At 33.4% G+C, this 144179-nt stretch overlaps 12 protein-coding genes, 1 non-coding gene and 4 pseudogenes across 16 annotated transcripts in view; 3 read left to right on the top strand and 14 right to left on the bottom strand.

The window, feature by feature from the left end:
• LOC130828883 (glutathione synthetase, chloroplastic) overlaps nt 1-7940 on the top strand; it is an 8240-nt gene extending 300 nt beyond the window's left edge. Inside the window, exons 1-12 of the mRNA XM_057694910.1 lie at nt 1-108; nt 772-941; nt 3402-3477; nt 3604-3734; nt 4005-4127; nt 4209-4290; nt 4537-4616; nt 4758-4827; nt 5618-5739; nt 6329-6468; nt 6543-6735; nt 7298-7940. The exon at nt 1-108 is cut by the window's left edge and continues 300 nt beyond it. Coding sequence (XP_057550893.1) covers nt 1-108; nt 772-941; nt 3402-3477; nt 3604-3734; nt 4005-4127; nt 4209-4290; nt 4537-4616; nt 4758-4827; nt 5618-5739; nt 6329-6468; nt 6543-6735; nt 7298-7421 — 1419 coding nt within the window. The 3' untranslated portion in view covers nt 7422-7940. The remainder of the gene's footprint in view (nt 109-771; nt 942-3401; nt 3478-3603; nt 3735-4004; nt 4128-4208; nt 4291-4536; nt 4617-4757; nt 4828-5617; nt 5740-6328; nt 6469-6542; nt 6736-7297) is intronic.
• Nucleotides 7941-8199: 259 nt separating this feature from the next.
• On the bottom strand, nt 8200-11594 carry LOC130828884 (phosphoglycerate mutase-like protein AT74). The gene is made up of 2 exons (XM_057694911.1): nt 10856-11594; nt 8200-9199 (listed from the first exon to the last, which is right to left on the bottom strand). The coding sequence occupies exons 1-2, from the start codon at nt 11328-11330 to the stop codon at nt 8718-8720; spliced, it is 957 nt and encodes a 318-aa protein (XP_057550894.1). The 5' UTR covers nt 11331-11594; the 3' UTR covers nt 8200-8717.
• Nucleotides 11595-25546: 13952 nt separating this feature from the next.
• LOC130828498 (branched-chain-amino-acid aminotransferase-like protein 2) lies at nt 25547-41060 on the bottom strand (annotated as a pseudogene).
• Nucleotides 41061-45757: 4697 nt separating this feature from the next.
• On the top strand, nt 45758-47590 carry LOC130828497 (putative pentatricopeptide repeat-containing protein At1g12700, mitochondrial). The gene has a single exon (XM_057694477.1). It carries the CDS (start codon nt 45758-45760, stop codon nt 47588-47590), a length of 1833 nt encoding a protein of 610 aa, XP_057550460.1.
• A 763-nt stretch (nt 47591-48353) lies between these two features.
• LOC130828496 (probable protein phosphatase 2C 34) lies at nt 48354-49957 on the bottom strand (annotated as a pseudogene).
• Nucleotides 49958-52262: 2305 nt separating this feature from the next.
• On the top strand, nt 52263-68675 carry LOC130796891 (branched-chain-amino-acid aminotransferase-like protein 2). 3 transcript variants are annotated; one of them, XM_057659316.1, is made up of 16 exons: nt 52263-52564; nt 52661-52719; nt 53783-53885; nt 54648-54836; nt 57285-57385; nt 57862-57916; nt 58016-58102; nt 58391-58442; nt 60915-61000; nt 61616-61669; nt 61864-61947; nt 62537-62608; nt 62964-63044; nt 63463-63498; nt 63583-63728; nt 68484-68675. In XM_057659316.1, exons 1-15 carry the CDS (start codon nt 52397-52399, stop codon nt 63709-63711), a joined length of 1356 nt encoding a protein of 451 aa, XP_057515299.1. In that variant the 5' UTR covers nt 52263-52396; the 3' UTR covers nt 63712-63728; nt 68484-68675. The 3 variants fall into 3 exon arrangements, with proteins under 3 accessions (XP_057515299.1, XP_057515298.1, XP_057515297.1); XM_057659315.1 differs by lacking the exon at nt 68484-68675 and adding an exon at nt 63879-64194; XM_057659314.1 differs by lacking the exon at nt 68484-68675 and adding an exon at nt 63860-64193.
• Nucleotides 68676-70652: 1977 nt separating this feature from the next.
• LOC130828495 (putative pentatricopeptide repeat-containing protein At1g12700, mitochondrial) lies at nt 70653-72485 on the bottom strand. Its single transcript, XM_057694476.1, has one exon. The coding sequence runs from the start codon at nt 72483-72485 to the stop codon at nt 70653-70655; it is 1833 nt and encodes a 610-aa protein (XP_057550459.1).
• A 798-nt stretch (nt 72486-73283) lies between these two features.
• Nucleotides 73284-74589, bottom strand: LOC130797190 (THO complex subunit 7B-like; annotated as a pseudogene).
• Nucleotides 74590-80501: 5912 nt separating this feature from the next.
• On the bottom strand, nt 80502-81806 carry LOC130797192 (THO complex subunit 7A-like; annotated as a pseudogene).
• An 11597-nt stretch (nt 81807-93403) lies between these two features.
• Nucleotides 93404-94800, bottom strand: LOC130797198 (uncharacterized). Its single transcript, XM_057659692.1, has one exon. The coding sequence runs from the start codon at nt 94653-94655 to the stop codon at nt 93828-93830; it is 828 nt and encodes a 275-aa protein (XP_057515675.1). The 5' UTR covers nt 94656-94800; the 3' UTR covers nt 93404-93827.
• A 4935-nt stretch (nt 94801-99735) lies between these two features.
• On the bottom strand, nt 99736-101465 carry LOC130828199 (protein DMP10). Its single transcript, XM_057694049.1, has one exon. The coding sequence runs from the start codon at nt 101037-101039 to the stop codon at nt 100410-100412; it is 630 nt and encodes a 209-aa protein (XP_057550032.1). The 5' UTR covers nt 101040-101465; the 3' UTR covers nt 99736-100409.
• Nucleotides 101466-101604: 139 nt separating this feature from the next.
• Nucleotides 101605-107279, bottom strand: LOC130828198 (sugar transporter ERD6-like 5). 2 transcript variants are annotated; one of them, XM_057694047.1, is made up of 18 exons: nt 106988-107279; nt 106095-106157; nt 104983-105072; nt 104840-104899; nt 104303-104368; nt 104155-104220; nt 104000-104075; nt 103859-103923; nt 103495-103587; nt 103315-103395; nt 103141-103225; nt 102936-102979; nt 102800-102862; nt 102592-102651; nt 102463-102516; nt 102159-102218; nt 101959-102073; nt 101605-101879 (listed from the first exon to the last, which is right to left on the bottom strand). In XM_057694047.1, exons 1-18 carry the CDS (start codon nt 107180-107182, stop codon nt 101758-101760), a joined length of 1458 nt encoding a protein of 485 aa, XP_057550030.1. In that variant the 5' UTR covers nt 107183-107279; the 3' UTR covers nt 101605-101757. The 2 variants fall into 2 exon arrangements, with proteins under 2 accessions (XP_057550030.1, XP_057550031.1); XM_057694048.1 differs by lacking the exon at nt 102592-102651 and having other exon boundaries at nt 106988-107233.
• An 86-nt stretch (nt 107280-107365) lies between these two features.
• TRNAE-UUC (transfer RNA glutamic acid (anticodon UUC)) lies at nt 107366-107437 on the bottom strand. Its single transcript has one exon. It is a non-coding gene; the product is annotated as a tRNA-Glu (tRNA).
• A 674-nt stretch (nt 107438-108111) lies between these two features.
• LOC130828197 (sugar transporter ERD6-like 5) lies at nt 108112-117956 on the bottom strand. Its single transcript, XM_057694045.1, has 18 exons — nt 117572-117956; nt 115739-115801; nt 114690-114779; nt 114536-114595; nt 113528-113593; nt 113383-113448; nt 111584-111659; nt 111424-111488; nt 110525-110617; nt 110363-110440; nt 110200-110284; nt 109743-109786; nt 109596-109658; nt 109157-109216; nt 109002-109055; nt 108829-108888; nt 108631-108745; nt 108112-108514 (listed from the first exon to the last, which is right to left on the bottom strand). The coding sequence occupies exons 1-18, from the start codon at nt 117731-117733 to the stop codon at nt 108375-108377; spliced, it is 1440 nt and encodes a 479-aa protein (XP_057550028.1). The 5' UTR covers nt 117734-117956; the 3' UTR covers nt 108112-108374.
• Nucleotides 117957-123600: 5644 nt separating this feature from the next.
• On the bottom strand, nt 123601-130718 carry LOC130828494 (sugar transporter ERD6-like 5). The gene is made up of 18 exons (XM_057694475.1): nt 130539-130718; nt 128357-128419; nt 128174-128263; nt 127805-127864; nt 127540-127605; nt 127219-127284; nt 127043-127118; nt 126806-126963; nt 126643-126720; nt 126471-126555; nt 126349-126392; nt 126202-126264; nt 126052-126111; nt 125758-125811; nt 125548-125607; nt 125058-125280; nt 124825-124922; nt 123601-123837 (listed from the first exon to the last, which is right to left on the bottom strand). The coding sequence occupies exons 1-18, from the start codon at nt 130716-130718 to the stop codon at nt 123601-123603; spliced, it is 1761 nt and encodes a 586-aa protein (XP_057550458.1).
• An 840-nt stretch (nt 130719-131558) lies between these two features.
• On the bottom strand, nt 131559-133416 carry LOC130828141 (uncharacterized). Its single transcript, XM_057693956.1, has 2 exons — nt 133142-133416; nt 131559-132489 (listed from the first exon to the last, which is right to left on the bottom strand). Exons 1-2 carry the CDS (start codon nt 133351-133353, stop codon nt 131784-131786), a joined length of 918 nt encoding a protein of 305 aa, XP_057549939.1. The 5' UTR covers nt 133354-133416; the 3' UTR covers nt 131559-131783.
• A 7956-nt stretch (nt 133417-141372) lies between these two features.
• Nucleotides 141373-144179, bottom strand: part of LOC130828142 (uncharacterized) — a 2922-nt gene continuing 115 nt past the window's right edge. Inside the window, exons 1-2 of the mRNA XM_057693957.1 lie at nt 144047-144179; nt 141373-142303 (exon numbers count right to left, since the gene is read on the bottom strand). The exon at nt 144047-144179 is cut by the window's right edge and continues 115 nt beyond it. Coding sequence (XP_057549940.1) covers nt 141601-142303; nt 144047-144179 — 836 coding nt within the window. The 3' untranslated portion in view covers nt 141373-141600. The remainder of the gene's footprint in view (nt 142304-144046) is intronic.

Below are 144179 nucleotides of genomic sequence, written 5' to 3'. Positions count from 1 at the left end.
ATCTTTAATCTTCATGATATTAATCCCATTTTGCTTCAGAATTTGACTAATGATGCACTTGTTTGGTCTTCTCTTCATGGACTTGTGGTTGGAGATAGAACTGTTCAGGTTTGTCCCGATTTTTTTGCTTGGTTGTTCAAATTTCCATTTTTGATTTGGGTTTCATTTTGAAGTTATTATGTTCTTTTTATTTGAGCTTAAATTTAAGTTTTTTCATAAAAAGATTAAACAAATGAAAATTGGTTGTAAAGTATTTCAACTGTTGTGCTCTATATGCCCAATTCAATGAACATTGACTGTATTATAGTGGAGGTACTATGAATGTTGAGGGAATTGGGTTTTCTAATTTTTGTAATGGGTAGTTGAAATTAGTAGTTTTTTGATTTGGGGTAGGCCGGAGAACCCCCACACGCAGAGGGGAGAAAAGAAATTAATTCGTCCTGTATGTGGTGAGAATCGAAACTTGGGTGCAAGGAAAAAACCATCGACCACTAAACTAAACCATAATTCTTGAAATTGGTACTTAGTGGCAGTGAAAGGATTTTGTTACATAATGTGGGTTGTTAAAATGCAGTATTTGAGTCCTTAATGTGAGTGATAACATGCAGTGATCAGAAAGTTATATGCTTTATGCTAATGTAAAGGATTCACATAATATTGTTTTTAGTGATTAAAGTTATTCTTAATTTAGAGGGAAATTGGGCATTTTTCATTGGTTGCAAATTGGAGATACTTTTTCAGTGGAACTGAATGTGGGTGATTGACTTGCAGAAATCAGGAACTGTTCCTGGGGTTGGAATGGTTCATGCCCCATTTTCTTTAATTCCTGCATTATTCTCTGAGGATCACTTCAGGGAAGCCTGTGAATTAGCACCTATTTTCAATGAGCTTTTTGATCGTGTGAGTTTGGATGCTAAGTTTCTCCAAGATTCATTATCGAGGTTTGTCTTCGCCATCCTTACTGTTTGGTTGTTGTACATTGCCAAACTTTCGTTTGTATTACTACTGCATTTGTTGTATCTCTCTGCCTCCTATTGTACTTGTACCTTTCCACATTTAGCTCTATTGATAACTGGTGTAGAAAATTAGAATCTTTGAAAAGCTAGAATAGTAATAAAAAATAGGATAGAATCAGTGAACATTTGGATTGTAGTATAGGATGACTATTTTTACCAATGGTTTATTTAGTTGGGTAATCGAAACAACATGTTTGTTATTCAAGGATAAGGTTGTGTACATCCAAGCCTTATGGTTTCACCTGAGCGGAAGCTACTTGGCATTAGGATGAACGGCATGTTGTTTATCCTAAGTTGGATCGTCAAGTGCCAAATCATTATGGTGAACTACATGCATTTACATTGGAATAAAGTCCAGTGAATGTAGGCAGTAAATTAGTATTTCATTTTCAAGGAATGAGTTAAATAAGAGCCAAGTTAATGTCTCTAGGTAGTATGGAACTCTACTAGGCTTTGGCATTTTTTAAAATGATACAAATCAGCTATACCAAATCTATCATAAGCCTATATTCGGTAGCTGTTAACTTTGTTGCAAATGAATTATCTAAAATTCTAATAACTAATTAATGAAGACCAAGCAACATTGGAGTGCATCCAAGTACGCTCCATTCCCTTTTTCTTAAAAGAATTGTCCTCAATTCTCATTTGCAACCTACAGAGAGATCATCAACATTAATAAATTGTTATCACCATGTCGTCCTCTACACCTCTCATGTTGACCCGCTAAGCATAGGCGCCACTCTTTCTCATTATTTGAAATAGAACTTCAACTTCACATTCACCTTCCTTGATCTTATGAACTTCATGCGACCCATCGTTTGTTATCTTCTTGCGCCTCAATTACTTTCTTATCTATCTTTGGTTTCGCCTTTGGTGGAGGAATTGCCTTAAAAGATGGTAACATGGCTTTATAAACACCACGATTATTGATAGTATACTCTATACACGTTGATTTAACCATCAGGAATCACTTTCCTATTCAACTTTGAGGGCCTACTAGCACCAAGTAGCGAATGATGTGCCTCCATTTAACAACTTTGCACAGAATAACTTCCTTGTAAGAAGCAATGGTGAAACTTATTATGAATATGTATGCTACTATGCTTGTCTAACCACTTTAGGTTATGAGGATTAACATGAAAATTTTAGTGCCTCAACAACATCGAAGTCTATGGAAACACTGCCGACTATTCAGTTGATTGAGTGATACTCATTTAAGACATCCTTGTAATTCACACAAAAAGTACCTTCCAATAACTTTCTATCACGTGTCGTATTTTGTCCTTGTCCATACTGCTAAGTAGTGAGCAAATGACATAGACCTAGATGCCGGCCTCGACTGAATCTCTTGTAAAGCTCGAGCATTTGGACACTTCCTTTTTCATTGATTAGTACATGGAATTTAAAATCTATGATATCCTTCTACTGCTTTCATTTACTTGAATTTCCTATGCCAACACCCAATCCCCAAAGAATCTTCGAACCACTCGACATATGTGCATGCTCAATCAGATCACCAATTGGTGTTGCTGACTTTCTAAAAGAACCCTTACCCGAATCAAATTTCGTAGCTTTCTTCTTATGTTGCTTCTCACATGTACACACTAAACTAAATGCCTCGTATGAAGTAGGATTACGCAGCTCTACATGATCACATAAGCCTTCATTATAAGCTCGCCTCCCAAAAACAATATCTAACTTCGTTGCTTCTTTCTAGTCAATTTCACAGTCCCTGCAGATTTGTTAAATGCATCAATGTATTTATCCACGGACTTTTGCAACTTCCTAAACAAATCCCAACTAACGTGCCGGTAATTCGAAGGCGCATACTTCTGCAGTTCTGCTTCATCTTCGTTTTTAGCTTCCCCCAAGTTGGTATCCTTTATTCCCTGCCTACTTGTTGATTTTAGTTCCCCTCAAACCAACTTGCAGCTTGCTTGACTAGTTAAGTCGCCAACTAGAATTTTTCGTCGTTGGATGTATCCTTATAATCAAATTACCTCTCAGAACCACACTACAACTTAAACCGATTGGTTTATGGGCTAGTTTTCTTTTTCCACCATGTCCTCCCATTAGGATTAGACTAATGTTGAAATGTTGTTTACATAATCCCGCAATTGGACAGCGTCCTTGTTTGTGATGGGTAAAATTTAAACCAGAAATCACCAAAAACAAATGAACAATACTCCTGATTCACACAAATCCGCTGCATAGAATGCACTTGAACAACGATCAAGTTATTATGAAATATGGTCCAAGTATGGTTGACATTCACATCCTTGTTTCCTTGGGGTTTTGGTTATCTTTTGTTCAGTTTCTTCATCAATTTAGATTAGCAGATTGTGAATATGATACTCAATTTTACCACTGTTTTTCATAATACAGAACCAAGGAAGTGGATGAATTTACTTCACGATTGTTAGATATTCATTCGAAGATGATTGATATGAATAAGAAAGAGGTGAGTGTATCTCTACTGTGTAGTGTTTAACTTAGATGACAAACTGGAATTACAATTCCTTGTTTCTGGGCAAATAACGTAAAATTCTTTGTGAAGTTTGGGATCTGATCAATTTGTGGCATCCAGGAAATACGCTTAGGCTTACATCGCTCAGATTACATGCTTGACGCACAAACCAAGTCACTTCTCCAAATAGAGTTTAATACAATCTCATCTTCATTTTGTGGACTTACTTGCCTTGTCAGTGAACTTCACAGGTAAAGCTGATAGAACTTTGATTGCCCTCTGGAATCTGAATTACAATTACTGAATTGATCCAAAGATCCATAAGTGATTCAAAACTACTTTTAATGATTTATGACCATCATAGTGAAAAATACGCTTTCGGTCACAGTTGCTGTACAGTCGTAAAACGGATTTTGCAGTCAATATGGGTGATCCGGCAGCTCACCTGCTGTTGATGCTATTCCTATATTCTTATTTGTTAATTGCAAACACCTGCTGACAGATTAAAATATGTAATGTAGGACTCTGCTTAGTCACTATGGAAGCCAGCTTCAATTAGACTTCAAAAAGGTCCCTGAAAATTTTGCTGTTCATCAGTTTGCAAAAGCATTAGCTGAAACTTGGCGAGAGTACAATAATCCGAGGTTTGATATTCTTAACAGCCCCTCATTTGTGTTCCTGGTGTCTCGTTCTTGTACAAATCACAGCATTGTTCAAATCGACAGGGCAGCTGTTCTAGTTGTGGTTCAACCTGAGGAACGCAACATGTATGACCAGCTTTGGCTTTCTACAGTATTGAAGGAAAGATATCCTTTTTCCTGTTTCTAACAACATGTGGAAAGATGGTTATCTAAGTTTTCAGCATTTAATTTTTGATTCTAAAATTTTTGAATCTCTTGAATGGTCGATGTATGCCTCGGAAGATACTTGAACAAACTTATTTGAAGAATCATCCAGATTATCGGGTGCATTTTTAAAGATTTATTTAGCATTTGTTTTTGAGGGATTTGTTTGAAGTCTTTATGCCTTGGTTTTTCTTAACTGTGTAATACACATGGTGTTGCATCTATCAGAAAAACATTGGCAGAAATTGATGCAGAGGGAGAGTTGTCACCTGATGGAACGCTTATTGTGTACGTGAACACAAGGACATTGTGCCTCTCTTTTTCGTCTTCCCACTTAGAATTTTCTTTTATATGCTTTGCTTATGGCTGAGGTGTCTGTTGTAGCTCTTATCATTACAAATTTCTAACTTTATCTCTGAACACTTGCAGAGGTGGGGAAGCAATTGCAGCTGTGTATTTTAGAGCTGGTTACACACCTACTGATTATCCTTCTGAGTTGGTCAGTACCCCTGCTGCGGTTTATATTGATTTCATGTTTTCCTAGATGTTTTGTGCTTTCTGTCGTGAATTTGGTACCAGATTTGTTCAACAATGTGGCCGCAATCTTCTTATCTCTATTGATAAGAGTATGTTCTGTCATCTTTTAACCCTCCGATCATAGCTTTTATGAGCGGGATATGCTGGTTATGGTGATGATGATGATGATTTATTCAACAATGTGTCTTCATCCATGAGCAAGCAAATGCATTAGTGATTATAGCCTAGTCTTTGCCTCACAGTGATGGTAGACCTTCAACTTTTGGTTAATTTTTCACGACTGTGCATATAGCAGATGCGCAGCTTCCGTTCAAATTGCTTGCTAGTGATAATTAAGGATGTTTTAGGGATCCGATTAATACACTGAAATGGCTTTTCATTTAGTTCTGCTTTACTTTACGCCATCCCTTTTATTTTTTTATAAGATTTTAGTGCTTTTTGAGTTGAGTAGGGAAAAATTGAAGGGTCTGAGGGAGTATTATTTGCTGACTTTAATCTATCACCTAAATAGTAGTGTAGAGCTATGCTACTTGGACTCGGGTACCGATGTCGAATACTGGTATGTGTCCAAGTTTCGGATATGTCTAAATATTCAATTTTATGCCTTAAATGATGTGTCTAAGTGTCATAACAATGTCCAAGCATCAAGGATCGGACACGGGTACGTGAAGCAAAATGAAGAGTCCGAGTAACATAGGTGTAGAGAATATTTCAAACAATGTCTTACTTCAGTGTTAGTGATATGACCACAGGAATGGAGAGCTAGGCTGTTGATGGAACAGTCGTCTGCTGTGAAATGTCCTTCCATTGCCTATCATTTAGCTGGTAGCAAGAAGATTCAGCAGGAGCTTGCAAAACCTGATGTACTCGAAAGGTAATCCTTGAGTTTTATGCAGATTTATAACTTGAACTATTCCTTTAACTTAAAACAGCAAAATTGTGTCGAACTGTTAGAAAAGCTAACTGCTTCTTCCAGAATTTTATCGTTACTACGGAATTTCCTTTTTTCTTCATTGGAACTGTGTTCCTGGTAAAGCGTGTTGTCATTTCATAGTTACATGGAACGTGGAACGTAGCCACATTCCCCGATCCAAGAATGTCCATCCCTAATCATCACAAAATGTGACCCAAATCGCTCAAGGTGACATCCGGGTGTAGAAGACCTTTAAAAAAAGTTATTTTGTCCTTTATTTACAAATTAAAGAAAAAACAATTTCTTAAAGCATAATGTATCTCGTACCCAACTGTTCCTGAGTCAATCTAGGTTGCCCTCCGTGTTGCAGTTCCTGTTCCCCGTTCCAAACCGAATGTCGTTCCAGGTAACAATGTGTCACTTTTCTGAATTAAGTATGTGTTAGGCTTTGTAAAATTCAGCCATTGATCCTTAACGTCATACTTTCTTGGTAGATGAGAAAATGGCATCCAGAACTTTGAATTTGACCTTGGCAATGTCTATTAAGCAGGTTCCTCGATAACAAAGAGGAAATAGCCAAACTTCGTAAATGCTTCGCGGGCCTGTGGAGTTTAGATGATACCGAAGTTATTTCAGATGCAATTGAAAGACCTCAGTTATACGTTATGAAACCACAGAGAGAGGGAGGAGGTATTTCTACATGGAAACTAAATTACTTGCTTATATGAATGTGACTTATAATTATGGACTTTTGTTCTACGTAGGAAACAACATTTATGGAAATGATATGAGGGAAGCACTTTTAAGAATACGAAAGGAAGGATCGGAAGAGGATGCTGCATACATCCTCATGCAAAGGATTTTTCCATCTGTTTTTCCTGCCCTTCTGGTACGAGAAGGCATTTGTTATAAAGATCATGCTATATCGGAGCTTGGAATTTATGGTGCTTATTTAAGGTATACTCCCTCTATCCTTACGAAATTGCACCTACTTCTTTTTCGGATGGTTTATCCCACATTGACGAATTAAAGATGATGTGCATACTTTATAAGTTATTGGAATTCTTCTTCCCATTGCCATATGGTTTTGGGATAGTATATATCTTCTTGGCTTATGAAGTGTGTGCACCTTGTGTCTCCCCATTAATATGCTGGCATTCACAATAAGTCCAGCCTAATTTAACACTTCTAGTTAAGATTGTCTCACACTACGGAAATTTTCTTAACAACCCTTTTGGTAGTTAATACAAATAGTGCTATTGGTAATTATCTTCTTGGAGTAAGAGTATCCTTGAAGAAGAGCACAAGTTGAAGTATTGCCATATGATTCTTCTTGCAAAATTATGTATAAATTCATTGAAAAGTACCACTAGAGTTGTTTACTAAAAGGATTGCTATTGCATCTTGACAACCATACGTTCGATTGACCTATCTTGAGATATATCATTTGTTGCATGAGTAAAAATGCCGTGGCTTGGTTTGAAATTCGATCTCATCGAGATTTGTGATGATTGTGCAGAAGCAAAGAGAAGATTATCATGAATGAGCAATGTGGGTACTTGATGCGGACTAAGGTTTCTTCTTCAGACGAGGGCGGGGTTGCAGCTGGTTTTGCTGTCTTAGACAGTATATATCTAGCTTGAGAGCTCGAAGAGAAAAAAAATCATGATTTCTGAAATTCGGCATTTACAGATGCATTGATAGCTCTTTTGGCTAGACCGTGAAGGTAAAACAAGATCGTGGCTCCAAATAGAGAAATTAGTGGTATTGCAAAATGCAGGGAGATGAATCCAAATCATTGTCAAATTAATTTAAAGTTTTTGTTTTTGATGTCATTAGTTACAATGTTTTTAGGTTCCATTTATTACACAAGGCATAGTAAAGAAAGCATGGAACTCTTGGCTTAAATTTCACTCCCTAGACAATTTATTTGTTAAGAACACATCATCCTTCTTGTTCCTCATAGCTTTCATCCCACATATGGGGTTTAGCTACATGAATACATTAATATAAATTATTTATATGCATTCCATTTATATTTTCCGTGTAGCTACGTCTTATTATCTTTCTCGAGCTGAGGGACTCCTTTGGTCGCGCTCTCCTTTATAGGTATGAGTTGCCGCCGTCCTTCCTTTTCCAGACCCTGTCCATAGTTAATCTATGAGCGGAATACACTGGGTAGGATGATGATAATGAATACATTAATATAAATTTATAAAAAAAATATTTACAAACCCTAACTTGTAAATTGTTTATTATCCTACATTAATAAATATTAACACTTAAAAAGTTATATAATCAAGTCTTTGATTAACTTTTAAAGAAGTTTTTGTTTACTTTAATAGCTTAAGGTGGTGGACACTAAGGCCGGTGGTTGTAGGCGACAAGGCTTGGGTATTGTGCGATCATATCCGCGCAAGTGCTTCCAACCCGATACACCTTAATAAATCGTACCAAAATTACACACAACATTTCCAGTTATTTACCAGGAAGTGCAGCCAAACACTTCAGCAGTGAGAGAAATACATTACAGAAGAAGAAACAAAACAGAGCAAGATACAATAGTGTAGCAAATTCTAAACAAAGAATACAATAAACTGGGGGCTGAACATGGATTGAACATCCCAAATTCAACTCAATTAATCAAGTGACACGGTAAGCAGCTTTTGTGAGAAATTTGATCAAAAGGGGAATTATATAGAGCTATTCTTGTGAAAAACCATCTCCTGGTAACACCACCTCAAACAAGGAACCTATATTCTCATAATATGTATGAGATAGGCTACTTAAAGCATGTATAAATTCTCATAATATGTATGAGATGGGCTACTTAAAGCATGTATAAGATGCGTCTCTCGGAGAGACCGTCTCATACAACAATTTGTGTCAAAAAATATACAAGCAATGAAGCACCAGCCAGTACAATTTGAATCAAGTGTTCAAGATTCGAGAGGGTTATGTTCATCTTCAACATAAATATTGTGATTCCTTTCAAGTTTTCCCGTCTGACCACATTTTTCGGTGACATTAGACCCATCTTCTGAACTATCCGGATCTTCAAGCTGATCAAAGAAACCATCAAGGTACCAACTACAATTTTCATTCCATTCGCCCTTCTTAGCGTGGGCTCTCCACTTCTGGTCAGCTACCATTTCAGGAGAGAGCCCCCATTCCAGCAACTCTTCCTCTGAATGGTTAATAGCCAGGCTGTACTCTCCCCCTTCGCCTAATTCCATTATTCGATACTCACAGTTTCCCGGATTGTTGAGGAGTTCAAACTGTTCAACTGTCCACTTGAACCACTTCATCAGAAAGACTCGTGATAATAGTCCGTGTGTTACTATTACAAGGTTTAGTTCATGGTCAGGGTCATGATGAAGTCGGCTCATGTCTATGTCCCTCCATAATGATTCCATGAAACCTGTAATTGCGGTTAACTGTCAGTTATAATATAGTTAACATTAAAACAACAAAGCAAGTAGAATCGCCAAAAAAACGTTCATCCAGCCAAGTAACTAATGTACTTCACATTGAAGTACTTCCTGGTTACCACAATACATTGGTTGAAAAGTGAAATCAATTTTCAAAAGCAAGATAAAAAACAGGAGGATTAACATATAATACCCAAATAGATTGCTATATGAACAAATATGCTTGCTCATAACCTAAAATAGAGACTTTTCAAGGATTTTGTATGTTTCCTCCTGGTTTGTAGTTATTAAAGATTGTCCATTCATGTCTTTAACATCCAGTTTACCACCAAGTGACTCATAAGTCATAACACAAACTCCTTAAAAAAATAACTACAGATCAGTCAACTTTCATCAAAAGAAAATAAAAGAAAGTTGAGGTGTAATCAAATCAGCTTTCAGTAATCAAATGTATTTTCCTGCAAAAACCTTGACACAGTAATAGATTACAGAATACTTGTTAAAACAAATTAGATCGTGCAAGTTGTACCATAAGTAAGAGAACACATCTTAACATTGCTATGAATATTATTGTTCTTTTTAGTGGTCCAAAGAAATTATCAACCAATAAAATACTAAAACTAGATTTGACTTTCTTTTGCAATATAAATATTACATTGACTTCTATAAAAACAAAAAACTCAACCTTAGAGCTATCACTACATGAGAGCAAACAACCCAATGTCTTGATTGGCATAAAATAACTATCAAACAATGGAAATTCCACCCAATACCATTGAATGAGACAAGATAGTAAAGTCAAAAGAAAGTAAAGTAAAATCAAACAATTTGCGAATTACAGCCTTAACTTTATGCCTTTTACAAATCATAGCTTTGATTTTTTTTTTTATTTTTTCGAATAACAACCACAAAATAATCGATGTCTACAGCATTCAGGCCAAATCAGGATTCCGGTCACTTAACCTAAATTCCAACCGTACATTGATACTTTAGTGGCTGTAATTAAAAAAAAAAAACATTAAGATTGTAATTCACAAATGACCTAGATTTTAAGCCGGGCAAATCGCAAATAATTCATTAAGTGTAAGAGCAGGAGATGACATATGTTAGCAAAACTCTCAGCAAACATCCAGATATTCATCCACAATAAATCCCCTGAAATTTAATCGCCACCCAATTTTTCCTACTACTGTCACTCAAGTATTTCCAACTGATACATTTTCTAAATCAATACCAACTCATATCTTACAAAAATAACAAATGCAATATCACAACCTTTTAAAAAATATCAAAGTAAAATCAATAATTTTAAAAACAAAGAATTCAAAATCACACATTAATAAAAAATTTAAATGCAAAATCACAACTTAAATAAAAAATAAAAATGTAAATATCACAACTTTATAGAAATAGAATTGTAAGATCACAGTTTATTCTAGAACACATATGCACTTATTTTCCACTGTGCTCATAATTGAGAAAGACAAACAAAAAATCAAATTATGAATCCATCAATCTTAACTTCCATAAATTATAATCACTAAAATCAAATCAACTTATAAAACAATCATAATAATCAAATTCTCAAACATTCACAAATCAATGCCAAAAAATAAAAGAAAAAAAAATGGAATAAGAATTCATACTTGAAACACGATCATAAACATCAGCAGCAGATTCACCTTCAGGAAATCGATAAAAGAATCTCCCAAATTTTTCCCTAGTTTGTTTGATAGCCGTCATTCTTTCTTGCACTTGAAAATTCCCGAAATCCTGTTCTCTAATCCTACACTCTTCTCTAACACCAATAACTCTCTTTCTAGGAAATGCCCTTCCGATCTCTCTAAGAGTTGATCGGGCCCTCTCATATGGTGAAACGTAGAAATAGACTCGCCAAGCAGAGGCGGCATTAGCGTCAAAAGAAGAAGCATCTAGTAATTGTCGGATTGATTGACCAGCAACACGAGCTTGAGAAATACCTTGAGGAGTAAGTGGGATCTTGTGATCGGGAGTTGTTGAGTATGCTTTAGAATCAAGGTTACCTTGGCTTTCGCCATGGCGGACTAGTATGATTCGTTTAGGGAGTTTGTGATGGTGGTGATGGGATGGTATGTGACCCATTTATGGTGGTGATTAATTTAAGGGTTTAATGGTGGTTTGATTACTGATAATTATGATTATTATTGATTGATTTGTGATGGGTTTTCTAGGTTTCTGTTAGGAATGTTTTGAGAATTGAGATTGATGTTTTGGGTTGAATGATGTTAAGGGTTTGTGTTAGGGGGTGGGATTTTATGGGTTTAGTCCTTACGAGAGGGAGGGGAAAAGACGTGTTTTTGTAGATTAAGAATTAAGAAATGCAAACAGCCATTGTTTATGAACCATGTCTCCATCATATAAGTTCATTGTTTATATAATCATACTCGCTCACTTTTTACTTTTTACTCTTAATTTATATCTAATTTTTAATATATGAGTTAAATAATAATTATGTGGATTCTTGTTTTATTTTTTGGAACAGTACCTATTAAATTAAATAAGATCAAGAGTAATCAAGGATACAAGACTTTGAGGGAAGGGGTACATATAGATAGTATCACCTATAGAACTCAAGTTTCACCTAGCCACCATATGAGCAGCGGTGTTGTCACTACGACGAACCACTCTACGCTTAACGCCCCTAAACGAGATCAGCAACGAGCGGATCCTATCAAGGAGGACAAAAAACGAGAGTAGCCAGATGTGGTTCTAGAGATCTCCTTGAAAACATATGCATTATCCCCCTATAAGGTGTATATGAGAGAAACCCATTCTGATGGCTAACTCCACTCCAAAGACAGCGACAATAAGTCCACTTACAGTAGCAGACCATGTCGCGGGTACTCTTCGAACATCAGCAGCGATCAGATTACCTTGAGCATCACGACACACAGCTCCCAAGCCCCTATCGATACTATTTACCACATGAGCATCTACATTAATTTTAACCCAATTAGTATCTGGAGGAGACCATTGGGTAGGCAAAGAGATGGACCGACCTCGAGGAGCAAAGACCTTTCTAGAGTAGAAATTGTATTCCCGGACCATGGTTGTGAAGCTAATAATAGTATCAACAATGTTCTTAGGACAATCTTCAAAGATCACTTTATTTCTCATAAACCATATTGCCCACAGAGCAGTAGCGATCAAGACCAATATGTCATTGGAAGAATTTTCCACCAGCCACCCAAACATGTCTTTGAAGGAAGTTCTAGGGGCCCTTGCGAGCAGTAAGCCTTCGGGATGATCATCTAATACCGCCTTATTCAATTTGCAATCTACTAGGGCATGACATATGGATTCTACATCTTCCTGGCATCGACCACATAATGGTGATTGGGTAATGTGTCTTCTGAAACGTTCCTGGTTGGTAGCAAGGCTTCCCTTACAGACTCTCTAAAAGAAATGACGCATTTTAGGTAGGCAATCTAAGTTCCACAGCTTCGACCAAGTTCTATCAGTAGCACCAGTATGAGCATTTGCTTGGGCATTTAATACACCTAATCTACATAGCCAATAGCCTGACTTAACAGTATATCGACCAACCTTAGTATGTAACCGAAAGAGACTATCAACAGGCTAATTGCGAGACAAGGGAATACTCAGAATAGCCTCGCGGGTGTCATTATCAATCTCATTCCCAAGATTTATTAAATTCCAATGACCACTATTGAAATCAAGCAGATCACTTACACGCATCAACCCATTAGTTGCACCATTGCGATCCAAGCTACATGCTCCTCCATGCATAGGAATCCACTTATCAGCATAGGCGTCTATAGAGAGCCCATTACCCACTCTCCGGCATAATCCCTTTATAAGCAACAATTTCACCCCCCAAAGACTCCACCATGTGTAACTAGGGTCGTACCCTCTTAGAGCATTACGAACATCTGAGCGTTTAAAGTACCGAGCTTTGAGAATTGCAGCAAGAAGTGGGCACTCACCGTGGTGGATACGCCAAATCTGTTTAGCTAAGAGAGCAAAATTAAAGCATCCAATGTCTCGAAAACCCAAGCCCCCCATATTCTCAGGAAGGCAAAGGTTTTCCCAGCTATGCCAGTGTATTTTTGGGTTGCCATTTCTCGAACCCCACTAAAATTTTCCCACCATAGAGTTAATATCATTGATCACTCCTTTCGGAATGCCAAAAATGCTCATGAGATAGGGGGGAATACATTGAATGACGGCCTTGATCAAAACCTCCTTGCTGGGACAAGATAAAAACTTTTCTTTCCACCCTTGGAGCTTCTTCCAGATCCTCTCCTTAACGTTAGCAAAGATGGCTTTCTTCGATCTTCCCACAATGGTAGGAAGTCCAAGATACTTGCCATGCCAGTTCACTTCCGTAACACTAAGTCTGGTTGTTATCTCAGATCTTAAGCTAGGCAGAATATTCTTGTTAAAGGAGATTTGAGTCTTATTATAATTAACTTTTTGACCAGAAGCTTGCTCATAAGTGCTAATAATGTTAGCTATATTGGAGCATTCTAGCATAGACGCATTAGCAAAAATGATACTATCATCAGCAAAAAATGAATGAGAAATAGTTGGGGCACCTCGACAAACTCGGACTCCGTGAATATCTTTCAACCTGTCATATCTTCCACTTCGTTGAACATTGATTTCAATAACTCTTCCATTGCAGGTATTTCTAAGTGTCTCTTGTACTTTCTCTTTTCATCACCGAAACAAATGTAATAAACTAATATTTAGCACAAGGTATATTATTTTTATAAACTTTGGAAAATGAGGTACCCAACATATTTACTTGTTTTGTGAGTTTGATTGTTGATACATGATCAAAGAAGTTGGAAAAAATTTTCTCACAGATTTGATACATAAATAGATTTCAGCTTCTTTTAATTTAGTATTTATCATCGTCATCATATTAGTGTATCCGGCTCACACAAAATATGATCAAAGTCTATGAAGCGATGTAAGACATGACCCATAGAGGAGAACATTTTCCCATACAACAAGACGAGTCTAACTGCAAATTGGTAGAATTTTCTTTTTAATCTAGTCGACAAACTCCTATCACATAGCACCTTGCATTACATCTTTTATCAATCTCTCAATTGTTGTGGATTACTAATCCTAAATTAATTAAAATTCGTCGTTTTCGCAAGAACATCAGCGCCAATGATTAATTGAGGTTCTCCCATTTGCTCTTTCCCACTAAAATTGAACCGTAAGTATTTGATTTTAGAGCGACTTATTCACAACGCTTTTCCTTCTAGAGTCGCCCTCTAATACTCTAGCCTTGCATTGACTTGTTAATTAATCTTGACAAAATACATTCAGTGAATAGTATTGGCTAAGGAATACTTTCACGAATATGCTTGGATAATTCATCAAGTATTATAGCAAATAAAAATTGACTTAAGATCGATCCTTGGTGCAAACCCACCTCTACTAGAAAGGGCTTAGTTGTGCCTACAGGTGGTTGCATGCTAGTTGTGGTTTCATCATACATATGATGTATTACCTTAATATATTGCATTGTTCTTTTAGCATCGAGGTTATTGCATATAATAATTCTTGATATACTATATATAATTTTTTTTTTCTCTATACTTTTCTATCTAACATATGACGCTAATACTTTCTTTGATTTATATTCCCTCCGAATCAATTTAGATGTCCTATTTGCTTAGCACGGTTATTAAGGATGATGTGGGGTCCATTAAAAAGGGTAAGTTGTAAAGGGTAAGTAGTGAAGGGTAGTTGGGTAAGTAAGGTATATGGGGGTATATTCGTAATTACTTGTGTGAACTAAGGATATTTAGGTAAAAAAAGATTGACAAAAATAGAAATGAGACAACTAAAAAGACTTTGCCAAATAAGGAAATGGGACAACTAAATTGGTTCGGAGGGAGTATTAATTATCAATCTATAATAATAATAATAATAATAATAATAATAATAATAATAATAATTATTATTATTATTATTATTATTATTATTATTACTAAAACAAAACACGGATGACATCATCACTTTTTTAAATTGCTTATGTGTCACCACCTCAATAAAAGTTTTCCCTCCAAAACTCAATGATGATGTCATTGTTATTTATATTATGACTAATATTTATATCTTTGACTTTACTACTTTGTAATTATGACTATAATATTATCCATACTGATTGATTTTTTACTTTTTAGGTTATATACTTATATTATTTAATGTATTAGAAAACATTGTATTTCATTTTTTTTTCAATTATTTATAAAATCTTTTCAATTTTATTTATTAAATGACTATAAAATCTTAATTTATACAAATATGTTAGAAATTTAAATAAAGTCGTATAAATATCACAAAGACACTATCTAGTAATTTATAGAAGTATAAAGTTACATGGTAATAGTTATCAACTTACTACTTGAAAAAATAGTGATTAAATTTAAAAGTAAACTAAATTATAAAACTTCACATGAAAGTATATGCGTGTAAGATTGTAATTAAATTGTAACTTTGCAAGGGTAAGCTTTTTGAAATTTGAGAATTGAGTCTAGTAATTTGTTGGCATTGTTGAAATTTTGTAAGGTGGATGGCTTATTATTTGTTATTAACTCATTTCATAATGCAATGCTTTTTCTTTTTCTTTTTCTTTTGGCGTGTGTTCAACAATTAAAATGGTTGATTCTTTCTCCATTTAAACTACAGCTAGATTGTCTAATACCATCAAACATCTCTTTCTCATGCACTACCTATTTTTTTATGACTTTTTTTTTCCTTCTAATTTTTTTTTTCTTTTTTTTTTCTGATTTTTTCTCCTTTGATGGTAATATGACTCATTAATTATAATGTTTTTCCTCTCATGTAATCTCCACTTTAAAGTACCCAATACTCCAATTATTCTTATCTTAGTTTTTAAGTTTCATCTTTTAAAAATATAATTTTTAATATTACACAATTCTCACAAGGAATGAATTAAGAGGATTAAGAAGGATATATAATTATAACTTTTTTATCATTAAACAATAATAATATTTTACTATTAATTAATCACTTTTTAATATTTCTTAGTTATGTTATATCAAGATAGTGTAAGTATGAAGTATAAGAGATTGTCTTATTAATCAAAATACAGTTTTACAATTCCATTGAAGGAGTAGATAGTTAGATGGTGATAGTTTTTATATGTACCATTGAATAGTATTCATCAACTCTTAATTTATAATTTATTTTTAATTTATAAATTAAAACATAGTTAAATATAATCTTATTTGATTCATCTTCACATAAAATATATTACTATTTATTTTTTAAGTTTTTAATTATGTACTATTAGAGATATTAAATATTTCTATTAAATAAATATATTGACAAATATAAAAAAAAAATTAAAAAAGCAAATGGGACGTATAAACGAATGGAATACAACATTCCTGACGAATTTTGACGGCGTTATGTACTTTGGAAGCTAAGGTACACAGACACAGTTGACAAATGATACGATTATTGAATACGTTCATGCATGTGCCTGCAGGTTGCAGGTGGCATAGTTGACTTATGATTATAATTTGACGGACCGTGTCACATTAATTAATTGTCGTTATATTTACAAATGATGATTTCATTAAGAAATTTCAAAATTGGCCTAAATTTATTATTTGACAAATTAAAAATTTTCAAATTTAAATTTGAATCAAATTTTACCATTATTTTTAAAGTAATTAAAATTGAGAATTTGAGAATAACTACCCAAATCTTATCATTCTTAAATTCTTCATTTATAAACTCATAATTAAAATTCATAATTTAAAATGAAATATTTATAACCAAACATTGCATTATTTTATTTTATTTCGGACTAATTTCAATATTCTAGTGCTCTAGCAATGATACCAATTTACATTTTCCAGTATTATTGTGCAAATTTCTTTGGGCATTACTATACTTTGCAGTCTTTCTAATTTTGTCGCCATACCTTATATATTGAACTTTCAAAATTACTCCTGGTTACTTTATAAACCTTTAATCTCTAATATCTCACTAAAAACTCTCTCCAAACACTCATTGAACTAAAACAAGCTAAAACTAAAAGTCGGATTACTGTGGCAAATGAAAATAATCACCAAAATGATTCTGTAAGCATCGATCAACGATCATTCATTTAAAAAAACGTGTGTTGAAATTTGATACATGTTTACTTTTTTGCTATAACTTTTAATAGGAAAATCACATAATTGCAATGTTTGCAGCATTAGAACCTAGACTTCAAGATCTTTCCAATGATATATTATATGCCCAATTCCGATAACTGAGCGAGAAATGACGATCGTTTAAAGTTTGTTTGTGCTGAAAATTGATACATGTTTAATCTTTTGGGCATAACTGTTTATAGAAAAATCATATTAATGTAAGGTTGCGTCATTAGAAACTAAACTTCGACAACTTTCCAACGACATATTGTATGCCCAATTCCGAGAATTGAGTAAGAAATGATTAACATCTAGTCGCGCACGGCTGGATAGCGGTATGGTCGCACAAAATGCGCGATTCCACCGCGGTTCGATTGCGCATTTTACGCGACCATACCGCGGCCCGGTCGCGCATGACTGGATGTTAAACATCACTGCAAACTTTAAACGGTTGTCATTTCTCACTCGATTGTCAGAATTGGGCATATAATATGTCGTTGGAAAGCTCTCAAAGTCTAGTTTCTAATGACAGAAACTTTGAATTAATAAAATTTTTCTATAAAAGGTTATGCCCAAAAGATTGAACATGTATCAAATTTCAGCACAAACAAACTTTAAACGATCGTCATTTCTCGCTTGGTTATCGGAATTGGGCATATAATATATCATTAGAAAGATCTTGAAGTCTAGGTTTTAATGCCGCAAACATTGCAATTATGTGATTTTCCTATTAAAAGTTATAGAAAAAAAAGTAAACATGTATCAAATTTCAACACGAAATGTGTGATTAGATTTATGTTCCGATCTTAAAAAAATGTTTTCTTTTTTAAAATTAATATTTTTTTGTTTTAATTTATTTATTATTAAAAAAAATTAGTTTAGTAATACTAACGGTTGATTTTATAATTAAAAATAGATTTAAAGGCATTTTAGTAATTTCAATAAAAAAGAGGCGGCAACAAAATAAAAAGGGTGGCGAACTTTAAGGATTGAGATTTCTAACTCATAGTTAGTACTTTTTTTTTTATTTAGTGATTATACTTGAGTTTAATGATTACATTTCAATTTCCAATAGTAAATATTATTCATTGATTATTTCATTTTATAGTTTTTTTATGTGTGTGAAGAAAAATATAATTAAGTGAGATTATTATTTGATTTATTTTAATGTATATTTTTATTATCCTTGTAATCTTTTAATATATACATTAAAAGATATTTAATGTTTTTGAAAAAAAAAAGTGCAATTTTTGTAACTGTCACCATATTCAAGTCACTATTGTTATAAATAACCTTTAACACTTGTTAACCTTCACTCTTAACTATACCCATTTAACCTAAATTTATTACCTATCCTCCCTCCATTAAGTTGAAAATTAATTCAGTCACTCACTTACCATTCACATTGTTGAAGCAAGTACCAAAACTTCTAATAATGCAGATGAATTTTATCACATTATCGAACATTATGTCTTGTACTTTGAAGAAGGAAGATATGATGTGTTGAATTGTGATGAATTGTGGTGTGAATCACTACATGAAGTGATTGGTGTGGAGCAAATGGGGTGCTTTGGACAAAACAAGGGAGGCTTTGATCAAGGCATGAAGAGGCTTTATGAAGGATGTTGAACCATGTCCTTGAACGAGGCAAGAATGATAGGAAGTTTACTCGTTTGAGGCAACAAGAGAACAACAAATAGAAGGTGCCAGGATGTTATGCTTGTTCGAGCACGAAAAGTGCTCGTGTGAGCAAGAAGGTCTGTAGTAGGCAGAAGGTAACAAGTCAGGCCTCTCATTTGAGTGGGGCTCTTGCTCGTTTGAGCAGCAAGTCAGTACTTCAGTGCTCATTTTTATGTTTTGTTTTTAATTAAGGTTGTATTCAAGGGCAATTAGTCTACGAGTTATTATGGGATTATTTCCGAGTTAAGTGTGGTTCTAGAATGTTTTATGCCCTCTATATAAGGGACTTATAACTTCATGATCATAACATACAACAAAGAGTAAGGGGTAATTTATAGAGAGGGGCTAGGATGAATACCAAGAGTGTTTTCTTTTCTTTGCATTAATATTGTGAGTGATCTCCATTGTTTGTGCGAGATATTTGTCTTTAAAGTTTATTCTCAAGAGTGGGGGTAATTTTATTATTGTATTGTTAAATCATGTTATTTTATTATTGTGGTGTTGAATCATAGTAAAGTAAACATTGAATGTGGGAGGGGTATTCAAGATACCTCATTACATTGTGTCCTTTCTTCTATTGTTTTGTTGTGTTTTCTATCTTACTTCTCACTTGTGTGAGACCTTAATAGCTTTCGTTTCACACATCCTCCTTAGATTTGCAACCCAAAATGATTTTAAATTTGCATGTTTTAATTCTCTTTTTGAACCTTTTGAGTCAACCCAAAATGATTTTAAATTTGCATGTTTCAATTCTCATTTTGCAATAAGGTTAGTAAATTAGTTAGACTACTCCACCAAACTATCTATAAGGGAAAGATCTTGAACCCTTTAATGCAAAAACACATAGAAGATATGATCAATGCTTAGATGAATAAAGCACATATAATATAAATTAAATGGTGTTTTAGACACTTCCCTTCAAATGGAATTATGTTTCATCGAGGAATCAAGAATATATTAATATTGATGTTCAATGAATGAATAAAAATAATGATAATAATGGCTAAAATTAACTTAAATTAAGTTGTTAAAATTAAATTTCCATCCTTAATGTTAAAAAGAAGAGAAAAAAATAGATTGATGTTGATAATAAAAAGTGTAAAAATTAAATTAAGTTGGTGATAATTGATGTTTGATGAATGAATAAAAATTAAATGATAGAGAAGATACTTGAAAGTCATTGAATCTCTTTGAAAAGAGATAAAAGAAACATATGACCATTGATATGTTAAGTAACACTTGAATTAGCTACTCTACTTCATTAGTATGTTATTTTAATATGATTTTTTTTTTATATAAGACCTTTTTGTTTGGAACTATGTGCGGTTGGACATATAGACTCACGTTGTTAAGATAATAATAATGATAAAATTAGGTTAGTATTTTTGCTAATCTAACATCTGTAAAATCAGTTTAATTTTACACCAAAAAATACTACATTCGTCCCATAAAAAATGTGAATTTTTCCTACTGTGGTAGTCCTAAAATAATTGTTACATTTTTAATTTCATACTACAAAGTTATCTAATACTCCTTTTGTAAATAGTTGACTCATGGAAATAATATTACAATAAATGGTATTTTCTTAAATTTATTTAGTTTCAAATAGTCATAATTTTTAGCGGTGACTTGTAACAATAATTTATAATCATTACCGTGATTTGTAAATCACTAAAAAAAGATAATAATAATAATAATAATAATAATAATAATAATAATAATAAAATCAAAAAAATCAAAAAATGTAAATTAAAATCACAAAACTTTCACCCTATTAAATCCTACCACACAAGAGTGATTTGTTAATTTAACAAATTACCGTTATTTACCAAAACCTCCTCAACTTGTAAGTAGCTAAAACACTAACTTTAAGTCAAAATGAAATTGCTATTTTAAATAGGCTTATGACTCACAATCTCACAAATAATTTGCTAAAAGCCGCTAACTTATTTTTACCAAACATTTCTTTAACTCTAACTTATGCAAATGATTTAACTGAAAAGAAACTGATTTTACAGATGTAACAATTAAAATGTGACTTAACTACTATAATTTACAAAAGGGTTAAATTGTCGATGAAGGAACAACTAAAAGAAAAGCAATTTACTCGCTAGCTGTTATAACGAAATCTAATCTAATTCACGAAAGAAACAAACAAATTAATAATAAAAAGTATACAAGAATTTAACGTGATTCACTAACATTGTGTTAGTTACATCCACCAGAATAGAACATAAATTATTAGTGTGAGGGAGAAAAAATAGATACATAATAATACCTAAAAATAACAGAATTTCTTAAATTGACGGAAGCTAAGCTAATTATATGTGGACTCATTCCAAACCCAATTCGAGAGACCCTCACCCTCAAACTACTATAAAGCAAAAGTAAGAAGATTTAGCTCATAATATTACACCAGCAATAACCAATTGTGAAACGACGCTTTATTGATCCTGTATACAATATACAAATGATACTTTATTGGTTGACTTTAATTGACCATTTGAGCTGCGGTGGTATACATTCTAAACAAAGAACAAATTTTCGAAATAGATAAAGTACAATTATAAAAAAAAAACATACATTAAGCTGTATTTCAACTTATTTTCAAATGTAAGCGCCTCTAGTCCAGAGCTTAGGTTTGATTTTGCTTGCAGTTAGTAACTGCGAATAGAGGCAAACTGGTCAAAAAAAATCAACCAAGTTGTTCGCAGTTAGTAACTGCGAACAGAATATTTAGTAAAAAAAAGCCAACAACTCTGTTCGCAGTTAGTAAGTGCGAACAACTCCTTTGGCTTTTTTTTGAATCAAATCCTTTGATCGCAGTTAGTAAGTGCGAACAAAACCCATACCTCAGGTTTGAGAATTACACGCTTATATTTAGAAATAAGTTGAAACATAGCTTAATATATATATATATATATTAGTTTTACTTATTTATTTCAAATTTTCACAAAGAACCACATTCCTAGGTAATGGGTCCAGCCCATTTATTTTGATTGACCCAATAAAATTGTGAATTTATGAAATTAATAAATCTTTTTTAAAAATTTTTTTAAAAACACGTTGACTAAAACTAGAAGTATTTTCAAATAAGCTTCAATTTATTTGCACGCGACCATCTCACTTGTAAGACGTGTCTTATTGGGCCAGCTCAATTGTATATATTTTTTTACCAATTTCACAAATTAAAATATCACTTTCAAGATATAAAAGACCAATTTAAAAACTTAAAAGACTAATTTCAAGGATTTGAAATTGACGTATTAAGTCATGGAATTTGACAGTTTTAAGACTTAAAAGGTCAATTTCAATACTTAAAAAATTAATTTTAAGACTTAAAACACTAATCACAGGACATTAAATTCTCATTTCAACTTTAAATAGAATGGCTCAAACATTAAAGTAGATATTAAAAAGTGTGAAATTTACATTTTACTTCTTAAAATTGGATTTTTAAGTTTTGGAATTGTCCTTTTAAGTTTTAAAATTGAAATGTCAGAATATTTTTTAAAAATTATTGGGCCTGGGCCAGTTGCACGGCTAAGACGGTCTCACAGGAGAGTAATTGTTTTATTTGAGTCTTTGGTCTTGATTATTCCACTGTTAATAATAGCATGCAAAGTTAAAAGCTGGTAGAACAATAAAAAAATATAAATATTGTTATATAGCAAGCAAGTGAAGAGCTAAGTTAAAAAGCCAGTTCTTCTTTGCTCGTTGTTACTAACAACGAGGAAAGAAGAGCAGACTTATTGACCAAGCTCTTCACTTTCTCGTTGTCACATACTAAATTCAACCAACCATCCTCTTTGATTTGTTTCCTTCTTTTTTAGTAATGCAAAAATTTTTTTAAAAAAACTCGACAAAATCCTTCTCACAAACATCAGTAACACCCCACACAACAAGGAGAAAATAGAGTGTTTGTCGATGGAAAAGGGAAGGGAGAGGGGTGTTTTGTATAGTGCTAGGTTCAGGGTTTGGGTTTATAAGGTGGTGAGAAAGGAAAAGACTAGAGAGGGTTATGTGGTTAGGGTCATGTGGTTAGGGTTACAAGCTCAGTTAAAAAAGGTGCATAGTGGGGGAGGTGGCTAAGGGAAGGGATGGTAGGGGGTTGGGTGGCGCAGGAGGGGGGTAGGGGTGGTGAAAGTATGCCACGAACTAATATATTGTAAAGATTGAGTTATTAAAAAATAATTCAAAGGTGAGATTAATCACAACGAATCGGCAAAATATGAGATTATTCAGGATATTTTTTTCTTTTTTTATAGAGGTAACATTTTATAGTAGATTTTTAGGTTTAAAAGTATACCTCGACTAGGGATGGTCATGGGGCGGGTCTTGAGCGGGTCTGGCCAGATCCGGACCCGGACCCTTTTATTTTTTTGGATCCAACCCGGATCCGAACCCTAAGGGTCCAAAATTTTCAAACCCAGACCCGGACCCTACGGATCTGACAGGGTCTAGGGTCCTTAATGGGTCTTATACAAAGCCTCTTTGATTTGTCAAAATTGAACCTTTTTCGAGTCTTTTTGTATTTTTGTAAGCAACTTATTATTGTATTACAAACACTTGTTTGAGTCCATGAAATTCAAATACAAAATAATTACTAGAACATAAAAATACTTGTCTAAATACATAATTAAAAATCAAATATAAAAGACTAAATGAGAAACATTATATTATAAATAAATTAAGAAATAAATTAAGAAATCAAAAATTTAGTCTTTAGTCTTTACTGCTTTAGGATTTAGGCAAACACGGGTTTTCAACTTTTCATTATATTATAAATAAATTAAGAAATCAGAAATTTAAAATATAAAATTTAAAAGTTTAGGGTGCGGGTCCGGATCCGGGTCTTCACCTTAGGACCCGGACCCGGACCCGTCAAATTTTTTTAGATCCAGACCCGGATCCGGATCCGGATCCGATGGGTCTAAAAAAATAAGACCCAGACCCTTAAAAAAGGGGCGGGTTCGGGGCGGGTCCAACAGAGTCCTGGACCCATGACCATCCCTAACCTCGACCAAATATGTTGCAAATGTTGAATTAATAAAAAATAATCCAAATATAAAATGAATGAAAGAAATGAAAAATTATTCTAAGTTAATTTTTTTTTATTTCCACTTAATACTTCCTCCGTTCCATATTATTCGCAACAGTAGAAAAATTACACTATTCATTCACCATCTTTAATTTGTGATTAGTTTATAATCTATAAGTTAAAACATAGTCAAGCGGGATCTTGTTTGGTTCGTCTCAATGCAAAGATTACTAATATTAAATTTTTCTAATTTTTTAATATACATAATTAGAGATATTAAGGATAAATCTAGTACATTAGACTGCGTAAAAAATCAAATATTACAAGTATTTTGAGACGTGCCAAGTATTACATATGGAGAGCAATTTTCTAAAGAATAAGATATCAATATTCAATATCACCCCTTCCTTTTCTAATATTTGTTTTCCACCATGCTTGGTTAGTATTTCATACATATCTTTTCTTGTGTTGTAATCTAATCAAACAGTTTAGTGTTGACCATGCATTAAAGCGATCACGATCCTATTGCAAGAGATCACGTCCAAGTCCTGCTTGCAATTTTCTTCGTCATTTAAGTCTTTGAATTGATGGGCCAATGCTTTTAAAATTAACTCAAAAAATGTTATAGCAGATATCACTTTTTTAGATATCGATCTTTAATTTGATTTTCACATATTATCATATCTTCTCGACCTACCCTAACAATAATAATAAGAAAAAACATTAAATATATACTTTTGGGGTTTGTCTTTATTTTGACTCTTAATCAATTGATCTTATATACTCCCTTCGTCTCATTAAATTTACAGCATTTGTCATTTTAGTCTGTTCCACTTAATTTGCATTATTTTTATTTTTAGACAATGGCCCATCATTTTATTTTAATCTCATCCATACATTTTAACTCTCTTTTAATTCTATCCATATAATTCATTCTCTCTTCATTTATTACCATTATTCACCTTTTTTAAAAAAAATATGGGATATTATCAATGGTACCCCTGTATTATAGCAATTTATCAATGGTACCCACGTTAATTCCAGTGGTACCCCCCAACTATATGCTAATTACAACCGTGACACTATTGTACTTTTTCCGTTAAATGCCCGTTAAATCTCGAATTTGACCTAACCATGGTTAGTTTCTTCTTCTTCTTCTTCCCTTTTCCCTTTCCTCTTCCTGCTCTCCTTCCATGGCTGCTTCATCTCAAGCCCGACAATGATCAACCCGAATATGCAGAAAGTACAAGCTGTTTCCTCCACTCCTCCCTAAGTCTTCCTTCTTAATTCCCCCTCTTAATATATACTCTTCTCTTCTTCCTTACTCAAATCTTTTACCACTTTCTTCTTTCTCTATCTTCCTCTGTTTTTTCCTTCATTAATCAAGCTTTGAGCTTTCTCATTAATGGCTGACTATAAAACCCTAACCCACTGAAACCCACTTGTAAAACTGTAAATTTAGCATAATGAAATTTTACCCACATAAAATGAAGCAACTTTGCGCTATGAAACCCTCCTGCAATCTTCGTGTTACAGGTCCTACCTGTCCGTCTCCAATCAAACGGCCATCAATCTTCACAGCCTGACAAGAGATATCGCATTAAGCACTTGCACAATGCAGCTTAAAAAGCTCATCAAAGTCAAGATGCAGATTGGCAAGACTTACTGGGCTCAGTTCTCCCATTGTTCCAGTTGTCCACACCTGCAGCAAATATAAATCGGATATTAGAGGTTGTTTAAGAGAGAGCAAGTAAAATACTTTTGCTTCCAGGCAACTTCTCATCAAAATCAAAATCATACAAAGTCCACAAATCTCAAATCACATAAAATCATGCAAAGTCTACAAATCGAAATGTCACATTAATGATGAATTAAAAAGGTGTTAGTTTATTGGGCAGGTTCTACATAATACTTTTAAGAATATCACCAAGTGGAAGAACTTTTTTGTTTAACTAATTCATATATTGACCACAGTGCATCTCTCGAAAGGTAATTCAAGAAGAGAGCAATATTAAGCCACAACATTTACTCTTAAAATGTACAAGAAATGTCAAATCCTGTTTAACAAAACACAATATCAGTAATGTGGAAATTAAGACCTCATCTGCCGTATGGAACTCTGAGAGGCTGATCCGTCGCTCTTCTAAGACAAAACCCTCCTTCACCACAAGGTCCATGACCTGCAAATTGCAAAGCTGATTATTAGATACTCTGAAGGAGAACTAAATATCAGGCCAGGTCTATCATGAGAGCTGCAATATAGCAGAGTATTCTACTCAATAGATATAGAAAATTTACAGTGGTGCAAGAGAAGAGAAGAAGAGTTATTCACGAAATTCCATTTCTATATGGGTAATACCCCTTTGAAATCTTTCAAATAATTCTCTATTATGTATAGAACAACATTAAACCATCTCTCCACTAAGGATAAAACACATTTATGCTGAGTTTTTTTTTTTTTTTTTTTTTTTTAATTTTTTTTTATATCAATGCTAAGTGTTAAATACCACAAACCACGGGGGGATGTACAACTTACAGTAGCTCGAGTTATTCCAGGAAGACAATAGTCCGCGTGAGGTGTAAAGACTCTGCCTTTTTTCACCATAAACTGCATGAAAAAACTTCAACAAGTCATAAAACAACTGCATGCAAAATCAAAAGGTGTGCCTTCTTTAAGTACATATGCTGCACAAAAGTTGTCATAAATTAGGCAGGGATCTAAACAGATACCAACAGCTGGGGAGAGGAAGAGATCAGGATACAGAAACCCTTCGATAAAATATGCAATGCATATTGAAATTTTATAACCAAGTTCATTTTGTATCATTTTTCTTTTCTAGAAGTTTATGAAAAAATGTAATAAGATGACACAGGTGTAAAATTCACTTTTATGTGGAAATTAGACCTAAGTAGACAGTCAATTAAAGTTCGAATAGCACTCAAATGTCTCCCATCCATTGTCATTTCTAAGCACATCTCTGTAAACTGTAATTAATATTTTCGCAATGTTGAAGGCATTGATGACTCTTATGATTTACATAAATTGGGCTGTTTATCTAATTGCAAACATGCACTTAAAACCTTTTTATCATTCATTTTGGGGGCAGGGAAGAGTGGAATAGCAAAGAGACATCTTTCAAATTATAAACATGATAAATGGGGGTCATAAAAGTAAACCGCGTGAAAAGGGATCTCACAATATTTGTTGCATTTGTTTCAGATAGATATCCGTCTTTATCAAGCATTATGGCATCATCAGCATTTGCATTAATTCCTTCTATCTGCATCAGAAAAGGTTACTGAAACTTAGTATAAGTAGAAAATATCACATTAATGCATTCATCATTCTATATTAAGATCAAAATTGATAAACCCAATAAACATTTTGGCCAAACATTTAGAGGGCCTTTAATCTTGAAGTTGTAAATACTGAACAGCTAACATCTTCACATGGCATATTAGCAGCAGAATGTACCTTAGCAAGTATGTTGTTCAGTAAGTTGTTATGATGGATCTTTGAATCCAAATTCTGCAAGAACATAGAATAGATAGCTCAAATAAACGGGCATTGATTATGAATTTCACTCTTCTACAATTTTGCATCCAGTTCAGCAAATGCATCTAAATAAGATCATGTTGGACAATATTTTGTTTTACCCTTTACTTAAGTAATCAAAGAAAAAGTCAATTTTATAATCCTAACTTTCAAAACAGAAACTAAGTAAAGTTACAAAAAGTAAAATTGACTTTTCAACCATTTAAGAAAATATCAGAAGATGTACTTATCATAAATCTCTGACAAAACAATATTAAGTCTTGTAGGAACATTAAACTAGTCATTCTTCTATTGCATCTCGAAAAATAAGGAGACAACTATGACAATTAATGAATCCTTAAATCAGTAGAATCATTTGTTGAACTAATCAGAGGACCAGTAACATCACACTGAAGATTCAATACTCATATACTGCTACAATCAAAATTGCTGTTTGGAACTGCCAGCATCTTCCAGTAAATTTCTACATTATTCAGTCAGCAGGATGATAAGCTTATTATATCCGTGACAAGGCAAGATATTGTGAAAAATCATAGCATCATAAAGAAAAGCACGCTAAAGCAGTATACAAAGGCACAGCGTTAATACATTTGGAGAATTACGACGGGTAGTTGCAGTAACCAAAACAATACCCTTGGTGTTATCATAGACAGGTGGCTTCCATTCAGCAAGAACTACATTTCTTACTGAGGAATATCCCATATAATAAAGGTGAACAATTTAAAAATATAATTTCTGAACGCCAAGACAAAAAAAAAATAGAATAGAGTCACATGACATTATTGCTTAAAGATGCTCAACCACTTGACTACAGACATCAATGAACAAACATAAGGCCTAAAGTTTAATCCCATAAAACCACCATGGGAAGAGGTAAAAATAATGATCTAAACAGTCTACAGCTTCAAGAAAAGTTCCATCAAGATAACATTCATTGAGAACAAGGGAATTTTCTACTTGACGCAAAAGGGTGAAGTGTCAAATATAATTGGCTGTCCACAGCCTTATTCCTTTGAGGTTCCAGTTTGAAGCCTTGTGTTAACTCAACACAAGGAAAAACAATGCCATGAAATCACAACTCGAAACACTACATTTCATCTTGAAAACAAAATTCGGAATCAATTATTTTCGGAGTTATAAATTTAGAAGGCCAAAACTGTAGATAAACACATCAAAAAAGGATGCTAAGCCATAACTCGGAATCCTTACATAAGCATTTGGTGGAGAAGAACAAGCAATTTGTAACTTGTAATTAATTAAAAGGAGAAAACAGTTGAATTTTCACGCTTTAACTAAGAGAAAAGGAAAGAACTTTTTCCCAAGCATGACAATAGTGCAAAAACAAGGTTGCATCACATCAAGGGTAGAGTTGTAAGTTTTTCAAAAAAGAAGAACTAATATTTCCCAAAGATGTAAAAAGGCATTCCTATTTCGACATATCTTATTTTTCCTCTAATATTTGACGTTACAATAACCGCATCACTTCGCTACACAGTGCCCGTTACCATGGTCACGACCATTACTGCAATTTTACATAATGAAAATGACTACATGACAAAGGTTGTCCTTCTGATGAGTGAGTTTTATGTCACTCATTGCCCATTGGGTAGTCATTGAGTCCATTTTCAAGTACTTTTACATATATTGCTACCCTTATTTTGTCAATGGTTTCTCATGTCATGGCTAAGTTAGCTATAGTTGCATTCTTATATATTTTAGTTCATTTTTAGGTGCATTTTTCGCATTTCTCCCTTTTCTTTGTTTACCTTCTTCTCCCCCCTGCTTTGCTCATTTTTGTAAGTTTCTCGCCTCCTTAGCGTACCCAATGGTGCAAGTGGCCCAAATCATCTTTCCATGGCGCGCGGAAGCCAAGCCTTACTTCCAAGAGCTTCCTAGTGCCACATAGTGTAGTGCTCATTCAAGGCACTATAGTGCTCGTTCAAGGTACTCTGGGTTAATGATTCGTCTAAGTGTTGCAATTAAATAACAACCGACAAAAGCTAGTGGAAGCCAGTGCTTTCGAGCATAGTGCTCGTTCAAGCACTTCAGCAACAGGAGGAACTTTATTTTTGTGTTGTTAAACTTCTTTGCTCTTATGTTTTCATTGTATATAAAGGGCTCTTCAAGACTTGGAGAGCAACTGAAGAGAGACTTTAGTTCAATTTCTTAGCTTAGTTCATATATTTCATCCAAGTTCCAAGTTCATTTATGATGATTTTGTTCTTTTGTTGAATTTCGAGTGGAGTATTCAAGGAAAAACATTCTTTTCTTATTTGTAATCATTTTCACTTACTACTTCAACGAGCAAGATTTTCGGTAACTTTTTCTTAGTTTCATGATATTTTTATATTTTATTTTCATTTCTTAGTTTGTTCTTGCATGTTGCTCCTCTTTCTAGATCCTTGCTTCTAGTTGGCAGATTATTGATTATCTTTGTTTAAACTTCATTGATATAGCTTTTACTTGTTTTTTTTACTTTCAAGTTGGTTCTATTGAGTTCTTTAGAGCTTTAAAGTGTTTATTCATACTACCTAGTACTTATGCTTAGTTTATGTTCTATCTTTGGTTTTATGCTTATAGTCATGATTTGAGAGTAATTATTTACTAGGTTGTCGGGTAAAGTAGCTCATCAATATGTAAGGGGGATAATTTGCTCGAGTTTGGATTGTAGAGCTTAAATGTTTGCTAGATTAGTGAAGTTTAGTTTATGAGCTAACACAAAAAAAAAGGGTGCAGGTGCTCTACTCTTCACTAATCTTAGTTGATTTAGTGATTTTACTTGATGATGTGCTTAGTTACCATTGTCCTGTTGATGTTTGAGAAACCAAGAAGCTTGAAAGCATCGCCAGTCACTTACTAACCCATGAAGGTGCATATTTGATGATGTAAGCTTATCTAAGTAGTTCTGGAGTTCCACACATTTCAGGGTTTGTCAAAATCAATTTCAGTTCAAACATTAAATATTACTAAAAGAATCAAAAATTTATATCATCACTTTTTTATGGAACCTCTAGGAGACAGGTTAACAGAGACTTGTCCAGTTACAAGCTGCTGAGGTCGCAAAGTTTAGATAGATTTAAAAAATACTCCCTGCACTTATTCAAGCTAGTAATTTAAGAGAAAGAATACTGAGTAAGTGGAAATACCAATTAAGGTGCATCCATAAAGATTGAATGCAGGACTCATTCCAGAAGTGACCTGCAGAAGTACAGAGGCGGTTTCTCTTCAGAAGCGATACATGTGCATTAAAAGAAGAAATTCCAATCACACTAAAACTTTAAGCAGAAAAGTAAAATGTAACTATTTCCAAATGTCATAACACCATGTTTAAGGAACGACCACAAAGACATTACAGTTTTGAGAGCAAAAATTACATTGATAGTTGCAAAGAGTAGAAATTAAGAAAATGAGGTTGACAGTAACACTGTCTTAATGAGTCAAAAGTTTTTATATCTAAAGTAGAGGTTGAACAAGAAAAGAAAGTACCTTCTTGCCACGAGTTAAACTTAGGCGTATATGGGAATTATCAAACATGCCATTCCTAATAAGAGTGGTGAATATAGCTTCCTTTACCTGTTTTAGCAGACATGTACGCATAGGAAATGAAAGCAAAAATCATATCAATAAAAGGCCCATAATGAAAATATTCAAACTCTGTCACCGCAACCTCACCTCTTCACGTGTTGCAACACTGTTAAAAGCCAGAGCTTTTGCCGAATCAAACATTCTGAAAATGAAAATTTTGAAAGTATCAAATAATTGAAGTGGTGACAATCAAAACTGCAGCCAAAACAGCAGTCACAGACTCATGATAACAATGACTCTAGAATAAGTCCGAGTCCTCTTCCTCTTATAATACAAGTCCCTTAGTTAACAAATTTTATAACGAGATCAGAAGAGCATTGAGCAACCCAGAATATATATTCTTTCAACCTAAAGCATAGACCAATAAATAGGCAAAAGAAAAAGAATATCTGGATTTTTTTTAATAAAACGTAATAGACTTGTATAACATTAATGTCTCATATACAGAACTTAATCTGCTGACAGTTCCAACCAGTTTTTCTACAATTTAAATGTATGTCAATAATTTGAAGAAACTCTAATCAGACAATCCTACAATTTATAATTTGGTGAGCTGAAATAACTTGCAGGTAATCAAATCAACCAAAGAAATGAAAAATATGCATCAGAGTCACTGACCTATCCAGATGCTCCTCAAGCTTAAATACTTTTCCTTTGTAAATACGAAGTCCTTCCCAAACAGAATCGCCACCTTGTACTACTGAGTCAAACACTGAAACCTGAAAGGAGTGAATACAAAAGAACAAGCAGCAAAACATACATTGTTAGCAACACATAAAAACTAATAAAAGATAACAATATCCAATGGAATATATTAATATTGCAAGATATTGTAATATTTTTAGTACACTTGTATATTTATCTTAGACTCTTATATTTTGTAAATATCTTGTTTCCTAAATTTATCTTTGTACTCTTTATATTCAATGAAAATAATGAAAGATGAAAGACAAATATTACTTTCATAGTATCAAAGTCTAGGTTTTCAATACCTTCCTAGCTTTCGTCTCTTACTCACGGTTGCATCCACCATTTTTTTTGGCTAGTTTTTTTCCCCAATACAACCAACTTGCCTTCCATTGTATTCTCTCTTCTTCATGAACAATCAAAGCCGCTTTTCTAAATTATTTACTCCTAACCCAATTTCTTATGATTTTTAAGATGAAGGTGTATCCCCTTAATTAATTATCTCAATCAAGAGTCCACCTCTCCTAATGGTCCTCATGACCCAAATGTCTCATCACTAATCACCCATTCTAGCCCCTCACGGCCACACTGCAAATCTTCCTCAATCTGGCCCAAATTTTAAGTCCCACACGACCACAATCACCCAATCAATCCAGCAGGCCCTCACAGCCAACCTGATATTACTACTCAATCTGCCCCAATTTCCACTATCCCTCCTCCTGAGGCACATGGTCATGCCACTCCCGTAACAAATCAGCCCCATTTATCCCCGTCAGCCAGCCACATCAGTGAGAAAAATAACCAGTCCACATCTACAAATGACATAACCTCCATTCCAAACCCCATACCCTTTTCTTCCTTAAAATCATCCTCAAGAGTCAAGACCCATAACCCGCCATCAACATGGTATTCCAAACCCAATCCCAAATATCATGGAGAGCATCATACTCAAATTTCCAAATCTCCTTTGCTCAAAAATTCTATAGGTGCACTTAAGGTCCTTAATTGGAAATTGACAATAATTGATGAATTTGATGCTTTGATTCAAAATAAGACGTGAGATTTAGTTCCTAAACCATCTAATGTTATTATACTTTATTCTTTTGCGATTTTAAGACATAAAGAGCATTCTAATGGTTCTATTAAAAGCACAAAGCCCGTCTTGTAGGCAATGATGATGGACTGGTCAACAGGTTGGCATTGATTGTGGAGAGACCTACAGTCCAGTAATAAAACCAGCAACTATCCGCACGGTTCTTGAAGAAAATGCCTACATCTATAAACCCTTGGGTTTTAAGAACCCAAAATATCCAAATCATGTGTGTCGTCTCAACAAATATATACTGATGACACTCGGTGATCTACTTCTGGTTATTGTGTTTTGTTAGGCAATAATCTTATTTCTTGGTCATCTAAGTGACAAGCCACACTCTCTTGTTATAGCGCAAAAGCTGAGTATCGAGCGGTGACTAGGTTATGTAATTTACTCCTTATACTTCATTGTCCTATCCCTAAAGCAGCCTTGGTATATTTTATATCATCGGAGCTCTACTTGTATGGCAACCTAGTGCAACATCAACACATCAAACATATTGAGATGGATATACATTTTTTTCTAAGAAAGTCGTATGGGTCAAGTTAGAGTACTTCATGTCGCGTTCAGATACCAAAATGCAAACATTTTCACAAAAGACCTTCCAGTTATACTTTCTCAAGACTTCAGCGTCGGTGAACCTTCTACTTCAACTGCGTGGATGTAATGGTATATAACAATATTTCAAGATATTGTTATATTTTTTGTATATTTGTATATTTTATCTTAGAAAAATTTTTATTTTGTAAATATCTTATTTCCTAAATCTATCATTGTACTTCTCTATATATTCAATGAAAATAATGAAAGATGATGTAAGGCAAATATTACTTTCAAAAACAAAATGAATAATGTATCCATAAAAGGTGAAAATAAAAAAATATATCAAGAAAGCAGGGATACACCTTTGCACTATCACGAGGTAGCAACTCATCACCAACCTATGCAAGCAGCTTCTCATTCTCAGGAACAGGAAGACTGGGTGGGGGCAAGGGTGAGCTAAGAAGGGAAAATGATCTCTTAAGACAACGCTTGAGAAAGTTGTAGAAGGGTAGACATTGTGGTCAAGGAAGAGTTGGTTCATGGTTCTTATTATACAGGACCCTTAGAAGAAAGGAATTTAAAGCCTTGAGTCACACAAGCATGTGTTAGAATTCTCTAACACATCTTTCATGAAGGTTACCAAAAAAAGCCAATAAGATAAGTTCCATTGCTTTAAAGAAGATCAAAGATTAAGAAAATCAAACCTTCGGATATCCACGTTCTGTTTTAAAGCCAGTTGACTTGTGAACACTGTCATACCACCATGGACCCCATACGCCATCTATAGGTTTCGAACCAACTTCCCATCTAAAAGAGGAAGCTTTAGGTAAATTCAAAAGACATATGAACATAAATCCACAAATGTATTTAACAAAACTCTTTTAATCGTGCTCTACAAATGTAATTAACAAAAGTTTGAAGTTGAAAGTCAAATAAAGACCCTTAGTAAAGAAAATACAAAAAAAAAAAACTTAGGGCCCAAGCTAGATGAAAGTTCGATTCAACTGAATTATTCGAGCTTTATTTAATACAACTGACAAATGAAATAACTAAGTCACGATTAAACTATAACCTACCTTCTTTCTTTCAGCATTTTTTATCGCTATTACTTCACAGTACAGTATCACACAGAACATTGAGCATCCACCTCAGTTATGCCCCTTTTAAAACAAAAAGGATTCATACCTTCATACCACATATCGAAAATTCAAACTATGAACGCTATTTTATACTACTGATTTGTCGTTATTTTCATAAAATTTGCTATCACTCTGAACCTTCAAATATAGTCCATAATCATTAATTCCTTTCCGAAAAATGGAGAGCTCAAATTCCTTTGAAACTTAAATTAGTCTTAACCTCTCTTAAAAATGCATTGCTAGAAATTAAGGAAAATACATTGTTAGGTTTATGTTGAAGAATACTTGTACAATTATTTTAAAAATTATATATTTAATCAAATTATATTGAGAGATAAACTAATAAAGTCCAACCGTGGAAGCAAAAGGTATCTTATATCAAGAAAACAAGAAGTATTTGCTTGAAAAATTACTATGTATCCACTACCTAATATTTGCCACACAAGACCGAACAGCATGACAATATTGACAAATGAGTTATCATTATACATTCTATATACAACATTTTATCACCCCCATATCATTAAGTGGCTCCCATCTAAGATGCCACGTAGGAAAATTTTGGGGCGTTGAATATACGTAATTTTACCCTTGTGATTACAAAGAAGTTAATTTTGATTGACACTCCGCAATTTCACTTAAATAAGAACTGCACATGATTGAAAATGTCATTTTACTATATTCTATTATAGTTCAAACCGAACACAATTTAATGAGTAATTTTACTATATTCTATTATAATTTAAACCAAAGATTAGTAAATCCTTGACCCTGTCGAGAATGGACATCAAAAACACCATATACATGTGAGAAAACTTTTAACAATTACCTGAAATTTAAGATTTATAATTATACTCCCTCGTCTGGTTCCAACTTAATGTTAACCAAAAATGTTAACAATTAACATTCTAGCAACTTTTTCTCTAAAGTTCTGGACCCTCATCCATTTTGCATGGTTTTGTGATATATCTTGTAAATTTACCTAAAAATCTTATTTTTAATTTGTTTTGTTTTGAGGTGATCAATCGATAAGTCCGTAGAGTTATAACTTATAAGAGGGTGAAGGCTTAGAGAAATGGCCAAAGACCCCTAACAAGCATAGAAGAAGCGAGCACAAAAGCATAGCCCATGCAGGAGGTCGCTACCAAGCTCCTATACAAAAGCCATGACTTGTCGCTCAAAAAAGAACGAAGAATCAAGTCAGTGGGAAAATGACGAGTCGCCTCTTTTCAGAAGGCCAAAAGCAGCGAGTTGCCGCCAAGCTTCTGCAGTCAAGATAAGCAATAAGTCGTTGCTTACTTGACAACGACTCGCCGCCCTGTTTTTAGACGTGTTTGCTCGTCAAATCTACGTTTAAGTAGTTTTATGTTTAATTTCGTTAATTATTTTTGTTATTTCCTATGTCCTAAATAGGGTTATTGGAGAATTTTTCCCAAATAACCTCCCTCTATATATATAGGATTTAGGTTTAGGGTATAAGGGACCTCTTTTAGCCATATTTTTCCATTCCTGGTTTCATTTAGTTCTAAGTTTTCAAATTTTAGTTGTTGTAATTAGTATTGTAGTCATTTTTATTGATAAATAAAAGCACATTTGCCAAGAATTTCAAGTAAATTTCTAAGCATAATTTATTTTCCTTATTTATGTTTCTTAGTTTAGTAGTTTCTATCTTTACAATCATACTTAATAGTATAAGTCAATTAAATAATTAGTGTTATTTGCTATGTCTAGTGAGTAATTTTATATCTAAGGTAGAGACATTGATCCCAATTTTAGTATGGAGTGAAAATTGACATGAAATATTTATAAAACTAAGGATTTATGATTAGAACTGAGCTAAATGAACCTTGCATTAAACAACTTTATTAACCTAGTCAATATAACGGAAGTTTGAGATAAGCAGTACTTTAGGGTTAAGTTATATTTAGGTTAAATTCATATTAAATCAACAAATACAACGAAAGTTTGAAGATTCAATTAATGAGGCCCAAAAAGATAATTAATCAATTAATAGAAGCTTGAGATTAATAAAATCCCTTTAATCAACTTAACAGTCCTTTTTCTATAAGTATTGAAAACAATTGATATCCACACTAGAATTGGGTCATTCCCAATATCCGAGGTCTTAGCTATATACTTAAAATCCAATAAACTGAATCTTCTAATAATTTTAGACATTACTCCCTCCTACATTTTGTTCTTCATTAGGTAATAATTGGAAGTTGGAACAAGGTATCAATTTGAGCTTCCTCGTATTCGACCCGTTAGCTAGATGTAAATCGTGCACTTCCAGTTAAATAAAAGTTCACATCAAACCCTCACAAAAAAAACAAAAAGGGTAAATAATTAAGAAACAAGAGATAAAGAAATAAAAGAGAGGATAACATTATTGAAAACAATAAATAAAAATAATAAACAAAAGCAAATTACATGAGCCAACATCACGTGGTCTGGGGTTACGACCAAAAGGCACCCATATTCAATCACCCATGCCATCATCTTAGACACTATAAGACGCTTACCCATAGTAATCACCTCACCTAGCCCTATTAAAGCACCCAGCCCATCGACCATCCACACCTCATAGCTTAGGCGCGCTTTCTCAAACTAATTGCACCACATCACACTATGAAAATATCTAATTAACATTTTGATCAAATTTGAAATCACCTCTGGATCTCGTTGAAGTTCTCCTGCATCAATGATAGCCGGCGGATTCCCTTGATCACTAAGCTCATTGTATATGGAAGATGAATAATGGGTAACAAGTCCCTCATCCCTCCTTTCTTCCCCACAAGATCCCCAAGCATCTCATTTACCACAACCTCCATTCATTATCAATTACTTCTTTTTGGTCCAGAAATCAAATTAAAGTGACATACTTCAATCAAAACTATATCAATGGTGCTACAACTGTAACGGCCCGGTTTAAGTGACTCGGAAATTCATATGAAAATACAAATTCCGGTCCACTCCTTGGGCTCTAGAGAAAAGATCTCCTCTAGGATCGTCAGCGTTCCTTTGATAAAGAAATATAAAAAACGGAAAACAGTACCAGCGTGAAAGAAAAATAAGTCAGCGGAAGCTCTTACGTACAACTCGAGAGCCTAAAGGCCTCTAGACAAACTAATTGAAATAAGTGGAAGCGAAAGGAAAACTACACTATCTCCTGTTACATAAGTACAGAGTTTCTTTCTACTCATAATCCAATAGTAAAAGATAATAGCATAGTCTTGATGATTACGGGTTCTAAGTCGAGACCTCACTCCAGACCCCCACCTGCAATCAACCTACTAGTCATCGTATGACAACACACAGTAGGTTCCAAAGAAACAAACCAATACACGTTAGAGACTTCATACAAATATCAATCAGGTTGAACACAAGCAATATGTTTATCCTAGCATGCATAGGCTCTAATACATTCATTATTAGTTAATCCAAACTTGTAACGTTGCCCGTCCTGTTCGGGTCGTTCAAGTATAAATCATTCATTATTAGATAATTCCAACTTGTAACGTTGCCCGTCCTGTTCGGGTCGTTCAAGTATAAATCAAAATCTTTTTTGGAGGAATACACTTGGGAGAGCTAATCCCAAGGCAACCACCGACCTAAGACGTTGCCCGTCCTGTTCGGGTCGTCAAAGGCTAAAGTATGCGTACCTCCATGGTGACCGTAATGATCCAAAACTGCCATGGGAACAATAATTATAATAATCCAAACCAATATGTTAAGCCCTTTGGGTAACATAATCCAACCAAACGTCAACCCCTTTGGGTGACAAACACATAAATTCTCAATTTCCAATTAATTTCTTTCAAATTATTTGAAGTGTCTAATCCTTATGTGATTTACAATGCCTTGATTAGAAATAAAACAACACTACTTGCACAACCACATAAACAGTATGGTCTAAGCGTGTATCTTTAAGCGCTGCAACCAAACGATATTTAACCACGATAGAAATTTCGCCCTCTTATGAATCGAGGTCTTAAATAACACACACACAAAATGACCACGTATTAGAACGTGTTTACACCTTTAATCCACTCCATACTACTCAAATGTTACTAAGACTTGATAATTTTAAATGTTTACATCCAACACCCATTAGTTCTAAATTTTACATATTAACCAGAAACTTAAACGAACAGTTCGGACAGTTTAAAAAATTCAAATGAAAAATCCGACTTCGCCACTGCGTCTGGAACGCGTCAATTACCTTGGGTACCAATTTTCATAATTTCTAACATCCAATTACTATTTTTAATTATTTTAAGCGTTTAACGAGTTTTTAACGCTATCGGTACATAAAACAACGTAACACGATTAACGTTTCCGGATCGGCACCTTTAACGAGACAGAACAGCTGCTGCCCGAATATATATATATATATATATATATATATATATATATATATATATATATATATATATATATATATATATATATATATATATATATATATATATATATATATATATTTAATTTCATTATTATTATTATTTTATATATACATTATCAACCCTTTTTGAATCTCATGACCAAAATAACTCTAGCAAGGTCACATTCACAAAATCCTTCAAGAGACTTATAATTTCATAAATTATGATAACTAAATTAAATACTTAATTTCTCTTAACAAATTAAATTTTATAGAGAATTACAAAACCAATTCACCCTTTTAAATCAAGACATATATATATAAATATAACACAATCCTTCAAACAAATCAAATTTTGCTAAAGGATTTATAAACTCTTGGATGAGTACATTACTTGATCCATACCATTTAAATTTCATCTAACAAATTGAAATTTTGTTAGAGAAAATAGACCATAAGAAATTTATTTAAATTTCAATATAACTTTAAATTCTTAATTCTTATAACAAACTTAAATTTTGTTAAATAATATTGATCATGAAGTTCTTTTCTTAATCTTTTTAACAAATTATAGTTTATTAAAGGATTATTAGAGAAATTTTTCATATATAAAAGAAAAATATTCAATCCCCTTATAAGTCATAGGATATCATCATACATAAAAATATAATTCTTTTAGAAATCTTTGTATATAAAATCTATAATTAACAATTCAATTAAATTTACCTTTTGATAAAAAGATTGGATTGAATCAACAAGAATTTTTTTTTCTTTTGAATGTGCCGAAACCCAAAGAGCAAAAAGGGAGAAAGAAATTTCTGAAATTTTCTTTGTGTTTTACTTGAAGTTTAAAATGGTGATGGAATCAAAGGGCTTAGGGATTAATAGCCACTTAAGACCATGATAATAATTGTGCCATAATACACAATTATGAGAGGAGTTACAAGACTCCTCCCATGCTCCACAACTGGCCACCCCCTCACATCCCCTATTTCTTTTTTTTTAATTAATTACTTAAGTAATTATTATATTATTGTTAAAACAGAAACGTCACGCGATAACATCGTACGCGATAAAACTCGTTACCATTAAAATTTATCTCACTTTATCTCTTATAATTAACTATGTAAAATAATCTAATTTAATATTATTTATTTATTTTATTTTATTATACTTTATTTTATTATATTTTATTTATTTTTAAACCCGATAAATTACGGGGTGTTACAGACTACCCCCCTTAAAAGAAGTTACGCCCTCGTAACTTGCATGACAACGAAAAACGCAAGGCACACACACACAATCTTAACACGACACTTGTAAAGGGGCAAGACTATAAGTCAAAAAGGTTACACCCTCCCAAAACATTCGCGCGAAATTCCTATCGCCTTCTACCCCCCTTAGGAAGTTACGTCCCCGTAACGCTACTGACCTGAAAGAGATGAGGGTACTTTGCTCGCATAGAGTTCTCCATTTCCCATGTAGCCGCTTCATGTTCGTGATTTGACCACAAGACTTTTTCCATAGATATATCTTTCCGTCATGTACTACAGACCTTCGTGTCCAAGATTCTGACCGGTTGCTCAGGGTAAGACAAGGATGTATCCAAATCTAAAGGTTCGGGATCTAAGACACGAGAGGCTGCGGCATGATATCGCTTAAGCTGCGACACAGGAAATACGTCATTTACCTTTTCCAAGGAGTTTGGAAGGGCTAACCGATATGCCACCTTACCCACACGTTCCAAAATTTCATATGGTCCTATGAATCGAGGGCTCAACTTTCCACGAGCACCAAAACGCACTACTTCGCGCATGGGTGACACGCGAAGTAATACCCGTTCGCCCACGATGAACTCTTCTGGTCGTCGCTTTAAATCAGCGTAAGACTTCTGACGATCCTGTGCCGCTTTCAAACGATCCCTTAACAACCTCACTTTCTCAGTCATCTAGAACAACAATTCAGGCCCCAAGTTCACAGCTTCGGTGGAATCATCCCAATAAACGGGACTACGGCAACGACGTCCATACAAAGCCTCGAAGGGAGCCATCTGTATAGATGCTTGATAACCGTTGTTGTAAGAAAATTCGATCAGGTCTAAATGTTCATCCCACGACCCTTGCCATTCCATGGCAATAGCGCGTAACATATCTTCTAGTATCTGATTTGTCCGTTCCGTCTGCCCATCCATCTACGGATGGAAAGACGTACTATAAAGTAACGTAGTGCCCATTGCCTGTTGCAAGGTTTGCCAAAATTGTGACAAATACCGTGTATCTCTGTCGGACACAATAGTAGGGGGCACACCGTGAAATCGCACGACATACTTAATGTAAGCTCGAGCTAATTGTTCCATCTCCCAACGACAGCTCATAGGGATGAAACGTGCTGATTTAGTCAAACGATCCAGTATGACCCATAACGCATCATTTCCTGCCTTCGTCCGGGGTAAACCCACAATAAAATCCATAGAGATATCATCCCACTTTCATACCGGTATTTCCAAAGGTTGCAGTAAACCTCCTGGTCTTTATGCTCACTTTTAACCTTTTGACAAGTCAAACAGCGCGAGACATAATTCACAATATCTTTATTCATCCCAGACCACCAAAAAATTAGCTTAAGGTCTTGATACATTTTGTCACCGCCCGGATGGACTGAAAATTTCGTATAATGGGCCTCATCCAAGATACATTCCTTCAAAGATTCTTCCCCTATCGGCAAACACCAGCGACCATTGAACCTCAAGCTCCCATCTTCATGAACAAAGAATCCCTCTGCTTTTCCTTCCCGAGCTTGTTCCTTCAACTTCAATAGTTTCGGGTCTTTATCTTGGGAATTCAAAATTTCTTCAAAGAACGAAGGTCGAATAGACAAAGCATTCAGACATCCTTGTAATTCACCCTTACGCACCACTTCCAAATTCATCCTCACAAAATCCCGATGCAACTCTTTAACTCTATCCAAGGCGGACAACGAGTGTTTGGACTTCCTACTCAACGCATCGGCTACTAAATTTGCTCGTCTCTCATGATATATGAACTCCAAATCATAATCTGTCATCAACTCTAACCACCAACGTTGTCGCATGTTTAAGTCGGGTTGAGTATAGAGATACTTCAGACTCTGATGATCCTACATTTAACGCCATACAAGTAGTGCCGCCATATTTTGAGAGCAAACACTATAGCAGCTAACTCCAGATCATGGGTAGGATAATTAACTTCATGTACTTTCAGTTGTCGTGATGCGTAAGTAATCACCTTACGGTCCTGCATCAGTACACAACCCAATCCTTTCTTCGATGTGTCACTGTAAACAGTATAATCCAACCTTGGGTCAGGTAAGGTAAGAACAGGGGCCGTAGTTAACCTTTCCTTCAAATTCATGAAGGCTTGTTCACACTTATCAGTCCACTCAAACTTCTTCTCTTTCTTCATCAACGAAGTCATAGGCCGAGCAATACGCGAGAAGTCCTTGACAAAACGACGATAATACCCAGCCAAGCCGAAGAAACTTCGTACTTCGGTGACATTCTTTGGTGTAGGACCTTCAAACTGCCTCTATTTTTGCCGGATCAACCGAGACGCCCTCCTTAGAAACAAAATGTCCCAAAAATGAGACCCTTTCCAACCAAAAGTCACATTTTGACAATTTTACGTACAACTTGTTTTCTCGCAGGGTTTGCAGGACTAAATGTAGATGTTTCTCATGATCATCCCGGTCTTTCGAATAGACTAATATGTCATCAATAAAGACAACCACGAACTTATCCAAGTATGCACTAAACACTTGATTCATCAAACACATGAATGCAGCTGGAGCATTTGTTAATCCAAAAGGCATCACAGTGAACTCATATTGCCCATAACGTGTTCTAAAAGTTGTTTTATATATATCCCCTTCAGCTATTCTCAGTGGTGATAACCCGATCTTAAATCAATTTTTGAAAAGATTCCAACTCCTCTCAATTGATCGAATAAATCGTCGATGCGGGGTATCGGGTACTTGTCCTTAATGGCCAACTTATTTAGTTCCCTATAATCAATACATAATCTCAGACTGCCATCTTTCTTCCTTACAAAAAGAACTGGAGCCCCCCAAGGGGAAACACTAGGTCGGATATAACCCTTGTCCAACAATTCCTCAAGTTGAGACTTTAATTCTTTCATCTCCTTCGGAGCCATGCGATAAGGGGCCTTAGAAATTGGTCCCGTCCCAGGCACCAAGTCTATTGTGAAATCAATTTCCCATTGAGGTGGCATGCCGGGAATTTCATCAGGGAAAACATCTATAAATTCATTCACCACCGCAATATTCTTAGAATCCTCCTCCTTCTTCCCCGCTTGGCTGATACGACATAAGTACACAGGGTGTCCTTGCCTCATGAGTCTTTGCAATTCTAAGGTCGACACCAAATTTGTTCAGGGTCCTTTTTGAAATTTCCGATATCTAACCTTTTCCCCTTTTGGTCCTTTTAGCGACACCCTCTGCTCCCTACATTCTATAGTGGCTTTATGTTTTTCTAACCAGTCCATCCCCAAAATTACCTCTAAGCCTCCCATATCTAACACATACAAGTCACTAGGAAAAATGACCTTCCTTATCCTTAAGGGTACTTCCTTATACAATCTATCACAATTGTACAACCTTCCCGATGGAACAGCCACTGTATAAGAAATTTTTTCAAATGTTCCTAAATTCAACTCCTCCACTTTACTCTTTGCAAGAAATGAACATGTTGCACCCGAGTCAAAAAGTACGTTAACAGCTACAGAAAGAATGGTGAACGTACCTGTAACTACATCCGTTGCTTGGTCAGCTTACCTTGCACTGACCGCAAATACCCGTCCACCAATCGGTTGTGCATTTACTCCTCCCACTTTATTACCCCCACGTTGCATACCTGACCCTTCGATCCGGTTTCCATCCACCCGGCCTTCTCCCCCACTAATAGGTCGCTGAAACCTCTGAGCAGTTTTTCCATGATTACCATTTCCGTAATTCAATTTCTGCTGCCGGTGCTGCCCACCCGACTGTTGACTCCCACTCCCTTCTTGATGTAGCATTCATACTCCCTATGTCCCTTCTTGTGGCAAAAATTACATTCAACCAAATTACAAGTGGTACGTTTTAACTAATGACGTATATTGTTTGCTAATTGCTTTGTTGCAACTAGGGATAGGGGAGTTAATGGGTCGGATACAAGTCGGGCCGAGATTAAGTAATTATGAGGCCGAGTTGGATAAGGGCCCTTAAAATATAATATGGGCTTCAAAGCCCGACCCTGCCCGATCAGACCCATTTTTAATACAAAAAATTATTTTTTTTCATTTATTAATTTATAACAAATAATTTATCATTTATAATAATTAAATTGAAAAAATGTTAATAATTTCCATTGACATTGTTATTTTATAATATTTAAATTATCATTAATTATGCTATTTACAAGGCCATTTTTGGACCCTTATTGAGCCCTTTTATAGCCCACTTTATTTTAATTATAGCTTGGCTCGGCCCAGCCCACTAAGTACCTCTAGTTGCAACCTAAAAATTTGCTGGATTGGAGACATTTGTCTATGTGCGTATGGTCCCGAAAATGTTATATATGCAGGGCCAAAATATACTGCCCAAACTTTGATCGATTAGGAAAGGCAATACTTTTGAAAAAGACGAACATTTTTTTGACTAGTTATATATGTGTAGTTGGATGAGTTGTAGATAACAATAGAGGATAAATAGAGAAGCTTAGTTCAAGAGATGTAAAATCAAACTGAAGAGCATGAGGTTGGTCCGGATACGAGCGGAATTGCTGAAAGCATGAACATTGATTAGCAATTTTTTGTGTTGTTTAAGATCATAGGCTTTGTTAGTATTAACTTTAAAGCCTCTTTATCCGAACCCATTAAATTGCGCCAACTTTAACCCAAAACTTTTAAATTTCTAAAAATAATTTAGGGAAACATTTAAAAAATTTTAAGCCTCTTTATCCGAGCCCATAAAAGTTTTTAAAAAATTGCTTGTTGTATGAGACCGTTTCACGTGACACAGGTTCATATAAGAAGTCTATTAGTCAAAAAATATATAAAGAAAAAAAATAAAAATTAAATTTACACTTATATAGACAATAATTTTTTTAATATAGTTTAGACTAACCCATTTAAAGTCGTATCATGGTATGATTAGTGAATACTTCGTTCGTTCTAATTTACTTTTGACATTTGCTTTTTCACACAATCCAATGCACTAATTCAATTGTTAATATCTCTGATTATGTATGATAAATAATTATAAAAATTTAATATTAATAATCTTTGCAATGAGACGAATCAAACAAAATATCACTAAACTATATTTTAATTTATTGATTAAAAACTAATCACGAATTGTAATGAATGATTAAAGTCATTTTTGTCAATAAATTAAATATCAACTCTCTCGCTCGTAGTCGTAGGAGTATCTGATTTTTGTTTTCTGGTTTTTTTGTTCTTTCTCTATGGTCATGGTGTCTACTCACATTTCTACTTTCCTTCTAAGTATGCAGTACCGCCATCTCCATTCCTTCCATCAAACTATAGACATGGCGCCTAGATATCAAAACTGAACTCCATACCAGTCTCTGGGAAACACGATACTCTAACAATGAGGTTTACTACCAAATCTGGGTTTGATCTTATTTCTCTCTTTCCAATTGCTCCTCTCCTCCCTTCTAGATTTCCAGGTAATCTTAGATTTCATTTTTTTCATCGAAAAATCTCCACTTACGCTTCAGATGTTCATGTTGCTGATTCTAAATTATTCCTTAATTATGTTCGACAACAATCCAAATTAGGGTTTAACAAAATTGATCATCCCCTTTCCCTCTTTCATTCTATGAAATCTATTCGTCCTCTTCCATCTATTATTGATTTTTGTATGTTATTTACTGCCATGTCTAAAATGAAACCCAATCCCCCTTTTTCCTCTATCATTACTCTCTTTAAGCAATTGCATTTCTCAGGTCTCCGTCCGGATGGTCATTCCCTTAATATTATGGCTAATTGTTATTGCCGCTTAGGTCGTGTTGATTTAGGATATTCGGTTCTTTCCTACATGATTAAACTAGGTTATCGGCCTGACATTGTTACCTTTAATACACTTATCAATGGCTTTATTCATATCCATCGATTAGGCAACGCTATTCAATTATTGGATAAAATTGTAAAGCTTGGGTATGAACCCGATTCGTTTGTTTATGGGATCATGTTTAAAGGTTTATGTAGAATTGGAGACAATCTTGGTGCCCTTAAGCTCCTTAGAGACATGGAGTCTCATGCCCATTGTACGCCTGACATTGTCATCTATAACACCATTATTGATAGTCTTTCTAAAGACGGGTTAATAAATGAGGTCGTTAATCTTTTTTCTGAGATGCAAGTTAAGGGAATTCGACCTGAGGTCGTTACCTATAATATTTTGATCCGAGGAATGTGCACTTTAGGGAGGTGGAAAGAGGCGGAGGATATGCTTAGTGAGATGATGGCAAAAAACTTAATTCCTCAAGTTCCGACTTACAACATGTTAATCGATATGTATTGTAAGGATGGTATGATTGATGAAGCAGAAGCTGTATTTAGATTAATGACGGAAAAGGGTCAAGTCCCCGATTTAATCACTTACAATACGTTGATGGATGGATATTGTTTACGCGGTGACATGGACAAGGCAGAAGAGCTAATGATTTTGATGGGTAAAGAAGGTTGTAAACCTGATGTTATTTCCTACAACATTTTATTGAATGGATATTCTAGGTCTAAAAATAGTGATAAAGGCCCTATCCTTATGAATGAGATGGTTCTTCAAGGAATCCCCCCTAATATTATCACATACAACTCAATCATTAATGGTTTGTGCAAAGACAATCAGCTTGAAAGTGCACTAAAGTGTTTAAAGGAAATGGAATGTCATGGAGTCAAACCGGATGTGGTTACGTATAATTCATTGTTGGATGGTCTATGTAAGAATAGACGGATGGATGAAGCAATGGATTTGTTAAAGAACATGAAGAAGAACGAAGTTCACCCAGATATGATCATGTATAATATCTTAATTCGTGGGTTATGGAATGTTGGCAAACATGAAGAAGCTGTAAATGTCTTCTCATTTGTTGTAGCTAAGGGGCTACGACCAGATGTGCGTCTATATAATGTTATGATCAATGGTTTGTGTAAGAACGGGTTGTTAACTGATGCTAATGAACTATTTGAGAAAATGGATGGCATTAGATGTTCCCCGGATGAATTCACTTTCAATATAATTATTCAAGCATTTCTTGAGATTAAGGATGTTAAAAGGGCTGTGAAGCTTGTCTGCCTTATGCGAGACAAAGGGTTCGCCGCTTTTAACCAAACTATCTTGTCAGTTGTGGATTTACTCACTGATCCAAATATTGGTGATGCGGACAAGGAGTTGCTTAAAAGATACTTTGACATTTAAGGGTTTGTTTGGCAAAGTATGAGTAGTGTTAGCTGCTAGTGGTTTGCAGTGAAGTATACTGATTATTGTTATTTGAAGTAGGGATATTGCTACTGAAGAATCTATAAGAGCACATTAACATCCAAATATGAACGTCAATTCCATGACCAAGGAGCTTAGGTTCCAGAATCTCAAAACTCATAAGGCTTTGCTGTTGACTCCATATTTTGGGATCATAAGGGTTAGGATTGAAATGGTAGAATCAGATCGTAGGATCGTAAGCTCCGACAAATGTGTTTTCATATGCTATAGAATAATTGATTATTACTAATACTTGTTCAGTTCGTCTTAAGTTTTGATGTGTAAATAAATATTTATTTGATTCATCTTTTGACTGGTTTGAAGGTATACATATAATAATCATTTATGAATTGTGAGTTGGTAAGTATTTGAATTTTCATTATGGTAAATATGCAAGTCAAAGTTAGAATTTTTTTATGATTGAGACTACCCTTGTTGAATCGAATTATTTGATCGTTGGATGGTAAAATCGTATTATAATTCTGTCACTTATATTTTTGATCTTGGTAGGATCGTCTAATCATTGTTAAGATTTTGCTTAAATTTTGGAACAATCGCCTGTTTTTAGTTATCTTGATTACTTTCGTGTTGTGCAAAAGAAGGGATTTTTGTTGCATATTCTTTTGACTTGTAAGATCACATGGCATTCATTCCCTCTTTGCCTAGCTCCTAAATACCTTTTTTTCAAGAAATCTCACTTTGTTCACCCATTTCCCTATAATCAAAAATATAAATAAAGACATAATCGAATACTTGAAGCTATGGGACAAAAGAAATGCACAAGGATGAAAGGTGCACATAAGAAAATTTCACTTTCACATAAATCACATATTATACCGACCAAGCACAGCCCAAAACAAGCTGTGTGATCTTTTATAGTTTTTACCGCTTTATCTTATTCTATTTCAGTATATACATCAGATTCAGATAGGTGTTCGTGAGTAGAAGATGAGGGGGAGTGAAAAAAGAGACAAATTGCTGAGATATCATCCATTGCGATTCCTTGTCGCCTTTTCCTCCATGCTTGAACAACAAGATCAACCAATCACTTAGCAGCTTTGCCTCTATTAGGAGTTGAAGATACAATATTTACCGCCTCTTGATTCGAATCCACATCCCACACCTGTGTAATGAAAAGGGAGTAGTTTATTGTCAATGTTTTGCACCTTATCACAAAAAGTCATGTAGTGAGACAAGTTTAACAATGAAAAAGAAGAACACGAGGATTTCTGATACTCAGATTAGAATTGAAATCGAGGTTATAGCAAGATAGTTGCTCTATTATTGCATCAAATTAGCTCACAATCAACAGTTTTGATACGAACATTAAAAAGAAGTTAGTACGGTTGTTGGTCTCTCATGATATAAAGTTTGGAATTTATTCTACGGAGAAATACACGACAAATTTCTATACGTGAAGTTGCAAATGCGTTGTGGCTACAACACCATCTAAAACCATTATGCAATTTGTAATTATCATTTACAAGTTTAATTTACCCTAAAGCGCGACTTTGCTTATGTGTTAGCTAATAGGAGTACTGCATTAGACTTTAGACTTCAATACTGAAAAAATATTAGCATTGGCTATTTCTCTTCACTGGAGTTTTTTTTATGTTGGTGGTCTTTATTTTCCCCGTTACAGCGTTTTCTTTTTCATTTAATTTCCCAATTTTCAAAAAAAAAAATAGCATAATTTCTATGATGAGTGTGATGTGCAAATAGAGTTTCACAATACCAGAAAGTACATGACATACTCCATCAATAGCCAGCACAATGAACTGGTCCTGACTGGTAATATTCGTCTGAGTCACCTCAGGCACAGATATAAGGCCAAAATCTTTAATGCAATAATCCCCAAAAGCTCTGGACATTGCTAGCCCCGACACTTCCTCATCCGGTAGCCACACCCTATGGTTTATTATTTAGTTTGTTATACAAGGGACACATCATAGCTAGTTTGTTAGGGCCCTAGTTTGCTAGCCTTTCTTTTCTCTTTCTGCACATAGCAATTGTATATATACCCCTCTTTGTCTTTTGTGTAAACATAATAAGATACAAAATGCTTTCTTTCTTCTTCTTCATAATGTTTTCTCCATTGATGTGCTAAGCTCACCATTTCATCATGTCTATTATTGTTATTGTTATTGTTATTGTTGTGGATTGTTTTGTAGCGGGATGATATTGAAGTGCTTGATGAACCACTTTATAGGAACTATCTTCAAGAGACGGGCGTAAAGCGACCTTACTTAGACGAGGTTCTATCGAAAATGGTTTGTATCGTAAAGAATGCATTAGTTGTAGCACCATTGATTTAGTTTTGATTGAAGTATGTCACTTTAATTTGATTTCTGGACCAAATAGAAGTAATTGATAATGAATGGAGGTTGTGGTAAATGAGATGCTTGGGGATCTTGTGGGGGAGAAGGGAGGGATGAGGGACTTGTTACCCATTATTAATCTTCCATGGGCTAACATTCTTTGTTAAGGCATTATTCTTGATTCAAGCATGCCTCAAATGAAAAATGAGTTCCATAACTAGTAATCTTCTACGTTCTTATGTATTGATTATTTTTTTCATGTTAATTAGGAATGTGATGGTGAGAAGGTTGTCAAAGAGGTTATCTACGGTTCAGGAAATAAGAAATATCGCTTTTGTAAGGTAATGCATCTCTTTTAGTCTTATAAAGAATATGGTGATTACATCTTAATTGGAGAAACATGACATGGCTCTTTCACTCAGAGTTCATTAACAAATGCAACAATTTCGGTTCATCAAACTGAATGTAGAATTAAATTCTACTAATACATCAACAAATATTACTGAATTTTATTTTGACTATTATAGATAACTCATTTGTGAAATCGAAAATTTGTTTATAAAACTAAATGTTTAGATTATTGGACATAAAAAGTATTCAAATTGTTTGTTATATGCTTATAAATGTGTTTATCATAGTGTAAAAATGCAGTAATGGTTGCGATCGCAGTAACGGAACGTTGATGAGGTAACGGGATTGATGCGATTATCATACCGTCTAAATATCGGTCGAAGATATCCCTTGATGCGGCCCAAAACGCAATTTTTTACACTTTTACAACACGAAAAATATCGATTTGTTTGTTTTGAAAACCTTTATTATGCAGCCGATGTGAGTTTTTACTCTTATTGTTAATTCTAAGTATTGTTTTTTTTTTTTCAGTTTCAAGATGAATTACTTGTTCTTCCATAAACCTTAGCTTTGCAGTTTTATTTTTTTCCTTTTTTAAGCTTGTAGTTACAAAGGCATATGTCTTTGTCTGTTGTCTATAAGCTTAGTTTAGGTTTTTTCTATCTCGAAGGAAGTTTGACTACCATTGGGAGTATAACTGTTACGTAGTACGAAAACTGTGTGTTTAGTTTTAATCATTTCAGCCGGGATCGCCATTTTGGCAAGCGAACTACGATCTGCATCGTTCGACCCGAATCGCGGGTGCGATCTGGATCGCTAGGATACACGATCTGAAACGCTATTTCGTTCGACCCAACTTCAACCCAACAACAAATCAAACTTCCAACATCACATGGGAAATGGAGAGAACAAAGGAAGAAAAACAAAATAAAAAGAGAAGAATGAAAGAAAAAAGAGAAAAATAAAAGAACAAACAAGCTTATATCAATGGTGTCAATGATGTAGAAAAAAGAGAAAAATAAAAAAACAAACAAGCCTTGGACGGTGGTACTGGAGGATGAAGAATGCCATTGATTTTTACAGCCGCCAATACTGTGTATGGAGTATTAATCTTTATTGATAGGGTTTTGCTTTTTACTAAATTTGCTTGGGCTTTTTTCTGAGCCCATTTCCAATAAAAAATACAAAGTTAACTACACTCATTAAAATCACGTGAGTGTTTAATTGGTGTTTATTACTTCATTTTTAATTTCTTTTTTTTTCTTAAACAAACTTTTCATTTTTCTTTTTATTTTTTCTTGTCTATTGTTTTTTCTTTTCCTTTGTTTTAAATTTTAATTAAATGACCTGAAATCGTTTCTCGATCCCATATATAACATTCCGCGACTCATAAATTCTCGACCCGAAATTTTCCATTCCGACCCAAATTTTAAAAGATGTAATTACATTCCCGATCCCGTTCCGCAACCCGGATTGTTTCTCGATCTTGGTAACAATGGTTTTAGTAGTTAGTAGTGGTAATTAATTCTTTGAAGCGATAATGCAGAGAGTTAAGAGTGACTTGCTTTGATACCAAGCGACTTTTGATATGGGGGGCCATATAAATGAGCATATGTTAGCTTGAGTAAAGTTCTATTTTCAAACCAATTGCAATGATTTGTTTATATTCAATGACATCATTAAATTACCCATAACAAATGAATTCTCCCATTATTTCTTTGCTACCACATTTTTTTATGTTGTACAACAAATTTGCTCATGTCATTCTCAAGATTAATGAATTAGAATTTTGATGAATGTTGGAGCACTAACTAGTAAGTATATATGATCTTACCTCATCCACAAGTTTTAACAACATGTAATAGTTGTACTTGTAGTCTAGTCTATTCTAGATGATAAGATTCTTCTAGTTTTCTTATTTAAAAGATTGATTATATTTAGGACTATGTCATCCACCAAAGAATAGTTTTCAGTTCTATATTCCTTTCCAAGTTTGTCACTAAATTAGGCCTCTGTTTTATTAAACTTTAACATCATATTTTGGTCTCTTTGGGTGGAACTAAATTTACCCTTTAACATGGTGTTTTTGATGATTGATTCTAATCAAGAGTGTGCAGCATGTGAAAAATCTTTACGATCAACAGAGTATTCTGTATTTGGTGGAAATGTTACCTGCTGTGTTATGTGCATTTTTTCTTCATCTTGTGCGGTTCTTTTGAACTGTAGTACTAGTCATACAGCTGATGTAATAAAATTTTGTCAATCCGTTTATTCCTGCATTATATATCAGAAATTATTTTTTTTATTGACCAGAAAGTGCTACTTTGATATTTCTCTGCAGATAGCTTTACGTGGTCTCTGTGAAGACTTGAATATTCCTTTTCAGCCTACCATGCTGAAGTAAGACACATGAACTTTGCTGATCCTTTGTTCATACAGTTAAAACATTGTATGCTAGATAATTTATCAATTTCTAAATTCTAATGCATGTATTTCAGTTTATTATTTGAATGATTTCGCTACATATCATCTTTTTGTTTTTTGCTCCTGAGTATGGTGATTTTATGGAAAAATCAAGGAGGAAAAGGTGAGTTGGTAGATGAGGGTCCCAAACTTTAGAGAAAAAGTTGCTAGAATGTTAATTGTTAACATTTTTGGTTAACATTACGTTGGAACTGGACGGAGGGAGTATAATTATAAATCTTTAATCTCAGAAAGTTTTTTCAGATGTATATGGTGTTTTTGATGTCCATTTTCGACAGGGTCAAGGATTTACTAATTTTTGGTTTGAATTATAATAGAATATAGTAAAATTACTCATTAAATCATGTTTGGTTTGAACTATAATAGAATATAGTAAAATGACATTTTCAATCATGTGCACTTCTTATTTAAGTGAAATTGCGGAGTGTCAATCAAAATTAACTTCTTTGTAATCACAAGGGTAAAATTACGTATATTCAACGCCCCAAAATTTTCCTACGTGGCATCTTAGATGGGAGCCACTTAATGATATGGGGGTGATAAAATGTTGTATATAGAATGTATAAAATAGCGTTCATAGTTTGAATTTTCGATATGTAGTACGAAGGTATGAATCCTTTTTGTTTAAAAAGGGGCATAATTGAGGTGGATGCTCAATGTTCTGTGTGATACTGTTCTGTGAAGTAGTAGCGATAAAAAATGCTGAAAGAAAGAAGGTAGGTTATAGTTTAATCGTGACTTAGTTATTTCATCTGTCAGTTGTATTAAATAATGCTCGAATAATTCAGTTGAATCGAACTTTCATCTAGCTTGGGCCCTAAGTTTTTTTTTTTAGTATTTTCTTTACTAAGGGTCTTTATTTGACTTTCAACTTCAAACTTTTGTTAATTACATTTGTAGAGCACGATTAAAAGAGTTTTGTTAATTACATTTGTATGTTCATATGTCTTTTGAATTTACCTAAAGCTTCCTCTTTTAGATGGGAAGCTGGTCCGAAACCTATAAATGGCGTATGGGCTCCATGGTGGTATGACAGTGCTCACAAGTCAACTGGCTTTAAAACAGAACGTGGATATCCGAAGGTTTGATTTTCTTAATCTTTGATCTTCTTTAAAGCAATGGAACTTATCTTATTGGCTTTTTTTGGTAACCTTCATGAAAGATGTGTTAGAGAATTCTAACACATGCTTGTGTGACTCAAGGCTTCAAATTCCTTTCTTCTAAGGGTCCTGTATAATAAGAACCATGAACCAACTCTTCCTTGACCACATTGACTTTTTATGAACCTTTACTAGTTATCTTAAGGAATCAAGATATTTACCCTGATCCTTCCTTTTGTATATGGATGACAACTCCCTTAGTGTAATTTATTATATATCTTTGTCACCAATCAAAAAAAGAAAGAAAATGATAACCTATGGGCATTTCATATCACCCGAATTCATAATTTGAAGTGCATGTCATAAGGTTTGTACTTAAGCTTTGAAAACTTGCATGATTATGTTTAATTTAACGAGGCAAGCATTTTACTTCCAAATTTTTGTTATCCGTGTTTCTATAACTTGCTTTCAATTTTGTTGTTTGGAGGTAAAGTAAGATACATTTCTAGCTTGGCATTATATATAGTCTGCTGATGTCTTGCATTTTAAGTATTTCTATAGAATTTTTTTTATTTCGTGATCGCAAATAGGATAATTAAGGAAGTTTTAGAATAAAATGTTGAATACACATGGAAGACGATGTTGATTTTAAATTTTTTGCTTTATTATTTTTTGGTTTACCACTCTTTTTTGGTCTTATCATTAAGTTATTCTAATATTTAGTTTGCTTTTTGTGTATATCAGACATTTCCTCCTTTACTTTTTGACTTACTAGAACAATGTCTACCCTTCTACAACTTTCTCAAGCGTCGTCTTAAGAGATCATTTTCCCTTCTGAGCTCACCCTTGCCCCCACCCAGTCTTCCTGTTCCCGAGAATGAGAAGCTGCTTGCATGGGTTGGTGATAAGCTGCTACCTCGTGATAGTGCAAAGGTGTATCCCTGCTTTCTTGATATATTTTGTTATTTTCACCTTTTATGGATACATTATGCATTTTGTTTTTGAAAGTAATATTTGCCTTACATCTTTCATTATTTTCATTGAATATAAAGAGGAGTACAATGATAGATTTAGGAAATAAGATATTTACAAAATAAAAAATTTTCTAAGATAAAATATACAAATATACAATGAATATAACAATATCTTGCAATATTGTTATATACCATTACATCCACGCAGTTGAAGTAGGAGGTTCACCGACGCTGAAGTGTTGAGAAAGTATAAGTGGAAGGTCTTTTGTGAAAATGTTTGCATTTTGGTATCTGAACGCGACATGAAGTACTCTGACCTGACCCATACGACTTTCTTAGAACAAAATGTATATCTATCTCAATATGTTTGGTGTGTTGATGTTGCACTAAGTTGCCATACAAGTAGAGCTCCGATGTTATAAAATATACCAAGGCTGCTTTAGGGATAGGACAATGAAGTATAAGGAGTAAATTACTTAACCTAGTCACCGCTCGATATTCAGCTTTTGCGCTATAACAAGAGAGTGTGGCTTGTCACTTAGATGACCAAGAAATAAGATTATTGCCTAACAAAACACAATAACCAGAAGTAGATCATCGAGTGTCATCAGTATAGGAGAGAAGTGTAGAAGTAAATGACCGATAGAGTTAGAGACCATGGTAAAGAGTACCTCAATTATATCTAAGAATACGGTGAATAGCTTGCATGTGAGAATCCATGGGATTTTGCAAAAAAGGCAGTACTGCATAAGATAGATATATTTGGTCGGGTGGAAGTGAGGTATCGTAAAGCACCAACAAGATTACGATATAGGGTAGGATCCTCAAAAGGAGTGGATGAGAAGGCGCTGAGCTTGGGCTTGGTGTAAACTGTAGTAGGGCAGGGTTTTTAATAAGACATCCCTATATGACTAAGAATTTCCTTGGCCTATTTTGCTTTTGATAAAAGAGGCTAAAAGTATGATTGACAACAACTTCAAGAAAATAACTTAGAGTGCCCAAGTCTTTTATTTGTTGTCACGAGTACAATGAATAAACTCAATCTTAGCAACAAAATCTTTAAGTCTTTGATACCGAGCCTTAGGAGCAATCTGTAAAGAGATTTGTTGAGACGACACACATGATTTGGATATTTTGGGTTCTTAAAACCCAAGGGTTTATAGATGTAGGCATTTTCTTCAAGAACCGTGCGGATAGTTGCTGGTTTTATTACTGGACTGTAGGTCTCTCCACAATCAATGCCAACCTGTTGACCAGTCCATCATCATTACCTACAAGACGGGCTTTGTGCTTTTAAAAGAGCCATTAGAATGCTCTTTATGTCTTAAAATCGCAAAAGAATAAAGTATAATAACATTAGATGGTTTAGGAACTAAATCTCACGTCTTATTTTGAATCAAAGCATCAAATTCATCAATTATTGTCAATTTCCAATTAAGGACCTTAAGTGCACCTATAGAATTTTTGAGCAAAGGAGATTTGGAAATTTGAGTATGATGCTCTCCATGATATTTGGGATTGGGTTTGGAATACCATGTTGATGGCGGGTTATGGGTCTTGACTCTTGAGGATGATTTTAAGGAAGAAAAGGGTATGGGGTTTGGAATGGAGGTTATGTCATTTGTAGATGTGGACTGGTTATTTTTCTCACTGATGTGGCTGGCTGACGGGGATAAATGGGGCTGATTTGTTACGGGAGTGGCATGACCATGTGCCTCAGGAGGAGGGATAGTGGAAATTGGGGCAGATTGAGTAGTAATATCAGGTTGGCTGTGAGGGCCTGCTGGATTGATTGGGTGATTGTGGTCGTGTGGGACTTAAAATTTGGGCCAGATTGAGGAAGATTTGCAGTGTGGCCGTGAGGGGCTAGAATGGGTGATTAGTGATGAGACATTTGGGTCATGAGGACCATTAGGAGAGGTGGACTCTTGATTGAGATAATTAATTAAGGGGATACACCTTCATCTTAAAAATCATAAGAAATTGGGTTAGGAGTAAATAATTTAGAAAAGCGGCTTTGATTGTTCATGAAGAAGAGAGAATACAATGGAAGGCAAGTTGGTTGTATTGGGGAAAAAAACTAGCCAAAAAAAATGGTGGATGCAACCGTGAGTAAGAGACGAAAGCTAGGAAGGTATTGAAAACCTAGACTTTGATACTATGAAAGTAATATTTGTCTTTCATCTTTCATTATTTTCATTGAATATAAAGAGTACAAAGATAAATTTAGGAAACAAGATATTTACAAAATATAAGAGTCTAAGATAAATATACAAATGTACTAAAAATATTACAATATCTTGCAATATTAATATATTCCATTGGATATTGTTATCTTTTATTAGTTTTTATGTGTTGCTAACAATGTATGTTTTGCTGCTTGTTCTTTTGTATTCACTCCTTTCAGGTTTCAGTGTTTGACTCAGTAGTACAAGGTGGCGATTCTGTTTGGGAAGGACTTCGTATTTACAAAGGAAAAGTATTTAAGCTTGAGGAGCATCTGGATAGGTCAGTGACTCTGATGCATATTTTTCATTTCTTTGGTTGATTTGATTACCTGCAAGTTATTTCAGCTCACCAAATTATAAATTGTAGGATTGTCTGATTAGAGTTTCTTCAAATTATTGACATACATTTAAATTGTAGAAAAACTGGTTGGAACTGTCAGCAGATTAAGTTCTGTATATGAGACATTAATGTTATACAAGTCTATTACGTTTTATTAAAAAAAATCCAGATATTCTTTTTCTTTTGCCTATTTATTGGTCTATGCTTTAGGTTGAAAGAATATATATTCTGGGTTGCTCAATGCTCTTCTGATCTCGTTATAAAATTTGTTAACTAAGGGACTTGTATTATAAGAGGAAGAGGTCTCGGACTTATTCTAGAGTCATTGTTATCATGAGTCTGTGACTGCTGTTTTGGCTGCAGTTTTGATTGTCACCACTTCAATTATTTGATACTTTCAAAATTTTCATTTTCAGAATGTTTGATTCGGCAAAAGCTCTGGCTTTTAACAGTGTTGCAACACGTGAAGAGGTGAGGTTGCGGTGACAGAGTTTGAATATTTTCATTATGGGCCTTTTATTGATATGATTTTTGCTTTCATTTCCTATGCGTACATGTCTGCTAAAACAGGTAAAGGAAGCTATATTCACCACTCTTATTAGGAATGGCATGTTTGATAATTCCCATATACGCCTAAGTTTAACTCGTGGCAAGAAGGTACTTTCTTTTCTTGTTCAACCTCTACTTTAGATATAAAAACTTTTGACTCATTAAGACAGTGTTACTGTCAACCTCATTTTCTTAATTTCTACTCTTTGCAACTATCAATGTAATTTTTGCTCTCAAAACTGTAATGTCTTTGTGGTCGTTCCTTAAACATGGTGTTATGACATTTGGAAATAGTTACATTTTACTTTTCTGCTTAAAGTTTTAGTGTGATTGGAATTTCTTCTTTTAATGCACATGTATCGCTTCTGAAGAGAAACCGCCTCTGTACTTCTGCAGGTCACTTCTGGAATGAGTCCTGCATTCAATCTTTATGGATGCACCTTAATTGGTATTTCCACTTACTCAGTATTCTTTCTCTTAAATTACTAGCTTGAATAAGTGCAGGGAGTATTTTTTAAATCTATCTAAACTTTGCGACCTCAGCAGCTTGTAACTGGACAAGTCTCTGTTAACCTATCTCCTAGAGGTTCCATAAAAAAGTGATGATATAAATTTTTGATTCTTTTAGTAATATTTAATGTTTGAACTGAAATTGATTTTGACAAACCCTGAAATGTGTGGAACTCCAGAACTACTTAGATAAGCTTACATCATCAAATATGCACCTTCATGGGTTAGTAAGTGACTGGCGATGCTTTCAAGCTTCTTGGTTTCTCAAACATCAACAGGACAATGGTAACTAAGCACATCATCAAGTAAAATCACTAAATCAACTAAGATTAGTGAAGAGTAGAGCACCTGCACCCTTTTTTTTTGTGTTAGCTCATAAACTAAACTTCACTAATCTAGCAAACATTTAAGCTCTACAATCCAAACTCGAGCAAATTATCCCCCTTACATATTGATGAGCTACTTTACCCGACAACCTAGTAAATAATTACTCTCAAATCATGACTATAAGCATAAAACCAAAGATAGAACATAAACTAAGCATAAGTACTAGGTAGTATGAATAAACACTTTAAAGCTCTAAAGAACTCAATAGAACCAACTTGAAAGTAAAAAAAACAAGTAAAAGCTATATCAATGAAGTTTAAACAAAGATAATCAATAATCTGCCAACTAGAAGCAAGGATCTAGAAAGAGGAGCAACATGCAAGAACAAACTAAGAAATGAAAATAAAATATAAAAATATCATGAAACTAAGAAAAAGTTACCGAAAATCTTGCTCGTTGAAGTAGTAAGTGAAAATGATTACAAATAAGAAAAGAATGTTTTTCCTTGAATACTCCACTCGAAATTCAACAAAAGAACAAAATCATCATAAATGAACTTGGAACTTGGATGAAATATATGAACTAAGCTAAGAAATTGAACTAAAGTCTCTCTTCAGTTGCTCTCCAAGTCTTGAAGAGCCCTTTATATACAATGAAAACATAAGAGCAAAGAAGTTTAACAACACAAAAATAAAGTTCCTCCTGTTGCTGAAGTGCTTGAACGAGCACTATGCTCGAAAGCACTGGCTTCCACTAGCTTTTGTCGGTTGTTATTTAATTGCAACACTTAGACGAATCATTAACCCAGAGTACCTTGAACGAGCACTATAGTGCCTTGAATGAGCACTACACTATGTGGCACTAGGAAGCTCTTGGAAGTAAGGCTTGGCTTCCGCGCGCCATGGAAAGATGATTTGGGCCACTTGCACCATTGGGTACGCTAAGGAGGCGAGAAACTTACAAAAATGAGCAAAGCAGGGGGGAGAAGAAGGTAAACAAAGAAAAGGGAGAAATGCGAAAAATGCACCTAAAAATGAACTAAAATATATAAGAATGCAACTATAGCTAACTTAGCCATGACATGAGAAACCATTGACAAAATAAGGGTAGCAATATATGTAAAAGTACTTGAAAATGGACTCAATGACTACCCAATGGGCAATGAGTGACATAAAACTCACTCATCAGAAGGACAACCTTTGTCATGTAGTCATTTTCATTATGTAAAATTGCAGTAATGGTCGTGACCATGGTAACGGGCACTGTGTAGCGAAGTGATGCGGTTATTGTAACGTCAAATATTAGAGGAAAAATAAGATATGTCGAAATAGGAATGCCTTTTTACATCTTTGGGAAATATTAGTTCTTCTTTTTTGAAAAACTTACAACTCTACCCTTGATGTGATGCAACCTTGTTTTTGCACTATTGTCATGCTTGGGAAAAAGTTCTTTCCTTTTCTCTTAGTTAAAGCGTGAAAATTCAACTGTTTTCTCCTTTTAATTAATTACAAGTTACAAATTGCTTGTTCTTCTCCACCAAATGCTTATGTAAGGATTCCGAGTTATGGCTTAGCATCCTTTTTTGATGTGTTTATCTACAGTTTTGGCCTTCTAAATTTATAACTCCGAAAATAATTGATTCCGAATTTTGTTTTCAAGATGAAATGTAGTGTTTCGAGTTGTGATTTCATGGCATTGTTTTTCCTTGTGTTGAGTTAACACAAGGCTTCAAACTGGAACCTCAAAGGAATAAGGCTGTGGACAGCCAATTATATTTGACACTTCACCCTTTTGCGTCAAGTAGAAAATTCCCTTGTTCTCAATGAATGTTATCTTGATGGAACTTTTCTTGAAGCTGTAGACTGTTTAGATCATTATTTTTACCTCTTCCCATGGTGGTTTTATGGGATTAAACTTTAGGCCTTATGTTTGTTCATTGATGTCTGTAGTCAAGTGGTTGAGCATCTTTAAGCAATAATGTCATGTGACTCTATTCTATTTTTTTTTTGTCTTGGCGTTCAGAAATTATATTTTTAAATTGTTCACCTTTATTATATGGGATATTCCTCAGTAAGAAATGTAGTTCTTGCTGAATGGAAGCCACCTGTCTATGATAACACCAAGGGTATTGTTTTGGTTACTGCAACTACCCGTCGTAATTCTCCAAATGTATTAACGCTGTGCCTTTGTATACTGCTTTAGCGTGCTTTTCTTTATGATGCTATGATTTTTCACAATATCTTGCCTTGTCACGGATATAATAAGCTTATCATCCTGCTGACTGAATAATGTAGAAATTTACTGGAAGATGCTGGCAGTTCCAAACAGCAATTTTGATTGTAGCAGTATATGAGTATTGAATCTTCAGTGTGATGTTACTGGTCCTCTGATTAGTTCAACAAATGATTCTACTGATTTAAGGATTCATTAATTGTCATAGTTGTCTCCTTATTTTTCGAGATGCAATAGAAGAATGACTAGTTTAATGTTCCTACAAGACTTAATATTGTTTTGTCAGAGATTTATGATAAGTACATCTTCTGATATTTTCTTAAATGGTTGAAAAGTCAATTTTACTTTTTGTAACTTTACTTAGTTTCTGTTTTGAAAGTTAGGATTATAAAATTGACTTTTTCTTTGATTACTTAAGTAAAGGGTAAAACAAAATATTGTCCAACATGATCTTATTTAGATGCATTTGCTGAACTGGATGCAAAATTGTAGAAGAGTGAAATTCATAATCAATGCCCGTTTATTTGAGCTATCTATTCTATGTTCTTGCAGAATTTGGATTCAAAGATCCATCATAACAACTTACTGAACAACATACTTGCTAAGGTACATTCTGCTGCTAATATGCCATGTGAAGATGTTAGCTGTTCAGTATTTACAACTTCAAGATTAAAGGCCCTCTAAATGTTTGGCCAAAATGTTTATTGGGTTTATCAATTTTGATCTTAATATAGAATGATGAATGCATTAATGTGATATTTTCTACTTATACTAAGTTTCAGTAACCTTTTCTGATGCAGATAGAAGGAATTAATGCAAATGCTGATGATGCCATAATGCTTGATAAAGACGGATATCTATCTGAAACAAATGCAACAAATATTGTGAGATCCCTTTTCACGCGGTTTACTTTTATGACCCCCATTTATCATGTTTATAATTTGAAAGATGTCTCTTTGCTATTCCACTCTTCCCTGCCCCCAAAATGAATGATAAAAAGGTTTTAAGTGCATGTTTGCAATTAGATAAACAGCCCAATTTATGTAAATCATAAGAGTCATCAATGCCTTCAACATTGCGAAAATATTAATTACAGTTTACAGAGATGTGCTTAGAAATGACAATGGATGGGAGACATTTGAGTGCTATTCGAACTTTAATTGACTGTCTACTTAGGTCTAATTTCCACATAAAAGTGAATTTTACACCTGTGTCATCTTATTACATTTTTTCATAAACTTCTAGAAAAGAAAAATGATACAAAATGAACTTGGTTATAAAATTTCAATATGCATTGCATATTTTATCGAAGGGTTTCTGTATCCTGATCTCTTCCTCTCCCCAGCTGTTGGTATCTGTTTAGATCCCTGCCTAATTTATGACAACTTTTGTGCAGCATATGTACTTAAAGAAGGCACACCTTTTGATTTTGCATGCAGTTGTTTTATGACTTGTTGAAGTTTTTTCATGCAGTTTATGGTGAAAAAAGGCAGAGTCTTTACACCTCACGCGGACTATTGTCTTCCTGGAATAACTCGAGCTACTGTAAGTTGTACATCCCCCCGTGGTTTGTGGTATTTAACACTTAGCATTGATATAAAAAAAAATTAAAAAAAAAAAAAAAAAAAAAAACTCAGCATAAATGTGTTTTATCCTTAGTGGAGAGATGGTTTAATGTTGTTCTATACATAATAGAGAATTATTTGAAAGATTTCAAAGGGGTATTACCCATATAGAAATGGAATTTCGTGAATAACTCTTCTTCTCTTCTCTTGCACCACTGTAAATTTTCTATATCTATTGAGTAGAATACTCTGCTATATTGCAGCTCTCATGATAGACCTGGCCTGATATTTAGTTCTCCTTCAGAGTATCTAATAATCAGCTTTGCAATTTGCAGGTCATGGACCTTGTGGTGAAGGAGGGTTTTGTCTTAGAAGAGCGACGGATCAGCCTCTCAGAGTTCCATACGGCAGATGAGGTCTTAATTTCCACATTACTGATATTGTGTTTTGTTAAACAGGATTTGACATTTCTTGTACATTTTAAGAGTAAATGTTGTGGCTTAATATTGCTCTCTTCTTGAATTACCTTTCGAGAGATGCACTGTGGTCAATATATGAATTAGTTAAACAAAAAAGTTCTTCCACTTGGTGATATTCTTAAAAGTATTATGTAGAACCTGCCCAATAAACTATAAGTTGTGCTAGCTATATTTACACCTTTTTAATTCATCATTAATGTGACATTTCGATTTGTAGACTTTGCATGATTTTATGTGATTTGAGATTTGTGGACTTTGTATGATTTTGATTTTGATGAGAAGTTGCCTGGAAGCAAAAGTATTTTACTTGCTCTCTCTTAAACAACCTCTAATATCCGACTTATATTTGCTGCAGGTGTGGACAACTGGAACAATGGGAGAACTGAGCCCAGTAAGTCTTGCCAATCTGCATCTTGACTTTGATGAGCTTTTCGAGCTGCATTGTGCAAGTGCTTAATGCGATATCTCTTGTCAGGCTGTGAAGATTGATGGCCGTTTGATTGGAGACGGACAGGTAGGACCTGTGACACTAAGATTGCAGGAGGCTTACAAAAAATTGACAGAAGATATAGGTGTTCCTATCCCCACCTATCAGAAAATTTGATCGATTTCTGTTGAAAGGTATGCGAATATGTCCTTGCTGATCTAGTTAAAGCTTGAGAATTCTGATTGTGAATGATTACATGTTCAGTCTATTTAATGTCATTTCTACTGCTTGATTTCTATGTTTCCTGGGCACTTGTCTTATTTAGACTTATATTGCTGGAGTAGACAGCTTGAATGGTGAACCTGATTCACTTTCAAATAAGTTGGATTCCAAACAAACAACTGCAAATGAAGAACGCACCAGCAGGAAAAAACCCGTGTTCTTCAAAGATATTTTTTCGTTGTTGATTTTTATAAATTTAGTTTTTGTATAGGATATGCTGGTTTAAAATAAGAACCTCTAACTATGCGTGCTGAGCGCCTAGGTAGTGATTTGATGGAGTTTCGGGTTTAGCCTTGTTATGCAATGTTTCATTGTGTTCTAATATGTAAATTAAAAATCTTGATTCTGGACAATTATCTCAACATTCAATAAGATTTTGGTAAATTTGCAACTTCGTACAGCTTTGATTAGCTCTCTTTCTCAAAGCGACGCCATCGGCTTCTGCTAATTGATCCCTATGGTAATAATATTGATGCATTAGACGTCGCTTCGCTTTTTTTTTTTTTTTTTTTTTATCAATGCCAAGTGTTAAATACCACAAACCACGGGGGATGTACAATAAGAAAGGAAAGAACCAGTGGCCCTTACTTCGATCTATGGCTAAACTGATTCCGAATGCGGAGAGGAGATTCTCATTCTCCAACTCAAAATGAGCGGGTATCCAATTTTAAGTTGAACGTTCATGGGTTTCCTTCCCAATTGAGAATTACATAGGCGAGCCCTAAAAATGTATCTAAAGGCGGTGAGTGTTGGAGGCACGGCCAAAACTTTACATAGAATCAAAAACGCCACCAAACAACCCCACGCATTAGGTTATAATTCCGGTACAGAAATGTTTAGAAGATCTAACACTTCCCTAAAACGGAGGAGGCACTGGCGCCGCGCTTTCTCTTCAAGAAGACTCGGCTGATTCTTCGATCGTTTCCATATCTACATACAATAACCCTTCTAGGTCAGGATTTATTCTCGGCAAGTAATTTGAGAAGAAAGCAATGCTCACTTCCCAAGGAGCAGATTTCATCATCTCCGGTGTATATATAGGGGATACAGATGATTCATCCCCAGCCTTTATTGACTCATAATGAGGGGTGATTCTCACTGAACTACTATCACCCGAATCATCTACGAAGAATCTCTCGTTAATACGTTTACATACAACTAAAGGGAAGTTCGTTGGGTTAGTAGGGTTGATGTCTGTGTTAGCTATTGTTTCATTTGTAGCCGCGACATCCATATTAACCATGGTCATAATAAAGTAGCAGGCGAAACTTGTACAGAATAAAGACTAGTTTCATAAACAAATTCAAAGCCTTAAACTAACAAATTCAAGAACACGATGAACAGTTTAAAGAAATTCTAAAATTTGAGGAAATTTTGAGTACCTTGTTTGAAGAAATTTGATGATCTGTCAGAAAACTTGAAGATCTGTCAGAAAAACATTGAAGATCTTCAAAAATTTTGTCAGAGTTTGAAGGTTGGTTGATGATTGTCAGAGCGTATCTCTCTACTTTCTCTCACTATGATAACTATTGAAGAAATGAAGGAAATATTAATGGAGGTTAGGTGAGAAGGAACAGTTCCAAAACCCCTATTTATTACAACAATAAATGCTTGAAAACCTCTCACCAGAACACCCTTAAAACGAGAAGTGGAACCCAATATTAAACCGTGAAGTTGATAAGTCGGACCCCCAATGTGAGGGGGAAAATTGATAATTTTTCTAAGTATCCAGTCACTTGAGAGTATCCGGGGAGTCGATAAGTCGGACCCCTAAGGTGTGTGAAGATGTAGATAATTTCTCTAAGTTACCAGGCTTCCTCACGAAACTGTAGGGTCGATAAGTCGGACCCCAATTTATTTCCCAAAAGTTAAAAAAACGTTGGGATAATCTAAGTATGGGAGGATTGCTCATTTTACCGTCCGACTTATGGACAAGATGGATTTGTTGCCGCGTCACCTGTGCTAGCTGCGGAATACGTGAGGCCGCGTCATCCTCCTCAACGTTACAAACACCAACATGACCAACTTATAATTTCTCAAAGATGCAATGAATCCATGGTTATTGTGGAAGATGTCCGTGTCATTGATAAGTCGGACTCCCAGATGACCCCCCAATAATATTCCAAGTATGGAAGAATTGTCCAAATGTGAGGAACAACCGAGACGAGTAAATGCCGCGGAATAAGAAGGCCATCCATGGGGCTCATTAACTTTAATTTGAATTGTCCTTATTAACAAAGACGCGGACCGATTGCCCACATTCCGCGTCATAGAAAAATATGGGGTTCGTTACGACGAGAAATTATTCCAAGTATTTTATCATTCCGTGATACCGATAAGTCGGACTCCTTTTGTGTCCCTCGGTGAAAATTGAAATCAAAGTATAAATCCGAGCCGCATCATCACCTGTTCATGTTATTAGTTATTCGGACTCCAAGGCGTATGTGGGTCAACCAATTCATGTCCGTGGCATATAATCCTCCTGAGAATCCGCGACATATAATACAATAATATATGAAGGAAAATAAAATAAAATAAAACAATCTTGTTATTTTGCTGCTAGACAGTATCGACGGTTGGGGCTACCTCACAGCATGTTGCAAGCCACGGATTCGATTCGCCTTGTTTGTCTTCCGCTTGGACTTGGTGTGTCTCACATGACTATTTTGAAAATGTCGTAACTTTTTCGTTACAACTCTGAATTTGACGTGTGAGCAGTCGATTCGAAGCTTTCAAGCCCAATATTCATAATTCGTTAGAAGGTCTTCCAAATTGTGGATATATGACATATATCCATCTTCCTGAGTGTTCGAGTGTTCTCCATGATTGTGTTTCTTCGTTAATTCAGTTTTGATAGACACGTATTATTTCCGCATAAAGAAAGATGTTTCAGGTCGTTGGGGCTCTCTCCTCACATCATCCTTCATGCGTGGGGCTAAATGTTATGGTAACATTTGTTTTCTCATTTATTTATTTAATTATTAATATCATATTACCTTAATACCCTTTGACTTTTCGGGTTGACCTTGACTCTCGGTCAAGGGGCTTTTTCTGAATTCCTCAACCACCTTGCTTGGTCCCTAAGTTAATAACTTCCAAGAACCCTAACTTTCATTATGTAACTGCCCATTACTCTCCATTCACTATCATGATTCCCCCTTATGCCAATAACCACCCACTACCATCTATCATGATCTACTTTCTCCCAGAAATAACTCCCTCTTCACCATTATAAATAGAGGCACCCAACATTAATGAGAAGGCAGTGAAAAAACACCATATAAAAACTCTTATGAAATCCTTACTCACAATACTCTTCATTAACCTACTCAAATACAAGCAACTTTTGCCCTGACATTCATATTCCTGCATTCTATCTATAGTCGTTTGTTCATTCATCTCTTATCTCCGCTCTAACTTGAGCGTCGGAGGGGTTTTTTGGGATCACCCCCGGGGCAAGGCTAACGTGTTGTGTTGTAGGAATTCAAGTCACTTCCATTCTGTTGATTGCTGCTCGCGATAACACTTCTACCTCAAGTATTTAAAGTGTCTCACACTTCCTCGTTTCACAAAACGAAACAGTTCCCATAAAATGGTTCATCAAGCACTTCAATATCATCCCACTACAAAACAATCCACAATAATAACAATAACAATAACAATAATAGACATGATGAAATGGTGAGCGTAGCACATCAATGGAGAAAACATTATGAAGAAGAAGAAAGAAAGCATTCTGTATCTTATTATGTTTACACAAAAGACAAAGAGGGGTATATATACATTGCTATGTGCAGAGAGAGAAAAGAAAGGCTAGCAAACTAGGGCCCTAACAAACTAGCTATGACGTGTCCCTTGCATAACAAACTAAATAATAAACCATAGGGTGTGGCTACCGGATGAGGAAGTGCCGGGCTAGCAATGTCTAGAGCTTTTAGGGATTATTGCATTAAAGATTTTGGCCTTATATTTGTGCCTGAGGTGACTCAGACGGATATTACCAGCCAGGACCAGTTCATTGTGCTGGCTATTGATGGGGTATGTCATGTACTTTCTGGTATTGTGAAACTCTATTTGCACATCACACTCATCATAGAAATTATGCTATTTTTTTTTTGAAAATTGGGAAATTAAATAAATAAAGAAAATATTGTAAACGGGGAAAATAAAGACCACCAAAATAAAAACTCTAATGAAGAGAAATAGCCAATGCTAATAATTTTTTAGTATTGAAGTCTAAAGTCTAATGCAGTACTCCTATTAGCTAACACATAAGCGAAAGTCGCGCTTTAGGGTAAATTAAACTTGTAATGACAATTACAAATTGCATAATGGTTTTAGGTGGTGTTGTAGCCACAACGCATCTGCAACTTCACGTATAGAAATTTGTCGGGTATTTCTCCGTAGAATAAATTCCAAACTTTATATCATGAGAGACCAACAACCGTACTAACTTCTTTTCAATGTTCGTATCAAAACTGTTGATTGTGAGCTAATTTGATGCAATTATAGAGCAGCTATCTTGCTCTAACCTCGGTTTCAATTCTAATATGAGTATCAGAAGTCCTCATGTTCTGTTTTTTCATTGTTAAACTTGTCTCACTAAATGACTTTCTGTGATAAGGTGCAAAACATTGACAATAAACTACTCCCTTTTCATTACACAGGTGTGGGATGTGGATTCGAATCAAGAGGCGGTAAATATTGTATCTTCAACTCCTGACAGAAGCAAAGCCGCTAAGCGATTGGTTGATCATGTTGTTCGAGCATGGAAGAAAAGGCGACAAGGAATCGCAATCGATGATATCTCAGCAATTTGTCTCTTTTTTCACTCCCCCTCATCTTCTACTCACGAACACCTATCTGAACCTGATGTATTTACTGAAATAGAATAAGATAAATCGGTAAAAGTTGTAAAAGATCACACAGCTTGTTTTTTAGGCTGTACTTGGTCGGTATAATATGTGATTTATGTGAAAGTGAAATTCTCTTATGTGCTCCTTTCATCCTTGTGCATTTCTTTTGTCCCATAGCTTCAAGTATTCAATTATGTCTTTATTTATATTTTTGATTATAGGGAAAGGGGTGAACAAAGTGAGATTTCTTGAAAAAAGGTATTTAGGAGCTAGGCAAAGAGGGAATGAATGCCATGTGATCTGACAAGTCTAAAGTATATGCAACACAAATCCCTTCTTTTGCACAACACGAAAGTAATCAAGATAACTAAAAACAGGCGATTGTTCCAAAAATTAAGCAAAATCTTAATAATGATTGGATCGTACGATCCTACCAAGATAAAAAATATAAGTGACAGAATCATAATACGATTTTACCATCCAACGATCAAATAATTCGATTCAATAAGGGTATTCTCAATTACGGATGGCAACGGGTCGGATTTGGACCGGGTCCAGGTTGACCCGGATCCAGATCCGTTTCCAGGAACAGGATCCAAATTCGGACCCGGATCCGCGGGTCCAGTTTTGTAAGACCCAAATCCGGATCCGCGGATACTGCGGATCCAGTACCGGATCCGGGTCCAAAACGGGTTTGACTTGTTTTTGCTTTTTTTTTTTGTATTTTTAAACGTGTTGAGATTGCAATAACGCGATATTTATAGACTAATGTTAATTTTTGATAATTTTTGATAATTTTGGGTCAAATTATGAATTTAAGTTTTAATGATGTAAAGTTTCTATCATTTTCTAAAAAATTTGTTCTTGTACTTTCTTTTTAATTTGGAATTGATTTGATTTATTTTTGTTTAATATAAGTTAAGCATTAGTATAAGCTACATAATTGCTAAATCTTAATTTCATGGAGCTGGGAGTGGAAAGTGGAAACATCATAATGAAGCTTTCCGTTTATGTCGAATATTCTTGTAGATGTAGGTGAAGTGATTTTGAATTTCTACATATGGAATTTGTAGGATGTAGAAGTATCATTATAGAAAAATCAAACTAAGTGATTCCGAACTTCTCCCTTGTAGCTCAATGCTTCACTTGGTTCTTGTTTGGTTTTGGATAAATGGATGAGTCATCTCTGCAGCTATGAACCTGTCATGCCGCCAATTTCGTAGATGTATTAACTGCGTTCGACCTGTTAAAAATTAATATCATTATAGAAATTTTATGGTAAAGTGTTATGGGAACTGAGGTATTTTAATATATATTTAATATATTAAAAAAAAAAAAAAGGTCCTCCAGATCCGCGGGTCCGGGTCTAAGTATTTTTCTCAGATCCAGATCCAGACCCGTGAAATTTAAACGGATTCGGATCCGACGGGTCTAATTTTTTAGGACCCAAATCCGTGAAAACGGATACGAATTCGGGTCGGGTCCAATACCCATTGCCATCCCTAGTCTCAACCATAAAAAAATTCTAACTTTGACTTACATATTTACGATAATAAAAATTCAAATACTTACCAACTCACAATTCATAAATGATTATTATATGTATTCCTTCTAACCAGTCAAAAGAAGAAATCCAATAAATATTTATTTACACATCAAAACTTAAGATGAACTGAACAAGTATTAGTAATAATCAATTATTCTATAGCATATGAAAACACATTTGTAGGAGCTTAGGATACTATGATCTGATTCTACCATTTCAATCTAACCCTTATGATCCCAAAATATGGAGTCAACAGCAAAGCCTTATGAGTTTTGAGATTCTGGAATCTGAGCTCCTTGGTCATGGATTTGACGTTCATACACTCTACCATTTTGTCTTCAGTAGCAATATCCCTACTTCAAATAACAATAATCAGTATACTTCACTGCAAACCACTAGCAGCTAACACTACTCATACTTTGCCAAACAAACCCTTAGATGTCAAAGTAGCTTTTAAGCAACTCCTTGTCCGCATCACCAATATTTGGATCAGTGAGTAAGTCCACAAATGACGAGATAGTTTCGTTAAAAGCGGCGAACCCTTTATCTCGCATAAGGCAGACAAGCTTCACAGCCCTTTTAACATCCTTAATCTCAAGAAATGCTTGAACAATTATATTGAAAGTGAATTCATCCGGGGAACATCTAATGCCATCCATTTTCTCAAATAGTTCATTAGCATCAGTTAACAACCCGTTCTTACACAAACCCTTGATCATAACGTTATATAGACGCACATCTGGTCGTAACCCCTTAGCTACAACAAATGAGAAGACATTTACAGCTTCTTCATGTTTGCCAACATCGCACAACCCACAAATTAAGATATTATAGATGCTCATATTTGGGTGAACTCCGTTCTTCTTCATGTTCTTTAACAAATCCATTGCTTCATCCATCCGTCTATTTTTACGTAGACCATCCAACAATGAAACATACGTAACCACATCCGGTTTGACTCCATGACATTCCATTTCCTTTAAACACTTTAGTGCACTTTCAAGCTGGTTGTCCTTGCACAAACCATTAATGATTGAGCTGTATGTGATAATATTAGGGGTTATTCCTTGAAGAACCATCTCATTCATAAGGATAGGAATTTTATCACTATTTTTAGAACTAAAATATCCATTCAATAAAATGGTGTAGGAAATAACATCAGGTTTACAACCTTCTTTACCCATCAAAATCATTAGCTCTTCTGCCTTGTCCATGTCACCGCGTAAACAATATCCATCCATCAACGTATTGTAAGTGATTAAATCCGGGACTTGACCCTTTTCTGTCATTAATCTAAATACAGCTTCCGCCTCATCAATCCTACCATCCTTACAATACATATCGATTAACATGCTGTAAGTCGGAACATCAGGAATTAAGTTTTTTGCCATCATCTCACTAAGCATATCCTCCGCCTCTTTCCACCTCCCTAAAGTGCACATTCCTCGGATCAAACTAGTATAGGTAACGACATTAGGTCGAATTCCCATAACTTGCATCTCAGAAAAAAGATTAAGGACCTCATTTATTAACCCGTCTTTAGAAAGACTATCAATAATGGTGTTGTAGATGACAATGTCAGGCGTACAATGGGCATGAGACTCCATATCTCTAAGGAGCTTAAGGGCACCAAGATTGTCTCCAATTCTACATAAACCTTTAAACATGGTCCCATAAACAAACAAATTGGGTTCGTACCCAAGCTTCACAATTTTATCCAATAATTGAATAGCGTTCCCTAATCGATGGATATGAATAAAGCCATTGATAAGTGTATTAAAGGTAACAATGGAAGGCCGATAACCTAATTTAATAATGTAGGAAAGAACCGCAAACCCTAAATCAACACGACCTAAGCGGCAATAACAATTAGCCATAATAGAAAGGGAATGACCATTCGGACGGAGACCTGAGAAATGCAATTGCTTAAAGAGAGTAATGATAGAGGAAAAAGGGGGATGGGGTTTCATTTTAGACATGGCAGTAAATAACATACAAAAATCAACAATAGATGGAAGAGGACGAATGGATTTCATAGAACGAAAGAGGGAAAGGGGATGATCAATTTTGTTAAACCCTAGTTTGGATTGTTGTCGAACATAATCAAGGAATAATTTAGAATCAGCAACATGAACATCTGAAGCGTAAGTGGAGATTTTTCGATGACAAAAATGAAATCTAAGATTACCTGGAAATCTAGAAGGGAGGAGAAGAGCAATTGGAAAGAGAGAAATAAGATCAAACCCAGATTTGGTAGTAAACCTCATTGTTAGAGTATCGTGTTTCCCAGAGACTGGTATGGAGTTCAGTTTTGATATCTAGGCGCCATGTCTATAGTTTGATGGAAGGAATGGAGATGGCGGTACTGCATACTTAGAAGGAAAGTAGAAATGTGAGTAGACACCATGACCACAGTCCACAGAGAAAGAACAAAAAAGCCAGAAAACAAAAAACAGATACTCCTACGAGCGAGAGAGAGTTGATATTTATGGACAAAAATGACTTTAATCACTCTTAATTAGTGATTAGTTTTTAATCTACAAATTAAAATATATTCTAGTGGGATCTTGATTCGTCTCATTGCAAAGATTATTAATATTAAATTTTTATAATTTTTTATTATACATAATCAGAGATATTAAGAATTAAATTAGTGCATTGGACTGTGTGAAAAAGCAAATATCACAAGTAAATTGGAAAGGACGAAGTATTCACTAATCATACCATGATACGACTTTAAATGGGTTAGTCTAAACTATATTAAAAAAAATTATTTTCTATATAATTGTAAATTTAATTTTTATTTTTTTCTTTTTATATTTTTTGACTAATAGACTTCTTATATGAACCTGTCTCACGTGAAACGGTCTCATATAAGAAGCAATTTTTAAAAAACTTTTATGGGCTCGGATAAAGAGGCTTAAAATTTTTTAAAAGTTACCCTAAAATTTTTTTAAAAATTTAGAAGTTTTGGGTTAAAGTTGGCGCAATTTAATGGGCACGGATAAAGAGGCTTTAAAGTTAATACTAACAAAGCCTATGATTCAAAACAACACAAAAAATTGCTAATCAATGTTCATGCTTTCAGCAATCCCGCTCGTATCCGGACCAACCTTATGCTCTTCAGTTTGATTTTTCATCTCTTCAACTAAGCTTCTCTATCTATCCTCTATTGTTATCTGCAACTCATCCAACTACACATATATAACTAGTCAAAAAAATGTTCGTCTTTTTCAAAAGTATTGTCTTTCGTAATCGATCAAAGTTTGGGCAGTATATTTTGGCCTTGCATATCTAACCTTTTCGGGACCATATGCACATAGACAAATGTCTCCAATCGAGCAAATTTTTAGGTTGCAACTAGAGGTACTTAATGGGCTGGGCCGAGCCAAGCTATAATTAAAATAAAGTGGGCTATAAAAGGGTTCAATAAGGGTCCAAAAATGGCCTTATAAATAGCATAATCAATGATAATTTAAATATTACAAATAATAATGTCAATGGGAATTATTAATATTTTTTCAATTTAATTATTATAAATGATAAATTATTTGTTATAAATTGATAAATGAAAAAAAAAATAATTTTTTGTATTAAAAACGGGTCTGATCGGGCGAGATTGGACTTTGAAACCCATATTATGTTTTAAGGGCCCTTATTCAACCTGGCCTCATAATTACTTAAGCTCGGCCTAACTTTTGTTCGGCCCATTTAACAACCCTACCCCTAGTTGCAACAAAGCAATTAGCAAACAATATGCATCATTAGTAAAAACGTACCACGTGTAAAAGAAGAGCATATTGTTTTCTTCGAAGATCTTGCAGTCTTGAGCTAGTTATATCTTCTGCTTCCAGTACTGCAATCTGGTTCTCAAGTTTTGCAATTGTTTTCTCTGTTTCTGACCGAGGGGGGTGGATGGCAATTGATTTCCGTATCGTCTCACATTGTTTCTTGTGTTTTCTCTCAATCTTGTAGGCTTAAAGTTGCTTCTTTAAATCTTCAAATTCTAACTATACCTGAAGAATCTGGCTATTTATCTCATCTTCAACTTATTAAAGTGCTCCTTCTCCCTTAAGTTTGCATCGATAAATGCTTTGCTTTTTAACAATGGAATCTCAAAAGTAGTAAGTAAATGAAGAAATGCTATTGCAATTCTCTCGCAATCATTGCTTTTGTAGCTTCTTCTCAACCTCAGTAACAAAAGCTGTAAATTTCATTTGTAGCTTCTTCAATGGAGGTTCCCCTCTTGTGGTGGTCGTGCGTGTGAGAATTCTGTGCTTTATAATGGCATCGTCTTTCTTTATGAGGACCAAAAGCGTAGTGAGCAGCCATTGCCTCTCCTTTGCCAGCAAACCATCTTCCTTTGAGCATTGAAAGAAAAAACTACAACCAACATGAATGTGGAGTTGACACATAAACAGAGGTAATAGGTAGAAAGATATAAAAAGGTAGCAACTCGAAAGCAAATATTAGAATAATACATTGACTTTAAGTTGTAGATAGGGGTGAAAGTTATTCTAATCAAAACCAAAACTAAGAAAAAACCGTCTCATGTACAATTATGTTTTACTTGTCCACTCATGATTGATCAACCACTAACCTCCTCCTCCTCCTCCACATCTCTCTCTTTCTTTACATCTATGGTCAAGCCAACCCACTTAATGCATAATTTTAACCTTTGATCAATTTGCATGAATTAAAGTTCTTAATTGGAATAACTTTCTTAAAACTGGGGACAACAAAGCTAAGAGGAAACATAGTACTGACTGTCTAATTTATGTGTAAGAATGTGCTATCTATATCTCATAAACAAAAACTAGAACAATGGACAATATAATAATAGTCAAAACTCAAAACCCTAATTTTAAAATTTCTGTTTTGGCACAAGCTACGAGAACTTGTTCTCCTCCAGGAGATTAGAACTGAATGGAGCAGGGTTGGATTCAACCGAAATAGTGAAAATTTGAGTGAAAGTTTTGTGCTTGACTAAATTGAATTGAATGAATGGAAGTATGGAACTAAAAAAGAACTAAATTGTTTCTTTTCTTTGAGTTAAAAGTTTCAAGTAAAGATTCTTGATTTTTTACTGTATCGTAGTCATCAATGTGGAAGCTCAAAAATCTAATTTTCAATTTTCTACTTTCCGTCACCTCCAGTTCCCTTAAGCCAAATTCGAAATCATCAAACTAGAATCCTAATAAAAGCTTCCTTTAATGAAAAACTATAAATATCAATTTCAATCAACGCATAAAAACTGTTTGTGAAGACAGAAAAAGTACGCAACAAACGAAAAACACATTTATCTCCAGTAATCTGAAATCTAAAATCAGAGAACAGAAACTCAATGAAACTACAACAACAATCTGGGAGATATTGAGAAATTTTTTAAAAAGGAGAGTAAAAAAGAAATTGGAGATAAAATTCCTAAACCCTACACCTTATTTTGAGTTAACATAAATAAACAGGAAGCACAATGTTAAAGTACCATATTAACACCAAAATTGTAAATTGAAAAAGAAAAGAAAGCCAAAGAAGAAGAAGAAGAAACGTACACTTTTAGTGATTTGGTGTATGTTTGATAGCCGCAGGCATGGCTGTGATGTTGGGTGTCCAGCCCATTTTGTTATTTATAATATTTTTTATGGGTGTACTTATTATGATGTGGTTAGCTTCTCTGAGAAGCTTTGAGCTTAATAAAATGATGTTGGAACAGCTACAAAAGGGGGTAGCAATAAGCACCAAAAAAAAATCATTATACAAAACAGTAGAAAAAGACAGAGACAAAGTGGGTTGTTCATTAAAAATTTAGCATGCACAGTTTGGATCAACATATCCGATGGAGGGGCAAACGTGGTCCGATTTGGCTCATTTATGAGTATGTTGTAGGGGACACATAAGGCTTCAATCTGAACAGTGGTGAACGGGTTTGCTGGTCCGATGTGCCGAAAATCGCGACTGGACAGTGGCTGTCCTGTTTTTGGTGAAATTCTCTTTATTTTTCTTCTTTTATTGCATTTCTCTTGTAGTTGATGGTTGATGGTGGGTAGTGCACTTTGTTGGATTGCAATTGGTGCTTGTACTCTTATTTTATTATAATAAGAGTGACTTGGGTGGACTCCCTTGACTAGTCCCATGATTTTTATCCTTTACACCGAAGGGGATTTCCACGTAAAAATCCTTGCGTGTTGTTATTGGCTATTGTTCATTATTGTTTGTCTTTTGATGCTTATTGTTGGTTATTATTGGTGATTGAAGTGAGTTAGGGTTTAGTCTTGGTTTGGTTGATTGTTTTGCCTAAATTGATCTTGGTGTGGGTGTTGTTGGAGTTGTTATCAACCCTTTGTGCCCAACAACTGGTATCAGTGCGGACGTATATTTAGGCTAAATGGAGACTAGTACTGTAGTAGTGGTTCCATGATTAAGTTGACATGAACCAATTATTCCATATGGAGAACCATGATGGAGGACATGTTGTATTGTAGAGATTTGTTTGATCCTATTGATGTAATTAACCACTTGTTGTGATGATGGTGCTATTGCTAAACCCACAAAACCTGAAAAAATGGATGAAAAAGATTAGGTAAAATTAAAGCGAAAGACTTTGGGTACCATTAGACAATGGATTGACATTAGTATCTTCAATCATGTATCCAAGGAAACTAACCCTTATGAGTTGTTGAAGAAATTGGAGGGTTTTTATGAAAGAACGACTGCTCACAACAAAGCTTCTTTAATCCAAAGACTTGTTAATTTGAAGTTAAAAGGTGGAAAATCAGTGTCCCAACATCTCAATGACTTTCAAGACATCATTAACAAGCTGACGACGATGAAGATTGTTCTTGATGATGAGTTACAAGCTTTATTCTTGTTGAGTTCTTTGCCGGACAGTTGAAAAACCCTTGTAGTGACTATCAGGAACTCTGCTCCAAACGATGTACTTTTTTTGGATGTCATCAAAAAGAGTATGTTCAATAAAAAGTTGAGAAGAAAGGATATGGGAGTTGATAATTCACAAGAGGTAGTTGTTGAGAACAGGGAAGAAGCAAGAGTAAAGGTCCTAAGGGGCGTGGTAACTCACATAGTAGGTCCAAGTCAAGAAAGGGAAATAATACTAAGACTTTTCACTATTGTAAGAAACCTGGCCATGTTAAGAAGTATTGTTTCAAGTTCAAGAGAGAGCGAAAAAGGCAAGAATCACATGGAGATGGAGACGATAAAAATACTACAGCAATTGTATCTAAGAGTGATGATGAACTTAAGCAGAAGTGTTAGTAAATCACGCCCTGGTACTCAAGAAGAAGGACCAGAAGTTATATATATATATATATATATATATATATATATATATATATATATATATATATATATATATATATATATATATATATATATATATATATATATATATATATATATATATATATATATATATATATATATATATATATATATTATATATATATATATTATATATATATATATATATATATATATATATATATATATATTATATATATACATATATATATATATATATATATATATATATATATATATATATATATATAAATATATATATATATATAATATATATATATATATATATAATATATATATATATAATATATATATATATATATATATATATATATATATATATATATATATATATATATTATATATATATATATATATATATATATATATATATATATATATATATATATATATATAAATATATATATATATAATATATATATATATATATATATATAATATATATATATATATATATATATATATATATATATATATATATATATATATATATATATATATATATAATATCAGAAACTTAAACCATTATCACGGTCTTTATCAAAAAGCCACATCATTTTAATATCAGAAACTTAAAATGTTCATCATCTACTTCATTTCTTTCCATTCCATGTTCATTCTAAAATTTATGAATCTTTATTATTATGATATCAAAAAAAAAACTAAGTATTGAACTAAAAGATTAAGTCTTTATGGGTTATTCGTATAAGTAAGGGTTCGTATTGGAGTTTTGATTTAAGATTGATAGTATTAGAGTTCTGGTGTCTGCATAAGAATTGTAAAGCTCCAAATCACGGTCGCGTGGACACTTGAATCGCCCCAAAATGAGTTTGTATGAGGGAGTTATGTCCAAAATACTAGTAGGCTGTCATGAAAATCAACAATGAGGTTTTTGTTTTGTTCTGTTCGAATCTATTTGGCTATTTTTGAGATAGTTATAGTCATTTCTAGGTTTTAGTGTCTGCATAAGAATTATAGAGCTTTAAGTCAGGGTCGTGTAGCCACTTGAATATCCCCAAAATAAGTTCTTATGAGAGAGTTATGTCCAAAATACTAACAGACTGTCATAAAAATCGCGAATAACCAATCATGAGATTAATTGTTGAAATTAGGATCTTTTTGCGATTATTATTCTTTCTTTATTGACTGGTATTGTTTGAGTTATGATCCTTAATTGATTATTATGGGTTTTGGTACAAGTATCAAATTTGGGAATATAAGTATCCATTAGATACTTGATTAGTTGATATTATTTGGATAGGATATAAGTTGGATATTGGGATTTAAGATTGGTGTAAAATTAGTTAAACTCCATTGATAGTAACTCAAGTTCTTATACGTTGATGGTTGATGATGAATTGATTTATATTTTAAGTAATGATTGTTGATTTCAAAAGAAAATTTAGTGAATTATTGTTTTGTTTTATATTGAAATCGACATTATAAAAATGTCCGTTTTTGGGAATTGGCAACGGATATTTATATCCGGATTATTGTGAAATCCTATAGCTTGATAATAGGTAATGGTTATTCGGATCGGTCTCGAGCCCCCGATCCCGTTTCGTTCTTGTAAGAGCCGTATTTTCGGTGATGAAGATCACCTGTGTTCTCAGGATTCAGATCAAGCTTACTTCCTGATGGTCCATATATTCCCACGTTTTAAACTGTTGTTACATTATTTTTTTTAATGAGCTTTGAATAAATATGTTTGGTATATAAAGTTTTGTTTGTTTCGCAATAAAAGCATATGTTTCATTTGCCATGTTATTTTGCTATTAACTTGTAAAGTTATAGCCGTATTTTGATTCGTTATGAACTAAAGGTTCATAGCCGTATTTATGTCGATACCAAACGGTCTTTTAAAAGAGTTTGGATTTGGATAAAATAATGTTTATAAATAGTTACCAATTGAACAAGGAATTTAATTGGAGATGTTTGTTAATGACTTGTATATAAATATAATAGTTTGTTGGATTACTCAACAACTCAATTGTTGGCAGTCATTGATGGGGCCTATCCGTTATGGGGGATAGATTCATTTTTAGGTTAGCTCTGGTGGAGACGATGCCTACTTGTATAGTGTGTTATGGGCGAGGCTAGGACTTCTTTTTGAAATACAAATGTAAATTAGATATTTGTAAATTAAATTGTAATAATTTTATAATACTTTTTAAATAATATTCACTTAATTATGTAAAAAGTTTTAAATACTCTGATATTGGTTTACTGCGGCTATCGAGCTACAGGTTGGATTCAGCCCAGACTTCTATAAGTCTTCTGCTATGCTTTGTAGACAATATTATTATATTGTTTACGCTGGTTTGGGTTGTTTCACCTATGCTTAATGAATCTTAGTTTAAATATCTTTATTAACCTTTTCAAAAAATCGAAAGTTTGAGGATTAACACTAGTGAGGTCTTAAACCGATATTGATCAATAGAGCGGAAGCTTGAGATTAATTAGATCACGTTTAATTATGCCAAAGACTCAAATTCATACAATTACGAGAGGAATTGACTCCCATGTTAGAATTAGGTGAATCCCGACGCCCTAGATTTGTCATATTATTATTATCTTTGTATTAATCATTGTCTTAGCTTTAATTATTAGCTTTATTTGCTTTAATTTAGTTATTTGCTCACAGTAGTGTTAGTTTCTCAACCCATCTAATTGTTGATCCGTGTCAAGTAGTCATAAATTGAACAAATTAGTTAACTCGCTTCCCTGAGTTCGACCTGTATTGCTACACGTACACCGTGCGCTTGCGATAATTTAATATTTGCACATCAATATGCCCATGAGTGGTTGCACATATTCGATCGTCTTACTACAGATTTACTACAAAAGAAGCCAAGAATCCTCGTATCACAAAGAGCATAAATATTAATCACAATATTACATAAATTACTAACAAAGCCCATGATTCAAAACAGCACAAAAAATTGCTAATCAATGTTCATGCTTTCAGCAATCCCGCTCGTATCCGGACCAACCTTATGCTCTTCAGTTTGATTTTTCATCTCTTCAACTGAGCTTCTCTGTCCATCCTCTATTGTTATCTGCAACTCATCCACCTACACATGTATAACTAGTCAAAAAAATGTTCGTCTTTTTCAAAAGTATTGTCTTTCCTAATCGATCAAAGTTTGGGCAGTATATTTTGGCCGTGCATATCTAACCTTTTCGGGACCATACCCACATAGACAAACGTCTCCAATCGAGAAAATATTTAGGTTGCAACTAGAGGTATTTAATGGGCTGGGCTAAGCCAGGCTATAATTAAAATGAAGTGGGCTATAAAAGAGCTCAATAAGGGTCCAAAAAGGGCCTTGTAAATAGCATAATTAATGATAATTTAAATATTACAAATAACAATGTCAATGGGAATTATTAATGTTTTTTCAATTTAATTATTATAAATGATAAATTATTTGTTATAAACTGATAAATGGAAAAAATAATAATTTTTTGTATTATAACTAGGTCTGATCAGGCAGGGTCGGGCTTTGAAGCCCATATTATGTTTTAAGGGCCTTTATCCAACTCGGCCTCATAATAACTTAAGCCTGGCCAGACTTTTATCCGGCCCATTTAACGCCCCTATCCCTAGTTGCAATAAAGCAATTAGCAAACAATATGCGTCATTAGTAAAAACGTACCACTTGTAAAAGAAGAGCAAACTGTTTTCTTCGAAGATCTAGCAGTCTTGAGCTAGCCATATCTTCTGCTTCCAGTGCTGCAATCTAGTTCTCAAGTTCTGCAATTGTTTTCTCTGTTTTGGACCGAGGGGGGTGGATGGTAATTAATTTCTGTATCGTCTCACACTATTCCTTGTGTTTTCTCTCAATGTTGCAGGCTTCAAGTTCCTTCTTTAAATCTTCAATTTCTAACTGTACCTGAAGAATCTAGCTATTTATCTCATCTTTCAACTCATTAAAGTGCTCCTTCTCCCTCAAGTTTGCATCGACAATTGCTTTGCTTTTCAACAATGGAATCTCAAAAGTAGAAAGTTCATGAAGAAATGCTTTTGCAATTATCTTGCCGTCATTGTAATTATCTCCATTCTTCTCAACCTCGGTAACAAAAGCTGTAAATTTCTTTTGTAGCTTCTTCAATGGAGGTTCCCCTCTTGTGGTGGTCATGCGTGTGAGAAGTCTTTGCTTTATAATGGCATCGTCTATATGAGAACCAAAAGCATAGTGAGCAGCCATTGCCTCTCCTTTGCCAGCAAACCTTTTTCCTTTGACCATTGAAAGAAAAAACTGCACCCAACATGAATGTGGAGTTGACGCATGATAAATGCAATTATTTGCACTCATTTATGTTAATTTCATGCTCCTCACGTGATGTTTTAGTGAGTTTTAGGTAGTGTTGTAGGTGATATTTGACATTTTCGTCTCATATGTTCAATAATGCATTTTGTTTGATTTTTGAGGAGGAATCAAAGTTTTACTAGGTCCCGGGAGTGATAAGAGAGTGAAGTCCTGGAGAAATGGCTTAAGATCCCTAAAAGAAGTGAAGAGATCAAGCCAAATAAGCTCCAAAGGGAAGAAACGAGTCGTAGCTAAACTGTGCCAAAAAGCCACAGCTCGTCGCTCTGTATTACATTCCAGAACAAAAGCGACGAGTCGTCCCGCAGATGCCACGACTCGTCGCATACCTACTAATCGCAGCATTGTAGTCCAGTGCCAAAGCCACGACTCATTGCTCCTGATGCCACGACTCATCACTCCTGATGCCACAACTCATCGCATACATTCTGATCTCAACATTGAAGTTTAGAGATTGAGTGACGACTCATCCCCAATATTGCCACGACTCCTTGCCAACTCACCAAAGTCACATAATCCAGGCAATAGCAAAGCGACGACTCGTCCCCATGCGTTCGACCGGTTATTTTGCAGCCAATTTTTATAGTAGCAGTTATTTTATTTTAAGTTTCAGTTTTTATCAGTTATTTAGCAGTAGTTTTAGAGATAATCCAGAGAATTATTTTTGGTTCTTTAAGCTTTTGTTGCAAAACTTCGTCGTTACATTAATTCTTCTTGCAATTTACAATATTGTTCTTTGTAATTAGTAAGTTTGCTTTGTTAATTGCTTCATTATTTATCTCTTGCATTGAAATCATTCATCGTTTTATGTTTAGTATTTCTATTAAGTCATCATTCATTATGAATTGCATATTTACGATCATGTTTAGTGAGTATTTTTCTTCTTTAGGGTTAGGGTATAATCCCTAATTCGAAGCATGGGATGAAATTTTATCGATTGATCGTGTGAGAATTTTGGGTCTATAATTAAATCTACGCTTAATGAATCTTGGTTTAAACATCTTTATTAACCTTTTCAATAAAACGGAAGTTTGAGATTAGAACTAATTTAGGATTGAGATATATTTAAATTAAATTCCTACTAGTTTAGCCAATAAAACGGAAGTTTGAGGATTAACACTAGTTTTGTCTTAAATCGATATTAATCAATAGAGCGGAAGCTTGAGATTAATTAGATCACATTTAATTATTCCATTGACTCAATTTCATACAATCATGAGAGTGATCGACTCCCATGTTAGAGTTAGGTGATGCCTGACACCCTAGAGCTTGTCATATCATATTCATCTTCATATTGATCATTGTTTTAGCTTTAGTTTTTGCATCATAGTACTAGTTTCTCGATCACATTATTTCTTGATTCGTGTCTTGTAGTCATAAAACAAACAAATTGATTAACTCGCCTCCTTACGTTCGACCCGCGACTATACGTCAACCGTGCACTTGCGGTTATCTAAAATTTGCCTTCACAAGTTTTTGGCGCCGTTGCCGGGGAGGCGACACGTAATTCTTTTGTTTTGTTGATTGAGCTACTTGCCACTTACTTGTTGGCCCCTCTCCAAGACCCCTTTGTGTTTGAATTCTTTGGATGCATAGAAGAGCTCGATCTCTAGAGCGATTCGACCCAGAGATCGAAGTTACTGCCCGTAGATTGAACGTCGAATGCCTAAAGCGGTTAAGGCGACAACAATGCTAACCAATCCTCTGGCCAATTGGGTGCGCCCATGCTCACCCAAAATTCCATTCCATGTATCGTCAAACCTGATTCGGTACAGAAAATTTTGAATTGAAGCCTCACCTCATCCAAATAATTGAGAGGAACCAATTCGGCGGTCACCCTAATGAGAGTCCTTATGACCATATCACAGTCTTTATAGAAAGGTGTGACACCATCACTGCTAAGGATCTTTCCAAGGTAGTAGTGCATATGCTGCTTTTTCCCTTCAACTTGAAGGATAAAGCTAAATCCTGGCTCAAGTTCGAGCCCACTGGTATATGTAGGACTTAGGAAGAACTGGGAGTGATGGGAGAGGTTTAAAGACCTCCAGCTTAGCTGTCCTCACTATCAGATACCCAACTGGTTGCTCGCCCAATCCTTCTATGGAGGACTGTTCAATGAGCCCAAGTAGTCGATTAACGCCGCATGTGGCGATGACATGGACTCCAAGCTCCTAGATGACCTCTTGAGACTCTTCGAGAACATGGCCAAAAATGGTTTCTCATGGAGCAATGAGAGAGGTTCAGTGTCCCAGAGTAATAATGCGGAATCTGAGACCATCAAGGCACTCACCAAACAGATAGTCAATCTCACTAAACAGATGGCTAAGGTAAGCATGGTAAGCTCCTCCTCTAATTCTAATAATGCTGCTAATTTATGTGATACTTGTGGCGTCCCAGGCCACTGTTCGAGCAATTGCCTCTAAGTTTACGAGGAGGCAAATGCCCTGTACAGTAAACATCCTTGTGACCCACACGCTAACAGATCATAATGCAGGTTATAAGCATCCTAATTTGTCTTAATCAAGCACGAATGTGCTAAATCCACAGCATCAGCAAGCTCCATACCAACACCGACCGCCGTACAAGCAATACGCTTAGCCAGCCCAACCTAGTCTCAGGTCTGAGGTTGATGAACTGAAAAGCTTGTTGCGGACCCACATCCAAAACAGTGTCTCACACATGAAGTTTCTCGAGACACAAATAACTCAAGTAGCACAGCATATCAACACTCGCGCTCCAAACCAATTCCCAAGCCAACTAGAGCCCAAGGGTAAGGAGCCCAACCAATTCGTGAATACAATTACCACGCGAAGTGGTAAGCAACTTGTTGATTCCCCCCTTGTGGAGGTATCTTCTGAAAGGCTAGTACCTAATGATGCTATTACTAATAATGTGATTGTTGATGAGCTTGTTGTAAATGATAATGTGATTGTTAATGAGCCTGTTGTTAATGATAATGTGGATGTTGATGAAACTGTTTTGAATGATAATGATGCCACTGACACTGTGACCAATGCAAAACATGATAAATCAAAGTCTAAGGTCATCGACATTCTGATTAAGCACGTGCCTTTTCCTCAAAAATTGGTGCGAGCTATGTTAGAAAAGAAAAATGGGAAATTGTTGAATTTGTTGAAAAATGTATCCATTGAACTTCCTTTCTGAGATGCAAAGTTTGAGATACCCGCCTTTCCCAAATTTCTTAAGACTCTCTGTTCTAATGGGAGGAAGCTAGATGAGATCGTTTAGGTCTCTAAGGAGGTGAATGTTAATGCTTTCATGATTGAGAATCTACCTCCTAAACTAGCTAACCCCGGTAGTTTTAGTATTCCCGTTACTGTTGGGAATATATCTGTGGATAGAGCTTTGTGTGACCTTGTAACACCCGAATTTCCTCTCGTCCTTTACGATTTTGGTTTCGTTAAGGGGTTCGTCAAGGGGTCGAAAATTCAGGGGTGTTATAGACCTAGGTGCTAGTGTTAGCCTAATGTCTTACTCCATGTATAAGAGACTCCGCAATGTGAATGAATTGACCCCTACTAGGATGACATTACAGTTGGCTGACCGTAGTATTGTTTACCCTAAGGGAATCCTATCTGACGTAGCTTTAAGGATTGACAAACTTGTAGTACCTTGTGACATTGTCATTATGGACATACCCGAGGATGTTAAGACCCCCGTCATATTAGGGAGACCATGTCTTGTGACCACTAGTACCCTGATTGATGTAGCTAGGGGTAAGTTGGTTATGAGTGTGGGGGAGGAGAAAGTCAAATTTGCAATAAGGGATGTTTTGAGTGCCCCAGTCCCAAATGAATCTATGTACCTAATTGACATATCTGAAGATATACCTCTTAAGTCTAAATGGAACCATGAGGTTGATGCCCTACAGTCCTTTCTTGAAGGAACTGAGGGAGATAATGTAGAATTATTGGGATGGGAAGACCCTTTTGAGGGTGACTATATTGATGATCTTGAATTGTACAATGAGGTTATGCATGCAAATGAAATTGAGCAGATATTGGAGATGAGGAAAGAGAGTTCCACACCTCCTAAGGTAGAATTGAAAATTCTCCCTTCTAGTTTGAAATATGCTTTCTTAGGTGCTAACTCTACATATCGTATCATCGTCAATAGTGAACTCAATAGCACTGATTTAGACTGCTTGGTCAAACTTGTTCGAAAACATAGAAAAGCCATTGGGTACACCATTGATAACATCAAGGGATTTAACCCTTCTATATGCACCCATAGGATAAACCTGGAGCCCGACGTCGCTCCTTCCATAGAGGGACAGAGGAGACTCAAGCCTAATATGAAGGAGATAGTTAAGAAAGAGGTTTTGAAACGGTTGAATGCGGGGATCATCTACCCTATCTCCGATAGTAAGTGGGTGTCCCAGTGTAGGTTGTCCCTAAAAAGGACGGTATGACTGTCATAGAAAATGATAAGAATGAACTGATACCCATAAGGACAGTCACGGGGTGGCGCATGTGCATTGACTACAGAAAACTAAATAAAGCCACCCAAAAAGACCATTACCCACTCCCCTTTGTAGACCAGATGTTAGAACGGCTAGCTAATCAGTCCCATTTTTGCTACTTAGATGGATACTCTGGATTTTTCCAGATCCCTGTTCATCCTGATGATCGGGAGAAGACCACATTTACTTGCCCTTATGGTACCTTTGCTTATCGAAAGATGCCATTTGGGCTATGCAACGCCCCAGCTACCTTCCAACGATGCATGATGAGTATTTTTTCTGAATTTATTGAGCAGTGCATGGAAGTACTTATGGATGACTTCTTCATATATGGCAACTCTTTTGATGATTATTGCTTAGCCAATTTCGAGAAAGTGCTTGTCAGATGCGAAGAAGTCAACTTAGTTTTGAACTGGAAAAAGTGTCATTTTATGGTATAAAAAGGGATTGTGCTGGGTCATACGGTGTCACGTCACGGTATTGAGGTCGATAAGGCCAAGGTAGAGGTTATTGAAAAACTACCCCCTCCAATCAATGTGAAGAGGATTCATAGTTTTTTAGGGCATGTTGGTTTTTATAAACGGTTCATACCGGATTTCTCTAAGATAGCCCAACCTCTAACCGAGCTCTTAGCCAAGGATGTAACCTTTGTGTTTTCTGATGACTTTCTGCATGCTTTTGAAAAATTGAAACAGGCACTTATCTCAACGCCGATAATTCAGCCGCCAGATTGGAGCCTGCCTTTCGAGCTTATGTGCAATGCTAGTGATCATGCGGTAGGGGCAATGCTGGGGCAAAGGAAGGATGCAAGTTGCACGCCATCTACTATACTAGCAAAACTCTGAATGAGGCACAGGTTAACTATGCTACAACAGAAAAAGAGTTCCTGGTAGTGGTCTATGCTTTGGAAAATTTTATGTCCAATCCAATAGGGTCTAAAATCATTGTGTACACGGACCATTCCGCTCTTAAATTTCTGCTAAGCAAGAAAGATGCCAAGCCCAGACTGATAAGAGGGATATTATTGCTCCAAGAGTTTGACCTGCAGATAATCGACAAAAAGGGAGCAGAGAATTCAGTGGCTGACATTTATCCAGGCTTGTTTTAGATGAGGTGTTAGGTACGCCTGACATTGATGATTTTTTCCCAGATGATCAGCTAATGAATCTCGTAGCTGTTGACGAGACTCCTTGGTTCGCCGATATAGCAAACTATCTAGCTAGTGGAGTGCTACCTATGGGTCTCCCCGCTCACTATAGCAAGAAGTTTTTCCATGATCTCCAGTATTCCTTTTGGGACGACCTGCTTTTGTTCAAATCCTGTGTAGACGGCATGTTGTGCCGTTGCGTTTCTGAGGTTGAGGTACACTCTATCATACAGCACTGTCATGACCTACCTTGCGGTGGACATGCAGCTGTATCTAAGACCTCCTCTAAGATTCTTCAATGTGGATTCTATTGGCCCACACTCTTTTGAGATGTGTAGGCCTATATTAAGACTTGTGATCGTTGCCAACTAGTTGACAACTTACCTAAGGCCAATGCTATGCATATGGCCCCAATTTTAGCTGTTGATAATTTTCATGTATGGGGCAATGATTTTCAGGGTCCTTACCCTTCATTCTTTGGAAACAAGTATATTTTGGTTGCTGTTGATTATGTTTCCAAGTGGGTGGAGGCTGTAGCCACTAAGACTAATGATGGGCGAGTGTGACCAAGTTCTTTAAAAAGGTTATATTTCCACGTTTTGGTTGCCCCCCCATAGTCATAAGTGACAATGGGACCCACTTCATCGAGCATAAGTTTGAGTCAATTCTTAGGAAGTACGGGGTGCTACACAGATTTGTTTTACCTTATCACCCCCAGACTAGTGGTCAAGTTGAGGTGTCGAACAGCGAACTTAAGATCATTCTTCAGAAAATTATACACAAATCCCGAAGGAACTGGTCTGACAAGCTTGATGACGCCCTTTGGGCTTATAGGACGGCTTTTAAGACCCTTATAGCGACCAAACCTTTTCGACTCATCTATGGGAAGCGTTGTCACCTTCCCGTGGAGCTAGAGCACAAGGCCCATTGGGCCGTTAAAACCCTCAACTTCGATCTCAAAGCCGCAGGTAGTAAAAGATTTCTTGACATTAATGAACTTGATCAGATCTGTCTGGACGCCTACGAGAGTGCCTTGCTATACAAAGAGAAAACCAAAAGATGGCACGATCAAAGGCTTATCAGACGTGAATTTAAAGTAGGTGACCTGGTGTTAGTTAATAACTCCCGACTGAAATTCTTTGTTGGAAAGTTGAAATCTAAATGGTCAGGACCGTTTAAGGTGACTAGAGTTTTTCCACATGGCCCCATTAAGGTTCAAGGGCCAACTAACACCTTCAAGGTGAGTGGTCATTGTTCTAAGCATCACTATCATGTTGAAGAGTCGATTGAGGTCTCAGATGTCCTATATATCAAACCTAGTTAACTAGGTTGAGTCACGTCGAGCTACAGACGTTCAACAAGCCCTTTGCGGGAGGCAACCCGTATACTTGTATATTCTACAATGTCTTTCTCTTTTATTTTATTTTACTTGTTCTTAGTTCTTTATGCATTTTATTACTATGTTCATTACTATGTCTTTTGTTATTTAATTGAAAAAAAAAATAATTATAAAAAAAGGATATTATCAATGATACCCCTGTATTATAGCAATTTATCAATGGTACCCACGTTAATTCCAATGGCTGCTTTTTTCCGTTAATTACAATCGTGACACTATTGTACTTTTTTCCGTTAAATCTCAAATTTGACCTAACCATAGTTAGTTTCTTCTTCTTCTTCTTTCCTTTTCCCTCTCCTCTTCCTTCTCTCCTTCCATGGCTGCTTTATCTCAGCTGGGATTTCACCATAAAATGAGTTGTTCGAGAGGTTGAGAATGGCAAGATTACTCAATTTACCAATCCAAGATGGTATAACTCCACTCAATTTGTTGCTCGACAACAAAATCCAGTTCATCAAACTCGACAAGGATGATGATGTAGAACTCGGCCGCAAAGCCTTGGATTTCCCATATAGCTAGATTCTGTAAAAGTGTCAAACTGACCACCTGTTGGTATCGATTCGTCGAGATTGTTGAAGGATACATTGAACTTCGATAAGAAATTAGGCTTTGCAACGATGCTAGAATTTCTCCAGTCAACTGATTCCTCGAGAGGTCTAGCATTTCAAGGTTCATCAGGTTGGAAAATTTTGATGGAATGCTGCCTGTGAATTTTTTTTCACTGAGATCCAGCACATGAAGATTCTGTAATTGACTAATTTCAACTAGAATCTCACCACTGATACTGTTACCCTTAAGGTATATAGCGGTTAGCAGGTTCGTAAGCTGGTTATATTGTTGTTGGCTCGCGTTGTTCTGAGCATCTCTAGTTTTTTCCATTAGAAGGAGGAGAAGCAGAAAAAACAGGAAAAAACAGATAAGGGTAAAGAGAAAAGAGCAACAATATAGCGCAAAGTTGCTTCATTTTATGTGGGTAAAGTTTCATTAAGCTAAATTTACAGTTTTACAAGTGGGTTTTGGTGGGTTAGGGTTTCATAGTCAGCCATTAATGAGAAAGCTCAAAGCTTGATTAATGAAGGTAAAACAGAGGAAGATAGAGAAAGAAGAAAGTGGTAAAAGATTGGAGTAAGGAAGAAGAGAAGACTATAAATATTAAGAGGGGGAATTAAGAAGGAAGACTTAGGGAGGAGTGGAGGAAACAGCTGGTACTTTCTGCATATTCGGGTTGATCATTGTCGGGCTTGAGATGAAGCAGCCATGGAAAGAGAGCAGGAAGAGGAAAGGGAAAAGGGAAGAAGAAGAAACTAACCATGGTTAGGTCAAATTCGAGATTTAACGGGCATTTAACGGAAAAAAGTACAATAGTGTCACGGTTGTAATTAGCATATAGTTGGGGGGTACCATTGGAATTAACGTGGGTACCATTGATAAATTGTTATAATACAGGGGTACTATTGATAATATCCCAAAAAATATTAAGTTTTTCTTTGATTCAATCTATAATAGACAGAGTAGTAGTACCCTAATTCCTAATTACTTGCATTTTTAGATAGGTGAAAAAGTAAAAATGTGATTTTTTTTTTTGAAAATAAGTAATAATGTAATAAATAAGAATAAAATAGAGATATGATAAAACATTATTTATGTTGCTTTTTCTCAAATATAAAAAGAATATAAGTATTATAAAACAACAAAAAATATAATAATTATAATAAATATAAGTATTATGACGGAGCAAGTATAGTTATTCAAGATTCCAATTTCCGAATAATTCTATTTGTAAAGTTATGGAAAATGACATATAAAAAAGGAGTGATGTGATTCTTTGAGCCTTTTTTTTCTTTTTGTATTTTAATTTAATATTTTCTTCCACTATGAATGATTGATTTATAAATATAATTGGGATGATGTTATTGACCAAACAAAGTGTCATATTTGGAAAAGATGAAGGTAGGGAACAACCTTACAAGTTACAACCATAAGTCCATAACATAACACTGATATCACATAATAATATCCAAAATTGACTAATCACGACCTTTACCACAAGTATAATTAGTGGCAATTTAAGATAATAGAAGAAAATAAAAGTTTTATTGTAATAGGAAAGTATTAGTAATCCATAGGAATGCGAATTAAAAAGTGTAAAAAAATAAAATCTATAAAACAGATTACAAAAAATATAGCAGAACTTGTATATACCTCATATGTTTTAGATTTTAAAAATCAATTTAAAAGCTAATCTTAGTTTATCATATATTCTTATTAGCATAATTAAAGAATATTTGTGTTTAATTTGAAATTTCATCCTGAATTAAAACTGTTTACTAAATAAGAATTAAATTTTGTCTTAAAAATATCGAATGTGTCCATCAAGGAGCGGATATCTAGCTAGTAGTACATATTATATACTTTCTCTGTTCCATTATAGTTGTTATATTTGATTTTTTATGCAATTCAATGTACTATATTATTTTGATCATTATATATTAAACTATGCACATTTAAAATTTATGAAAAATTAATATTATGAAAGTATGCAATTAGAAGATTCAAACAAAATTTCATTTGATTATATTTTTTCCTACACATTATCTGCAATACATAAAATAAGTTTAAATGATGAATAAGGCCAATAATCATAACATATAGCAAGTATTTCAGAACGAAAGAAGTATTGGAGATTTGTAGTCACCAAGACCAATTATGGTTCAATTATCAAATTTAACTAAGTAACTGGATGAATTGTTTGTATTGTGAATGGCCTAGTGCAATGGTGAAGAAATAAAAAGAAAAAACAAGTGCAAAACAAACACCAAAAACAGAGTACCAACAACAATGGACAACAACACACAATATATGAGGTATCTACGAATACCTCCTACTTAAACAAAGTATCTTATCGTTAATATAAACAAGAATACATTAATGACTCACCTTACAAGCTTCAAGAACACACTCTCAAAGCAAAAGATTGAATCTTGGTGTCAATCTCCCTCAAATACCCTAATACAATGGAGAAAACTCTCTTGGCTAAAATCCTAGTTATCTCTTAGTATTAGGTTCTCTCTTGAACCCTAATGATCTCCCAAGACCCCTTATATAGTCCTAAGACACATTAGAGAACACTAGGACAAAGCCTTAAAAGGCCCACAAAAACCGAGTTAAAAAACAAAAGCATTCCGTTCGTGTGGCTGATCTTCGCTCGACCCAAGCCATCTTCCAGAGGCTACTGTCCAGCTCTTCTCAAACTGCTCGATTGAGCCAGAGCAGCTCGACCTATCGAGCGGGAACCTCAGTGACCTGCTGTCCTACTGCTTTGCTCGACCCTTCCTTCATTCGTGCCTTGCCTTGATCAAGACACTCCAATCCTTTCATAAACTTCTTCAAATCATCATCATCAAACACTTGGTCAAGTGAACCAAACCTTAGCACTCCACTTCCCATGGTACACTCCGCACCACTCTCAAGTGTGCGAGATATGGCATGAGCTACGAGATGCTCAAAGCCATCATCAATATTGTTGGAATTGGCTCTTGCTTCAACAGTTTGTATGGAAGTGTTGATAAAATTAACTAAAGAAAAATTGATTTTCAAAATTCCATGTTTTGATTTAAAAATTTTCAATTTTAGAATATTAATAAAAAATCTTAACTTTTCATTTTATTATAAAAAATCTCAATTTTGAAATATCATTTAAGAATCATAACTTTTTAAAAAAAATTTAAAAGAAAATATACACAAAACAATAAAATGATGTCACATAAGTGTTTTTAACTTTTATAATTGTCATCAATAAGCTAGGTATTTTAAAAATAAAATACTCAATAAATTTGAGATTTTTAGATGATAAAAACCACAAGTTTTTTACAATTGAAGCACACAAAGTTAAGAGTTTTAAAACCAATTTTTCCTCGATTAAAAGTCGATACATATATTTTCGAACAAGTGAAATAAGTAAATAATACGTTAGGAGCTGAATAATTTGTTCGTTGTTTGAAAAGTAGAGCATTTTTCTCTTTATTAAGTGCCATAGAAGTGAGTAATTGTCCTTAATTACTATTACTCCACAAGTATAATGCTACACGTTTGCCAACTAGTTGCACCATTTCATTTTTTATCCAATCTAATACACTAATTAATCTTTAATTGATAATAAATAAATAGTTCGCACCGTTCTTAAAAGATTGTCCAATTTTTCACACAAATTAAGAAAATGAAAATCTTTGTAGTAAGTGAGTATTTTTTTAATTAAATAGTAGTGTAAAGTAATGATTATATTGGTATTATGAGAGAAAAAAGACATTTAAATTAAAGATAAAATAAAGAAAAATAAAATTATCATTGTCATTATTTATTAATTTATATATTATTCTTAATTTATATATTAAAACATAGTCAAATAAGATTTTGTATAATTCGTCTTAACATAAGATATATTAGTATCTAGATTTTATAATTTTTAATTATACACCTTTATCGCTATTAAGTACAAAATTAATGCATTGATAAACATAAAAAAAACAAATACCACATTTGAAATAAAATAGATAAAATACTACTTTTAAATAAAATTTTTAATTCAATTCAACATAAACTTTTCATCTTTAATTCCTCTTCTCTATTTAGCTTACTCCGTAATAGTATAAAAAAAATATAAATTTTCTTTTGCTACCTCTAAATTAAAAATCTAAACCCATACAAAAATATCTAAAAACCAAAAAAACATTAAAAAGAAGTAAAAAGGGAAAATAGGATCAAACCCCAACGATAATAAAAAAGAAGTTTCTAGATTGTACCGTCAAAACTAGCGATCAAAAACTCAAAATGTATAAATCTCTAAGAATTTGACTATATAAAAAAATAATTAAATAATTTGATGTAATCCTGTACCGCATCTCTATGAAAAGATCATACAGTCGTCACAAATCTATGCTGTTGTGGACCCCATACACTTATCTGACGTTGGTGATGAAAACATCTTCGTAACGCCAGAATTTTCCTTCCCCTCTCCTCTGTTTTTTTTTCATCTTCTTCAATTTCCTCTGTTTTGTCATCATCATCATTATAATCATATTCATAGTCATCATCATCATCATCATTACAATCATAATCATCATCATCATTTGAAACAAGATTCATTATAAGCCGTCCATTCTCCCTTGAAGATATAAGAATTTCTGGCCGTTCAATCATAACCCTAACAATTTCTAATCTTCCATCTCTTCTATCTGATTTTAATACAAAATTCCTCCTTCCATTCTCACTCAAAGATGTTATTGGTGGCGGAAATTTCTTCTCCTCCCATTTTTTTCTCAAACAACTACTCGATGAAGACAGTAACGGCGACGAAGGAGAAGAGAAATCTTCATTTGTACGAGATTTACTGTTATTTTTAAAGTTACCCAGATCGTCAAAACTTGAAATAATTTCATCAGAACTTTCTAACCCTAAACTTTCTGTGCACGACATCAGATCGATGTGACAGTAATTATTTTTATTCTCAGAAATTTTTTGGGTGGAATTTGTGAAATTGGAGTCAACTCGTTTGATGGGTTGTAACGGTTTTAAGATTTGGTTAAGATTAGTGGCCTGAAAAGAAGATGGAATTGGTGGAGATGAAGGCACACCAAGTGTTTGATGAAATGCGTCAAAGGAAATTTCATCCCATATTGAAGAAGAAGAAGAAGAAGAAAGGGTGAAGAAAGCATTCACACTCTTATTGCAACCATTTATCATCTTTTCTTTAATATTTTTGTGGCTTTTTTTTTTTCTCTCTTTTGTAAATTAATTCACTTTTTATTTTCCCTTTTAGTGCATTTGGTATGGGTAGGGTTTGGCTTTGCTATATAAATATGATGCTCACAATAAAAAAAAAAAAAAAAAAAAAAGGTTGGATTTTGGAAAGAGAAGGGAAATGAGGAAGGAAAATGAGTTGGGTGTGAAGAAGGATGAATATGGGTCCCACTTATTGTTGATTAGGGATAGAGGTGTAAAAAATTATTTAAATCAAGATTTATTTGATTATTAATTTATAAAGAGATAGATTCTGTTGGAGAATAAAAAGGAGAAAAGTTTCTAATTGATGAAAAAATATATATAAGTATTTCTAAAATTAATACTTTAATGGCGTGTGATTGAGTGTAATTAAGATAATAATTAAAAATGTAAAACCATGTTTTCGGTAATGAAGACAGCTCAAAACAATTTTAGAGAATAAAGATTTTGAGTTTTTGTTTTGGACAACAATTGGAGTACATTGGTTTCATCTATGTTAATTGTTAAGTTTTCACTATGTGTTTGCAAATGCCAATTCATAAATTTTTTATTTTTTTTTTTTTTGAGATAAGTTTTTTTTAGAAAACAACGTATGAGTATGAGGTGTGTTTTTTTTTGCATGGATTAGACTAAAATTCTATGGCAAGACAAATTGGAGAGGTGTTTTTAGATTTGCAAAATGTATTTTGTATTCGGATTCAGAAAAATTTATTTTTTAACATTAATAAATCACTTTATCTATTCTTTTACAATAATAAACTAATAATTACTCTATTTTTAGAATATTGTTGATTGAAACTGAGTTTTATTGATGAAATTAGCTTTTACTTCTCCTAAATAGTAGTTTTTTCCTAATGCTTATAATTCATTTTTATCATTTGATTTTTATTATTGATTGAAATTAATTATAAATCTTCTTATTGTTGTTCGACTCCCCATCAACTTCCTGTGTAAAGTTTCTTTCTACGATATGAGATTGGAATATAATAATAATAATAATAATAATAATAATAATAATAATAATAATAATATAATTCTCTAAAAAAATTATTAATAATAATATACTAGACTTTTGTTGTTAAAGGTAAGGGTGTGCAAAAATATCCGATTCAGATCAGAATATGAAAAAATTGGATATTTGGATTTATAATTTTTTTAGTTATTTATTATCTTTATTTTTTTAGGAAAATTGGCTTGAATTTTTTAATAATCCCAACTTTGACTTGAATTTGTTCAAGGCATACACTACAACCTGGTAACCTAAGATAGCAGGTTACCTCCATTTAAAAAACAAAGAAAAATAAAATAAAGAAATAAAGGAAAAAAAAAAGTAAAAAAACACTTCTTCACACCCCAACCCTCCTCCTCCACCACCAACCGGCTACCCCACCACCAATCAGCCTCCCACAGCCATATCAACAACAGCCGCCACCATCGAACACCGGCCTACAACCATCCATTCATCGGCCTGCAAACTTTGAAAAATAATTTTCCTATTTTTTAAATATATATTTTTTGTTTTGGTTTGTTAAATTTATTAATATGTACAATTCTCAATTATAACTAAGTTGCAAGACAATTTATACTCGTTAACTAATTTAAACTTTTGAAAATCCAACCATATTCGTACTTTTGAAAATTCAACCATATTCGTTCCGAAAGTGATTTGTTTTCAAACTTTGAAAAATAAGTTTGATTAAAGAAAGCATTACTCTCCTGTGAGACGGCCTTAGCCGGGCAACTGGCTCAGGCCTAATAATTTTTTAAAAATATTCTGATATATTAATTTTAAGACTTAAAAGGACAATTTCAAAACTTAAAAATTCAATTTTAAGACTTAAAATGTCCAATTTTAAGTTTTTAATATCTATTTTAATGCTTGAGCTATCTTATTTTAAAGTTAAAATGAGAATTTAATATAATTGGTCTTTGAAGTCTTAAAATTAATTTTTTAAGTATTAAAATTGACCTTTTAAATCTTAACACTGTCAAAAATTTTCCCAGCGTGTTTCCAAGAAAAAGTGGGCACTGTTTTTGTTGCTACTCTTTCTTTTGTTTTTCTTGGGAATTTTTTGTTTTTGCCCATTTTGAAATGATAATTAGATAATTGGGAAATAAACCCAAAGGTATGAAGGTGATAGAAAACAAATTTTGAAATGGTTTTTTTTTAAATTGGAGAAATTGTAATCTTACATAATTTTTTTGGAGATGGAAATGGGTTTTTATATGGAAATTATAGAAGGTTAGGGGTTAAGTTTTGCGATTCTCAATACTTTATGTTTTAAAAATACCCTGGCGAAAAAATTAATTTAACGATATTTCACATGAATATATTTTATCTTTTATATGTGTCTAAAAAAATTTTATGAAATTTAAAGACGGGAATATCTAAACGAAAAGAACATTAGAAAACGAAGAAAATACTATCTAATTTAATATGACAAAAAAATTAAAATTTATTACCAAATCAAAAAATATTAAAGTATTACTAAGTTTTATTTTATATCCAAATTTAGTCATTCAAATATATTATTTATTTAGCTTTTGCCTTAAAATACCTTTTAAAGTATCTTTTTAAATTTAATAAAGATTAAGTTTGCCAGTGGGTTAGTAGAAAAAATATCAAATCATTTCCAAAAAAAGAAATTTAAGGAATTTATTAAAAACGTAACAAATTCAGGAGACAGAGACTAGAGACGTTATTTATTCATTAGCAATATGCCCTTTTTAGTCTTGCATAATGTAGAGGATTTTTCAACAATTTTATATAATCTAGAGGTGTATATTATCGGGTGTTTGAAAAGTTTAGATTACGATTAGTCGATATTGAGTTGAGTCAATTTTAAATTTTTTGTGTAAGTAAATATTTCGTACATATGATTTATTTCGAATTGAATCAAATCATTTCTGATGTGTAAATTTTATTTGACCACAAGCACACGGTATACGTATAGGTGGTGTAGCTATACGGATCGAACCCAGGAAAGCGAGTTAGTAGATTCCTTCGGTACCCAATTTAATTATTCAATTAATTATTTCTATTTTTCATTAAGACTCTCTTTATAAAATAGTTTCCACTAAAAATGTCATAGGTAGTAGTGGAGTTTGATGTATGACTACTTAATTTTAATTAAATTTAAATCAATTTTATCTTGCCAACATTTATCTTGGAATACTTTACGTGTCAGAAATTTCTAATCAATCACTATAATTTGTAAATCACTATAAAAATACAAAATAAATGTCAATTTAGTAAATAAAACAAAAAAAAAACTAGATCTAAAAGCTCCACCCTTTAAAAATCTTCCACATAAAAGTAATTTATCGGTATTACAAATCACCGTTATTTACTTAAACTACTTTTCGTGTAATATACTGGATTTTGATGTAAGACTACTTATATTTCTGACTTTTTAGCGAAGTTCAATCTGCTGTAGCCTGTAAATGTTAAAACCTTTGCCTCTTTAGACTGTAGAGTATTACTCCCTTGGTTACATTTGTTAGTTGTCAGTGAACAATTTCATGGTAACTTTTTAACTTTTAATATTGATTTTTTTTTTTTTTTTTTTTTTTTTGTTTTTTAAGCTCGTACATAGAAATGGTTTTTTGTTTTGAAAATTACTTTAAATTTAAGATTAAACTTATTTTTAAAATTTTAGTTAAAAGAAACTTGTTTATTTTAAATATTCCCAAAGGCTAAATTATCCATTAAATTATAAGGTACTAGTAAGTAGTAATCGTTATTCCTTTTGTTTTCATTCACTTGTCTTCTTGGTTCATTAACTATAAATTTTTACATGTTTGTTAAAATTTTACATGATCTCTGGTCTCAATCGTTGTACTTATATTTTGTCATTTATAAATGTCTCAAATTTTAATTCTTATGATAAATTTAATAGAACAGACCAAAACTATTTAACAATAAAATGGATGGATATAAACTATATTTGTTGTACAATTATAAGATTGGTGAAAGAGTGACTTAATTCTAAAAACAAAATAAAAATACTATAACTGATCAAGTGTCGAAGACTAAAATTATAAATTATAGTAAATTCAAGGGAATAGAAAAATAGTGTCATGAGATTTAAAAGTTTGTAATTATGTAGTCTTTCTAACTCTTGTTGATTTTGTTAGAATTTAATTTTTAAATTATTCACACATTTACTCCTAAACTCATCCACCAATATAATTCTTCTCGGATTTATATTGAGTCAGGTTAATACAATCCAATTTTAATTCAATCATACTCGAAGTCAAATCAAATTCGATAAAACTATTAATTTGAGAATTTAGTAGCTAGAGATTGACTTAAAGTGGGATTATTTTGATTTTGAATTGACTCAATTCGCAATATCATAATCTTGTAAAATTTAATTGTTATATATTGCTTCCAACTCAAACTAGTCATGAGATTTACAAGTAGTCAAAAGTGATAAATTCTGTTAGAGAATAGAATAAAAAGGTGGAAAGTTTCTAATTGATAAGAATATATATAAGTATTTCTATAATTAATACTCTAATGACGTGTCATTGAGTGTCATCATCATACTATCATAGATAACTATGATCAAGATTTGGGGAGGGAAGAAAAACGACAACTTACATTGATAAAGGAAAATACGGTCAAAAAATACCTGGTAACAGTTGGTGTAGATTGGTTTTATCTCTATCATACCACAAAAATGGGATTGGCTCTTTCTCTACATTTTGTCTGTGTTTCTTTTACCTCAACTTTCAATATCAACAAAAAAAAAAAAAGTTTCCCTTGGTGAGCAAGCTAGCCATATACTTTGCCTTACATAGAAAAGTAGTCACTCAGTATTTTTTTTTATAAAAGACCGAAAAATTAGCATTTTAATAGTTGTTGTAGTTTTTGTAGCAATTACTGTTTATTTACTGATCTTATTTGGTATATATTTCTTCATGTATAAAGTAAAACATATTTTTATAATATTAATTTTTTAGAATTTTTTATCATATGAAATTAAAAATATTAAAAATTAAAAATGTATATTAAATAACACCAAATAAAAAGTGTAGTAATTATAATAAGAAAAAAGGGCTGATAAGGATGGTGAGGGATCAGGTATGTACCAATTCTCGCCCATCCGGCCATCCCATCTCAATCAGTGTCCTTATTAGGAGTATCAAATAGTAGCAATCTTGTTATGTCGATTAGGCAAAATTTCACATAAGGGATGTGCACCGAATCGAAAGATCGGATTTTTGAATATGTTAAGATCAGATACCGGACTAGTTCTATCTAGTCTAATACGGGTTTTTTTCAGTTCGGTTCGGTCTGAGATTAGGCCGTTGTTGTTTCTTTACTATTTTGTCGCTATTTGCAACTATTCAGTTAAATGTCGTGAATTCGTTGGTCGTTTTCATTGTTTGACTACTATATATTATTCCTTTTGCAATTTCGTCACTAGCCACTACAAAATCGATTTTATCAATAACAACAACCATAAAATTATTTTGTCGCTAAATAGCGGCTACAATCCCAATATTTTTTAGTAGTGAATATTTATTATGTAAAATTAATAAACACGATAATTAAGTTGGTTCTATACACATGTAGAGATGAGTGTTCAGCTCACCTTAAATTAATATCTTGAATTCACCGCTGCTTGTATACCTACAAAGTCTTCAACTATAATACAAATAAATCATGGGGGATAAAAACCAATGTTTAAATAATCAAACACAAAACTAATTAGTAGCTTTGTGATCAGCATATCCAATCCCCCTTCTAATAGTAGGAAAAAGAAGAAACAAGAAACTAGACAAAGCCCCAACTCCAAGAGGCAAATTCAGAATCAAAGTATTAACCCATTGATTATCTTCTAAATTCCCAAGAAAACACTTGAACACATAAGGATCATTTATTGCAAATACCAAAAACACAACTAATGACAAAAATGCATGAACAAAGTCTATGAACTTAACACTAAATTTGTTCATATCTTTGGCTTCTCTACGTATTTCTTGCTCGTCGTCCTCCCATCTAATTGCATTGATCACATATAGCCCATTCGGGGTAGCGATCCCATAAAAGAGCTTACCCGTTGGGCCTATGAAACTATCAGTGAAGGAGGATAGAAAACAGGTTAAAGCACATAGTATGATCAGTGCAATGGTTAAGTATTTGCTGATGGTATGACATGAGCCGTTTTGGGATAAGGTAGGGGTTAGTGCTTGAAACATAAGGACATTTCCGGTTGGTAGAAGGTTTGCGAGGCTCGCAGCACCGGCTAAGGTCTTGTGGAGCGAGCCTCGAGTTTTGGGAATGGGTGAGCTGAGCAAAGGTGATTGTTTAGGTGTACTTGGTGGGTTTGCCATTGTTGATTAGGGAATTGATTAGTTTTTGAGTTATATGGGTAGTTAATTTGTGTAATTTGGAGGGTTTAATGAGATTATGATGATTAAATTTGGGTGGGAGAGATTGCTAATATGTGTTGGTAACTAAATTTATGTAAATCATGTATACTAATCATGTGATTTTGTGATGTATATGCCAAACTAAAACCTAAATGACATGTGATTTTGTGTAGTACTACTTCATTTATTTGACATTATTGTAGTATGATTACAGGTAACTTATAAAATCACATGGTATGTAATTTGCTTCATAAAAATTCCCATACAACTGTAGAATGTTGTGTTTGAAAATAAGTATTGATTTCAAATTACAGATTTTAATCAGAAAATTATTAGTAAAGGATTTGAGAGTGATAAAGTTTAGCAGAGGCAGAGGAAAGAGTATGAAGGCCTTATTATTGATGTTTAGTAAATTGAGGCTCTTCTTCAACTATTAATGCTACTATAGTTTTAAGGACAAAATTTTCACAAAAATTTAATGTCGGTAGATTTTAAACTCCTAACCAACAATATGATATATTCTTCATTCTCCACCAGGAATCACATGATCTTTCACATCATTAAATTATAGGAATGTGCATAATATATCATTCAACAAGTGTTATAGGACATATGCATATAACCTAATCAAGAGGATGAATGATAAAGCTAGGAAAATTTTTTCACATAACTTTGCCATCTATCTACCCAATGTCATGGATGCTTGAATCTCCTCTAAGGTGCGTCCCTTAGTCTCCGGTACAAGTATTGCAACAAACATGACCGTTGAACCACAAATCACACAAAATATGAAGAAAGTACCTGTTATCGAAATTTCGATTTTCAGAATATCTATCTCAATAACTTGTAATCTTCAGAACAAAGATATACTTTTCATTACCAGGGGAACTCCAGCTCATTAAGAAGTTGAAAGCAAACGAAACTATCCACGAACCGAGCCAGTTTACCACCGTTACTAGACTCCCAGCTAAACCCTTCACATTAATCGGAAAAATCTACAATATAAATGCAAATTTCTTTAGATGATGGCATGATAACCTACTAAACTTCTTGATCATACATAAGATAGGTAGATTGTACCTCCGACATAATAACCCATGGTACACCACCCATGCCCAATGAGAAAGATGCCGAAAACATCTAAATGAAAATAGAAACTAGTTATTAGATCAAAGACGCGTATATAACCAACTAGTTGATAAAGGGGAAAACATGAACATGGTAAGATTGCGTACGTATGATCTATCTATTGCCGGTTAGTTATACAATAGACTAGATCTGAGTTTCGATGAGGTTATATTTCTTACAATCTTAAGCAAGTTTTTGAGTAGACTTGTTAAGATTTGCGAAAACTAATGCAGGGGCTAGGAAAATCGAGTCTTACCAACACTCCAACGAGTGCCAAAGAGGGAGCTTTAGTATTCCACATTTGAAGATCCTGCAAATGAAGAGATTGAACTTTTAAATGTCAAGATATTTCCGAAACAACGAAAAAAAGTGGGAAGAGTTAAACCTGGAATAAAAATGACAAGCCTGTCAAGAAGCAACCCAAGCAAGTACCAGCAGCCGAAATCTGAATTGACGACTGATTTTAGAGCCCTTGATTTGACTCACAATATAGGAACACGTGCTTGCACCAGTGTCATTTTGAGTGAATCACAAATTCAAAATGTCAAATTATGTTACGTGGATGCGCGCTTGATGTTCAAAGAAGTACTCACCATTAGAAGAGGTCGTCGTCCAGATTTATCCATCAAAAGAGTGCCCACAACCGTCATAGGAACCTGTATCACCAGTTGCAATGTCTTAGAAGTCATCACAATTTGTGTAGAACACTGATAAGTGGGATCACAAAACCTGCAGTGAAACCATTGCTAGTGTCCCCACTCTTCCTGAGAAACCTGAGAAAGTACATATACTATTACAAGATCGAATCACAAGGAGATTGCTCAATGAAACACAAGTTGCTAGTTAGTTCGCCTTTTAAATTCGCGATTTACTCAAAATAGCTCAAAAATATTCTAAAACTGACAAATATATGCTTTCTTCAGCATTTAAGTACCTGCAGATTCAAATATCGAACTTGCATAAAATGCAATTCCGTTAACACCTCCAAATTGTTGAAACACCATCAGCCCAACTCCGACCTGAATAAGATTTCGAGCACTTCGTTAAAGCATAAAACGTTGATGGACGAATAAATGTATGCGCGGCAGCTGATGTTTGCGAAACTCACTATCAGTGAACGCGTATATTCTTTTCGGAACAGGTCAAGAAACTTCGTTTCAGATAAGTCTTGAAGGCTTTCTGTATACTCCTGAAACATGTAAGAGCCCTACTCATTCAATCCTATGCAAATTAAGGACACCCAGTAAGGAAAATTCATAGAATTTCATATCTAAGCAGGGGGAATCACCCTAATCTCTGTAGCTTCGAGTGAAATATTGGCTTGTCGTCCCCTAAGGTACTTCAAAACATCTTCACATTCCTTCCATCTTGAATTTTTCGCCTGCGGTTAATAACCAATTAACCGGGTCATCCCAACTTTACAGACACAATATATAAGATATCCTAGGGCAAGAATGTAGGACACTGTAGGACTAGCAGGGGTTTATAACCAATTAAGGACATAGAGTACGGAAAATGAGTTTGAGATGAGCCTAAAAAAGAAAATGTACGACTGTTACAACATAGAAAATGTTGCAAACTTAAATAAACGGACCAAAATGAAAATTGTGTTGAATTAACATGATTGCCACAATACACATATCCTCACTTACGAGCCATCGTGGGGACTCTGGGATGAATAATAAACCTACAAGCTGCAGAATGCACGGAACAGTCCCTGAAACGCAGTCAAGAAGATGTAATTCCGAACAACCTCCTACTAAGTGAAAAGTTCGGATTCAGGAAACGAGTACCGATTAAAGCAAGGATGCGCCACCGAATAATAGTTCCAATAAGCCACATTATTGATACACCACAGCAAATCATCAGCTGCCATTTAGTACATCTAACTGTAAGCAATGAATTGATAATTATTACCTAATTGGATTACTGGGTTACGAAAAAGAACCTGATGGGCCGCTGTAAACACCCCTCTAAGGTTTTTAGGAGTAATCTCGGCCACATACACAGGTACCTGTTTACAAAGTCGGGTGAATACTGGTTCTGTTACACGATGCTAAATCGAGCATAACGACTGTTTAAGATACTGTACTCACTGCGTAAGAAAGAATTCCAATCCCAATGCCGATCAGTAGCCTTGCAGTATCAAGTAACCAAGCCACCTTCAGAAAATGGGATTCACATCATAAGATAAAGTATGAAGGTTAATTAGCTAGTGGGTATCTTAGTTGCGATTGAGCAGCAGAAAACTAGTATAAGGTAAACCGAACACTCATCTTATTGAGTCGATCCGACTGCTATTTTTCTGTGTTACATGTTACACAATATAATATTAATAGTTAGAACGGAGCTTTGTGGAAGTACAATGTTGTTTCGACTGTATATGACACAAGCGGAAAATACAGGTGGGCACCAAATATATTTACTAGCTAGTGGGAATATTATTTGCGATTGAGCAGCAGAATAGTATAGGGTAAACCGAACACTCATCTTATTGAATCAATTCGATTGCTATTTTTCTGTGTTATATGTTACACAATATAATATTAATAGTCAGAACAGAGCTTTGTGGAAGTACAATGTTTCGACTGCCAACGAAAAATACTTATATGACACAAGCAGAAAATCGAAACCTTTGCAAATACGATGGCAAGACATCCTACAAAGCATAGAAGTTCCGAGAATGCCATAGCCTGCAGGAAAAGTATGGAAAGAAAACAGTATGTGATGCGGTAGTATATAACAAAACATCAATCGAGATATTTAAACAACTTACGCCTTTTCTTCCAAAACGATCAGCTATCCTGCCACTTAGTATTGCACCTATCATTGCTCCAATTGTCAATATTGATCCAAAAACTGAATACTGTTTGCCAAGGTTATGCAAGTAGTGTAAGTTTTTCATTTTGAAAGATATAAGAAATGGCATTGCATAAAGCAACAATAATGCCAAACACATCATATTGTTACCAAAACATAAAATGTGTACTGAAAAATACTCCCTCACATTTCATAAGAAGGAGCTGGGAGAAATGTTACAGCTGGAAAAGGAAAGGATTTAAGTCCAAATTTACAACTTGACCAGAGCCGTGTTGAAAAAATTGGGGCCCTGTGCATAAGTTTTATTTTGCGCCTTATTTATAATAAATATATTTATTTTATTAATGAACTTAGCATATTTCTTCTTTTGATTAACCTTTACATATACGGAAGAAAGAGAGGGCTTGTGCGGTCAATCACCTCGCACACCCTCAAAGTTCCCTCTGAACTTGAAGACTTCGTTGAAAACATGAATACATTTAGCGCAGCTAAATCATAAAATACATGTAGTTTTTTAGCTCCGTTTATTTTTTCGTTTTTCCGCGATCCTAGGGCCAAAAAACAACTACTTGAGAATCGGGTTTTGTCTGAGTAACCACTTTTTAAGAAAAATCATGGATTGGATTCACAACTGCCCTCCCCACCCTCAGCCTACCCTCTAATCAAAAAGGGCTTAGAAACAACTACTCAATCTAAAACAGAATTATTGTAAGTATACTACAACATAACTAGTGTGATCACAATCAAAGGTGTTCAAATGGGGCAGTATGGTTCAATTTCTTAACAGATCAGGCCAGGTCAAAAGCCAGTTAGACCTGCCCCAACCCACCCCATTAAGGTGGAATTGGACTAATGAGAAAAGAGGAATAATCATGACCCCTTAAAAGCCCTCCTTGACCCGTTAATTTTCTTTATGGGTCGAGCTGTTCGACAATTTTTAATGGGTCGGGTCACGGGCTTTTATAACTGCTCAAGATGACAAATAATTAAGTGCAAAAATAATTGGAAACTCCAGTATATCCCAACAGGAATTTAGGCCAATAGTTATCAGTTAAAGATGATGTATACCTGTGCTAAAGTTAGTCTCAGGTCAGAAATCATTCCAGATTCAGCTGGTGATGAAAATCCCACCTGCAACAATTCATTTGTTCTCCAATAAAACCCATTTACTAACATATTTTTTTTTGACTCTTTGAACAATAAAAAAGCTTTTAAGTTAACCAAAAAGTCATCATGCATTAGAAGTAGACTATAAGTCATAAGATAAAGAATCATAGAGAAAAAAGGGGCCTCTTGAAGGGTGATTAAGATTCGAACCCGTGATCATTTTATCCCGTTTGCTTTTGGAATGTTATTGTATTTCAAAAATTGATAGCAAGGGAGGTTCTAGTTCAATATGTTCAACCGCCTAGGGTCCTGGCCTAAAAAAATTAGAAGACACAATATTTAACTTTAAAGATACAAAATTGTTAAAAAAATATTATAATTTTTAAATTGCACAAAGTATTTAGAGAATTTATCAATTTTTGGTCTACCTCTAATTGATAGATACTTCTAAATGATTACAACAAATTGAATTGAGTTACTTAACATGGGCAATTAAACAACCCTCACTTAAAGACCAAATTAGCATTTAAAAACAACAAAACATGAACCGCCGTTTGATTAATGATAATAAATGATAATTGGAATGATTAATAGTGTGTATAATTTCATCAAAAGTTTCATATCATGCTCATGGTGATAAAACTTTGATCATAAAAAGGCTTTATTGTTTAAAAATTTCCATACCACCTGATACAACCTTTTCGAATTGTAATGCGTCGGAATTTACGAAAAAATAAAATGATTGAAGTTGAATAAGTATGATCATTAAAATAGCTAAGATTTTCAATGCCATTACCAAAGTTTATTACCTACCAAACCGGCCGGAAGAAATTAGTAAATAAAGTAAGACTTACAGATGAACCAAAAACAAAGGAACCAGAAATGGCAACCAGAGTGCTGAATATAACAACTCTAGTAGCTGCTGCTTCTGGTGGAGACCTATTATCTGTGTCTTTGCTTAGCAGTGGGGCCCTGCTACTGCTGACGTATGTTAATGGTAGTTGCTGGTTTTCTTCCATGGTTGTTTCATTCTCCATATCTTGTTTCATTGGGTGATAATTCTGCTATTAAACATAGTGGATGATTGTAATTGGAATCAGAGCTTAGAAGATAAAACAATACAATGATGACAAAATAGTGGTTATCAAGTTTGACTTTTTATTCTTCTCCTGAACAAGTAAGTGAACCAAAAGTTACTGTGTTGATAAAAATCAAATCAGAACAAAAATTACTTCCGTTGCCGGGAATCGAACCCGGGTCTCCTGGGTGAAAGCCAGACATCCTAACCGCTGGACGACAACGGAACTCTTGTCTAGTAAGTTAATATTTATAAATTTAATCAAAAATATACAAGTTCTATTTGGAACTTGAAATGTGTCTTTGGCAATTTGCACGTTTAAGATATAGCACAAATTGGGGATGGCAATACATTTATACGTCAATATGACAAAAGTCTGATGTCAATAAATTTATTTATTAAAGTTATTTTTTCTTTAAGATTAACATATATTATCTCAAAATTTTTACATTATTTTTCGTATGTAACAAATTGGATGAGAAAATTGTGCGCCGGTCCAATTTAGGGTCTCACTGTAATTCTGTTTATTATTGATGCTCCTAAAATCACTTTAGTCATATTTCTTTTCAATGATTATGGCAGCAAGTTTTTTAGAACAAGTATATAGATTATTTCATAATAAATCTAATTCAAAAAATAAATGTTTTTATATAAAAAGTGCATATTTTAATTAATTAAATTAGAATTTTTAGCCCAATAAATATCTATCTCAGAATTAGACCGTCTTAAAAGAGACTTTGCGATGTCTTATATCTTGAGGTAAGTTTTATGTTTAGCTGTTCAAAAGTTTGTGTACAATTTCAAGTTTAATCATATCTACTGGGCTGACCCATATATATTTAAAGGATACTTGTAATTTTAAAGTGATTAATTGAAAAATTGACTAATTACACACAGTTTGATAACAAATCATATAAAATTGTGGTATGAAAATGAAATTGAATGTAATTATGGATATAAAATCTCACCCCAACTAACTTGCAAAACTATGCTACACAAGTATTTTCGTACAGAGTATATGATATCAAATTAAATAAATTTGTTTATAGAAAATTAATATTTGCCGATAAGAGTTTAACATATAATATCTGGAATTTTGATGTAAAGCAAGTTCTTTTCAGAAATCGATTTAAATGTACTCGAAGTTTGTCCATCGTAAACAACTAGACATTTGTCTTGGATGCAAAATGGGGGTTCAGTGAGTCCTGTAACTCCTCCAAAGATCGGCCCTTTGTCTCTGGCACAAATTTTGTAGCAAACAACACAGAGAACATATTGATGCTTGTAAATATGAAGAATGTGCCTGATAAGAGGTGAATCAAAGAAAAAAGCATGTCGTTATAATAGCGTGTATGGACGTTTATCTGCTGATTTATGGAAAATGCGACAATGAAGAGGAAGAGATGGGTAAAATGTCACCTGAAGAGCTCCAATTCATCATGAAGTTAAAAGAGTAGGAAACGATAAAATCGCACATATGTTTAACGACTATAGCCAGACTTCCAGCAGCCCATTTTACGTCCATGGGGAAAATCTGAATATACAAGATTTCGTTTTCGATTTACATATATGATTGAGATTTAGTTGTACAAATTGAATCAAGTCGACAAGAAATACCTCTGACATTATGATAAAAGGTATCCCTCCAAAGCCCAAAGGGAATGATAAAGAAAATATCTGCAGAAAGAAATACGTACGTGAGTATTATTTGTTCTTGCATCAGTATACCGTAAACAAAGTATTGTGCGTTTCACTACAATGGGGTGTAGCGACTAGCGAGATTGTTTTACCATAATGCCAATGAAGGCTAAATAGGGACTATGCTCGATAAACCAGCCGTGTTCCTGTTCGAGACAGATTAACAGAAGTACAAATCCAAATGTTAGAGGTAGGACGATGAGCTAAATATATTCAGTCGTATACTCATATGCTTAAGAAAATTAACCTTTAAAAAGAAGGATAATGCCAGCGAAAGACAAGCTGCAACTAACCCACCTGCAGAAAACTATAGAACCAAAGCATATCCTTCAAATTAAGTACAATCAAAATATAAATTTGTAATTGGTTGATAAAAAAAGTGATATTCTGTATGGTAGCTTTGTAATTTTTTTTCCATTACATCAAAGTGACCAAAAAAATCAAATTCTCATAATTTTTAAATATTTAACATAAATTCTCAAATGAGACGGTCTCACTTTCACAACGGGACTATCTTTATTGTGCAAACATTTTCTTAATTAAAAAAATTGAACAAATTTTCTTTTTTTTTTTTAGGGTCATAGAATCTTATAAAAGAAGCATTGAACGCTACCTTCTAGAATATGAAACTTAAAAAAAAACAGTGCCACCATGTAGAATTTCTCGGCTAATATATGAACTATTACCATCAAAAGTGGTCTTCTTCCGTACTTGTCCATCAAAAAAACACCAAGGAAAAGTGGTGGAAGCTGCAGAATTTATAGTATCAAGTTACTGGAGAATGGAACAATATAACTACAGAAAATAAATTTTATGCTATTTATGGTGCAAACCTGCAGAAGAGCCATTAATACAGTCCCTATGCTAACTGAAAATCCTGCATCGATACAAGATTTTTTTAGTCCATTGTCATGCGTACAAGTTACAACAAGTAGGAGCAAAGCTAAAAATTTTAAGTTGGGGGCAAAATAACTTATAAATTGGCACAATAATTATAGTGGAATGATCGATACAATATCAAAATAACTAAATAAAAACATAATATTCTTTGTTAAAAAACATTCATCCATAAAAAATATTGATTTTGTGGCTTGATAAAGATTCAAATTACATACCTCAAATTTCATTTTTATTACTTTGACCAATAAAACTTGATTGATTTCGTAATATTTATCAGCCCATATATTGAATGTAAAGGGGGTCAGACCAAAAATACAATAGGAGGCATGCTTGAACTAGCGGCCAGGGGTGTTGCTTCGTCGCTAATAACAAGAACAATGTTCAACTCACCGGCTGATTGAAAGATGGAAGTTGCATAATATAGGACCCCAGATGTTCCAGCTAATCCTGATAACGCCATGACACCAAGGCCAACCTACATCATCTTAAATATTAAATCGAACACAAAATGAGGACTTTAACAGAGCATATTGTTTGAGTTTATTAGGCTTACAGTGAGTGCGAATGTATACTTCCTAGAAAAGACACTAAAGAATTCTGCTTCCTTATTCTCAGGAGCTTCGATGTAGCCCTGAAGATATTTCAACTCTTTACATTTTCAGATACAAGAATTTTATAGGTGTAAAAACTAGACATATGAAGGTCAATGATTTACTTTGATGTCTGTTGCTTCCTGGGATATGTCCACATTTTCTCCTCTAAGGCGTTGAAGAGCTGCCTCAAAGCTTTTAACATGGCCAAATTTCACCTGCAAAAGTACAGCTCGTCCTCATGGACTTCAATTCAACCATCTATCTACTTCCTTGTTTTTTTAAGTTGCAACATTTGTCCCAAAAAGCTTTCATAAAAGTGGAAAACATAGTGCAGCTAAAAGCAGAAAAAGAAAGTATATAACAACAATACAACAATGTTCGAGTTGCACATGGTTAATATCGCGTCGTTGCACATGCCCAAACCATCTTAAGCGATTTTCTTTCATCTTTTCATTAATAATTGCAACTCTTAAACCCTTTCTTATATCTTCGTTTCGAATTCTATACCTTAAGGTATGCCGACTAATTAGACTAATCCCAATTTTATGGGCTGTATTCTCGAAATGAATAGAGAACTTGAACAATCATTGTTAGTCAATTAACAGCATCTCAAACTTTACTTAGCAGAACATGAGTGTGTGTGAGAGAGAGAGAGAAGGGGGGGGGGGGGGGGGGGGGGGGTCTAAATCAAGGAAAATACAGAAAATACAAAACAAAAACAATCGCCTTGGGATCACACCCCCCAACAGTTAAGATTATTGTGGAAAAATCTGCCATAAATTGGATTATTTCATGCCATTTTTAAAAATTTTATGTCATTCTTGTTTCAATACAGTTTCAAACAAAAAAGTGACCATACCAACCTCTCTCTTACCAATCTCCACCCCTAATAGATGAGGTTTGCAACTATATAGAGTTTGAATGGAATGAGGAAAGGGAAAAATTAAAAACAAAGTATATTGTTCTACTAAGCACAAAAAAGAGCATCTCTTAATGGACTAATGAAGAAGTAAATACTTACAAGCCATCTAGGAGACTCTGGAATGAACCACAAACCACAAAGCTGGATTATGCATGGAATAATACCTAAAGATTAGCAAATGAAATCCTATGGCTTAGATGGTTCCGTGTACTTCACCAAATATTAGCTGAAAATACAAATATCAACAAAAAATGATTACCAATCAAAGCCAAGATGCGCCACCGAGTTATCAACCCAATAGTATACATGAGAGTTATACCAGAGCTCATCATTAACTGAAAAGAACAGGGAGAAACAATGACAATTGTCTAATTAATGAGTTTCATGAACACCTTAAAAACACTAATCTCTTAAAAACCTTAAAAGAAGAAATTCAAATTTACTACCTTCCAGTTTTATTCTTCTTCAATTAGTTTTTGGTTCAGTCACTAATTAAATTTTGAAGGGAACAAAATGAAAGGACACCTTCCCTGCTCTTTTTTTACTCCAAACCCATTGTGATAAACACGAGTTGATGCAGTTAAACAGCACATAAAATATCCACTTATACGACAAGAAAGATATTCTCCCAACTGCCAGTATATTTTAAGATAAATCGACATGGGCATATAAGTGGTCTTTCAATTCGGTCGTTGTTGTACAATAAGCTACTCTTCCAAGAAAGCTTTACCACCATCTCATTTATCTGTATTAGATCATTAACTTTTCATTTTCTTTAGTTCGAATTTTATTACTCCTTTAATCTTACTACCATAATAGAAGGAAAAACGAACAAACAAAGCAAAAAATACCACTTTATAAAATTGATTTCTTTTTACGAATGTTGAGTGCTCCGAACTCGTTTTTTCATTTTTGACACTTAAATGAACTTTAGAGTTTTAAGTCCTTCAAACTCTTCACACATGGGGCCAGTCTACAATAATAAGGCCTCGGCCTAATTTAGCTCCTCATATGTGACTAGCCTAGGGCCTAAGCTGAATATATATACTAGCCAATAGCCATGTTTGGCAATTGGCGTATTTATTGGCATTCAACTTATGGTTTATAAATTGGTGAAAAACAAAGAAAAAAGGTTTGGTGATTGGCACTTAAGTCAAAACGAATGCCACAATAAGCACCATATTGTTGAATAAATAGCTCAGTTTTATGTGCCCATTTATTGTTTGATAAGTAGCCAACTCACATAATGTTACTAAATTTCTTCATAAATATTTAACTTATACTGTTATACAAGGGGCCTGAGTTCCAATAAAATAGTCAATACAATCGGTTGTTCAATTAAGTCAACATAAACTAGCCACCAAACAGCAACCAACATCCTTCTACCTCCAAGCCGCCATCGACAATAACAATCATCTACATAAATCATTACATTCCATATACTACTATGTATCCCCAACATAAGAGCATATTAGACCACCCCCAACATAGCGCCACTACATAAAATGTACACAAAAGAGAAAGTGCTTATAAGAGAAAGTGCCTTTACGAAAATTCAAAAACCATTATCTTCCTCCACTAGAGTCACCAATTTGTCAAAAGCAATGACCGCTAAGCCTCACCTTTCACAATAATATTTCATCCTCTCTACGGAATCCATAAGGTACTAGGCCCACTACAAGCACCACCAAATAAGAGAGAGACCATGCTTAGATTGGTATGGGAAAACTTTGAGAGGTTGAGGTGGCGCAGAGGAGACTAAGAGGAGATCAGGTGTTTTGGCATGGGTTTAGGGTAAAGAGGGAGAAGGGTGGTGTATGTGGTGGTGATGAGAAAAGGTATTGTATCTTATTTGAACAATTATGAAAAAATTAGATCTTTGGAGATAGTTAGTACTTCAGCGTTATCAAGTACTATTGGTCTATGAATGATACTCAAGGGTGGTATTTAGTAGACAAGTTCTTATAATAACAATTATCATTTGGTATATACAAGTCTTATATGGGATAGTTAAAGAACTGCTCACCAATATGATTAACCTAAAGTTCTGAAAGTTACCTGAAAAATTAATACTGAGCCTCCTCGAAGGTTCTTTGGCGTTATTTCTGCTATGTATATTGGAACCTGCATTCAACCGTTATTTTCATTGTTGAAATTTAGTATGACAAGAGGTCAAGAGAGAAAAAGTTCTACAAATATTTACCGTGTACACGACGAGTGAGTTTGAAAAGCCTAATAACAGTCTACCAAGAACAAGAGACCAAGCATCCTGCAACATCAGAGTCGTCTGTCACATTATCATCATTCAGAAAACAAAGTGTATAAGTTGTTTTGTTTTATTTGAACACCAAGTAATTTGAACTCCAATCCTTTCCCTAGTTTCCACCACAGATAAACTTGTGCTTAGGCAGAGACGTTCTTTTCCACACAGTTAGAAACTTAGACCAATTGACAGAAACACCAGCACTACAAAGAAGTTCATAGCCTGTCTGAACTGAGTTAACGTTGCCTGAACTACTAAGGAAAGATAGCAAAAGTTTTTGTTGATATTCCTTAACCTCCTATGTTCAAACCTATGTGCCCTTGCTCATTAGGCACTACACTCATGAAATGTGCTCATGGCTTTGGGACGACGTAGAAACCTTCGGATACATTCCATTACACTCAAGTCGAGGAGGTGCAGCAAGTCATTGAGAAGGAGACACCCCGATGAGAAATGACCTTTGGTTCATAATTAGACGTGTCAAAACGTTTGGTTGGGTATGTCGGGCTTTACCCAACGGGTCATAGGTTTATTATTATATTAATGTATGCGCCATAAAATAGCTAAAATACCATGTCGTTTTTTATTTCAAATTTCAAAATTGTTTTGTTTTTCTTTTTTTACTTATGTTAGGCCAAATAGAACTTTTTATGCCATAGTATTGACTCACATTGTAAATATTGACGCAAAAGCAATTGGTTATAACTCAAAAATATTATTGTAGAATTCAAACCCAATTTGAGGAAGAAGGTTGGGTCGGGTCTCGATCATATCATATTAGATCAGATTTTGGGGTCAAACAAAAAGTTGACATGTTTATTCATAATCATGCAATGCGACTAGGTTTTATTGAGCCCTACCGCTCACTCTCCTCTACCAAAAGTAACAAATTCACAAGTATATGTACTTTAATGATAGATTAAATGGTAAAGGGAGTAGTAAGATAACCTTTGAAAGTGCTATAGCAAGCCAACCAAAAAGGAAGAGTATGTCACTCAACCCCATAGCCTGAATCAAAAAAGCAGTCAATTGAAGACCAATAAGCAAGATTCATATTCTAATCCAGTTTGAGTACCGACAAATTAGCAATACAGATGCTTACTCCTCGGCGGCCAAGATAATCTGTTATTTTTCCACACATGAACGAGCCTAATAGTCCTCCAATTGCCAACATGGATCCAAATAGAGAATACTGAAGGGAGTGCAAATTAATTTTCAAAAAATAATCATTTTGAAATTATACAAAAAACAATTCATGGAAAAGCACCATTCAGTTTGTATCATGTGAGAGCAATCAAGAAGCTTTCAAAGATTGTAACAATATTCAGCTAAAGGTTGTTAGGCATACATATTTTTCAAAAGCAAAAGAAAGAAAATCCTATCAAGAGGAAACCACATTTCCATTCACAAGTAATTCGATGAATTGCTATTGCTGGTGATAGTAATAGAAGGTTAATGGATCAGTGTATAAAAAGGATACACAATGAGAATACTTTTTACAGTTTTACATGATACATGCGTAAATGCCTCAAACATAGTTGACCACCAATGCTTGTATGAACAATCAACATTGTATAACCGTGTTAATAAATTTTCGGAAAATTTAATTTTAAACATCCCACCTTTTGCTCGTTGTCTTCTACAAATCCCATCTTTCGATTATTTTTTAAAAATCCGACCTTTTGGTTCTTAATTTGTTTGCTGTTGAATTTTGCAACTAACTTAATGAGGTCAGTACTTTAAAAGAAAATGCAGTATAAAGGTCGGATTTTTAAAAAATTAATCGAAAGGTGGGATTTTTAAAAGACAACGAGCAAAAGATGGGATTTTTAAAATTAAATTTTTTGATATATGAATTTTTCAACAATAACAAGAAGAATTTCTCAGTGGGCTGTCAAAATAAACTGAAGATTTTAGTTGTAAACTTATCAGTGTTAAAATAGTAGAATCGTTATCCTAGTCATGTATGTTTTTAAACTTGAAATATGGACATCCATGGTAAATTCAGACAGAAGTCAATCATTTTCAGATAACATTCAGCAATCACACGATACAGACAAGCTGCATACATCTGACTCCTGCCATTTGTGGGATAACACCATGTCGGTGTTACTTGTATGCTACTCGGACTAAAAAGTCATAGACACTCACATCTGCTGTTGAAAGGCCTATGTCAGAGATGATTTGAGACTGGATTGGAGAGGAATATCCTTTCTGCAGCAAAAAGAAATTCAAAATTAGTCTACATGTATACTCGAAAGGTTCATCCAATAAGAATCAAAAGTCCCAAGAGAAACATTGCATTTATGAAATACATAGTTGTGCTAACGCTTGAGCTAACAAAACTTTTGTTACATGATAAATTTCGGCAAATCACAATCAACAATATAAGTATCTCGTGAGTTTAGGTATGAAGGGTTATCAAACAAAAACCAAGAAACTTCTCAGATTCAGAAGCAAAATATAAGCACATCCAATGAGTTGTATGAAGATATACTTTCTCTATGATTCCCCACCTTTTTTTTTGAGTTGAACCTGTTAATTTGCATAAATCAAGCTCAGCAAAGGTTTGAATACCTTGGAGGAAAGAGTCTGTACAAATCTTCTCATTAGCTAAGCCGGTATCCCACCTAGCTATTAAGTGTGCTAACGTATTCCCGCCCCTTCTAACAAAGCTACCACCAAAAATAGTATAAGTACTACATAAAAGAAATATACTATCACACAGAATATCAATAGGAGCATATCCATCATCTCTTTGATCAATAGCCTTCACCACAGACATTGAGTCTCCCTTGAGCTGCACCTTAGTGTATCCAAATCTCATGCCAATTCCACGGCACAAGAGCTTCCGCACACTAGCTAACATCAACACTCCGGTTGGCATTAGTACATAAGGCAATGTAATATCCTCAACTTGCAAAACTAACCCATAAGACAAGGGCCTCTATTGGTGCTTCATTCCAAACTTTTGAACTATTGCTCCTAAACAATAACTTTCCGAAGGGAAAGAAGTTGCAACTATTAATAGACAGAAGAAGTAGTTCCCAGATTTTTCGAACTTTTGACACAATTATATACCCTTAAGAATAACCCTCCGTCTGTAAAGCATAGTGCAAAAACCTTGGCCTATATTTCAGAGGTTGTAAGTTCAAAAACCTTTATAATACATTGCGATACCATATTTTGCCCTGTGCTTAAAAGCCTCGAATTTTTGCCTTTTATCAAAAAATTAAAGGTTTACTTATTTGAAGGAAAAATCACCTAGAATAATTAAAACTTTTACTGATTTCCCTATAATAATCCTAACTTTTAATTAAGCATGAATAATCTCAAGAGTGCTTCCTAAGAATGCACTAAGGTACCTATGCAACAAGTCATTTTGCATAAAATAAATAAAAAAGTAAATTCGAAATTAAATTATAAAAAAAAACATTTGAAAATCTAAAAAAAATCAAGTATGTTTATTTTTGATATTAACTTTTATCTTTAATTTTTTTGATTATTTATTTTTTTTATGGGAAGCAATTAAGTGCAATAATCGGTCATCATCTGGGCAATAATGTTCTCATGTAAATGATTTTAAAATTGAGATTATTGGTTAATCAAAAGTTAGGATTATCGTAAGGAAATAAGTTTGAATTATTCTGGATAACTTTTTCTTATTTGAATTAGGTTCTCTTTTTTATTGACAATTGAGGGTGTCTTCACCTCAACTTCAATCTATTTTTTTGGTACCAATGAGTTCAGATAAAATAATTTGGAAAAATCAAGGAAAACATCAAATGGAAAATTAATTACAAGACAATGGTAAATTGGTAATAATGTCACTCATTTACCGATATTATAAGTTCAATTCAAAACTCTCAAAAGTCGTCACAATATAGAAACGCAAACAGTAGCTTGCATCAAAATCCATATAATGATGCTAAAAAAACATAAACAAAATTGACAATTTGGATTTAATAGAGCATTGAAGCTTACAGTACAACCAGCAGTAAAGGAACCACAAACAGCAAAAAAGACACTGAAGGCGAGAACAGTTGTGATACTGCCCTCATCACCATTGCTACAACCAGAAGGTTGATTTTCTGCACATTTCAGCAGTTGCTGCTTCAAATTATCTTTTTTCATGTCCTCTTCCATAATGAATTGAATTATCTGCCGTCATTTCTTAAGTGAAGTATATCGTTTCTTTGTCGATTTGTACACCACAAGATACTCTCAACAACTTTAATTTCGACGTCCTTTTATTTGTCTGCTTATTCCATTGTTGTCGTTTTCAGTAGACTTTAAGGGTATAAGTTTGAAGAGGACAGTCGTTTGAATGAAGAAGGCAGGACTAAGGAGAACCATGTTGATTTTCTATTGGAGTTGTACACCAAAAGACCTAAATTTAAACGCACATAAATTTAACGAGATTTTATCCTAAAATTAATTGCTAATACGAGTAGTAAATCATCAAGTTTGCTCCATCTGTCCCTAAGATATTGGCTATTGCACAACAATTAAAAATAGTGAAACCATTTAGATATATTAAACGAGAATTGAAATATGTGAATAGTATATTTTTTATGTTCTATGTTACTTATACGAAACTAACTTTTGCACTATTTATTATTTTATGGTAACTTTCATATTTTGAATATTACACGAGAAAAAACATAATCATGTGAGATTTTATTTTATTCGTCTCGTCATATTTTGACTATGCATCAGGTGCATAGGTTTAATATACAAAATATGTAAATATGTTTAAATATGATTTGTAATATCCTCTGCAATTGGCATGTGTAATAAAATTTTAGTGAATATATCAATTCGATTTCAACAAATTTATTTATTTGTAATCTATACCTATAAACCAAATGCATGGGTTAGAAAAACCAATATATACATATTATCATTTAAATCATTAGATGTCATATAAGGACGTATATAGTACTAGTTTCCCTCCTTAATAAAGTTCCCACAAAAAATGTTCATGGGAATTAAAAAATAAAATCTTTTAGATATTGGATATACTCCCTCTTATATTAAATGTTCCACTTGGTTTTTCAACACGATTCATCAATCACTCGTATTATGAGTAGGGATGGCAATGGGTCGAACTCGGCTCGGATTATACATACTCCGACTTTGCTCCGGATTTTAGTCGAACTTTTTTTTCAGTTCACCTCCACTCGGAGTCGGATTATGCATACTTCAAGTTTGCCCCGACTCGGATTCTCGGACCTCCAACGGAGTCGGATTATTATCAAACTTTATCGTTGTGATATTGTACTAATGATTTAAAGCATACGAAGTTAACAAAATATATTTTTCAAATACAATTTAACAAAAAAATATGTACTTTAAATTCAAGTTTAACATGAGAAATATTCCTAATACTACAATTTAACACAATTTTCTCGCATTTTGATTTGGTGTATTTTGTTTCTCTTGATCTGATTTGTCGTATTTTGATTGATTGATCTAAATAAAAATACCAAGTAGTTTTTCAAAATCGAAAATTACAGTTACTATGAGAGAGAGCATTGGTAAATGTGTAAAACCAAATGGGACATTTAAAGTGAATAGGTGGGAGTATTATTTTATTGAATAATAAATTTAATGGGAAAAATGTGGGAGACCATAATCATTAAAATATTAAAAGAATGTTAGTAGAATAAAATGGAAACCACAACTGATAAAAAAATATTTTTTATAAAATTAGCGAGCAATATGTGCGTAACATAATAGTATAAAAATATTAAAAATAAAGTTAGTGAAAAATATACAGGAGCCATTAGAATTAATAATAGAAAGAGGAGTATATTGGAACAACAAATGGAATACCCAAAATAGCAAATGACTTCTTAGTATGAATAGTTAAGAAATAATTTTCGTAGTATGATTAGTTAAGAAATAATTTTCGTAGTATGATTATTTAAGATACTTGTACATAGAAAGATCTATTAAAGTATAATTAATTTCGAATTTTCTAACCAATGCATCAAGTGCATAGATTTAGACAATAAATTTGATAAAATTTTTGAACAAAGTTAATTTCAACTTATTCCTTAATATATAAGTAGTTTTTAAATTTTTTTGAAATATATATTTGCTTTTTATGTTGAAGTATTTGCTAATTAATAAAGTTTCTTCATTAAAATTTTAATTTCTAAAATATCACATCAAGACAATATTGATACATGATAATCAAAAATTATTTCAAGAATGATGAAGAATCATTACGATAACGTTAACATTGTATGAAGATTACCCAAATTTATCTTAAAAAGTACGAACTTTAATTCATACTTATATTAACAACTGTAATTTTTTTCATTAAAAATACTATATATTCTAAAATTTATATTTATATATACTTTTTTGCTAATTACTTTGTGTATTGTACGAGTTTTTATACTAGTTTCATATAGTTACCAATTTTATTGTCTAAATCTAACAACTAGTGTATAAGTTAGAAAAAACCGTTAATATATCTATTTAAGAAAGCACACATTATATAAAGTAAAAGAACTTAATTGATTTCCTCAGGTAATTAATATCTTCATTGAATTAATTGCATATTATCTGGATTGATGTCTTGGATTGCATAGTTGTAAAGTCACATTTTATCACATTTCATTTCTTAAATTAGTATAAAACAGTAATTCCCTAATCGATGATAAAATAAAATTAGATAATTGAATAAGAGATAAAATTAAATAATCCATAAGATGTCATTATAAAATGAAATTTATAATCATGTAAATCACGTAAATGTCATAAAATTAAATATTTAGCACATACATATGTAGTAATAAAAAAACAATTAAAAGAAACAATTTTTCATTGTAGGATAATTTTAAATCAGAGATACAATGAATTAAAATCTTTCAATGTAGGTGATTAGAACTCTATTAATTTCCTTAGGTAATTTTTGATAATATTTTCCATTAATTGCATGTTGGCTATTATATATCATGTACATTGATTTCTTATTTTCTTTGATTGCATATTTGATTAAGTCACATTATTATATCACATTTTATTTCTAAATTTATTAAGACAGTGGTTTATTTTTATTAGGTTTTATGACACTAAATAGATTCTCTGCACAATTTATGTGTTTTACAATATAAATATTATGAATAATTTGTGAATTACAGTCATCAAGTTCATAAGCTTAAAGTTTATTGGTTGTGAATTGTAACCATCAAAATATCAAAATCTACACCATTTAAGCCAAATTAATGTTGACCAACCCAAATGACTTTTGACCAGCCTATATGATCGTTGATCGTTACTAATCATCTTTCACTTTCGTTGACCATCCCTAATCACCTTTGACGTTCCTAATTACTAACGGTAGCATGTTTAGTACTTTAACGTCGTTTTTACCCATCATAAAGATATTTTTTCAAACAACGGATGTCGTGATTAACTTAATGGGTAACTTCTTCAATAAAATATGGTCGAAGCAAGTACTTATTCGCCCATTTTCAAGCACGTAGACCGAAAATGATATTTAACGTCATTTAAATCCATTATAACAATATTTTACCCTAGGAGAAGGTAGGGAATAATTATCTTCCATATGAGAGAAATCATTTGCCTTTTTCATTTATCTAAATTTTTGTTAAATTCTCATTTTACCTCTTTCACAATTATCTCATTTAGTTAATTTATATCTCTATTTACCTATATTTTATTAGTTCGACTTTTTTTATTCCATTATATATTTATACTCAATCCAAGCATGCCCTCAAACATATATTTGTCATCTCTTATCCAATTGATTGTTATGTTTTTGAACGAATTGGCTCTAAAAATTTTTTCACCTCCCAAAATTGTGTGTTCTTATCTCATGTCCTTATTTGGCAAATAATAAAAATAGATAAGAAATTAGATTAAAACTAATTATATTTACAAAATTGTCCTTTTAAGTCTTATTTTTCTTTCAAAAATTCTTACTTGAGACCGGCTTTTGTTTGTAAAGACGGCTCTCAAAAGCCCAGCCCAAATCTAATTTATGTTAATTTAAAAAAAAACTGCTATTGAAATCGAAATGCGGTTGTTAAGTGGAATATGAAAAGTCACATATTATATTTGGAGTTATAACATTTATTTGGGGTTATAACATACTCCCTCCAATTCTTTTCAATTGTCCCATTTGGATTGTACACGAATATTGAGAAAGTGAAAGGACCACCTTGAATAGTACACCCATGTAATGCAGTGGGTATTGGTAATAAAGTTGATAAAACTCTAATTATTCCCTCCAATTTGGTTAAGTTTAGATTTGGAGGAAAAATTACAAATTGCTCAATTACATAATTAAAAATACAAAGTCTTCATAGCCATTAATTAAATTATAAAAGTACAAAGTCTTAGTTGCCATTAATTAAATTACATAATTAAAAATTACATCCTCGAAAAATTACATTTACATTTCATAAATGGCCAGAAGGTACAAGCAAAACAATTTACATTCAACAGGATAATGCAAAACCACACACTATAGACAATAATCCAATATTCAGGGAAGCTATAAACAAGATGAATTCAATATCCATTTAATACAACAGCCTCTAAATTCCCCTGATATGAACGTGTTAGACTTAATTTTTTTTAGGTCTATTCAATCGTTACAACACCAGAAAGCAGCATACAACTACACACAATTGGTTAGGGTAGTGACAGGTGCTTTTGAAGCTTTAGAACACCATATATTAAGGTTTATTTGAATAACCTTACAAGCATGTACGGTTGAGGTACTGAAAAAACTTGGTGGTTTTGACTACCATATTGCACACATGAACAAAACCAAACTAGCTAGGGAAGAGAGACTATTAGATTATTAAACACTTAGGAAAGAAATCATTTATGAGTCACTCCGTCATTTGGATGTAAATCATTTAGAGGTTGCTTTACTGTACTTGGGAAATGAAGACCAAGAGATTTTCCATCAACCAACATAACCAACAACAACAATTATTGTGAGTCAGCAGGAAAACCAGGAGCAACAAGAAACACCATAACCAACAACAACAATTATTGTGAGCCAGCAGGAAAACCAGGAGCAACAAGAAACACTAGAATCAACAACAAAAATTATTGTGAGCCACCAAGAAAACCAGGAGCAACAAGAAACACTAGATACAACAATAACAATTATTGTGAGCCAGCAGGAAAACTAGAAGCAACAAGAAACACTAGAACCAACAACAACAATTATTGTGAGCTAGCAGGAAAACCATGAGCAACAAGAAACAACAGAACCAACAACACCAATTATTGTGAGCTAGAGGAAAGCCAGGAGCAACAAGAAACAACAGTACCAAAAATAACAATTATTGTAAGCCAATAGGAAAACCAGGAGCAACAAGAAACAACAGAACCAACAATAACAATCATTATGAGCCATCAGGAAAATCAGGAGCAATAAGAAACGACAGAACCAACAACCACAACAACAACACAAATTCAGCAACAGTCAGCAACACAGCAACCAACCAGCAACAGTCAGCAACACAGCAACCAACCAGCACCAACAAAACCAACCGCAACAGTGGATAGGGTTACAAGGACAGTCATACATTTGGGTTAAATATTCGTATTCACACTTTTGGGCTTATTGTAGTGGATGAAAATGTTTAGAGTTAAACATCATGTAGATTCATTCAAGCTGTTTATGACTAAATATTTAATGGAAATTTTTTGGGGTTTTTAATAGAAAAAAAAATTCATTTTAGGCGCATCTCTCAGAAAGCAACATGTTTTCATCATTGAGATCCATAAACATACTCTTTGCCTCCTAAAATCATAAAGATTGGTGGCACTATGACTCTATGAGTATGTATATGGATTTTTGTAGCAACTAATAAGCCCTCTTTTCAAAAATCATTGAGCTTTCATTGGCCTAAATAAAAAATTATCACAGACGAACACATACAAACATGCATAATCAAGAAAAACAAAAACAAAATGTAACATCATTAGTCAGAGGGGAAAGAATAACCGTTTCACATACGAGAGAAGGGTCCCTTAACATCATAAACAGTATCATCATCTTCACCATCATAATCTTCTGAGTCAGATGAAGGAAAAAAGTCATCATGAGGTAGATCAAGTCCCAAATCAAACATAGCCGAAATTTCTTCATCCTTACTGGTCCATGGTTCTTCTCCAAGAAGAAAGCCATCACCAAACAACAACTTCAGTGCAAGATGAGAGAGAGAAGAATTTGACGACTCTATTACCTGATCTTCTTAGAAAAAAAACGCCAAACTCAGACGACGGGAAAGAGGAGATGGCAAGAATCAAAAACGTAGATCTACTTTAAAAGGACGAAGAGAAAAAGAAGATGAAGATCTAGGATTTCAAAAGGGAGTGGGTTCAGCAACTTGAACAGTAGCGCCATCGAAGAAGAAGAGATGAGAAGATGAAGATCTAGGGTTTCAAAAAGAGGATGGGTGAATCAAAGGAACAAAGCTGGGTTGGGGTATATAATCAGAGTGAGGAGAGGTTAATAAAGGGAAGGAGTGATTTATAAGTTAATTAGGATTGGGGGTTAATTAGTGTAGTTTAGTTTTTAAAATAAGGGTGTCTTAGTAATTATATAAATAGTACTAAGGACAATTTGGTTCAAAAATTATATTCTAAAATAGAAATGAGACAATTGAGGTGAATTGCCCAAATAAGAAAATTGGACAATTGAAAAAAATTGAAGGGAGTAATACATTTGGTGTTATACCAGCATGTATTTGGCGGTTATAAATTCAAATGTATTATGTTATAATCCCAAATAAATTATGTTATAACCCCCAATTATATGTTGGCATAACACCAAATGTAATATGTTATAAACCCCAAATATATTATGTGACTTTTCACATTTCACTTAACATGCGCGCTTTGATTTCAACAACAATTTTTCTTTTAAATTAATTTAAATTAGATTTGGGTTGGGTTTTTGAGAATTATCTTTACAAAAGACGGTCTCTCGACAGAGCACCTGTTTTTTATTTTTACTTTCATTAAGGGCAAAAATGTCTTTTTATAAATTTTCTAAGTCTCAACCTCAAATACCATCCTCCCCTAACTTTTTTAGGGACTTTCCCTTCTGAATTCTTAACTCATGTTCAAGTCTTAATATTTGTCAATTCCCATTCTCCTTGAATTTAAAACTTTCTAAAATTCCAATCCCCAACCTCAATTCCCTTTTCGCGCACACACCCTTAGTCTACATTTTCATGTTTCTTATTCGAAATCTCAATATACTGTTCAGTTATTGTATTAATCTCATTATTACTCACTTGTTCAGATAAAAAAACACCGAAGAACACTAATTAAGAAATCTTCAAATAAGTTACACCCAAAAGAGAGCATACCATACAATATCATAATAACTTCAACACAATGACCATTACACATATAATTTACATGCATCTTCAAGAGTACCATCAAATGCACTTGTAACTTGTTAGCTCCTGTATTTCTTCCAATGTTCGGCCCTTCGTCTCTGGGACTAATCTCGCAATGAACACCAGGGAGATAACATTAACACTCGTAAACACGAAAAACGTGCCTGAAGAGCTCCATTGCATCATGAAGTTAAATGTATAGGTAACAATCCATGAACTTGTAAAGCTCACTACAGTTGCTAAGCTCCCAGCTGCCCCTTTTATGTTTATAGGGAATATCTGAAAACAGACTCCTTTTTAGTCAATCTCATCAAACTCACTATAATGAAGGATGGTTTATCCCACATCGTTAAATTGAAAATGGCGTGCACACTTTATAAGTTATTTGGAGTCCTTCCCATAGCCAAATGGTTTTGGGATAGTATGTATCTACTTGGCTTATAAAGTGTGTGCACCTCGGTCCTAGTGTCTCTCCGTTAATATGGTGGCATTCACAATGAGTTCAACCTAATTTAACATTAACTTTTGGATAAGTTTTCTACATACCTCTGACATTATAACAAATGGTATCCCTCCCATGCCTACTGGATAAGTAGCCGCGAATATCTGTAACAAATCCATGCCACGATGTAAGTTTAAATCACTGCGAAGTGTTAGAGTATATAACATACCCTGGGGATTTAACTATCAGTTGAAGCATATGTTATATACTCTAACACGAACTTCAATGTAACTTTGTTTTGAAAGTTGTTATACCAATATTCCAATAAGTGCAAAATAGGGACTGAAATCTGTCGTCCAAACATGTGCCTGTTCAACAAGTTAATATAGTACATCAGAATATACACTGAAATGACAGTAGTGAACACTGAATTTCATTAATGGTCATGGTCAATTGGTCATCATCACAGTGTCCCGCACAAAGTCAAGGTCCGGAGGGAGAGGTAGCAGACAAATCATATCCGTACCCTCTTGAAAGAGAGGTTAGGAGAAATCCGCGCAAGCAATTGAATTTTATTAAGGGGCTAAATAATTTCTTCAGAAACATACCTCTAACATGAAAGATAGAGCTACCAAGAAGCAAGCTATGAACATGCCTCCTGCAGAAAACTTTGAGCATACCCAGCTGATCATGATAAAAAATTGGTACATCTACAACTACAAGTTCAACGGAAATCATAGATTTGTTTGATCACTTACGAGTAGAAGTGGTCGTCTACCATACTTATCCATCAAAAGTACGCCTGCAACTGTTGGCGGGAGCTGCATAAGTTTATGCACTTTAATCAGAGGAAGAACAAAACAAAACTCGCAGATTTTAGTTTCGAGTAGTAATGTCATAAACACCTGGACAAGTGCCATTGCTAATGTTCCAATAGTTCCTGAAACTCCTGTCAAAAATCGGAAACAGACAACATCAAATTGTGATGATTGAGTTTAATTCGTAATTTTGGCGACTATTAACTTACTAGCTGATTCGAAGATTGCAGCTGCGTAAAACAAAATCCCGAATGTCCCACCAAATCCTGCTAGTGCCATGAGTCCAAGTGTGACCTATGTATCAGAAGAACATGTATCATCGTAGAACGAAAAACTTAAAAAACAAAATTTACTCATGTGTTGTTACATTATAGGACCTACAATAAGCGCATACGCGTATTTGATTTGGAACATACTGAAGAAGTTGTATGATGAATTTTCTGCAGCTTCTGTGTATTCCTGGAAGTTAAATCAATCAATACTGAATCATGGATTTTCTTAGATATATCGAATTAGCGTAGGACAGAAAACACGTAGACATTACTAATATTTCTGCTGCCTCTTTAGATATATCGGTATGTTCTCCTCTTAGATGTTTCAAAGCTGCTTCGAAAGCTTCTTCAGAAACGGTCTTTAGCAGCCACCTAGGAGACTCGGGAATGAAGCATAATCCTGAAAGCTGTACCATACATGGAACAGCACCTAAAATACAGTAGGAAACCAATTGATATTGTGTAAATTTGTGACATGATACGAATTGATAAGTCGCTAAAATGATTACCAATCAGAGCTAAGACGCGCCAACTAGTTATAAGGCCAACAACGAACACAACTGCTACCCCACAGCATGTTAATAGCTGTTTAATCAGAGGTTTAAGTGAATAATCAATCGTCTTTCAATTGAACACAGGCATCATACACGTCTGAAGCTTGTAAATGCGTATAGAATATCGTTACCTGATGGAGAAGTACTGATCCACCTCGAAGATTCTTTGGTGTAATTTCCGCTATATACACTGGAACCTGTGTTCAAATCAATTCTTGATTTTATATAACTCGGTTTACAAATCAGTAGAAAGTTTTGTGTTAGAGTGTCAAGGAAACAAGTCAACCAAAAGAACCAACTCATTTAAACTGGAATATTCAGTGCCAAGTATGAGGAGGACCTGTACTGCATCCACACGGGTGACCTCAAACATCAGCTTACGTTTTTGGTTGAGTTGGTTCCTTGGCAGTTTGTGGTATCGAACTCTCCCAAACATATAGAAAGGTAATCACCACATAAGAAATGAGTCCGTTTGCTAGACCAAGCGTTAATCTACCAATATCTAGGGACATAGCACCCTACAGTATCACCAACATCATATATTATTAGAGTGTATAATATATCCTAGGGCCTCAATCATCAACTTAAGCTGAGTAAAAGTATATAACATATCTTGGGGCCTCAACCAAAAGCCCAACATATGTTATATAATCTAACATATCTGATCGGAAATGAACACATAACAAGTGGAATAAAAGCTTATTGCAAAACTGAAACCTGTGAATATGCTATGGAAAGCCACCCACAGAGGCCGAGTATGCTTGAAATCCCCATTGTCTGTGTCATAGCAACTGAAGTTCATGAGAAATTATCATTCAATAATCAATATTAGGATATGTTATATATACTCTATCACGCCTTCTTACAAGAACCCTTTGTGCTAGAAGTGTTGATGTAACACATGTTTTCCTCGTAATTAGCGCTAAATATTTCACTGAAATGAGGGATGGCAGTCTGTCACATTGCATCCGATATCATATTAATGAACCAACTCAACCAAAAGCTTAAGCCGATAGTTAAAGCCTACCCCTAAGACTATGACACGGAAAAGTGTAGGACGGACAGAATATATAGTAGGAAACTTACTCCTCGACGACCAATGAAATCGGATAGTTTACCAGATACAAGTGCTCCTAATAGACCTCCTATTGTTAATATTGATCCAAAGAAGGAAAACTGCAGCAAGAAGAACCAACCAATATACAAAATCTAAATTAAATGAGATATAAAAAGTAGTTAGACATAAAAGTAGTAAAGTAGTAAGGTAACCTCTGCAGTAGAAAGGTGCAAGTCTGTGAGGATTACTGATTGAACAGGAGAGGAGTAGCCAATCTACATTACACAAATAGAATCAAATCCTACATTTGTATTAACATATGCGTAGTTAAGTTGTAAAAAATTAAGATTATGACATGAATTATATATATAAAATAAAATCACACATGTATGTATTTAATATTTATTCGTTAGAAACACAACAACCACAACAATATCAGAGTTTTTGATAAGTAATTGCATTTATTTATATCATTTTATACTCCTTAATGATGTTCATTGTTAGTAATTTTGTGTTTATTTTGAAGATTTATGCTAATTTACTAAGGGGATTTTGGCTCGGGTGAAGATGTTCTACTAAGAAAATGAGCAAAAGAGTAAAGTGTGTTTGTAAGGCAAAAGTTTTAAGGTGAAATTTGATACATGTCTACTTTTTTAGTCATAACTCTTGATAGGAAGATTGCATTAATGCAAGATTTGCGGCATTGGAAACTAAATTTCAAGAGCGTTCCAACGGCATATTATATGTCTAATTCCAACAATCGAGCAAGAACGACCGTTTGAAGTTGCTGCAATTTTCCAGCGCCCAAAGCCGACTCGGTGGTAATGCAACATTTTAGAAAGCCGACTCGGCTGATTCACTTCTGGGCTGCACAATATTTATTTTAAGCGACAGTTTCCTTAAATATTCATTAACTTTTAGTAATTAGGGTTAAGTCTCCTTTGGGGGCTCCTTCCTCCTCTTCTTCTCTCCTTCCTTCCATCATTATCATCATCATCATCATCCTACCCAATATATCCCGCTCATAGAAAAACTATGGACAAGATTTGAGAAGGGAAGGACGGCGGCAAGTCATACTCATAAAAGAGAGCGCGGCCGAAAGAGTCTCCCGACTCGAGAAAGATAAGGAGGTGTAGCTACACGGAAAAGATAAACTAATGCATAAAAATAAAATAAATAAGTAGAACCAACTACAAAATAAAAGAAAACAAAAACTAATAATAAAAGAAACGAGAGAAGCAAGATGACAAGAACACCGAAAGGTAATTTAAGAGGACATCAGTAGTCTAAAACATGGATATGTCACTTCCAACTATCCCTATTCCTAGTCAGGCCCTCAGAGAGGTTTAACTCATGTAAGTCAACTTTTATTTGCTCATCTCAAGTTCTCCTGGGTCTTTCTCGACCCCTCTTACCCTCTACTATATCTCAAGTTCTCCTGGGTCTTCCTCTACCCCTCTTACCCTCTACTATAATGCTTTCTACCCACCTCATAGGGGCGGCGAAAATCTTTCTCTACACATATCCAAACGATCTTAATCTATTTTCGCACATTTTTCCAGAAATAGAGACTACCACTAGTTGGTCCCTAAACCATATTAATTTTGTTTTGTGTCCACCTCCGTGGAGCCCATCCTGCGCCATTCTATAGAAAAAGGTTGGTTTTGTGTCCTACCAAATACAAACTAATAGGTCAAACAATTGCGTAATGATATACGTTTTTTTTTAAAGGTCCATTTGGTTTATGCACATTTATCAATATATTAATACTACTCTTAATATCTCTAATTGTATATAATTAAAAATTATAAAAATTAAATATTAATAAATCTTATGTTGGGACGAATCAAACAATCTCAATTGATTATGTTTTAACTTATAGATTAAGAATAAAATATTAAGAGTGAATAATAAATAGTGTCCAAAAACCAAATGGAACGTTTGAAAAGAAACGAAAAAATAGGTTGAGGTATGTCCATTATTTTTAGAATTTTCTAATTTCAGATTATAACGGACCAAAGTAAAATGAGTTATTAAATTACATGTATTATTACTCATGTGAAGTTGGACATGATATTTGCTATCAAGGGTCAATCTAAAATAACATTTTTGTTAGTTTTATCATTAATAAGAGTAATATTGCGTACATTCAATCTCCCAACTACACGCTAGATGAGAGTCATTTGATGGTTGGGCCAATGAAATATCAAAGTTGTACAGAGTAGACTTAAAGAAGGGATAAATTAGATGAATCGAACTCAAACTTTTTATTTGAAGTGAAATAAGACCTGATTCTCTACTAAGCATTGTATGTTACTCATCCAACCAATTAAGTATTGAAGTATAAAAAACATGATTATGTTAGAAACATATAACAAAAAAGAAGACACTTACAGCAAATCCGGAAAAGAAAGAACAAGAAACAGCAACGAATATACTAAAGATGAGATCAAAAGTTACATCCTTCAACCATTTTTCATTTTCTTCATCTTTCTTTATCAATGCTTCCACTATTTGTTCTTCTACCTTCATCTTCTTCTTCTTTAAATTATTGCTATTAAACTTAAATTTCATGTATGAAATGAATAATTAATTTTATCCATGGGTTGATTTATATATAAAAAATATTTATGTATATATGTAGCAGTATCATTGCTCCACACGCTAATCATGTGAAATTGTGAATGTTTCATACGTGTCGTTTTTTATTACAGTATAGGCAGAGAAAAGAAAAGATTATGTGAAAACTAAATTTATAGCTTTCCTAAAAAGCAATATATTAATCTTTTAACTCAGATAAGACTCGATTTTTGCGTACATATGTTGATAATGTCCTCTTCTTGTTGGATAAATGTATGCATTAGGTGTATTATTATTCAAATAAATCTGTTATGATTTTAACCTATTAATAAAAAAGGATTTACAAATAAAATCTACCTTATTATAGTTTGTTTCATTTTGATTTTGTAGTTATTGATTTCACTGATCTCATTTCCTGCACTATATAATTATATTTAGCCTAATAATATGTTGCTAATTTTGTAGCTTCAGATTTCATGATCTTTTTGATTGTTGATGTTAGTTTGATTGTTTAAAGGTTTTGAAGTTTGTCAATTTTATAGGCTTTGGTCAATGTCAAATTTATCAAATCAAATTTTTGTCATTGTTGTCTTTGACAACATTTTTAGCAGTCCCAGAAGTTCACCTTTTCAACCTATATAAATTTAAAATCGCTATTAAAAATATTGATTTTGCGAGAAACTTATTTTATAAATTAGTTTTATCCGAAGATCATATCTCTATTAAAAAAAGCTCAAAAAAGGTTCATTATAATAAGAATCACAGATGAACATAAAATCATTAACAAGTATAGACACAATTAAAGTATGTAAGAAAAGATCGACTATGATAAACTACTCAAAAACATCATATTATTAATATAATGCAACAAATAACACAATGATGTTTTTATCACAGATAACACCTTAAAATTAGTACGTACATCGTACTCTTCAAGACTCCAACTATTACAAGAACCGATTTTCTCACAACCATACAAACTTTTATTCTTTATTTTATTAAAGAAACCAAAGACAACAAAGCACAGAAAAAGAGTACATAAAACATAGTAGTAATTGATCAATTGTTGGACTTAGATTCCAAGTCAATAATCTCTATAAACGCAGTGTCATCAACATCTGGAGTAGCCGCATTCAGGCAATTTAAAAACGTACCAGTAGTGTATCTCTTAATATACCAAGTTTTCGACATATTGAGGAACGAAACCACATTCACATCATGAATATTTGGCCTAAAATAACCCGCAGCATCTTGAGTTTCGCGAGGATCATTTCCATCAGTTAATATCCAATCATCCGTAGAACGTCTCCAAAACTTGTTCGTATATTTGGATTTCATGCTGACCGTACCATCAGGGAGATTGACAAACAACTCGTGCGCAACCTTAGGATCATTAACATTTTCATACGCAAATTGTAGACATGGAAGGTTATTAGATGTAGTTGCACCTAAATATAACCCATTGTCTCCTTTAAATGTGACATTTTTGGGAAAATTAAAGAGTGATTCCCAATCTATGACGGTAAAAACATCTGTAGAGTTAATATTATTGACTTCTTTGGATTGATTTGCAAATAAATATGAGTCGAAGGTTGTATTTTGTATAGTGGTGTTGGTAGCAAAAAGATTAAGTTGTACATGAAGTAGTCGGATCTTTGTTTTATCATCTGTGTAAACGGGTTTGAATAATGTACAACACCAAAGCTCTTGCTTTTCACATGGTTGAACAGCTGAGGCTGAAATCCAATAATGATTGGGAGACCACCTACAACAATTATATACATGATAATTCATACAATAGAACAATATTGTAATATATGTTGAGGCTTCAACCAACAGATTAAATTATTGGTGGCGTTGGTTTCTTGACATAGTATTAGAGTTCGATCAGTGTGACAAGAAGTCACAAGTATGAGAATGATTTGTGCTACATCCACACTTTTAGTCCAAAGCGCTCTCGTTTAAAGGGCTGGGTATGTTAGAGTATATAACTTATCCACCCGCTCCAACTAGCTAGGGTGGACGATATGGTTACCCGTTTGCCATCCCTAGTTGAGGGATAATAAGAAAAATGCACGGCCACATTTAGTAGTTGGTATTAAATGGTGAGAATGACAATAAAAAGTTAGTGTAGTTTGGTTGGAATATCTCTTGACAAGTTTAATGGTTATGTTTATTCTTCCTCTACGATTTCATTTTGTTTTACGAAATTCGTTCTAACACATTACCATTTTAATGGAAAATTATGAAAAAAAAAACATTTTTATGATTAAAGTTCATTACCATGAGAATAATATGATAAATATAATTAAAATTTATAACAAATTGTTTTCATTACCACCATTTAGTACCAATAACCAAACAGGCCGGTAGAATAATGTTTTAGTAGTTAAATAAGATAAGATGAGAAAATATACCTAACCAAGTATCTGTTAGTGAAGCGAGATTTGATATGAACAAGGTCATTACTAGTCATGGAAGGCTCGACTTCAAATTGAGCTAAAGGATCAGTTACCTTATCTGCTGCAAATTGAAGAAGACCATGTTGTTGAACATTTTCATTTTGATATCTCATATATTTGTTGTTGCTATCTGATCTTAGGCAAATTATCAACGGTAATCCTGCCATATTTTTTTTCTCCTTTATAGATTGTTTTAGTGTTTGAATTTTTGTTTGAGTGATAGTTTTCTACTTCCACATTTCCAAACTATTTATAGTGCTTTTCTTAGAGTACTAGTACTATTGACCCGTTGATTATCGGTTCTAATTGGTGATAACAGAAATGATTTGCAGTGTAAATTTTTATAATATATATCATGCTATTTCCACGGTCATGAACGTTTGACCATAAAAAGAGTTTTTTTGTTCCTAATTTTTCATCCACCTAATACCATATTTTTAAATAGAAATGCATTAAAATGAATTTTGTAACAAAAATAAGATTGTTGAAGAAAAAAAAACATGAGCATTAAACTTGTCAAGAGATAATCTTACCAAAATTACATTAATTTTCTTAACATTATAGTAAGAATCAAATCTACTTGTGATGGAGATGCTTTGTCTTATTTGGTAGCTCATTCGCATTATTGTTGAGAATGGTGGCAATTAGGGCGATCTCAATGGATCGTAGTCGGATTGAATTATGCATACTGCGGTTTTGCTCCGAATAAAGTTTGAAATTTTTTTACCTCCTTCAACTCGAACTCGAATTTTACTTTACATTTTGAACGCATTTCAAAGCAAATTTTAAGTCTAAATATTTCTAAATACATATCACAAAAATTTCTAAAAATTATATATTCAAAAATATTGCATCAAGACAAATCAAATAAAATCTCACATGGATATATTTTATCTTTAATATATACTCTAAAAATATAATTTATTTTTTTCTCTAATAAAGTAAAAAAAGCATAAAATGAAAAAAAATAGCGGATAGAGTATTAGAGAATGGTGGCAATACAGTCTATCATTAAGGTATTATCGAAGTGCCTTCTTGTTACAAATGGGCATGTTTTACGCCTTATAAAATTTATTTTTTTAATTAAATTTATAGATTGATATCCACATCACCACGTAAAACACATGTTCAAAAAGTCAATATAATAAAGCCGTGTTGCACAGTTGGTGGTTGGGGCCTTGGTGGTATGAAATAGTTAGAGGTGTTCATTCGGTTGATCGGGTCGGTTTCGGACGGGTGTTATTTGGTTCGGTTGCATTTCGAATCGGTTATTTTTCGGTTGTGTGTTACACCGGGTCACACGCGGGTCGAGTCGGTTAGTGACGGTTCGGTTGGAGATCGATTATTCAAGCTATCGGGTTAGCATCAGTTCGGTGTCGGTTGAAGTTCGTGTCGAGTGTCAATCGGTCTCGGGTTGTCATCGATTACTAATTGGTTCGGTTTTTCGGGTACAGATCGGGTTCGAGCTTTATTTTTCAAGTAGTTATCGGTTACGGACAACTATCGATCGGGTCAATATCGAAATAAGTTAATAGTCGTGTTTTTAATTGATGTATGCTCATTTTATGGCAGATCAATTTATTTCAATTAGTTTACATATATATATATATATATATATATATATATATATATATATATATATATATATATATATATATATATATATATGAGACTTTTATTTAATAATGCATCATGTTGCTACTTTTGATAATTGGTTGAATATTAAAACTCAATAATCGAAACTCGATTTGTTTGAATGAACAAGAATAATCTAAACTATCTCGTAGGCTATTAGTTACGTACTTAGACTTATTAGCGTTATTGTCTTATTGAGTACTCTAAAGTATAAACTAATAGTCTCTCCAATTCAGAGTAATTATCTCGATTTCTTTTTAGGCTTGTAATTAACCTATTAGAAATTTAGAATATATTACTAGAGGAGAATTTATGCAAATTCCAAATGAGACATTTATTTTTTAATTAGAGGGAGTATAAGCTATTAGAATATACATTACTCTATTACACTAATAATCGATTGTATTTCTAAGTTTGATAATTGAAACTTATTATATATAATAAAGTGAATTATATATAATAAACTTGTTACAAATGGGCATGTTTTACGCCTTATAAAATTCATTTTTTTAATAAAATTTATAGATTGATATCCACATCACCACGTAAAACACATGTTCAAAAAGTCAATATAATAAAGCCGTGTTGCACAGTTGGTGGTTGGTGCCTTGGTGGTATGAAATAGTGAATGGACAGAAAAATAAATAAAAAAAAATACGTTTTTTTAAGGAAAACAAAATAATTAATAAAAATAATAACAACAACAATAATAATAATAATAATAATAATAATAATAATGATAATAATAATAATAATAATATAAATGAAATCAATAATAATTTATAAAAAACGAAAAAAAAAATAACCCAGTCGTAGGAAAATCATGGCTGGACCGCAGTTTTCCTGCGACTGGATATATTTTTTTTCTTTTTTTTAAAAATTATTATTAATTTCATTTATATTATTATTGTTATTATTATTATTGTTATTGTTGTTATTATTATTATTATAATAATAATAATAATAATAATAATAATAATAATAATAATTATTATTATTATTATTATTATTATTATTATTATTATTATTAACTTTTTTTATATTCTTGTTTAAATTTAATGTTTTTAAAGTTATAATAGTGTTATTAAGTGCGGTTGGCTCGCGTGACTACCTATTTTTTTTAATTGTTTTTTTGAATTTCGAATTATAAAATTTATTTTGTTTAATTAATTTATTTTTTAAGTTATTTTTATTTAATAAATGTTGTAATAATATATTATTATATTATGCTAATGTTATTATAATAATTAGTTTTAATTTAAATAATTTATTTGAATATTTAATTATTTTTTATATAATAATAATATATTAATTAAAATTTAGTTGTTAATTAATTTTTAATTTTTTATTAATAATTTAAACAAAAAACAATAATAATAACAATAATAATAATAATAATAATAATAATAATAATAATAATAATATTAATAATAATAATGATAATAATAATAATAATAATAATCATAATAACAACAATAATAATAGTAATAATAAAAATAATAATATAAATAAATTTAATAATAATTTTATAAAAAAGCGAAATATATATATATATATATATATATATATATATATATATATATATATATATATATATATATATATATATATATATATATATATATATATATATATATATATATATATATATATATATATATATATATATATATATATATATATATATATATATATATATATATATATATATATATATATATATATATATATATATATATATATATATATATATATATATATATATATATATATATATATATATATATATATATACCCAGTCGCAGGAAGAACCGCGGTTGGCTCGTGGTTTTTATCTGCGACTGGGTATATTTCTTTTTCGTTTTTTTAAGTTATTATTAATTTTATTTATATTATTGTTATTATTATTATTATTATTATTATTATTATTATTATTAATCACTCAACTAAAGGGAAATGGTAAGTATTGTTTAGAAATATGGTCCAACATCAATTGACAAAAGAAAATAGACGAATTTAGTGCAAGCGCACGTTTGAAGTCATGCCACTAATAGAAGGAGAAATTATTCATAGAAGGAGAAATTAGATTGGTAATTGAATAATATAAAAAATAAGTGGATAATATAATTTAATGATTTTGATTAAGATATAATATATGTTTGTGGATGCAGGGCCGGCTATTAGAGGGAGCAGTATGAGCTACCGCTCAGTGCCCCGATTTATACAGGGCTTTATATTTTTGCTATATGGTTAAAATTAAAATGATGGCTTTTTGTGTATTGTGTAGTAAAATTAAATGGATAGGGAGAGTACTAAAATTTAATGTATTCACATTCAATCTATTTTTTACAAGATAATTATATAAATTGGTTAATAAATTTGTATATAAGCTTGTCATCATCATCATCTTACCAAGTGTATCCCGCCCATAAAACTATGAGCAGGGTCTGGGAAGGAAAGGACGGCGACAACTCATATACATAAAGGAGAGCGCGGCCAATGACACCTTCAACTCGAGAAAGATCATGAGTAGTTCCTGCAAAGAATAAGATTGGGTAAAGCCGAAGCTAACTCCACAAGCGTGTATGTTATCACCCAAACTTGATCGTTAATAAATAAATAAATAAGTAAAGATAAATAAAATGCAGAGAAATAAAAATAAAATAAAATAATAAGTGATAATATATAGTGGTTTAAACTTTAAACTTAAAAGGAATGACTATTTGAATTTATGATTAATAGTTGTTGGTTCCATGTAATTATAAAATTTAGCAATATTTTAATATATTGATAAAAAAATAATTTTACTAATTAAAGTATTTATAAACAAATTTACAAATACCAAAATGTAATTTTAGATTTTGGGGGCCCATAATTTATATTTTGGTTCAGGATCTTTAAAATATCAAAGACCCAACGTAAATGGGGTTAAAAAAAAGTTTGTGACCATTACCAACAAAAAATTATTATAAGTTGACAAATTAAAATGAAAATCCTATTCGTTTACGTAAGAGCCATTGATTGGTGAAGATTCACTGTCATTAATTGTTTTTATTTTCTTCTGTATATACGAATGTAATATTGCCCTCAATTCAATTTAATTGTATCTTTTGGTTTGGACTCAAATAATAAAAGAAGGCAAGAAAAAAAATATTAGAGGAGATATTATATTTGCGGTCTTACTATTTCTGAAAACAACTACATAAGTATAAATACAAAGGGTTGTAAAACGTGTTAATATTATCACCATTTCAATAATACTCCCTCTCATTCGTATTAAAGTCTATATGTTTTTTTGCATTATTTTCTGATATTTTTAATTTATATTTTTATTCTTAATTTATAAGTTAAAATATAGTTAAATAAGATATTTTTTGATTAATTCATATCAATGTAACATTAATTTTCAATAATTTTTAACCAAATATAATAATTAAAGATATTTAAGATTAAAATAGTATACTAATAATTATGTAAAATTAAATAAAATATTTAATTAGAATATAACGCACTAGATTTCATTCAATCGAAACAAATAAATCTTTATCTACAAGTTTATTGATGCTGAAAGGTGTCCAGCTTAACAAACCAATAAGGATTTTTAGTTTTAAAGTTTAATATTTTTGCGAATTATAGTCTTAATGTTTATTTTTTTGCGAATTATAGTCACCAAAATATACAAGTTTGTAGGTTTAGGCCAAAACACAGAATTCCGATTATTTTTGTGGTCGGAATTTAAGTTTAAGTGGTCGGAATTCTGTGTTTTTGACTTGAACCTGTAAACTTTTATAATTTGGTGGCTACAATTCTAAAAAATAACATTAAGACTTTAATTCGTAAAATTATTAAACTTTAAAGCAGTAATTCGCAAAATAAAGATATTTTTTTTGAATTTATACTATCTATATTGTTTTAATTGTAGGAAAAATATTTTTATAGGATTTATTTTTTTTTTTAGGATCTCATAGTGTACTTTTTTTGTCTTATCTTAAATTAATTGATAGGCTTGAATTATTGTCTATTGACTCATCATCAATCCAAAACGTATGGTTGAAGGTTGAAAAGCTAATACAAAAATTGAAAATTTTGAGATGGATAGTATATTAAATTATAGTTAATTGTTATTTACGTACTTCTTCATGATAATTATAATCGACAGATCATATTGTGAGCTGTGTAAAATCAACTACCGACTTAAATTTGAAATACCAGCAAACAAAGTTATTAATTCGACTGGTAACAGTTAGAAAAGTCCCTCCAATTAATGATCAAAAAGTAAAAGCGAGTATCCAGAGAGAAACTAAAAATGGTGAGACAAAAGTACTAAATTAACTCACAAAAAGTCAAGGACAATTCACAAAAATTACAATTTTGAGAGTATTTATATTGTTTATAAATGATATGAAATGATGATATCAATAATGATTAGAGGTGTTAATTCGGGTTATCGGGTTGATTTCGGATTAAGTGTTTTGGATCGGTTTTTAATCGGGTTTTGCTTCCATATTTTTAGATATAATTGTAAATTATTTTCTAAGTTTGGTCAAATCGGGTTCAATTACAAGGTCTGATAAATTTATAGAATCTGTTTTGAACATCTCTAATGATGATCTATAGCCAGTAAAATGTTTTTAGGGATGAAAACGTGTTAGGAAGCTTTTGCGTAGGTCATGTTAAAGGTTTCGTATCATTTAACCCTAAACATAAGCCCGCGTACGCATGGAGGGTTTTAAGAATCCAATTGCCATGTTGTGTGCGGAAGATAGAAGCATCTAAATCTTTTTTTCAGTTAGTCTTGTATGAGGAAAATTTAATAAAATGAGCTTTTTTAAAAAAAAAATTCCAAAATAATTTTTGAGTAATTTTTACTTCAAAAGAAAGTGTCTCCATGTATAAATTTAAGGATAGAGTTTATTCGTTGTTATTAACAGCGAACAAGAGAGAGAAATTTTCAACGACTTTATTCGATGTTACTAACAACGAATCAAAGAAAAACAAAGACATAACTTTTTTCATTCTTTTAAAAATTATGATTTTGTCTTCCTTATGATGTTATTGTTAGTAACAATGAACAAACCCTTACCTTAGGCTTGGACATGACAATGATTATTTTGGGAATTAAATTTTCACAAAGCTTATTTTGGAAATTTTTTTTTAAAAAAAAATTATTTTCAATTTTTTCTTGTATATGATACATCTCACTAGTAGATAGATTCATATATTCAATTATTTTCCTAATTTGATAACTTTAAATTTTAAGTGATCACTTTAATACTATAAAAAATGATCATTTTAAGGTTATAATTAGTATTGTAAGTTATTACTTTAAAATTATTAATCAATTAAAGATTAAATGTGTACAATGGATCAACCCAATAGATTTACCGTGAAACCATTTCATTTAAGAATCTATGATCGTTCTTTAACGCCCCTTTGATTTTGGGTCAAGTTTTCTTAAAAGTAATTTATTAAATCATAGTATTTTATTGAAGTTTTAATTATTATTTAGTATTTTTATTTGGAAATATTTTCTTAAAATTAAGGATCCAGTTTTCTTACATTATGAACCTAGGAATGCATTAAGGACGTTTCTTCTTGGATCTTAGCACTTTCTTACAATTTGTTAGTTGCTACACGGTTTAACAATAAAGATAACGATTAGGAGACTTTTAAATTAAACTAGAGTAAAAGCAACTCAGATTAATTACATTTTGGTAATAGAAGAACAAATAGATTTAGTTTCATAAACTATAAGATTATTCCAGGAGAGTATGTGGTTGCCCTAAAAAAAAGTTTGTTCTCAATATTTGTTTAATTTACAAGATAGAAAGAAGAAAAGAAAAAAAGCTAAAGAGGAACAAATAATTGGATGGCGGATATAAAAAAATGAGAATTTTTTTTTACAGTTTTGTCGATAAAGTTCTATAATTTGGTAATCGATAGATGGCTTTGTATGCGGATGCTATATGAACAAAGATGTGAACTTTTATTGTTTGAATAGCTAAGGAGATTTAGGACAATTGAAAGGAAATATTATGATAAAGAAGGATATAATACGGTGGAATGAGGAGGTCAACACAACATCAAAGAAAAAGAAAGAAAGCTCTAAGTAGAGGCTTCAAATAATACCTAGCTTGGTTTCATATTCAACTAATGGGGTATCTAACAAGACGTGACCCTTATAATTCAGCAGGGGTAGCAAAATGGGGAACGGCTAATAGGTTATTATGTGATCTAGGTGTATTTCTAAAGCCGAAAGGTAAGTTTTATCAAACGTCAATCAAACCATTGCTGCTATTTGGATTGAAATGTTGAGCTTTTAAAAAGATTCGTAGTAGAAAGCTAGATAGGAATAGCGAAAATGTGAATGCTTAAATGGATAACTGATAATGCCTTAAGCGATAGAAATCAAAATAAAGATATAAGATAGGCCTTAAGAGTATTAGCAAATAATTTATAAGGAAAAGCCAAAGATTGTTTACTATATGGTTTGAGCATGTGCAAAAAATAGAGTATTAGTGAATAGTAAGTAAGATAGAAAGCCCTAGGTAGATAATATAATTCTAACAATTATTTTATTCCATCAAAGAGTAAGCATCACAGACAAACACATTACAAGTATTTACTAGTAAATCTTATGGTCAAAATCTGAAAGAGACCATAGAGATATAATACAAGGAAGAACTCTCTTGTTTCCAAAGAGACGACTTATAACATTTTATTCCTTACATTAACATTAACTAAACTTTAATTTGAATCATTAAAAGCAATCCAATATTTCAGTTGTTGGATCCCAATTCTATTATTTCTAAAATAGCAGTTTCATCAACATCTTTAGTAGCTGCATTCATACAATTTATAAACTCAGGCTTACCACTCGTAAATCTCTTAATAAACCACGTTTTTTGCATGTTCAAAAGCGACATCACATTAAAATCAAGAACATCCGGTCTAAACAATGCAGCAGCTTCATTAGTTTCGCGAGGATCATTCCCATCGGCTAATATCCAATCATCCGTAGAGAGTCTCCAAAACTTGTTCACAGAATTGGATTTAATGCAAATAGTACCATTAGAAGTCACAAACATTTCATGAGCCACATTTGGATCATTAAGATTATCAAACCCAAATTGTAGACATGGAAGTTGATTAATTGTGATAACGCCTAAATATTTTCCATTATTTCCTTTAAATGTGACAAATCTTTTGGGAAATTGAAAGATTGATTTCCAATCTATGACATGGAATACGTCTTTAGAGCCGGTATCAATTTGACTTGATTCTGCAAATAAGTATGATACGAAGGAGCCACCAACGGTGTAATTTGTTGTATAATGACCTAATTGGACATGCAAAAGTCGGACCTTTTTCATGTTACCTTCTTCTACGTAAACTGGTTTGAATAATGTGCATGCCCAATTGCTTTTGTTTTCATTTGGTTCATTGGCTGATGCTGTAATCCAATAATGATTGGGAGACCACCTAAGAAAAAATTCATCCTAGAAGTTCAGTTGATATGACACTGTCTCACTATGACATGAGTCTATATAATTAGTCCATTTTCGTAATTTTATTACTTTAAAATTGTATGTGATCATTTAACACTAAATGTACATGAGTCAGCCCAATAGTGATAATATCACCATGAGACCGTCACTACAAAAAAAATAAATTTTCGCGACATAGGATTTGATGACAACATTAAAAAAATTTCACTGATTTATATTTTAAGTGTAATAATTATTTGTTTTTATTTTAAGTTCCACCACGAAATCATTTAGTGACACTTTACCTGACCTCTAGTGATTAGTGACATATATAATTGTTATTATAATCTATAGTGGCATTTATGAGAAGTGTCACTAGATTCTATATCGCGAAAAACTTTAGTATAATTTTTAATTATGCTGCTAAAAGGTTTAATAAATGTAATTAATTTCACTACATGAACCATTATAAATTTATAGTAGTGACATTTAAATTAAATGTCACAAAATATATCTCACTAAAAGTATATTGTTGTATTTCGTTTTATTAAAAAATTAGTGAAAATTTAAATTAGACTTTTCAAATTTTATATTCATATATTTTCCGCCACTTAGATTTCATTATTTCCACTTCGCTCCTGAATGTGAAGAAATTTTATGATTGTACAAAATCAGTGAAATTGAACAAATATCACCATAGCTATTAGTTCAAATATAATTATGTCGACATAATTATCAGATCCGAAATATTATTTTCATTACGATTTATTAATTATGTGTGGGACTTACTAAATATCGTCACCCTTTTTATTTTATCGTCACCCCCTCCAAATGAAATTACGAATTTGCCCCTGATTTTAAAAAAAATACAAAATCGCCACTCCCTACAAATTTCTTATTTATAATAATAATAATAATAATAATAATAATAATAATAATAATAATAATAATAATAATAATAATAATATCAATAACAACAATAATAATAACAATTAACTTTTTTATATTCTTCAAAAAGAATATAAATAAAATTAATAATAATAACAGTAATAATAATAATAATAATAATAATAATAATAATAATAATAATAAAATTAATAATTATTATTCAAAAAGAAAAAAAAATTTTTGAATCACCCAGAATCGGGCGATTGGACCATGGTTCAATCGCCAAAAAAGTGGCAATTGAACCGGGGTCCAATTGCCCAATTTTGGGCGATTCTTTTTTTTTCTTTTTGAATAATAATTATTAATTTTAATTTTATTATTGTTATTATTATTATTATTATTATTATTATTATTATTATTATTACTACTACTACTACTACTGTTATTATTATTAGTTTTATTTATATTCTTTTTGAAGAATATAAAAAAGTTAATTATTATTATTATTGTTGTTATTGATATTATTATTATTATTATTATTATTATTATTATTATTATTATTATTATTATTATTATTATAATAAATAAGAAATTTGTAAAAAATGGCAAAAATTGTAATTTTTTAAAAATTAGGGGCAAATTCGTAATTTCATTTGAAGGGGGGTGGCGATAAAATGAAAAGGGTGGCGAAGTTTAAGGATTGGGTTATGTGTTTTAAATAGTTGCTGGTACTTGAAGTAGGTACTCAGTCTAGAGTTTGAAACAATAACTTAAAAAAAATCTTAAATATTTAATTTAAATATTGCAAATTTAAATAAACTAAAGAAATATAAACATGAAATAAACGTACCTAACCAAATATTTGTTAGTGTAGCGAGATTTGATGTTAACAAGACCATCAAAAGTCTTGGAAGGTTCGACTTCAAATTGAGCTAAAGGATCTAAAACCTTATCAGCTGAAAATTGAAGAAGGCCATATTGTC

The sequence above is a fragment of the Amaranthus tricolor genome, chromosome 12 (genome assembly GCF_026212465.1).
Source record: "Amaranthus tricolor cultivar Red isolate AtriRed21 chromosome 12, ASM2621246v1, whole genome shotgun sequence".
Taxonomy (NCBI): Eukaryota; Viridiplantae; Streptophyta; class Magnoliopsida; order Caryophyllales; family Amaranthaceae; genus Amaranthus; species Amaranthus tricolor.
Note: the sequence above shows the minus strand (reverse complement) of the source record. Positions and strands in the feature narration are given on the sequence as shown.

Bases quoted from the DNA above. Each gene is read 5' to 3' on its own strand.
- LOC130797198 (XM_057659692.1), bottom strand. From the start codon at position 94,655: ATGATAAATGGTTGCAATAAGAGTGTGAATGCTTTCTTCACCCTTTCT.
- LOC130828198 (XM_057694047.1), bottom strand. From the start codon at position 107,182: ATGAAACAAGATATGGAGAATGAAACAACCATGGAAGAAAACCAGCAA. The intron at 103,396-103,494 runs GTGATTCCCCCT...TACATGTTTCAG, and splicing joins TCGAAGCTACAGAGATTAGG to GAGTATACAGAAAGCCTTCA. The intron at 103,226-103,314 runs GTGAGTTTCGCA...AATCTTATTCAG, and splicing joins AATATACGCGTTCACTGATA to GTCGGAGTTGGGCTGATGGT.
- LOC130828494 (XM_057694475.1), bottom strand. From the start codon at position 130,718: ATGAAATTTAAGTTTAATAGCAATAATTTAAAGAAGAAGAAGATGAAG. The intron at 127,119-127,218 runs GTAACGATATTC...CTGATTAAACAG, and splicing joins GATCAGTACTTCTCCATCAG to CTATTAACATGCTGTGGGGT. The intron at 125,608-125,757 runs GTATAACAACTT...GATTTGTTACAG, and splicing joins TTGCACTTATTGGAATATTG to ATATTCGCGGCTACTTATCC.
- LOC130828884 (XM_057694911.1), bottom strand. From the start codon at position 11,330: ATGGGTCACATACCATCCCATCACCACCATCACAAACTCCCTAAACGA. The intron at 9,200-10,855 runs GTATGAATTCTT...CCGCAATTACAG, and splicing joins TGTTTATGATCGTGTTTCAA to GTTTCATGGAATCATTATGG.
- LOC130796891 (XM_057659316.1), top strand. From the start codon at position 52,397: ATGGTGTTTTTGATGATTGATTCTAATCAAGAGTGTGCAGCATGTGAA. The intron at 53,886-54,647 runs GTTTGATTTTCT...TGTGTATATCAG, and splicing joins CAGAACGTGGATATCCGAAG to ACATTTCCTCCTTTACTTTT. The intron at 61,001-61,615 runs GTATTAACGCTG...ATGTTCTTGCAG, and splicing joins CCCGTCGTAATTCTCCAAAT to AATTTGGATTCAAAGATCCA.
- LOC130828495 (XM_057694476.1), bottom strand. From the start codon at position 72,485: ATGAGGTTTACTACCAAATCTGGGTTTGATCTTATTTCTCTCTTTCCA.
- LOC130828497 (XM_057694477.1), top strand. From the start codon at position 45,758: ATGAGGTTTACTACCAAATCTGGGTTTGATCTTATTTCTCTCTTTCCA.
- LOC130828199 (XM_057694049.1), bottom strand. From the start codon at position 101,039: ATGGCAAACCCACCAAGTACACCTAAACAATCACCTTTGCTCAGCTCA.
- LOC130828141 (XM_057693956.1), bottom strand. From the start codon at position 133,353: ATGGCAGGATTACCGTTGATAATTTGCCTAAGATCAGATAGCAACAAC. The intron at 132,490-133,141 runs GTATATTTTCTC...TAATTGTTGTAG, and splicing joins ACTAACAGATACTTGGTTAG to GTGGTCTCCCAATCATTATT.
- LOC130828197 (XM_057694045.1), bottom strand. From the start codon at position 117,733: ATGGAAGAGGACATGAAAAAAGATAATTTGAAGCAGCAACTGCTGAAA. The intron at 109,056-109,156 runs GTTAATTTTCTT...TGTCTCGAACAG, and splicing joins CATTATCCTTCTTTTTAAAG to GAACACGGCTGGTTTATCGA. The intron at 108,515-108,630 runs GTGACATTTTAC...ACCTCTTATCAG, and splicing joins GATGAATTGGAGCTCTTCAG to GCACATTCTTCATATTTACA.